Below are 144179 nucleotides of genomic sequence, written 5' to 3'. Positions count from 1 at the left end.
GTCTTTTTCAAGGCTACCTGAATCACTAACTAAGTGACTAAGTGATACAAAGAGTGATATTAGAGTGACTAAGTGATACAAAGAGTGATATTAGAGTGACTAAGAAATTAATCAGCCTTTTTTAAGGCTAGCTAGGAGTCTAATCGAAGACTAATTTAGCCTAGTTAATTTAATTTAAAATTTCATTAATTTCAAAAATGCCTGCGTCCAACCGGAAAGGCAACAAGCCTAAGGCTAAAAATAATTCAATACGGAATAAATCACAATCCGTTATTCAACATTTTTCTAATAACATTCACGATCTTATAGAATCTGAATGTAAAAATAAAAGACAACGGACGGATTTCCCTACCGTTGATCCTATGCCGTCTAACAATATTTACGAGATTCTTCCTGAATCCGATTGTAGCGACATAGAAGAAAATTCTTCAAAAATTCCCAAAATGGACGCTTGTCGTTCTGGGAAGAAACATCAATCTATGCCACCAGTGACGGTGATGATTTCCGACTTCAAAGCATTCCGTACTGAGCTTTCTACTTTTCTCCCGGAAGTAAAAGTCTCATTTCAAATCGGACGAAGAGGAGAATGTCGAGTCTTGGTGGATGGATTGGAAGATTACGAACGTCTTATTCGATATTTGTCCGAAAAACTTCATAAATTTTATTCATATGATATAAAATCAGACAGACCCTTCAAGGCTGTCTTGAAAGGATTATCAAATGATCAAAGTATTGATGAAATTAAAAATGAACTAAAAGAATTGCTTGGTTTTGCCCCTTCCCAAGTAATACTTATGAAAAAAAGAGCGAATGGTACTTCTAAACCACGCTCTGGAATTTCCCATGAACTTTACCTAATACACTTCAATCGAAGTTATGTAAACAATTTGAAAACTTTAGAAAAAGTACGTTTCATTTCCCACATTAAAATTCATTGGGAACATTATAAACGGCATAATCGTATTGCAAACTTAACGCAATGTCGTCGTTGCCAAGGCTTCGGTCATGGAACCAAAAATTGTCATATGGATATACGGTGTTTGAATTGTGGTAAATCGCATTCGAAAGACGCTTGTCCAATGAATGAAACCACTGATAAATTTTCATGTTCAAATTGCAATGGAAATCATAAATCCAATTATTTGAAATGTCCTGTCAGGGAAAAAATTTTAAACGCTCGTTCGCTTAGACAACAAGTCAAATCAACGACCTTAAATTTACAGAACATACCTGAAAATTCTTCTAAGGCACCTGCCAATTCGTCTTCTAACGAAAACAATTTATTGACAGGTAGATCGACCTCGTCATCATCTTCTTCTAATTTCACTTATGCTGGTATATTAGGTAGAAATCTATCTCCTATTTCTTCTAATGTAAATAATCAAAACACAGGACCGCCTTGCAGTTCTTCTTCTAACGAAAACAATTTATTAATAGGTAGACCGGCCAAATCATCTTCTTCTAATGGCAGTCTACCTACAAATATTCCTTCAATGCCATTCGCTTCTTTAAATGAAGTCGATTTAGGCGATATAACTGAAAATAAAATGATCTACCTACAAGATCAACTTTTTCAAATGATCATCCAAATGAATTCGACTTCATCACTTTTTGAAGCATTTCAAATCGGATGGAAATTTGCAAATAATATTATAATGAATTTAAAATTTAACAGTGATGTTAAATAATTATTTGAATATTTTAAATTGGAATGCTCGATCTTTGAAATCGAGTGAAGATGAATTTTATAATTTTCTCAAAGTTCACAAAATTCATATTGCCATTGTGACAGAAACTTTTCTTAAACCAAATGTAAAATTGAAAAGTAATCCACATTATGTGGTTCATCGATTTGACAGGTTTACTGGAATTGGTGGTGGAGTTGCCATTTTTGTCCAACGGCAAATTAAACATCGAATTTTACCTTCTTTCAATACTAAAGTTATTGAAAGCTTGGGAATCGAAGTTGAAACCATTCATGGAATTTATTTCATCGCTGGAGCATATTTGCCATTCCAATGCACCGGCGAACAATTAAATTTCTTTAAAGGCGATTTGCAAAAACTTACAAGATATCGATCGAAATTTTTCGTAATAGGGGACTTAAATGCTAAGCATGTCCAGTGGAATTGTAGGCAAAATAACAGTAATGGTAAAATACTTCATAATCAACTCTCAGCTGGTTACTTTACAGTTCTTCATCCCAGTAATCCTACTTGTTTCTCTTCCGTGAAAAACCCGTCTACAATTGATCTGGTTCTAACAGATCAAAGTCACATTTGTAGTGAACCGATTACTCATGCTGATTTTGACTCAGATCATCTTCCAGTAACATTCAGACTTTCCAACGAAGCTATAATTAATCCAATTAGTTCTATTTTCAACTATCATAGAGCTAATTGGTTGAATTACAGATCTCACATTGAAAATCATGTGGATCATGAAACTATTTTAGAAAATTCTGCGGACATCGACACAGCAATTGATAATTTGAATCATTATATTATCGAAGCTAGAAATCTTTCAGTTCCCAAAGCTCAAACTAAATTAAATTCTCCTATCATCGATGACAATCTTCAACTGCTCATTCGGTTGAAGAATGTTCGTCGACGACAATATCAACGTTCTCGTGATCCTGCTATGAAAAACATAGTTAAGGATTTACAAAAAGAAATTAAACATAGATTTACTCTTTTGCGAAATGAAAATTTCGCTAAAGAAGTTGAACAAATTAAACCATATTCTAAACCTTTCTGGAAACTTTCTAAGGTTCTTAAGAAACCTCAGAAACCTATTCCTGCTCTCAAGGAAGGAAATCAAATACTTCTTACAAATGGCGAAAAAGCTCAAAAACTTGCTCAGCAGTTCGAGAGTGTCCACAATTTTAATTTGAACGTTGTGAGTCCTATTGAAAATGAAGTCTCACTGAAATATGATCATATTTCAACTCAAGTGTTATCACACGATGACATTATTGAGACGAATTTTGATGAAATTAAATCAATTATTAGAAAACTTAAAAACATGAAGGCTCCTGGTAATGATGGAATTTTTAATATTCTTATTAAAAATCTTCCCGATGTTGCCTTGAGACTCCTGGTTAAAATTTTCAACAAGTGTTTTTCATTAGCTTACTTCCCAAAAAGATGGAAAAACGCTAAAGTAATTCCTATCCTAAAACCTGATAAAAACCCAGCAGAAACATCAAGTTATCGCCCAATTAGCTTACTTTCTTCTATCAGTAAACTTTTTGAAAAAATTATCTTGTTAAGAATGATGACTCATATAAATGAGAATTCAATTTTTTTACCAGAGCAGTTTGGATTTCGTCATGAACATTCAACTACTCATCAACTTGTCAGAGTAACGAACATGATAAAAGCAAATAAATCTTCTGGGTTATCCACTGGAGTTGCTCTTCTAGACATAGAAAAAGCATTCGACAGTGTTTGGCACAAAGGTTTAATAGCAAAAATGTCTGATTTCCAGTTTCCTATTTATTTGATCAAAATGATTCAAAATTATTTAACTGATCGTACTCTTCAGGTTAGCTATCAGAATTGTAAATCTGAATTGCTACCCGTACGAGCCGGTGTTCCGCAGGGTTCGAGTGTAGCTCCAATCTTGTATAATATTTTCACTTCTGATCTTCCAAATCTACCCGTTGGTTGTCAGAAATCGCTATTCTGTGACGACACAAGTCTGTTAGCCACAGGTAGAAATCTAAGAGTGATCTGCAGTCGCCTACAAAGAAGTTTAAATATTTTCAGTGATTATCTGTCAAAATGGAAAATTAAACCAAATGCAGCAAAAACGCAATTAATTATCTTTCCTCACAAGCCAAGAGCTTCTTTTCTTAAACCAAACAATAATCACATTCTCAAATTGAATGGCTTGGAATTGACATGGTCTGATCAAGCTAAATACTTAGGTTTAACGTATGACAAAAAACTCACTTTCAAGGATCACATTGAAGGAATCCAGGCAAAGTGTAATAAATATATTAAATGTTTATATCCTCTTATAAACAGAAATTCTAAGCTCTGTCTAAAAAACAAATTGTTAATTTATAAACAAATTTTCAGACCAGCCATGCTTTATGCGGTACCAATTTGGTCAAGCTGTTGTTCCACCAGGAAGAAAACGCTTCAAAGGATTCAGAATAAAATTCTGAAAATGATTCTGAAGCGTCCTCCCTGGTTTAGTACAAATGAGTTACACAGACTCACAAATATAGAACCATTAGATGTAATGTCACATAATATTATAAGCAAATTCCGACAAAAATCGATGCAATCTTCAATTGAATCGATTCGCTCTCTGTATTAGTTAGTAAGTTAGTATATAAGTTCCTTTTCCCCATTACACAATACAAGTAGGTTTAGAATTTTCCCTACACAAAAATCTCAGAATTGCGGAAGCAAATGATGTCTTCATGGTAATAACCAAATCATATATATATATATAACAGGGCTGAAAAGTCACCACTTGAGGCTGAACACCCAATTTAAATCTTAATAATTTAATTTTAACTCATATTCCAATAAATAGTTATTTAAAAAAAAAAAAAAAAAAAACCCTTCCGACGAAATAGTTTTCGGTGAGATCACTTTCGGTAAAATATTCATTTCCATGCAATGATTCGCTTCCGTGTGCATGTGTGAGTATGAATGTTTGTATCTATGTGAATATGCGACTGTGCTTATTGTCACTGTTTATTCACAGACATAGCTTAACCGACTTTTACAAACTTCTAATTCAATAAAATAATATTTCTACACAATTTATTTCTTTCTAGTTCAATGATTTTAACATGCCATCAGATGCTATTGATTTTCTTTCCTGGTCCGATAATCGATTCAGAAATTACAGAATGATAAGTGTTAAAAAATTCAAACCGTTTCATGTGAAGCGGAATAATATTAGGTATTAAATCATCAAAACTTCATTAGAATCGGAAGGTCGATTTGAGCATTCTTCATGATTAAAACGAATTTTTTTGGTATGTTGTAAGTTGAAACTGATTACCTAACATTACTGAAGTTTGTTGCATTGTAGATCAAGATGGAGAAATAATGTTTATTATTATTAAGGCACACTGAGTTAGCTTGGCTTGATTAGCTATTGCTTGATATTATAATCCTCCATTGCAATTGCATAGGAACAGTAAATTTGTAGTAGTTGATTCTTCTTTCGCTTTTGATCCCAATCGAAAAATTCCGTTGCATTGTATACAAAACGGTTATGTTCCTTAGCTAGACAAGGAATTAACGTCATGTTTTATATAGTTCCTTCTAAGGCTTGATGTTCCGAAAAAATGTCTTTAAACATTTACATCATAGTTAACACGTGAAATTGTTCAGAAAAACACGTTGTGCACTTACAATCAAAATACAAAAACGTTCCACTGATGGATCGCTAAATAGCATGGAATCGCAAATACAATTGTGTCTCGTGTGATCAGAACCTTCATTGAGCACCGGAGTGCCCAGGAGTCGTAGTAGTCGTAGAAGTGCTCCCATGGACAATAAAATGACAAAAAAAGTAGTGAAACAGTTCATGACCCGTCAAAACATGTCAGTCCGAGATGTCGCCAAAAAGTCCAAAGCGTCAGTCGGTTTTGTGCAGGTCACAGCGAAGCGTGCTAGGTAACGTGTTTACAATGTGCAAAAAAGTCCCAAAACGAAAAGAAATGCACAACATCACTGAGAAAATCCAGCCAGGCCCGGAAATTTTACACGAAGTTGCTTACCAAATCGTGTTGAATCGTAATGGATTACGGACTGGGATATTCCGTTGCAAAGTCTAAGTTCGATATTCCGGAGTATTTTTTTCCATAAATACGTTTATTTCATAGGCAATATACATAAGTTTTTCTTCGCCGTGGCATCCACAATACATAGTACTTTAAACCTAATACATTTCGAATATCATATTAGTATGTTGGTATTCATTAGTTAATCTAAACACTGTTTTTATCAAACGAGTTGCTATTTTAAATTACATTAAATGAAATACATTTATTTTGTACATGATCTTATAACTATTTCAGGTTTGTTTGTATCAGTTCATCACTTTTATTTAATATAAGATAGCTGGCTATTTGTTGAACTCATGGAAGAGAAAACAGTCTAACATAAAATAAAATTAAAATTGGAACTCCAATTAACTTAATGAAATAATAAAGAAGTTTCATGTAAGGAACGTCACGACAAGCAAGAATGCCGCGAACTGGGACATTGGATAGTCTAACAGATCGGCTGAAAAGTTCGTATCGTTTCTATGAGAGGGCGCCACTAGAATCAAATCCATACCATTTTCAGTTAGTACCAAATTTCAAAAGATACGTGTATAAATTTGTACCTTGGGTACGCAAGGAATTTATTAGTTGAGATCTGACATCACGCATGTCCAAACGACATGGTCAATATCGCGGTAACCTTCGCCACAAGCACAATGATCAGTCTCGGAAAGACCAGTTCGAAGGAGATGTGCATCTAACGTGTAGTGATTGGACTTGAGTCTGGACATCACACGAATGAAATCCCTACTCACATCCAGTCCCCTGAACCATGCCTTTGTCGATATTTTAGGAATAATTGAGTGCATTCACCGACCCAGATCATCTTTATCCCAAGAAGCTTGTCAGCTGGCTAGTGTTCTTTGGCGAGACGCGCTATAGAATTCGTTGAAAGCAATTGGTCTCTCATAAATTTCACCCTCAATAGCACCACGTTTGGCTAAAATATCGGCTCTTTCATTGCCTGGAATGGAGCAATGAACCGGGACTCAAACTATTGTGATTTGATAATTATTATTCAATATGACGTTCAGGCACTGTTTTATTTTGCCCAAGAAAAAAGGTTCATTTTTGCCAGCAGCGTTTGAGCGAATGGCTTCAATTGCACTCAGGCTATCTGTGTAGAGAAAATAATGGTTTGGAGATAATGTGACGATTACACTCAAACTATAATGAACTGCTGCTAACTCTGCTATATAAACAGATGCAGGTTCTTGAAACCTAAATGAAACCGAAACATTATTGTTGAATACACCAAACCCAGTAGCCTCTTCAATTCGTGATCCGTCCGTGTAAAATATTTTGTCAGAGTCAATATGCCTGAACTTTCTTGTAAATATTTTGGGATTTCCAACGAGCGTAGGTGTTCCGGGATTCCACGCACTTCGCGCTGCATGGACGTGTCGAAAAATAAAGTTGAGTCAGGGACATTTAGGAGACTGACACGGATAGGAATATATCTTGAAGGGTTGATTTCCTGTGACATATGGTTAAAATATACTGTCATGAAACTTGTTTGAGATTGAAGCTCAACTAGCCTTTCGAAGTTATTAATAACCAGGGGATTCAGTACCTCACATCTTATTAGCAGTCGCGATGAAAGCTCCCAAAAACGATCTTTCAATGGAAGAACTCCCGCCAGAACTTCAAGACTAATTTTATGTGTCGAATGCATGCAGCTTAAAGCAATTCGCAAACAACGATATTGAATTCGCTCTAATTTGATAATATAAGAGTTTGCAGCGGAACGAAAGCAAACGCATTCATATTCCATCACTGAAAGTATCGTTGTCTGATACAATATTATTAGATCTTCCGGATGAGCACCCCACCAAGATCCTGTTATTGTTCGAAGAAAATTTACTCTTTGTTGGCATTTTGTTATCATAAACCTAATGTGTCCTCCCCACGATTCCGAAGTATGTTCGATAGAAAATTTTATAGATATTTGCAAAGAAGTCCTTGATCAGGCAGTCGATTTTCCGATGAGATGACATAAGCTGTCTTTTCATTCCATCCGGAATAATTTATGGAAGAATACTTTAAGAAGCGTCTCTCACCATACTTAAGGACACGAAAAGGATCCATAATGTTTTGACCTGATCTAGCATCCTGCCTTCACGTCAGAGCTTGAAGTGGTAACGAATCAACGGACTTGATGTTATGCCAAAAGATGAACTGAACTCTTCACATTCACCGGAATTTGGCCCAATTCGAAAATGTTGGGTTTTTATGAAAACGGAATTTTGCAAACTATCATAATATGGCTGGAGGTTAGAAAAATTCATCAAAATATTGGAAAATCTACTGTAAAACATTTAATTGATACTTTATTCTTATATTGACAAAGAGTAGGTGAGCTCTTGCTATTGGTTTAGTTATATGTTACACTACTGACACTTACTTAATACTTGTAACTCCCATATTTTCTTTTTTCTTCTGTTTATGCTTTGTGCACATAACCGATTTGAATTTTCTTTACGTTTCGTCTTTGACTTTTCAGTTCAGAGCAGCTCAAATTGAACTGCTTAATACAAACTGAATCGCTAAGCAGACGTATAGTTTCTGCTATTGGCAGAACATTTTTTATTTGGCACAAGAGTTCCACGTCTTTTCTAACGTACCTAAGAAAAACGTTTGTTTTCGGCTTATACTGTCCGATTCAGGTACGGTCATTTAGGGGTCACCCAGTGGTTGCCCAAAGCAAACCAATCCATCGGGGAGTAGAATGATACGGAATACATGTATTTATTCTGATTGCAAGCTCAAAATTGCCATCAAAATTTTTCCGAATCATCTACCAATCCGTTCAGTTTGTACAATTCAATATAATTAACGCTGTTGGCATCACGACGGAATTCGTTTCACGTCAGCTCCAGTCCGTCTGAAGCAGAGCCCTTTGCATGTAGTCTTCATAGCCGCTTGTAGACAATAGCCGGCAGGTAAGCACGAAATCAGCCCGCATTCCTTTCACCAGCCAGTTGTTGCACCTTGAAGAGGATTATGATTGATGAAGCTTAGGTATCTCGATAGGAATGTATCTTTCCTGAAAATGATCCCACAATGTCGATTCCGTTTCATCCGGATAATGTGGTCTGCGGAATGTCACTGATCTGCGTTGCCATGCATTATACCATTATACTCCCGTTCAGCGTATTTATAGTGTTTCCATTGGAATTCCTCGGACAGAGCAATATGCCAGACGCGAACCTCGAAAACGCTAATGATGCTAATTCGATATGAAAATGTTGATTTCCTCGCAGTGAAGTTCCTTGGAGCCACTTGGACTTATCAGCCATCAAGCGAAGCGGCCTGGTCCCCGATGGCAGTCTCGTCGGAATTTTTGCATGCTGTTTTATTTGTGCCTTCGCTCATGGGACGGAGAAAGAGTTTATTGACTGGAAATATTTCCTACATCTTTCGCTGTTTGCTTTGAACCGAAATTCGTGACTGCGACTTTGTATCATATTTTACAGAAGATTGTATTAATTTGGCTTTGAAATGGTTGAAGATGAGGACCATTCAAACCCGAATAACAACGACAGTAGCCCCTAGCGGCTATAGGCTAGCCACAGAAATAGACATGATTTAGACTGAATAGCACTTTCAGCTTACACCCGTTAAACGGACCTTTAAAACCTTTCCATTCGGCTGCAACGTCGGTGTAATAAAATTGGTACATAACATTTATTACGCTCAACCCGTGCAGATGCTACATGCGAAAATATCCCCACTAACCTAAGTGAACGTAGAGCTTGCGAGTACAATATAAATGGAATTTGAAGAATTTATTTGGCCAGGGCAGACTCGATACACGGCATTTTTGTGTATATCCAGTTAATATCTCTCCAATAAAGCGTCCAACCGAACGTCTGTAAGGAAGAAAGTTAAAGGAAGGCGAAATAACTCGATGTAGGGAAAGAAAAATAACACACCACTGGTTGAGCAAGAAAACAGAAAAAATATATATAAAAAATAGAGAGAGAGAGAGGAGGAGAAAAAGAGAGCTACCTGGGAATAACTTACTAAGCAGTGTGATTAAGTATTTGCTGCGTTATTTGACATAACAAAAACATAGTGCAAAAAAATTTCCGAACAGTTATTGTAATTTGAAATAAGGTAACCGTTACCATAGAAGTCTCATTCATCAAAACATCAGTTATAGTTAGATCTGCAATTTCTGTTAGTATATTGACTCAAAATATAGTATGAAAATATAATACGATTGAATCAAAGTTTTGTTGTGGTTGTAGTTGGAGTGGCTCTATGAAACGATAGAAAATATGGTCCATTTTAATTAGTTTCACTGTACAGAAGAAGGCAGGAACATTCCTTTTTAAGCCTCTGTAGATGTACGCTTGAGGGTGACCAAAAAAATAATTTTTTTATATCAAAACTAATCAAAATGGCGAACATATCGTGCATCTCTCGAGACTGGTTTTAAAGTCCCGTCCACACGATATCTTCCGAAGATGAACTCTCATACATCCAAATAATGTGTCATACTGGTCAGGAGACTTGTTTGAAGTGCATGAACCATAGATACTATATAAATGTTCAATACATAGCTACATATAAACATACAAAAATATATGCCAGAAAAACAAGTTGTTTTCGTGTTGTTTTAATTAAAAATAAAATATTTCAACCAATTTTTTATACATATTAGATGCTCACGCACTTCTCTGTACAACGTATTATAAAATAAAAAAAATATTTCTGTCAATTGGATCAGTAATTTTGTTTTTATCGTGTGGAAGGATGGTGTCGAGAAAATACGCTACAAAGTTTTTATGCTTTAAAGCAGAGGTTTCCAAACTTTTTTGGTCGAGAGCCCAAGCTTTCTCCTGCCCACAGTGAAAAAAAAAATCTAATATCAATCGATTTAGTATTTTTGCTATTAACTTGTGTTAAAAATGTGAATTAGAGATAAAAGGTAAACAAAAAGTTTTCTCCCCAAATCTTCAAGGTTAAAATAAAACATTGATTCAATATCTTATTGAGGAAACATTGGGTAAGAAAAATAGAAGGCTTGATAAATGTTTACGTGCGGTATTGCAAAACAGAGGGGAGACTACAATTTGAATCTTTCCAACCATACACAGTCTGATCGTTTTCCAAGATCTTTTCTACCGTCTTCTTAGTTATGTTTGATCACATCCACAGTAGTTCGGTTGGCAGAACGATTTCCTCTAATTGCAGAAGGTTGGTGAAAATTTTTATGAACAATTATCTCCACTCATCATTTGGAATAGGTTACCGCACTTAAAAACATCACTAATTGCTTGGTGTTTGCTGTAACAATTAATAACTGATAAATACTCAAAAAAGTACATGCGAAAATGAAAACATGTCAAAATATTTGTGGGACTCAGTCACTTACAAAACTTGGTCAGAAATCTTGTAGTTTGGAATACGTATTCACCGAAATTATTAACCGTGTTCAACTTGGACCGAAAGTATCTTTTTCATACATTCATGGTTCTGGTTTTACTTATTGTATGAGAGAAATTGTAGTATTGGAATGTGCATGATTGTTTATATCAGTTTGTTTAGTATTTGGTTTTTCACAAATTTTCCGACTTAGTAATAATTATGCGTAGTTTGGTAACTAAAACTACATTGAATCTTTGTTTGACAGCTTATGAAGAAGGAATCGCAATAACATTTTTTGTAACAATGTAGCATAGGAACGAACTGCTGAGTCCAATTGAAAATATCGCCAAATCTCGAGATAATCTCCTTCGGATGAAATTCTAAATGAGCGCAGTATTCCTGCAATTTACAATAAAACCAAACAAACAGGCCGTAGGTTGTACGAATCCGTCAAATATTTACGGAGATATCGATATGATTATCTTGTCAGTTGTTCCACCGGGTTTTGAACGAAGCACGATGGAATGACGCTTGGAATCCAAATTAAGCACAATTTCCAATACAGTCGTAACTGAGTAATTGAAAGATTGAATATAGTACTTTTTAGCACAGTATTATGGTTCGTTTCGTTTTAAGTACGATTTCTTTTTTGCAACATAGTTGATTGACTGTGACGTGCTCAAAAGGTGTTTTTTAAAATTCTAGATTTTTTTAATTTAAAGTGATATCCCATACATTTTCATAACTATCGATATATTGATTCTTCAACTACAATCACCGAAATTCATACTATCATTTTATTCAACCTTATTCAAGCAATCGATTACCATTTTTTCTAACCACGATTTTTAAGAAATAAACGAATATTGACGCATAAAAAACATGCGGATGAAAAACTGTATCACCTCTTTGCTTGGTGGATAAAGTATGTTTTTTGATATGTTGTAGTTAATAATTGAAGATGTTCATTGCATTCCAGATCAAGATGGAGAAAAAATGAACAAAAATGTCGGAATTGTATTAAATATGGTAGATTTTTTAAAACAGGCGATAATTATTTTCTAAAAATTCTTGATCCAATTTGATACATGTACGCAAAATTTCAAATAAAACGACCTTACTCATTTTTTTTTCTAAATGCGTCCAAATGTATTTTCGATTGCTTCAATTTTTCAATACGTCGAAGCTAATAATTGGAGAAGGCAACAAAGTTACACTAATTTGAAAAATGGGTAGATTTTTGATATATATTCAACAAAGTATTCCATATTCTATACACACAATAAAAGTTTATAATTCTTTTTACTGAAAATAGAAATAAGCAGCAAATGCGGCTCTACAACAGTATGTGGAATCGTAAATTGTTTCCAGGAAAAAAACGCTTCTTATAAGAAACACACAAACAAAACAAAATAATCGGTTTCCAACCAATGTTAGTTTAGAGCGACTGTACCCGACAGTATTTTTATTTGAAATTCAGTGCAATTTAACTTTTTGGGTTAAACACAATTATAACAAACAATTCACCAATTTTTATATATCTACCCATTTTTAAAAGACTACAATTTTTTCGTCCAATACTCCTTTGTCTTAACCAGGAGTGCAATAAACTTCTTTTGTCAGTTACAACATATAAAATAAAACAAATCATATCTTCTAAAGATGCATGTTTTTGAAAATTTCCAAAGAAGTTTTGTTTAGTGTATATTAGAAAAATTTATTGGAATGGATATCATCTCGGATAGACTAGTGTGTGTGATTTCTACTAATTCGACCAATGAACCTTTGGTTAGCCATCTTTTGTCAAAACTAGCAAATCACAACGAGTATATAAACAGTTTCTTTAGTTTTGAACTATATTGCGTCGTTGACTCAAGCGGGCATTTTCAAACCAAGTGTTTCCATGAACATGTAACTCCGAAACCTGAAGTCGGTTCCGAATAAATTTCAACAACATATTAAAGCTTGCTGGAACAAACTTTTGCTCATATTGTGGCGCTCCTGGTGGACGGATTTGGAAGTTCTTGGCGCCCACGTGTTAGGAATTTTTTCAGCTTCACGTATGATTTTTGACATTCCGCAAATCGACTGTACTTTGTAAATAATCAACATGAAAGCCGAAAGAAGGGAAAAAATTGTGCACAGTTATTTGGAAAATCCATTGTGGTCTGCATCTAGGCTAGCTAAACAGCTGAAATTGCCCAGAAATACCGTATGGCGCGTTATCAAACGGTATAAGGAAACATTGACGACGATTCGGGAGCCTCAAGCCAATCGTCGGAGATTTTGAAGACGATTAAGAGGAATCCTAATCTGTCGGACCATGGTTAGGCCAGAAAATTCGGTGCTGCCCATAGTACCGTGAGGAGAACTCGACTCCGGGAAGGAATCAAGTCGTATCGAACTAGCAAACAGCCAAATCGGACCGTAAAACAGAATAGTGTGGTCAAAATTCGTGTTCGGAAACTATATGACCAGGTGCTGACCAAGTTAGACGGGTGTCGTCTGATGGACGATGAAACCTATGTCAAGGCTGACTTCGGGCAAATCCCAGGTCAAAAATTTTACTTAGCAACGGCTCGGGGAATGTTGTAGCCAAATTTAGTTTTGTTTTTGCAGACAAAGTTGCAAGAAAATTTATGATTTGGCAGGGCATTTGCAGCTGTGGCAAAAAAACTAAATTTTCGTTACAAATAAGACAATGACATCGGAACTATACCAAAAAGAGTGTATCCAAAAACGAATTTTGCCGTTCATTCGATCCCACGACCATCCCGTAGTGTTTTTCCCAGCTTTTGCAAGCTGTCATTACAGCAAAGTCGTTCAAGAATGGTATACAGAGAAAGGGGTCCAGTTTGCTCCGAAAAACCTTAACCCACCCACCTGCCCCCAGCTCCGCCCTATTGAGAAATACTGGGCAATCATGAAGAGGAGACTCAAGGCAAAGGGAATGGTTGTCAAAGACATCAATCAGATGACGACCTGGTGGAATAAGATAGCTAAAACGAAGAAGGTGTGCGTCGCCTGATGAGCCGTGTTACAGGAAAAATTCGAGAATTCCTTCGAAACCGTGACGAATAATTTTATCCGTATTTTTTCTTAAAAGTATGAAGAAAACGCTAAATTTGTATAAAAAAATATCTTGAATTCAATAATAAATAACTGAAATACAGGCAATTGTCTTTGTTCCAATTCTATCTGAAGCAAGCTTTATTGAACAGAACAACCGTTAATTTGAACTTGAGTTTTGGAGAATTCATCAAACAATCTCATAGGTAGTTTCATGTATTAACATACCTTAGGCCTCGGGTAAAATGTAGGATTAAATTATGATTGAAATCCCTTTCTGTATGAGAAAGCAAACATATTTATCAATCTTCAATGAATTGTATATTCGCATTCCGCAATTTTGATTCACACAGGATGCCACAAAAATTAACGCAGTAGTGTGATTGTCGCTCTTTATAATAATACATGCTTTTAATGTAGCTCGTTTTTCGTATCACCTACACCATTTTAAAAATGCCAGTTGTAGTTGCATTTGGTATCTTGCTATCACACAAAAAAGGATATGAAGTGGTATGCCGCGAATAATATTTAGGTGTTGTCAGAGCTCTATGAACTGAAATCATATTGGGTTATAGTAACGCAGAACCATAAAAAGGATACGAAAAAGTGGTCAGCAAGATGTAGTTCAACGCAAACTGAAGTTATGGAAGTTGTATAAAATATTATGAAAGGAGTCAAATGAAGAACCACTCAATTCGCATTTGATGAAAAAAAAGCTATTTACAATATTTTTACTTTATTCTGGATGCTATAAACATTTCGACGTGGTAATGCAACCTGTAACTTTAAAATAGATCAATCTGTTTCTGTTACCGGAAAAGCAAAAAAAATATATATAGCGATTTTCTGTACTTACTTTCTGTAGTTTATTTAAAATTTCTCTAACAAAATAAGTGGTTGAACAGTGGAAAATCTATAACACTATCTCAATTCTATCAAAGAAACAAATGTTCTTTTCACCTACCGCCTTGATTAGAGTACATTTTTTTTTTATTCAATAGTAACATATTTGAAGGCACACTGCTTAAGCTCTTAGATGCCAAGGGCATTTTCTTATTTTAAATTAAAACTAACTTAAAACTAGGGTATTATCATTAGGGTAGTGGCGAATTCCGGTCGCAATGGTCGATTCTGCAGATTCAGTCTGCAGCTGGCGATCGGCAATGGTCGGTGGATTAAATATGGCATTAGTTTCTTCCAGATGACGATTATACGTTTCAATGGGTCCGCGGGAAACACCCCCAGGTCACAGAGACCCAGCGGGTGGCCCGCATGTTGTTCATCGATTGAAGCAGTTTTCCCGTGGGCGATGCCTTTGCCTAAGAGAATGAAAGAAGTATAGAGAAGTAATTTTGTGGAAAACGGGATGAAAAAGGGGGTATGAGAACGAATGACCATATTATTAGAGTACATGATTTTTCCTTAAATGCGCTACAGAAACGTTTCGAAAACATTCCTTTAAGCGAACATCTTTTCTTCGACATCTTCTCCACTTTAGGTTCCTCTTGTTTTGCTGTCTTCTTACAGCCCGTTTTCGCTTTCTTATTAGCCACATTCTTCTTGCGAACTCCCGGTTCTCCCCGTCTCGTTCAACCGTTTGCCGTTCGCTGATGCCATGCTGTAAGTGGTTAAGCGTAAATAAATTTTTTATTCACTCTTTCTTCGTCTTTTATATCATTTTATTTTATTATATATATATACACGTTTTATATGTACGAAGCATTTTTGGTGAATATCAAAAGCTCAGCATCACCTTGCTGCCATACTACCATCATTTTTATCACCACCGCGGTCGAGCGGTGCTGTGTTGTCGTGTGTGTGTGATGGGAGGGGGCGGATGGGACCGGGAAGCTGATAGCGAACTTGGCCGCAGCAACGCGAGAGGACCGTCGATTATCGTGTTCGCTGTTAGGTTCTGTATAATGTGGAGTGCTCCGGTTATTTCTTTCTTTTTGCAGACTTTTCGTGATTCGACTGAGCACTTCTTGGCAAGTTCTTCTGCGGTTTCTTCCCTTCGGTTGTTATTTATATGTCAAATTTATAATTTTCAGCTCATTTTTCAGTTTATCTGTCTACTGGAGGCTCTATCGCTGTCTGCTGCAACACGAAAATTTTCTACCAGTGTTACCCGAATTCGCCAGCCCGAACACATTCTTTTTGCCATTCGTTTGCAAGGACCTTAGGACCTCAATCTAGCAATGCTAATAATTTATTATCTGTAGGAACAAATCCTGGAAGACACAAGCTCTTGTTTTAATGTTTATCATGAAGTAAAGGAAAAATTTGAATCGTTTTTTAAAAAAGCAATCAAAAATTGTACCTTTCTTAGAATAAAATTATACGACCATAACTAAAATAACTAATATGATTAAGAAGAGTTCAATCTTCAAATAGTGCTCTACTTCAATAAGCAGTTTCTACAAATATTGTGTCTTGTACACTTGAAAATATATTATCTCCGAAATCTTTCCCTTTAAATCTAGTATTTTCCATAGACATGTAGTTTGCTCAGAATACGAAGGAAAATACTGGAATAAAAAGTAAGTGTTTCTCAAGTTTTGGCTTGCAAAGCATTCTTCAATGTTAAATCATATAAAATATAAATTCATTAATGTAAAACACATATTGATTGCTTACTTAAAAGACGGGTATGTTTGCACTGATCTAAGTCATTCTTGTTAAATCCAATCATAAAGGTTCCAACCACGCGTTTGTTGACCTGACGGTTTTTTCCGCAGATATTCACTGCCGATTAACAGTCAGACGTTCTTCGAACCGTTTCATGATACCAGGCACCCTGGAATTAGCGATTCCCAACTTTTGATCCTTATGCTGACGTGATCCTTATGCTCAAAGTACTCGTGCAAAACTTTTTTGCGCATGCACTGTTCTGTTTTGCGCACTTGATAAAATCAACGAATAGAGTGTAAAAAATCAACATTGAACTATGTCTACGCAAAATTTCAATTATTTTACGGAACGCATAGTGGGAGAGAAGGACCAAAAATGCGACGTTTTTTGGAGGCATAATACAGCTGAACCCCAAAGCATTTTTGATGTAAAATGTTCTTTAAAATGGATTACACGTATCTAGAAAGACCGCACGAAAAGCTTCATTTTACCCCAAGTTTAAAATGGAAGTACTTGCAAAAGACCAGATGAAGTGTTTCTGATATAAAAAAAAGTCTAAAATATCGAAAGCACTTAGTTTTAATGACAGCACGAAACTCTTTGTACCATTTTACCCCTTTTTTCTTGTTGTAATATTCAGTTGAAAGTTGATCTACAATTCAGAAGCAGATTCAACATCTATCAATATTGGTTCATCTTACGTAGAAAACTTCTTCGATCCAAATACATACAATTAGTATGACAGTACTAACTCGTTTAAGTCGTTTTACCCCAATTTATTTCATAAATCGTATCATTGGTTAAACTTTCTTTCGCATTCCGAAAAGAGGCAGATTTGCGGTTGATTAAAATCGATTGATATTACGCAAAAAACCTAAAATGTATATTACAAATAGATTCAATGAATTTATTTCATAAGTCGTATCTCTCAGGGGTTCCCAAAGTGGTCGATATAGACCCCTTGGGGTCGATATCCTTTTTGCGGGGGTCGACGTAAATGAAAACTGACTATGGGGGTCGACGAGGTCTAGAAATCGACGCCCTATTGTTTGATATAAGTTGTTATTTGAAATATTTACGCTAAAAACGTTGTGTTTATTTGACCATCCGCAGAAATTGGTAAGTATTTTACATCAATATTAAAAAAGCAAGAAATTGAATTTTCAAAGGAATTTGTTGATGGGGTCTGAGGCCTAGTTTAATTTTAGTAAAGGGGTCCATGACCCAAAATAGTTTGGGAACCCCTGGGTTAAACTATCTTTCTTTCGCATCTCCAAAAGGAGGCTGATTGCGGTTGATTGAAATCGATTGATATTACGAAGAATGCACAGAAAAGTAGATTACAAATAGATTCAACGACCGTACAGATCATGTTATACCATTTTACTCCAATAGACTTTTCAACTAAGTCTTTTGATGAATATTGAGCTACAACCCATAAGCAGATCTAATGCGACCTATCAATATTGTGGTAAAACATTATAACATTATTCGTGCGGTTATTGAATCTATTTGTAATCTACTTTCTAGGATTTTTTCTTGTAATATCAAACGATTTTAATCAACCGCAATCAACCTCCTTTCAGAATACAAAAAAAAAGTTCAACCAAAGATACAACTTATAAAATATATTGGGGTAAAACGGTATAACATGATACAAGCGGTAATTTAATCTATCGATAATTTACTTTTGAAGGCTACTTGCGGAAAGCGACCAAAGATACGGCTTATGAAATAAATTGGGGTATAACGGCTTAGTCTTGTCATTCCCTTTATGTGTACTTGAATCGCTGAAGTTTTTCTCGTAGCATGGACCACTATTGATAGGTCGCAGTGAATCTGCTTCAGAATTCTACTTAAAATTAAGTTCGGGGGAAAATGCCAGAAATTGATAGTTTCTTTCACTGAAATGTGCCATTCCGAGATGAAATAATCGACATCGAAATTCTATTTGTTGTTATTTTTTCACTCTCATTTGTTTGCTTTGCGTTGTTTGGTTGTGTGCAAGAAGCTGTTAAAGTTACGAAATTCACACAATCAACTAATGCTTAAGATTATCATTTCTATTCGTTATGTCTGTAATATTACTCACCCGCCTTTTTTTCTTTTTGAAGATGATTTGGGCTAACACAGAATACAGTTATCTCTGGTCGTTCTTATTAACAGCAATTTATTCATAGAACTTATGAAAATGTCAGGAGTACTTTTTGATTAGTCGAATTCAAATTTTTAACAGTTTCACAGTCAGTCTTCGAAGTAAAGTCAGAAGGAAGGAAGATACTGCAACCTATCAATATCGAAACGTGGAGATAGTGTTAGACAAAAATTAGGTACCTAGCTACGATAAACTGGTCATGTCATTGGAATTTCTGACTGCAACGCAATTCATTTCACATTGCTGGATGTTTAAAGTGGAGAATTTAAGAAGTATTGAATGGAAGCCGACGAACGAACAGCTTTGGCTGAATTTTGAAAAGATTCAACGATACTGATCGTATTTTGAAATAAACACAACTACACAACTAATTTACCTTTCAAGCAAATGCTTTTCAGCGCAATGTTCTGAGTGCTTCCAATCGAGAAATAGCTTATCTGAAATCATGATAAACATATGCTCAAGTTGACAACATAAACAACGTCACCAAAAAGTGAGAACCTTAATTCTATAGAACCACATCACAAAAGAGCACATGATGCAAATAAACTCAGACAGGCCCAAATTAATATGAAAAGCACCTTCGCCTGATGCTTGGTACAGTAGCTACCGGCTACAGCTTGCCAATGCCTGGTTGGTACTTATCTTCTCCGAAATAATTATATTATTTAAATTTCATTTCACCCGATCCTCCGACAGACACCGAAGTGACTGTCTTTGACCGTAACAACAGGCACATAACGCAGCTCCACCAGTGAATTCCCAACACAGCAAAAGCGCAGATGCCTAAACGGCTTCTGCGCGGCAAAATTAAATAAATATTTTGGAATTCGCTTCGAGCTTTGTAAAAAGGTCAAAAATTTCTTCTCTTCCTTCCAGAAAGTAGTTCCAAGTAGCTGGGGCGGCTGCTGCTGCCGTTTCATTTTGATCGAAAACAACCAACCACAGGCCCAAAACCAAGCTCAACTTGAATCGCTCCACCACCACTACTGCTCTTTTCCTGAAACACCCCAGTGCCGCCCAATCAGCGTTCCAGACGCGAAAGCAACCCGTCCGAACGAGATATTTTTCTGCTATCGCTTTTCAAGCTATAGCTTTTTTTTGCGCGCTAATGTATGGAGATTTAAAACGCGCGAGATGTTGAAGAAGACAACTACGGCGACGAAAAATTAACAGAACAAAAATCAACTCACGCACACATCTGCTCCAGCAGCCGGAGCCAACCATTTCAAACACCCAAAACCCAACCCAAGCCAACTACCGCAAACCACGTGTGTAGAACCCTAGCCTTCTCCGTCGATGGTTCCCCATCATCAAACGCTTTTCAGCCTGTGGTTCGAACACTCGTAGCAAAGCCACATCTTTTTCGTGCTTCCGCAACCACCACCGGCCACCACCCGATCGCCAGTCAATGGCCCAACTACAGCTCACGTATCGCGGATCGCGCGCCATCGAAATATCATTATAAGATGCGAATGTTTTCTTGCTCTCTCACTCTCACCTTCCAAACCAAACCCAACCTGGCCAAACCAACCCAACCCAAACCCAACCGAACGCACCCTGCTGCCAGAAATCAGCGGACTCCTTCGATGGATATAATGTTGTTTGGTATATCAAAGCCCAGAATTCCTGACCGGAGCACTGGGGATGCTTGCAATGTAAACTGAATCAAAATCCATAGTATGGGTAGAACAAAGATTAAATCGTAGTTTGGATGCTGTGAGCTTGACTTCATTTTTTGTGGAGGGGCCTGAAAGATTTTTCCAATGCTTAGGAAAACTATTCAATACCACAAAAAACAAAAAAACTGCATACGTTAGTACTAATTAAATATTCAACTTTAACATATCGGTTTGAAAATCACATAGAAGAGATTTTGAATTTGAATTTCCCAAATCATGTTGTTATCATAAAATTGTCATTCATTTCACTACCTTACCATAGCTGAACATTTTCAGACATTGACAGTAAAAAGGTGGCATAATCAGTACCAATTTGCTACGATTTAGATGAAACTTTGCACACATCCTCAGTATGGCAAATTATTTGTTTTGCATGGATGGAAAAATCAATTCCACTCAAGACTAATTTTTAAAATAGCCGGATCTATTTCTGGAAGCACTTTCTTCAAATCGTGGTAACTCGGCAGCTATTGCTTGTACAAAAATGGTGTTGAAATCAAATGGGCACTTTAAAAATATATTCACTGAAAAATAAGTTAAATGATTTTTCAAACACCCAAGCAACCAAAAATTCGTATGTATATAAGATAGGTGCATATAAAGAATACATAAGACAATAATGTCTCATACCTGCCTTAAATACGTACGTGAAACGAATATGAGATATGATTACTTGGGCATTTCTAATAATACTCTTTTTTAGTTCTATTTGCTATAATATTATTTTTGAACTGAGAACATAATACCTAACCTAACACTTAGGTGGATATAAAAAATGATTAGCAAGTAGCATTTATTTAATACATTGATCTGTTAAAAACGATATGTGAATCAAATAAAAATAGTCCTGTGCGCTCGACATAAATCGGTTCTGTTGAGGTACAAAAACTCCTAAATGATTAACCTTGACACAAATCGAATATCTGCTTGTTGGGGAACTGAGCAGTTACAGCTAAATCAATTAACTGGCATCCGCGCAGTTTCAGCAAACTATAGGTAACAGTATTTTTTATTTAGAATAACTGATCTTTTGTGGGTAGAATTACAGTCGACTTGTCGAACAGTGAATTTAACAAAAAGCAGAGTTCTTTAAATTTCATGTCTAAATATTATGAGAACGCTTACTTCTAGGAGAAAGGTTTTTCTGAGCAAATATATCTCTTTTTATCTGTAGAATCATATTTAAGTATTGTAAGGAATGTTTTCCTTCGTGAATTTGAAGTTTTGAAAATGCATATAAATTGGTTTACTTTTAACTTCCTCATTTTCATAAAGTCATCTATTATCATTAGTTTATTATCAAAAAACAAAATGGCTCAGATAGACGTGGGGAGCGTGCCATCTGAGCCATTATGTTCTGATTCCTGATTCCAATCAGACTTTTCAGCTGTACAAAATAAATGGTTTGCCATACTGAAAATGTCTAGGTTTGCCATACTGAAATCACAACATGTGAAGTCTGATGACTTGCTTTGATATTATCAACCTCTTTTTGTTTTGGCATCTCTTTTTTCTGCACTTATCATCCTGTAATTCGGATGAGATTCACTTCTCATAATATGGACGCCGGTATCGTGCGTTCCATTTATATTAAAAAATAAAGAAAAATAGTTGAACGGTTCCAATTGAATTCTAATTCTAATTTTTTGAATATTTCGATTCGTCACAAATTTTGCCTAGCCATTCTTCATGACTAAAAAGGTTTCAATAATGTATCCACTTTTGGGAGAACCGTTAGCTATGAATTTCCAGAAACGGTTAATTCGATTAATTTGGTGTCCTTGAAAATTTGATAGGTTATTGAATGATTGCAAGTTTATTTGACCTCGACTTTAACCATGGGGTCTTTCGCCGAGGGTTTATAGGTTATTATTGAATTTTTATTGGCTATTATTTAAGTTTTACAGAACCTAAAAATCCATGTTCTCAGGAAAGGCACATTTGATTTATTTAATTAATTGAGGATAGATATACCATACATAATTACAATAATCAACAAATTTATACAAGCATTTAAGTGCAAAATTATCTACTGCCTCAGGAAAATTTACCTTTAGGGGATAAAAATTTGAAAATCAGTTGCCTGAATAATAGAGTACCTATAATCAGAGTGACGACATCTCATCCGCAATGTTGACAACAATTCAAAACATTTAATCCGAAATGTAGGTAGTTTCATTCACTTCACATTGTATTTGACAGGTCGTTTGCTCGTTTGGAACAAAGCTGTCATTTCAAACGAACAGCTGTCGTCACTCTGGTTATAGGCCCTGTAGAATTGAAGATGTTCAACCAAATGTAAACCAAGTTTATCTGTGTTAGAATTTTTTGTGTATTACACACAAAATTTGGTATGTATGTCATAGATCTATGTATTTATATATGCAGTGCAACCAGTTTATCAAAGTAGCTTGAACGGTTGAGTTTAAAACAACCTTTTTTAGAAATAATTTATTCTCAAACGAATGTTAAGCCTGACTTTTTGGATGAAATATCAGTTGTGATCAAATTTTCATCAATGTTTGACGGAAAATTGCATCCATATTCATTGTCTTTCGCGTGTTAAATTCAAGGTTCCTATTTTGCGGAATTACTTATAGAAGGTACGCAAATCGCAATGATTTCTGCAAGAGAAAATCCTTTTAAGAATGTGTTCGTTGCTAGTCAAATGTATTAGTGGAAGTAAGCTGAAACTGAGTTTTAGACTGAGATTTTCGCTTTTCTTGAATTTTGAGCAGGATGAACTGATTTGGTTATTTTTCAATATGGAAGATTTATTGATTGAAGTCAAGAAAAAAAAGCGCAAGAATTTGTTTTTACGCACACTTTGTTGATACTACGCATACGCTTGCAAAATATCTTGTCCCTTAATTCAAAAGTTCTGTACCTCGAAAATGATAGCGTATAACAATTTTTTTTCTTAGTCATTTTTTGCCTTTCTCTTAAAGTAAGGCTATGCACTCACTGTGAAAACCGACATTTGAACCGAGATCCGGAGGGCCGAGTGTCATATACCATTCGATTCAGCTCGACGAACTGAACAAATGTATGTGTGTGACAAAAATATACACTCACTATTCTTCGAGATGGCTGATCCGATTTTTACAAACTTAGTCTCAAATGAAAGCCACTCTCGCCCCATGGAAAATTATTGGATTTCATATCGATATAACTTCCGGTTCTGGAATTACAGAAAACTAACTAATTTCTTAAAAATGGTAAATAAATTCCTCTATATCACCGATCTGTCAAGTTGACAATCACTCGAACTCACATCGGATGTACCGGTTCCCGGAATTCGGCTGCGGAAGTACCGAAAATAATGGTCAAAAACCACTAAAACGGAACTCTATCACTTTTCTTCGACCGATTTTCTTGAACTCAGAGTATAATAAAAGCTCCTACGGTCCTATACAAAATTTCTGAATTTTGTCTGGATCTGACTTCCGATTTCGGAATTACGGTCTGTTGAGTGTTTGGAATGTCAAGCCGTTATATAGAGCTATGTTATATAGAGCTAAATTAGGACAAAAATTCTTTTAAATTGAACTCAAAACTGCTCCAACGCATAGGACATGTAAGTTTCTGGTTATACGAATCTGTTCTGGAAGTACCGGAAATAGATTTACTCAACTTAGATGCAAAGGTGAGAGGTCTGACGGTCCATTACAAAGTTCCTGAATTTCCTACGGATATGGCTTCTGGTTACGAAATTACAGAGTGATGAGTGTTTGAAATTAATCGTCTAGTCGTCGTATGGAACAATAATGTCAAAAAACGGTTCCAATATAAAAATCATGTAAGTTGCTACGATCATATCGTTGTACTAGCCATGCAATGATTCTGCACGAACTTAGTCTACTTTTTTTGAAAGGTTTTAGCATTTTGTCTCCATCTTGATGTACAACGTAAAATAAAATGGTAACATTTATACATACCAACACGATCGGGTAAGTCGAGAGACATTGAGAAACTCTTATTTGCTCCTAGAACCTTTTGAAAAATTTAACGAAATTTGAAAAGTGTAACTTTTAAGAAGTATAATAAGTTATAATATGATATGATCTATCAACGGAGTTGGTTTTCCAAATACCACCATAGCCCTGAAATCAATGATTAATCTCACTTCTTATCTACTAATAGGAAATTGAACATCACTAGCCGACCATCTTGAAAGGTGAAGGAGAAAAAAAAGTTAAAACTTCGCGCGCGGACATAATATCTGCATACATTTTTATACGCTCCAGTGCCCCTCCCGGACTGTCCACCACCGAAACATCCGCATGCCCAGGAGGGCCAAGCACCACACCACCACAACCGTCATCACTGGTAGTCTCGATGGTGGAATGGCCGGGCCCAAACTGGTTGGCAACATGAGCTCTCGCGAGGATACCAGCATGATGCTTTTTTCATTATCTTTCTTAAATCGACACCTGATATTAAATACGAAAAGGAGGCTATTCATGCAAACGGCAGCCCGGGTCCGAATCCGGAGGCATCGAGACAAGGGAGAGAAATTTTACACAACACCAGTGGCTTGACAGGCGAAATAATGTTGCCAACTTGGGCAAGCAGACCGCGGCCGCTCGGCATGCCGCGACCGCCAGCCGCTCTTTCTTTGCACCTGCTTGCGCTTGGATTCGGTTTTGACCGTTGCGTAAAGGAAGAGCAATCCTAATTAGAAACCATCAGCCTACATTGAGATACGAGGCTTAGAAGGATTTTGAATATATCGTATAATGGTTTATTTATACCGTTTTCGTTTTTGAACCTAGACGCGGGCGACTCTGACTCCGAGTAAAACGAACACGTGGTACGCGCCCTAAACAACAACTCATGAAAAAAGAAAAAATAAACAAACTTGCATGGATGCGTGGTGCGACCCGAGAAAATTTTCAGAGCGAAACTACGCGATTGGAGTCCGATCTAGAGCGACCTCAGGTTGCTAAAACAAACATATCAAACGTTGTTTGGGCGACTCTGGATCACCTTTCGGGCTGCTCTGATCAATAAACGAAAACGGTATTAGTAAAACAGCTGAGACGCCTACACGGAGAGCTATTGATTATTTTTTATAGTTTTACTACAGAAAAAACTTTTTTTTTATTCAATATTACAATATATTTTTAGGCACACTGCTTAAGCTCTAAGATGCCAAGGTTATTTTCTAATCTTAATTTACGACTAACTTAAAACTAGAATAGTATCATTAGAATATGTGATCTTAGCTTCTCGAAAATCCAGCGTTCAGCTGGCGATCGGCAGTGGTCGATGTGTTCAATATTGCACGAGTCTTCCAGATGGCGTTTATAAATATTAAGCGCTGGCCGCATCCATCGGTCCGTGAGGGTCCGCGGGAAACACCCCCAGGCTACGAAGGCCCGGCGGGTGGCCCGCATGCTGGTTTTCGACTGGAGCGGTCTTCCGTGGGCGGTGATGATGATATTGCCGAAGAAAATGAAAGAGAAGTAAATATTGTGGAAAACGTGGTAAAAAGGGGATGTGGGAATAAAACGTCTAAGCGACAGACATCTAATTAGTTGTCATCGAGATGGTGAAGAGACAAGGGAGGGGGAACGAAAAAATTAGTGACAAAAAAGATCTTGTTTGTTCCAATGAAGATGGTGGACAGGGACGGGGATCGAGAGAATCGAGCGGATGTTAGTGTCGAACCTTTAGGTGGGGATTATACTTTCTGAGCGAGGAATAACACATTACACCTGTATATCAATGTGTTTAAGGTACTGGTATATGAGAAGCATATATAAACTATCCCGACTCACAGAAAAAACTTCTATGTGTGAACAGTACTAATAACACATCATGCCATAAGCCTTGTGAATGACACATAGATAATGCAATAAATGTACCAACTTTCAAACGACTGAGTTGGAAATTTTATGACATTTCGATTAGTGAGATTGAAGTGGCCAGTCATTCATGTATAACTTTTATCATTTTTAAAACAATGGATAACTGCACAAGCTTAACAATATCTCCAAGAGTGGTATCAAAGTTCTACTCTATCTCAAATTCTTCATTGACTTGCTAAATTTGGATGGTCGTACATATACTACGATGAGGTGGTTACTCAAGAAAACATAAAAAAGTCCACAAATTGGTTATATCGAATCGAAAATTGAAATTGCGTGAGTTAGCTGAAGTCGTAAAACTAATAAAGCTTGCTTCATATAGAATTGGAACAAAGACAATTGCCTGTATTTCAGTTATTTATTATTGAATTCAAAATCTTTTTTTTTTTTTCATACAAATGTAGCATTTTCTTCATACTTTTAAGAAAAAATACGGATAAAATTATTCGTCACGGTTTCGAAGGAATTCTCGAATTTTTCCAGTAACGCGGCTCATCAGGCGGCGCACACCTTCTTCGTCCATCGTTTTAGCTATCTTATTCCACCAGGTCGTCATCTGATTGATGTCTTTGACAACAACCCTTTGCCTGGAGTCTCCTCTTCATGATTGCCCAGTATTTCTCAATAGGGCGAAGCTGGGGATAGTTGGGTGGGTTAAGGTTTTTCGGAACAAACTGCATACCATTCTTGAACGACTTTGCTGTAATGACAGCTTGCCGAATCTGGCCAAAACATTACGGGATGGTCGTGGGATCGAATGAACGGCAAAACTCGTTTTTGGACACACTCTTTTTGGTATAGTTCCGATGTCATTGTCTTATTTGAAACGAAAACTTTCGTTTTGTTGCCATAGCTGCAAATGCCCTGCCAAATCATAAATTTTCTTGCAAATTTGTGGGCAAAAACAAATTTAAATTTGGCTAGAACATCCCCCCGAGCCGTTGCCAAGTAAAATTTGCCCGAAGTCAGCCTTGACATAGGTTTCATAGTCCATCAGAAGACATCCGTCGAACTTGGTCAGCACCCGGTCATATAGTTTCCGAGCACGAATTATTCCGTTTTATGGTCCGATTTGGCTGTTTGCTAGCTCGATATTACTTGATTCCTCCCCGGAGTCGAGCTCTCCTCACGGTACTATGGGCAGCATCGAATTTTCTGGCCAAATCACGGTCCGACAGATTAGGATTCCTCTTAATCGCCTTCAAAATCTTACCACGCAGTTTCCGGTCGGCACTCCGACTTGAGACTTGAGGCTTCCGAATCGTCGTCAATGTTTCCTTATACCGTTTGATAACGCGCCATACGGTATTTCTGGGCAATTTCAGCTGTTTAGCTAGCCTAGATGCAGACCACAATGGATTTTCCAAATAACTGTGCACAATTTTTTCCCTTCTTTCGGCTTCCATCTTGATTGTTTACAAAGTACAGTCGATCTGCAGAATGTCAAAAATCATACGTGAAGCTGACAAAATTCCGTCCACCAGGAGCGCCACAATATGAGTAAAAGTTTGTTCCAATTCTAAATCAAGCAAACTTTAGAAGACAGTTTGTTAACAATTATGCATGGATATTTGACCATTAGAAAGCTTTTTCCAAGGTGGGTACCGCGTTTATTCGCCGTCTATCAAAAACAACAGCGTGTTGATGATTCCGAGCAGTGTTTGGTCATGTTTACAACTAATAAATCAGGTTTTTTGCGTCGATATGTGACAATGGAGAGCAGCTGAGATGGTTATGGATTCAGTATTTTTTATGCACTTGGTGTAATCTTTATAGACTATCTTGATAAAGGACATGAATGCAACAATTGAGGTAAAAACGACTGTTTCACAATTCGATGGTAACAATAGTTAAACTGAACGAATTATACTTCGAATTGCTGCTTCATCCACCATATAGTCCAGGATCTGGCCTCCAGTACACCCAAACCTCCGTTTACGTAAAAAAAATTTACGTTACCTCTTTTTACGTAACTCTTTTTTCGACAAAAATCCCAAATAATGTAATCTTTTTTTACATTGAAAATTCCAAATAACGTAAACTTGTTTTACGAACCTACTTCGTAAAAAGAGGTTTTTGCATACAATGAAAATCGTTTCCGGTTCATTTATATTCCATGTTAATTACTACAATATAGGTATTTTCGGAACGGGACTGATGAGTAGATGTCGGAAAACGATGTTCGAGGTGGTTCTGAATTCCAAGATGGCGGCTTCCAGTTTATTGATATTCCTTGAAAACCCTTACAATATGCGTGTTTTCGGAACGGGTTTGATGAGTAGAAGTCGAAAATCGATGTTTGAGGTGGTTCTGAATTCTAAGATGGCAACATTCCGGTTTATTGATATTCCTTGAAAACTCTTACAATATGGGTATTTTCGGAACGGGTTTGATGAGTAGAAGTCGAAAATCGATGTTTGAGGTGGTTCTGAATTCCAAGATGGCGTCTTCCGGTTTATTGATATTCCTTATAATATGGGTATTTTCGGAACGGGTTTGATGAGTACATGTTGGAAAAGGATGTTTGAGGTGGTTCTGAATTCCAAGATGGCGGCTTCCGGTTTTTTTATATTCCTTGAAAACCCTTACAATATGGGTATTTTCGGAGCTGGTTTAGTGCATATTGCGTAGATAATATTGTTTGAATATTACTGGATTGCTGATCGTATTCTATATAGAATTAGTATTTTCGAAATGGGAAGAGTCGCTTACAACAAACTTTGTTGTGCCCCTAAAAATCACGTGATATACTGTGAGTCCAAGTGTTCCACTCTGTACTCCAGCTGCTTGTCAAAAGTGGGCCTGTGTGTGCCACAACCTGTGCAACTTCATGAAAACGGAAGTGTCAATAGTAACTTGATGAATAAAACAAATATTTTAATCCGTCCAATGTTTTATGTAATGTAAAATTATATTGGCTATATTTCGCAAATATTATTTAATTTAATTCTCAATTTATTGAGTAACTGGAAGTCGCCCTCTTGTAATTCAGATCCACCTCAAACATATTTTTCCGATATCTACTCATCAAATCCGTTCCAAAAACACCCATATTGTAAGGGCTTTAAAGGAATATCAATAAACCGGAAGTCGCCATCTTGGAATTCAGAACCACCTCTAACATCAAGAAAAAAAATGCATATGAAATCGAAGGAAATTCTGAAATGTTGCCTGAGCGGCATAACAAGATATAATGCAAGAGTAGAGAGTAATGAAAAGCGACTTTGTTTTAGTAATCATAAAATAAAAGCTAATCCCAGCTAGCTAGCCAAATCTACGCCAAAGCGAAATATTCACGTAGAAAAGGTGCATACTTCGCGAGCGATGAAATCACAATGATGAGTTTCGTGAGCTGCGAAAGACTTTCAGGATATCAAAGGACCTTTGTATCGTTCCAAATCAACTCATTCAATTTTCCGCTTCACATCGAAGAAAACTCGTCCGGAATACGGTTCCCGTTGGCAACCGTTATTTATCATCACTTTAACGTTCGAGCACTTATCATGGTTTCAGTGCAAAACTATCCGGATAGTAATTAATTGAAAAAGCTATTTCAAGCGCCTTATATTTAAGATTTAAGCTTCAGTAAAAGGTATTGAAAATTAGAAAGATGGAAGAAAACTCATAGTTTAGTAAAACCTCAATTACTTTAAAAAAATCGATGGAAACTTGTTTCTTGCTCCGATATGTTAAATAATTTTACAACATGCACATAAAATTGATTAATTATACTGTCAGGTTGAAATGTTCAGCAACCTTTTTGAGCGATAATTGTACACGAACCGTTTTTAATCTTAGGTTAGTAAATCAATAACAGATGTTTCGGGCTCTGAAGGCTGCCATCTACCTGGGGCTACCATTACAAGTTGCCTCAAGTGAAACGTTCCCTAGATTATTTGAAGATTTGTGCTGTACATATGTTGATTAATTCACGAATTTTGGTATTTCTATTTGTTTATTTGCTTATCTATTAATTCGTATTAATAAATGCCAAGTAAACATTGGCTCTCAAAAAGCGCTATATAATCTAGTTGGTCGCTATATCCTATTGCTAATCTCATCCTACAGTATTTTATACAAGAAAGGATAAAAGCGTATTTCGAAAATAATAACAGTATTTATATTAATTATTCTTTACAGTGCTATGCATTGAATGCACTTGGGACAATCAATAAGTAAACAGTATTGTTTCCAGCAGCGAGAATTGCGTGGAACCTTTAAAGCATTCTTTCGACAAGGTTTTCAGCGTCAGATCTTACGAATTTCCAGAGACCACTGATTCAAATTGTAAACAAGAATGATTAATGATAGCCCAAACATTCTCGATAAGGTTTGCGTTGGGAGATTGAGAAGGCCAGTCCAGAGCAGCATTGCCATTTTGCTCTTTACAGGTACTACAGATACATTTTAAATCCTTTTTAGTCTAGTAGAATCGGGATATTTTTCGTGCAAATTTACAGAGCGACCTTAGTCCTAACGCCACATTCCGAATCAGAGCTTCACCATCTGTTTCAACGGACCTTGAAGCCGGATTTCTAGTAAACGGAAACAATTGTAAGGCTAGTCAGTGCTACAATCTTATTGACGCACTTTCAATCGTCAACTCTCACTCATCAAAACATAGACCACCACCAAACCAAATCACCTAGAGCAGCTCTGAACTCATCAAATAAATACGAAAATGAATCAGCCGGAACCTAAGAATTCTGATCATTATGACTGAAGTATACACGGCAACCATGGATTGCCAAAACATTAGGAAATTTCATCGCAATGAGTCACCAGTTATTCCTCGATCAAGTGACGACAGCGGTGTTAGATTTCCTGTGCTAACAAGGCTCGATCGATTTGCAAACGAAAGCGATTCGGTTCGGATGAGATGCCCGAAAGAAAAGTGAGGCGCTAGCATCAATCATTTTGTACTTATATGTTTTATCTTGGTGCGAATATTTTCGTCAATCATGCAACTTTGTAATGAACATCTAATTTGCATAATTTGCTCATGATTTCGCTCTCTTCCACTCAAGATATTCGAGAACCCGCCGTCGGTTTTATCTTTGGCGTATTCAGCGAGGTTGCGTTGAAATCGATGGTGAAACCAGTTGACCAACTGCGCTGCATTGCTTTACATTACGCTGCGATGCGCTGGCTGCAACGAATGGAGGCATCATTTATCTTTCCCTTCAGCAAGCGGGACTGGTTGGCTGACGAATGCGCATACTTATATGCATAAAGGGAGAGTAAAAAAAGATCACTTTGATAAACGCACACGGTAGCAACCGGAAACCGACAATTATTGGTTGTTTAATTTAATAAGGAAATGTTTGATTTTTGCCGAACTTTCCTTTCTCTGGCGACGAACGGTACCAACATTTTGTTGTTAGCATATGATTTTTACAATAACATTTTGGTGAATGCGGATCCATATTGAGCAGTGTTCAATGTTCATTACACGGAACTACCCGTGATCATCATTATAATAATCGATTGTTTTTTAAAGCTGTTATTTTGATTTTAAAACAACAAAGCTGATGATTGACCAACATTCTAATAAAAATTTTCATGCTGGTAGTTTAGCGAAGACACGCGTTGTAATAAAAACATAAATCAATAGGGTTAAAACAACTAATGTAAAAATTGAAATCAGTCATGTACCAGGTACCAAAACCCCTAAATGACTACAACCTGTTGGCGGTCAAAATACCGTCAGTTTGTTTCGTTCTTTCGGGACGCCAGGAAAGACCTTACACCTCGGTGTAAACAAAGTGACTTGTAAGTAGCAAGTACTTTACGTCTGCTTAGCGGATTATGTTGATCCGTGACGTGGCATTAGCAGATCAACATAATCTGCTAATTGCACTGATGAGCCGAAGGCAAAACTTAAAAATAATTGAAATCAGTCATGTGTACTTTTGCACAAACCGGTACCCATGAGGTACCAAAACCCCTAAATGACAACTAATGTATGTAGAAGTTGATTCCAAAATTTTCCTGAGTTTAATTTTATAAGTTTTTTAGTAGCTTCAACCACTTGTTCAATTGACTAGACACAAATCCATTGTAATATGGAATAAATTAATATTTACGCGGCCTGCTTGGTGCGAAACATTTTAAAATCATAACTTACTTGTTACCGTTGCTGAACGGTTATCCTTGTCTGTGAATGTAGGTGTCTTTTTCGCAGTAATGCCATGTAATCAGCTGATTTTCGCAGGCTACCAGCGATTTACAAGGACATCATCCGTTCTGTCACGTAGAATGGAGTCGCTATATGTAGTCGCATCCGTAACACACGTATGCAATTTCGGAAAAAATCCACCACACTTCTCTCGCGACGGAAAGAATTTCTCCGTATTGCGACATGTCTGCTCCAATGAAATTTTTATTTGCCTGCAGGGGATGATCATGTACACGAACTTCTATATCAATATCGACTACGTACTAGAGGATTTTGTGAATATAATGTGATCATCCTCGACACTGTTCACCTCGTTATTAACCAAAGTGAATATAATTGCATCTCGTGCACGTCTAAACATGATATACACTGAGCTGCAAGCCTTGTTGAATTGTATTTCAAATACATCTTTTACGTCTAGACGCTCTCGTTCACTTAGAAAAATTTCAATTTCATTCACTGTTGGTCTAACTTTGCATTGTTTGAAATCAATTTAGATTGAATTTATTCGTGTAGGCCAACATTCAGACTTTTGTAGATCGAATTTATGTCATCTCGATCGTAAGTTATTTTTAACCTAAGTAGCAAATGTAACTTTTTGATATTTCGAGATGTTCTACAATTGTTCTAGAATTGTGACTTATGTAAGATATGCTCAGAAAGATTTTTAAACATATTATAATCGGTTGTGCAATTTATCACTGTTAAGTTTCACAATATTTTTTGTCCCGGGTTGGCGGTTCAATGCATAGGACGCTGGTCTTACAAGCCAGATGTCTTATGTTCGAGCCCCGACCTGGAAATATTCTTAGTGTCAGTAGCCCCACCCTGGAAATATTCTTAGTTTCCATAGTACTAGCCATGCAATGATTCTGTACACTAAGAATCGGCTGCGAAGTCTGTTGTAACAGAAAGGCCAAATTCCACCAAAGGAATATAATGCCAAGACTTTGCTTTTAAGTTTCACAATACTACCGACCAGCGCAATAAAACTTCATTCAATTTAATTGTACCTGAATGTGAAACACACTGACGATCGCTCTACTGTCGTAAACTTCACACTCTGATACACGAAGCGTTCGCTGATGTACCATTCAGAGGCAGCATTCAGTTCTTCAATCGATTCTGTTCAAAATAAAGCTCAGTTTAACCATCGTCAGCTGATCTCTTGAAGTAACAAAATATCTCCTTCAGTAGTGTGAGAGCGGCCTTCAAATGAGGTTCATGTAAATATTCGAATTGGTTCAAGATAATAGAAGACATATATGGTTTGCTGAAATATCATCTACAGAATACACATAAATTAATAGTTTCCTCCTTCAGTTGACATTTTCAATACTTTTTTTTATAACAATTTTTATTCAGCTCCCATTTCCTTCTAGCGAAGATTGGAGGTCATTTTGTCCGTGGCTCATATCATCCATTGCTACATCGTTGGAGTTGTGAGTGATTTCCGTTTCCTTGTTGATCGCAGTCTTGGGTTCATTGGCAGTTGCTGTAGATGCGCTTTGTACACTGATTGCAGTTAATAGTTAATTGGTTAGATTGTGAAGGTGTTTTTTAAACAGGAGCACTGCATTCACTTGTCCTTGTTTTTGTTTGTATTGTTGCCCTTGTTTTTGTTTGTATTGTTTGTTTTCGCAGTTTCAGTACAAGGCTTGCCGTAGTGTGCAGGTTGTTCACAAAACTGACATGTCACCAGTTGATTTTCATACGTAATCAGCGTTTTACACGGATGTATCCCGTCTTGATCACAAATGATGTAAGATGGAATTGCTTTACATAATTGCATACGTACCACTCGCACGTCATTCCGGATACCCGGAAAAAAATTCCGCCATTCTTCTCTTTCGATGGAAAGAACGTCACCGTACTGCGACATACTTTCCCGAACAAACTGATCACTGGTCTGCGGGGGAAAGTCATGCACGCGTACTTCTATGGCATACACAGGGATTTTATATTTAACATTGTCATGATCAACACTGTGCACCCCGTTATTAACCGAAGCAAATGCAATTGCATCTCTTTCACGTTTGAACATAATGTACACACCTAGACGCCTTGTTGAATTGATTCTCACTTACATCGTTCACGTTTAGATGCATTCGTTCCTTAAGCAAGTTTTCAATTTCGGTTGCTGCTGGTCTAACTTTGCAGCGCTTGAAATCAATACAAATTGAATTTGGCCTTGTAGGCCAAGTTTCAGGCTTTGTTAAATCGTATTTGCTCATTTCGTACACTCTATTGTTCACTGCACTATATTGTCTTTGTTTCTGTCGTCGTGACCGTAAGAAATTTTCGACTGTGTCGGATGAGATGCGAGCACGAACTGATTTTTAATACTTTACTCCATTTGTAACTCTATTCATTCGAAATTGCTCACTACCAACAGCGAAGACAATGAAGCAGCTAGACTACTTGGCACTTGAAACTGAGCAAGTAAAACTAGGTACGATTATTCAACTGACGATGAATTCTGAGAGCGTCACTTGAAAATGTCAGCAATAGTCAAATAAATTTGTATCGATATGCTGACGGTCAGTGGCAATAAATTTTATTTTCATCTGAAATTATTCGATTGAAACTTAAATTTTACCGCATTGCTACCGACAAATTTACTGTGGAATAAATTTGAGTACATCAAAACAATTGTGCAGCAAACCACCAACTTATCCTTTCTTCACTATCAGTTGTGGAAGCTCTGCAAAAATTTTCACATCGTCAAAAATTTCCCAAATGGCTGTCATAATTGTACTCTATATGCCGAAATAGTGAAAAAACTCTTGAGGAAAGAAAATGAGCGAAGTGATGCTCTTCTCAATGATAAGCCCGATTGTATACTTTGCTGTACAAAATATTTTTCTGCTGACTTGCATAGTTTTGGATGCCTCATAAATTTTTTTATCAGTTTGAGCAGTTTTCTTCATTTTTGAAAAAAATAAATGACATGAAATTCAAAATTCGCAGTTTGAACTAAATTGTGCATGCTTTATCTGTTTCAAATGAGCGCAAAACTTGCAGACCTGATAACATTATCATAAAAGTTGTTAAATACGCAACGAAAACAAAACTCAGTCAAAAGTCTTGTATTTGACTTGCCACATGCTGAAATAATGAGCAGACTTGACGTCACTTTTTAAAAATACTGAACGAAAACTTAGCAACTAGTTTGTGCAATTCCAGCACATGGTAGGGATGTCCGATACCGAGTCGATACTTTGAAATATCGATAAATTCTCTCAAGAATCGGGTATTTTTGGTATCGATATCTCATCAGGGTGATGCTTTTGGTCTCGATACTTATAGTATCGCAACGGATTGAAGTCGATTATCATTACGACGGAATTTTTTTTTGTTTCAATTATAGAGACTTTAACCTTAAGGCCTTTGGCCTCTTCGGGCCAGAAAAAAATTCTAAGGCTATGTGCGGGATGCCTTTCATGCGAACCCAGGTGGGCTGCATGAAAGAAATCGACTAACCCATCCCGCTATATCCGTCCCCAATGGAACAGTTTTTTTTCTTCAGATTCGTTGAAGCGTCAGGCTCGTGCATGGATTGGTATGACGTGGACTAGCCGTCGTGGAAATTCGTTCTCGACAATCTCGCTTCGTCCCACAAGTGCTTTGAAAGAGAGTGAAATGAGTGAAGACCATCAACAAAACACGCACATAAAGGCCATACTCTCAGAGGATTCAATCATTTCAATTTTTTCACACTCATTGCACTCTCTCTCAGTGTGCCTGTGGGATTACGCGAGATTGTCGAGTACGAATTTCAACGACGGTCAGCCCCCCTTGATTACTAAAAAAACAAATGTAGAGCATTTCTTTCTGAATAATTCCCATGTTCATGTTTCCTGTTATTTAAATAATTACATTTCGTGAATCATTTTTTATTCAACACAAGTAAGGTCTTGGCACTACTACATTCCTTTTGTGGAATTTGGCCTTTCTGTATCAACAGACTTCTTAGCGTACAGAATCATTGCATTGTTAGTACTATAATCCTACTGACACTATGAATCCTTCCAGGTCGGGGCTCGAACATATGATAACTAGCTTGTAAGATCAGCGCCATATGCATTGAACCGCCAACCCGTTGTATAATTTGACCTTCTATTTCAACAGTCTTCGCAGCGGATTCATTACACGGTTGGTTCTACGATCCTGCTGAAACTAAAAATTTTTCCTGGTTGTGGCTCGACCTTACGACAAATGGCCTGTAAGACCAGTATTCTATGCATTGAACCGGCACCCGGGAATTTTGAGTGGCAGATGAAATTAAATGGTATTTAAATTGTATGTATGTATGTATGTATGTATGTGTGAAGCCACCATCAGTTCAAGGCATTACCAATGTATGCGGGTAGACTTACAGTAGATCCGAATTTGATTATCAGATAGCTTTCATATAATTGCTGTTAAGAAGGCCAAAATGGGTTTTGGGGACCCGGCGCCTTCCAGCAAGAACATCCGGCCATATAATAAAGAATTTCGCTGTACCAGCTTAAACCCGCCTGATGGTTTGTTTGTTAGAAGGGTTTGTCTTACTCATTTCAGACCTTCAGGGAGAAACACAAAGCTTCCCCCGCGTGACTCAGGTTGGCAATACACTCCATAGTCCAGTCATTCACTTGTAAGATACCCTGATGCACTCCCTACCCCTCCCCGTTGTCGATATACTTGAGCATAATACAATATAATATAATATAATGTAATATAATATAATATAATATAATATAATATAATATAATATAATATAATATAATATAATATAATATAATATAATATAATATAATATAATATAATATAATATAATATAATATAATATAATATAATATAATATAATATAATATAATATAATATAATATAATATAATATAATATAATATAATATAATATAATATAAAAAATATAATTTAATAAAATACAACAGAATATATCACATCCAAGCTAGTACAAACATTTTTAAAAAGCTGTGTAAAGCATACAAGTGAAAATCCATTAAAAATCACCGTTGCACGTATGAATGTTTGTTGGATATCTGTTCTCTGTGATATAACATAATAAAAACCTGTTTTAATCCACCTAGTGGTGTAATGATGCCTTTCTCATATCAATCATACTATCATATATAATACTGTGGTATTCTTCAAAATCATTTTCTTCGATTCTTAAAGGAATAACCGAAATCGATTTGTTTGACCGTCTACTGATAAAAACTATCAATAGGAAAACATTTGATGTCGATTTAGAAAAAATTTTAAGGTTTTTCCCCATTTTCAGTGATGGTACACAATTTTTAACCCACTTTACCCTATATTTCCGGATCCGGAAGTCGGATCCGCATAAAATTCAGGAATAACGTATGGGACCACAAGACCTTTCATTTGAACCTAAGTTTGTGAAAATAGGTCGCGCCATCTATGAGAAAAGTAAGAATACATATTTTCTTTTTTTGCACATTTTACCCCATAACTCCCGAACCGGAAGTCGGATCCAAATAATATTCAGGAATTTTTCTATGGGACCTCAAGACCTTTCATTTGAATCTAAGATTGTAAAAATCGGTTCAGCCATCTCGGAGAAAAGTTAGTGCACTTATTTTCACAATTTTTGCACATTTTACCCTATAATTCCGGAACCGGAAGTCGGATCCAAATGATATTCAGGAATTTTGTATGGGACCACAAGACCTTTCATTTGAATTTAAGTTTGTGAAAATCGGTTCAGCCATCTCTGAGAAAAGTTAGTGCACTTATTTTCACAATTTTTTGCACATTTTACCCCATAATTCCGGAACCGGAAGTCGGATCCAAATGATATTCAGGAATTTTGTATGGGACCACAAGACCTTTCATTTGAATTTAAGTTTGTGAAAATCGGTTCAGCCATCTTCGAGAAAAGTTAGTGCAAAAAAATGTTACATACACACATACGCACATACACACATACACACACACACACACACACACACACACACACACACACACACATGCACACACAGACACATTTTGCGTACTCGACGAACTGAGTCGAATGGTATATGACACTCGGCCCTCCGGGCCTCGGTTCAAAAGTCGGTTTTCACAGTGATTGCATAACCTTTCTATATGAGAAAGGCAAAAATAATATAATATAACATAAGATGATATAACACAACATAATATAATATAATTTAGCACAATATAACATAACATAATACAATATAACACAATACTTATACTCATAATATAATATAATATAATACAATATAATATGACATAATGCAATGCAGTATAATACCATACAACATAACAAAATATAATATAATAAGATAATATATCAAATAATATGCTATGATACAATCTATAACAGTTGCTTTCGCAGTGTAAGTTATGCTCTTTTTTCGTCGCAGTCGCAGGATGGGCTTCAAACTACAATCCATTTCGCACCCTCTCATTCTGCAACTAACGCAGAAGGCGATAGCACCCAGTCGACGCCGTTCTATTGACCAAATGTCATCATAGACGCTCGGGGAGGCATGAAATAGGAACTTGGGAGGACTTAGTTATCTCACCATTTGACGACCAATTAAATGGTATTTAAATTGTGCTATGATAATATATTCAACATATTTTATCAACACAAACGATACGTTGTTTTGTAAAATGAATGCGACTTAATTTATTAATTATAGTAATTTGATTTTTTATTTGCATTATATAGTTTGAATGTACTTGTTTATCACCTGGGACCTTTTGCGCTTTAATTTTTAGTAAGGTCCTTATATACAGGACTTTATGAAAACATCACTACGACGTGTATTCATGTTGTTTTTATGTGTTTGTCATACATGTATTTGTTATACATTACCCCGAAATGTACCGGTTGTCGAACTTGAATAAAAATCAGCAGATATTTTATGGGCTTATCAATGATTTATTTGGTTATAGATTCTCATGGTCTAAAAACTAAAGAAATTAACTAGCCAATATAAAACGGGAGCTTATGGAAAAAAATTCTTGAAACTGACATTTTTACACTAAGCACTCTACCTCCGGAAACAGGGGTTTAAGCCGAATGAAAATTGAAATATTCTTATGGTATTAAGAGACCTTTCATTTAAATCGAAGTTTGTGGAAATCGGTTCAGCCATCTCCGAGAATAGTGAGTGACATTTTTTTACATTTCTAATTCATTAATTTCACTTTTTTGGTGCATATCATCTTGTAATTCCGAAAGCGGAAATCGGATCCAAATGAAATTCAGGAACTTTGTATGGGACCATAAAACCTTTCATTTGAATCTAAATTTTTGCAAATCGGTTCAGCCATCTCCGAGAAAAGTGAGTGACAATATTTGTCACACACACAGACATTTGCTCAGCACGTCGAATGGTATATGAAATTCGGCCCTCTGGGCCTTGGTTTAAAAGTTGATTTGTACAGTGATTGTATAGCATTTCTATATGAGAAAGGCAAAAAGTGTGTTTTGATTCAAAGTACCCCTTACTCTCCCCTTAAAATATTTCTTCTCAACGTAAAATATAAATTTAGTATGCGAAAATATGTTTTTAATGAAATCGGCTGGAGATCAACCTATAAACTCTAAAAATCAGTAAGTATGTTATCTCGTAAGAAACTCAACGAGAAATAAAACCAGTCAATGCTTGCCGGAAAGAACCAATAAAAATCGATACAGTAGAAACCTGCTTTTGCATTTGTTAACAATGACTGAATGTTTAATTGTAAGTCCAACCTTAACCTGTCCGAAAACGCTCCCTTATACCTCAATACTGATTATCAAATGATGCTCGACGTCTTGAAACTAGGTTTTCTTAGGTAGCAAGAGAGTAATTAGTGCTTGGCACTCAATCTCTTCTGATGACTGATCAATCATTAATCAATTGCGATTAATAAACGATGGTCTATTAGCCGAACAGTAGATAAAAACCTGTATTTATCCACCTAGTGGTGTAATGATGCCTTTCTCATGTATATAATATTCAAAAATTTTCTCTTCGATTTTTAAATAAACCAAGAGATTGTTTGTGCATAACATACAGAATAAAACAGTGCTTTGATTGCGTAGGTCATCCTTAAGAAAACGAAGTGGATTCACTATTATATGCACTTCCGGCACCGGAACCCGAAAACCGGTATAATCAAAGTCGGTTCGTACGGTCACCAACTAACATGACATACAAACTCTACTAGTACGCACTCTAAATTACGATTTAAATGTTTGTTGCATCCGAAATCATTTGAATCTAAGTTTGTGGAAATCGGTCAAACCATCGCTGAGAAAAGTGAGTGAGATCCATTTTGGTATATATGACCACTATTTCCGGTACTTCCGGAACCGAATACCGGGAACCAGGATAGCCGGAATCGGTTTGGTTTGTTGCCTACTGATAATGACTATCGATTTGTGTAGTTTGAGACCGGTTTAGAAACTTTTTTACGTTTTTTATTTCGCCGGTTTAAGTGACGGTGTACAATCTTGAACGCACTTTACCCTCTAACTCCGGAACCGGAAGTTGGATTCGAATGAAATTCAGGAATTTCGTATGGGACCACGAGACCTTTCATTTGAATCTAAGTTTGTCAAAATCGGTTGAGCCATCTCCGAGAAAACCTAGTGAGATTATTCGACACACACACACACACACACACTCACACACCCACCCACCCACACACACACACACACACACACACACACACACACACACACACACACACACACACACACACACACACACACACACACACACACACACACACACACACACACACACACACACACACACACACACACACACACACACACACACACACACACACACAGAGACACACACACACACACACATACACACACACATACACACACATACACATACACACACACATACACACACACACACACACACACACACACACACACACACACACACACACACACACACACACACACACACACACACACACACACACACACACACACACACACACACACACACACACACACACACACACACACACACACACACACACACACACACACACACACACACACACACACACACAGAGACATTGCTCAGCTCGATGAACTGAGTCGAATGCTATATGACACTTGGCCCTCCGGGCCAATTTTCACTAGTCGGTTTTTCAAGTGATTGCATAACCTTTCTATATGAGAAAGGCAAAAAGAAATTTCCTAGAATGGACATTAAACGCCTATACGTTCAAAAAAGTTTTGTTTTGTTCTACCTATGCTAAATACTTTATATTGCATGCCAAAGTTTGGCCAAAAATGGGAAAAGAAAGCAAATAGCACGGGATAACGATAAGTATCGAGTCCGGGGTGGACCTAATGTTGTCGCTTGTGTTCGAGTTCGCCGTCGTTCACAGGTATAACATTTCTACAGCGAAGGGGGGGAATCAAAAGTGATCGACTTGGCTCTCAACAAAGAAATGTAACATTTGTTCTGGCTATAACAGATACTTGATCGTCTTGAATACCTCTTAATGCAAACATAACAAAACCGTTAAATGTTCTTAAGTACACAAAATTCAAACGTATTTGAGTTATTTCGAATAAAATTTAGAATAAAACGAATCCAGCCATTCAAGTTTCCAACTCACTTTGTAAGCCTCCACGTTCCACAACTTGTTGCTTGGCATTTGTGTGTCTCGTCTGTTCTCCAGCGGCTTGTTTTGCTGCACACTATCATAATCCCGTAGCATAGTCGCACGAACACTCAGTCGAATGCTTACTTGTGCTCGTTAAAACGTGTTTCTAGTTGGAACGAAGCATACTTTAGTGCTTTTGAAAATATTTTCGTTTCAGTGCTTTCAGTTTGCAGGAGAAACTTGCTTAAGCTGCAGCGTTGAACCGGACGGTCCCGCAAAGACAGACAACTCGTGTGTGATTTTGTGTAGTAAGAGAAGCCCCCTTCGCTTTGGTGTTACTGTTATTTTTCGGAAAGCTTCTGGAAAGCGGCTACATGTGAACAAGGAGTATGTGTGTGAGAAAGAGAGAGAGGCAGGAGTAAAGCTGTTCGCTCGTTCCGCCCCCTTTCGCCTTCTGGTAGTGCAGCGAATGTGACATGCAGTTGCATTGCAATCACGTTGCATTATTTTGTCTAGCGAAGCGCGATTTTTTGTCAAACCCTGGGACGCAGTTGCTGAGTCGAAGAAAACATTTTGCGATGCCTTCATCCTAGTGGACTACGGTGTTCTGCGATTCCAATGCGGCCGATTATCATGTAATCGCGAGAGCCCAGTGAAATTTTCAAACATTCCAATCGAACATCAACAAGCTCATCGATAAGTGTGAAATGTATAATATCAGATATAGATATAAATATTTATAGTCTTCCAAGCAACCGCGAGGAAATTTGCATATTTGTTTTCCAACCATTACTTTGTCTATGGGTGTTGTTATATCGAAGCGAAAAGCGAGAGAAAAATAAGCTAGGATATTTTTATGAATGCATTATAATACAAAAAAGCGTAAAGTGACCCTAATTTGAATGAAGGTTTAAAACGGTGAAAAAAAAACAAGCAAAGCAGTAAAACGAGTAAAAGGTACCAATATATGTTGTAGTTTGCTTGTGCCAAGGAAACACGTTACCTACCAAGCAATGTCGATCATGCAATGAGTGCAAAAAATGAAAGAATAATGAGAAAATGCGCATGGTAATTGAATATGACATCTCGATAGAACGAGGAAAACAGAAATATCGTGTTGATAGTTGAGTGTCAAAATTTGTTCTATACAAAACTAATACAAGGCTGAGGAAGCAGAAGTGATTTTTTGCTTTGAAATACGCAACTTTTCACATTCAGCGGTGGCCAATCGTTATGCAAGCTGTCTTGCAAAACTCCGTCAATCGACTTAGTAAACAGTAAATTTTGGATTATCTAGCAAAAAGTCCTGGTTCTATTTTTGAGGAGGTTAATCTCATCAAACAGCATGGTAAGTAAAATGTTACCATTATATACTTCCGAGCAAATGTATTTTATTACGAGAATGTCAAAAGTGATCATAGATGTTGTTAATTTGCTAACTTAGGAAATTGTAAATAGTAGCAAAACAACAATATTAAACTCTTTCGAATCGTTCAAATGTCTCACTAGCAGCGTTCAGTGTATAGGTTCAATAAAGGCATCAGTGTGCGTTACATTCGATCTCAATCCTTGGTTCTCTTCCTCTCTTTCTCAGCCCAACCATTTGGGCAGGTAAAGCTTGCGAAAAAGCGTAAGAGCGTCAACCGAGAATACTCACACAACCGAAAGTACGCAAAGGTTATAGTATTGACTCAGGAATTTCATGTCGCTGATAGTTTCATAATACGGCATTCCACGAACGGGTGACCCAAAGACATGGCGCTCTCACCACAGAGGAAACGTACTGACGCATACCAACGGGGGAACAATTTCTGTTACTCAGTGCTTCAAGTGACTCAAGACAGCGAAACATGATCAACTTTTCAATTTCAGAAAGCTATTCGATAAGACGCAAGAAGAAAAACGTTCACTAATTCTTGAACATTTTCTGCAATCTTAGCTGATCGGTACCAATACCAAATTAATCTCGAACATAAGCAAAATTTTCTCAATCTAATTAGTTTCCTTCCAAGTGACAAAATGAATATTTTCACATCTATAAGAAATTAAATTGGTTTTTACTTACTTCCTGGCGGCTGCATGACTGGTTATTCCTTTATATTTCAAATGATTTGGTATAAAGAAACAATTGCTTTACGTAGTTTTTAAGTTTTTCTTAGTTTTTGCTTTTCTCTACAGAAAAGATGTTGCTGGAGAAACCGACTTTTGATCGGAGCTCCGGAGACTCATAGTGTTATATATCATTCGCCTCAGCTCGACGAGATCGAAAAATATATGTTTTCTTTTGAACGTTTTTACTTTTTTCTCGGAGATGGTTTAACCGATCTCAACAAGATTATGCTTGATTGAAAGCTATTAGTGACTTGCAGCCTCGTTCAAAAGCTATTATTTAATTTTGGGCTTCCGATTCCAGAGATATGATTGTTGAAATGACCGCACATTTTATCCGCACAAATGCTTCACATTTGGCCAATAATCAAACTCAAGTGTAGTATTACTCTTATATATAGTTTCTGGAATGTTATCGATTATGCGATGTCCAAAATCTGCCCAAATTTGTGCCCAATGAAAAAATTAAAAATGAGATTATTTGAGTGACAAGAGGAAGGTATTATCACACTGTTAGGAGGATTAAGAAGTGATGCTTATGTGTAGTTTTTGACTTATTGATTTATTCGATCATAAAAATAAATTATTTGAATAAATATAAACTCGTTATTGTTCCATAGATTACGATCTGAATGTTTATCCCGGGTTGGCAGTTCAGTGCACTAATCGTACAAGTTGTCGCATGTTCGAATCTTCCGACCTGGAAGGAGTCGTAGTGTCAATAGGATAGTAGCACTAGCTGTACAATGGTTCTGTACATTAAGAAGGTTTCTGTACATTAAGATTCCACAGGAGGGAATGTAATACCAAAACTTTGCTTACGTTTAAAGTCACATTAGTTGACATGCTTCAATGCAACAATATCTATGCAATCACTATAAAAAAGTACTTCCTAACAAAGCCCTGGAAAGCCGAGCACCATCCGATCCATCCGTTTAATCGAAAAAAGCCTGCTAATAAGTTTTATCCGAAATCAACTTTCAATTTCGGAATTACGAGTTATTGAATGCGATTGGCTTGAAAATTGGAAGTTTGAGTTATAAAACAAAATGGTGAAAAATCTACCAAGTGTAATTGTTCCAATTCGCAAATCCTAATGACAGATAACTAACCTTTGAATTTGCTAATGATATGCGGTTTAGAAAGCAGGTGGCTGAACCGATTTGGCTTGGACTTATTCAAAGCTACAGTGCATTCACCTTTTATGAAAGTGACAGAGTAAACGTCAATGTGATTGAAACAGGTGGGGAAATGAAGACACTTTAGTATTGGTAAAACGAATCTAAAGCGACCCTTACACGAGACAATATTATTGTCAATACAAGGAGTATTGACAATACTTTTGATCGTGTAATGGAAACTTCATTGGATTGACGAAAATATTGTCAAAAAATCAAAACTGCTCATCAATCCGACAATACTTTTTCTCCAGAGAGGAAACTGTCAAATATGTGCAATGACCTCTTCTCTCAATATTTTAAAATTCATTTGCAATATTTAACGCGCCAAACGCTTGAATTTTTCGAAAAACTCGGACTCAAGTTATCAAGCCAATTGGATTGATGGTATTGACAATACTTTGGATTGACAATAATATTGTCACGTGTGAGGGCTGCTTAACACTTCGTGAAATCAAAGTATACTCTGATTCAATACGTCATACCGTTTGCTGTTTTCCAGGCAAATTAGAAAAATGCTGCCGTGCTGTTTAAGCTTTTATGAAGTGCGATAAACCTTTTTTCCTGTAAGTTTCCACCAATTGCCAACAACAATGAAAATTAGGAATAAATGGTTACTGTTTAGCGGAATCGAGATAACCAAGAACGTATTTGTTTCTAGACATTTCACACGTTTTGATTATGAAAATACTTGTCTGGAAGTAGCATGAACCAAGTTACTATAATAAAAATTAAAATATAATGTATAACGATTTTTTTTCAGAAAGCAAACAAACAGATCGAACTAAACGGTTCGAATCTATAGTTCGATCGGATCTTGGATCCCAATTAATCCAAGACCGATCCAACTGAAAAACAAGAACTGAAGTTATCCTTGAAAAAACATAAAATAGACGAACTTTGAAGCAAAATGTTACATTTAAGAATTTATTATAATGAAGAAAACATTAATAGTTTTCTCCAGCTTCGCCAAAAAGATGTCCAAATTGCATTCCCGCACAATCAGCCAGGGATAGTTGAAAAAGATGGGGCCAAATATGTATCTCGTTACATTACTCGTAGCCTTATGAAAGATTTTCTAACAATAGCAAAACGAACGGAAGATGTTCTACAAAGTTCTGAAGAAGTAGTTCGTAACGAAACCTAGGCAAAGGAACTCTCTCTCTCTCGGGAAACTACTTCAACCTTCTCAGTATGAAGGCATGTAACCAATAAAATGAATAATTTTTCCACTATCTACATAATATTATAAGTGGTAATTCTGAATCCATTGGGTTTAGAAATCCGAGAGATGTCAAATAGCGCACTTTCGAACATTTCAATAAACAATTCCTTGAAACTTCTGATAAGATTTCACGCATTAGGATGCCTTATATGGGCAAAATGTTGGAAGAAAGAAGAATTCAGCAATGCAAAATGAAGCGGAATACCAAGAGAAACTCAGCTAAAATATTTGATCGTGTAAAGCAGAAAATGAGAGATTCAGCTCTACAAAAAAAATCAAAGAAATTGATTCTTTCGATTTTTTTTAAATAGATGAAAACTCAGTTTTTCTGCTTTATGCTGCTAGCCATCTTGTGAGGATTTCTACTTTTAATATCTGATCACAAATTTGTTGCATTTCATTAGTTTCTAGTACGGGAAAAAACTGAATTCATGCAATCTATATTGTACTATATTCGTCAAGCACAAATTTGTTTTTCATGTATCCAGCAAAAGCATACCTTATGCGCTGCCTCATCTATTTCAATCACATTGAATAAAAGTCAAACGACGCTCCAGCTAGTGGAATTGACGATGCATACCAAGGATGGCCTACTTGGTGGTTTCTGAAAATTCCAACAATTGTTGGAGTTTAAAGTGAAGCTAGTCTTTACTTAGTTCTGAATGCCAGCTGAACTTAAAGTTTCAGATTTATATATTTATTTACTATTAAAGTTATAATGCGAATTAAAATTAAATTCACTCATTACCGTCAGTTATCCGAACCAATCGATTGGTGGCGGAATTCATTCAGAATACGTCATTGAACTGAATTCTGCATTGATTCGAAATTCGTATTGAATTACGCATGGTTTACCGAATGAAATTTTATCTCGTTTATTCAGATTTGATTCAAGTTCCAGTAAAATTGCATTCGATCAGCTTTCTAAATGATTGCATGGCATTGCATATCGATCTTTTCAGAAAATAGAACATGTAGTATGGCAAATCATGATTTGTTTCAGTGCAGCAAACATCAACAATGAGGTCATGGAGTAGAGATTGAGCTTGAGCTTGAGCTTGAGCGGCCGCCCCTGGTTGCTACTCCGTTATTGATCGGGATCAGCTGACATTGCACAGAGAAATTCTGTAAGATCAGACCTTCACTGTGCAACTTCTGGTAACCTCGAAGTATATTGATTAGTACCGGTGCCGGCCAGGTCCGGTTGTAGGTCCGCTTAAGGATAGGTGGTATGTTAGTCCAACACTTGTTGTTACTAGAGGCCGTGTATACTACTGCGCACTCCACAAGTGTCACGGGGGAAGGATACTTGTTAGTAAAAACTTTAGTAATTGTAGTATTCGCGCGCGATTCAGTATGTTCCGGTTTCAAGACGCTCGGATGCATCACTAAACTCACTGACTTTCTGAGTGAGCGTTTCAGCAATATCAGATACTGAAATCCCGGGAAGTCTTGATTCCTTGTTCTTATTCATGAAAACTGAAGGCAAATTTAAAATACTATCGTGTAACGAACCAAAACTTCCGTATTTTTTCTAAATGGAATGACCTACTACAAAATAAACGAGTGAATAGGATCCAGACAAAATAGTCGATTCAGTGGTTTTTTGATTTTGATTATTTATTAAATTTATTAATAGATTGGGCAACCGGCTACCGAGAAAAAAATATTAATTTATCAAACAAACAAGTATTTTTTTACTACTTGTTCAACATACCGATGTATGTTATCTCTGTTATTAACCTTGTAATATTAAAGGGTTTGCGCAAAAGTTGATATTTATCATTGAATTAAAAAAAATAACTCAAAACTTCTGCAATTGTCGCTTTTTTCGATATGGAAGCAGGAACACAGTGGATCTATTCTTGGCTTATTTCTTTTCCGCCGGATTCCACATGGCATCTAGGCTGGTTCTGCTCGGAGAAAGCTAATACCTTATGATCAAAAAAGAACCGGAAATTTATTAAAAAACGCAAAATTTCAACTTTTAATAAATTTTTTTATTATCGCCTTCAAAGTACTCTCCTCATGCGGCAATACATGCATGCCAACGCTTGATCCAATTTTCAATACAAGTTTTATAGGCCGCCGAAGATATGGCCTTTAGTTCACGCAGCGAATTCTCTTTTATGGTCTTCTATGGTCTCAAAACGCGTTCCCCGCAATGCAATTTGAGTCTGGGGACGAGGAAAAAGTCACACGGGGCCATATCTGGAGAGTACGGTGCTTGGTTGATGATATTGGTTGAGTTTTTGGCCAAAAACTGCGACACAACCAACGCTGTGCCAACGTTTTTGGCACCAGCCGAGAAGCGACGCGTTTCAAACCCAAAACATCAGTTAAAATGTGCTCGGCTGTTCCATATGAGATGCCCAACAACACAGCAATCTCTCTAATGGGTACAGAACGATTTTGCAACACGATTTGCTTCGCCGATTCAATGTTTTTTTCAGTAACAGATGTTGTTGGGCGGCCTGGGATCTCATCATGATCCAAGCTTGTACGACCACCTTTGAAGCGTTTATACCACTCGTATGCCTGTGTTTTTCCTAGACACGATTAACCAAAGGCCTTTTCTAACATTTTCGACGTTTTGGAACACTTAAATTAATTTGCAACACAAAATTTGATGCACGCACGTTGTTCTAAATTTTCATCCATTATAAAAATCGCCACACGAAAATTTTTCATTTTCTTTGTATATACGCCAAACAAAAACTAATCGTACGATATGTGTCAAAATTTGACAGAATGTGTATAAAAGTGTTGCCAACGTTGAGGGAATAAAAGTTTACCGATTGGACAAGCGCGGGAATTTTAAAATGAAAATTCCGGTTCTTTTTTGATCATAAGGTAGGTACTATTTATCTCCTAGTGGACCCCAGCCCATACAACAAAGAGGTCATGGAGTAGAGCTCAAAAAATATTTCACCGATCAATGAGCAAAAATTACTACCTCCCTAGAAAGAAAGATGCAGTGATGTTGCTGAACGCACTCTTAGATTGGGTATAAGAGCGGGATCAGACACAGCAGAGCCAGGTCTGTACCCAGGATTTCATTTCGGGAGGGGCCCAAAGATTAAAAAATAATGTTATTGAAGATTGCTTATGTAATTCTCGATGTATCTTTTATGTTTTCAACCTACCCACTGGAACTGATATTGTATTACATTCCACTAAGTTTACTGTCTTGTTATTTCTGTAACACATGTCTGAGACATTCTAAATAATTATATGGTTTTGATTTCGGGAGAGGCCAGGGCCCCTCGTGCCCCCCCTTGGGTACGTGACTGAACAGAGCCTACTTTAGCTTGAACTCAAAGTAGTCGCTCCGTGCAGCTACCCAACATCCAATGAACCGAACGTTCACAAAAAAGCATGTGAATAAGTATGTGCGGCATTTTTTCTTTCATTGTGCAGCAAATTTCACCGGCAATCGACTGGAAGCTGTTTGCTCTTTCTAACAAAAAGCGCGTCACCAGCTTTCGGAATTTATTGGCCTATTTTGCAAACTCTCGGCAGAGGCCAATTTAGTCGTATTCTAAGCTTACCTTACCAAGCCGATTTTTTCAACCAGACAAGACCGGTTATCGTAGTTCCTTAGTGGCCGCGAGCCAGTCGCGTCAATGTCACTTCGGGGCGCCGCGGAACGTCGTTAAGGTATGCAAAAATCTAACACCGCATACGTGCACTGTCAATATAAATTTAATTGTATATTGTAGCAAATTTATGACATTATCATGCAGTATTATTCCCCGCTGCAGCAACGTTTTCATCGCTAGACGATGAGTGCAGTCAGTCGGAATTTGAGTTTACCATAACAAGAATTGAACCTTCGAGAATGCAATTGTTGTCACAATCACCAGATCGTAAAACCGATCGCTTGGGAGGCAACTATATGTGACCCCCATTACAGGAAGTGACATCAGTGTGAAGCGCTACGCGATTGAAGAGTGTTGATTAGTTGACTGTCGATTCCTTTTGAGAAGTGAGATTAAAAATGTGAGGAATGTTGAGCCCCAAATTGTTGCTCATCATTAGCATCGTTTCGAGAAACGATATCGGAATGTTAGAGCGTTTCCGCCACCTGGTAAACATCATGCCTTGAATCGAATGATTGTTATTTGCATTTGCATAATAAATTCCCCACAGGTGACGAATGATTGTTGACTCACCGAGTGAAGCTGAACTATTTTTTATGTTCTAGTAAATTCACTGTAAATATCCACATATTTTTTCATTTCTTCATGTGGATACAGTGTGAGGCGTACAATCCGCTGTTTGCAAAGAACTCCCGTTCGATAACTTCAACCGAGTCGAACTCGTCGAGTAGTCAACCACTCCAGTTTGCACAAGAATAACTTCAAATATATAGGAGAGCACTCGACCATCCGCCGGTTCGGGGCGGTATACCAAAGTCTATGTAGAGTGTGGTTTTTGCAAAGCCATTGGAATGCGGAAATCATAAACTTGGGCAAGAGGTGCGAAGAGTGTGCTCGCGCTGAAGTGCTTTCCAGTCGGTTTTGTTTTGGTGTCTGAAAATACTCTTGATAGCAGATATTTCGAGGTTTGGTTGCAATGATAGGATTTTTTAACACTAATTTTTGAGAAACGGCTCGAAAGCAAACTATACTGCAGAGCTCTGCAGATTTAAACGGTTCGTGATAACGTCAAAGTAGACGTCTGAGTTGGCAGGTGAAGATAAATTCATTCGAGTGTGTGTGTCTCACGCGATTGGTAGTAATTTAAAAATCATCCGTCCGATCAATTTCCCATTGTACCACAATCGCGGAACATCCGTTTGGATGTACTTCGTTCGTCCGCTCACAGTACATGTAGTAAGAGCTGATATCACAATGAAATACACGGCATCCATTCCGAAGATTCCATCAAACCGAAACCAAGACCAAGCACAATCAAGGCAACCCCACGTTCGATGATCGATAGCAAAATTATGTGGCATTGGAATTCCACCATTCCACCATTCTTTCATCGGACATGGCATTCCATTGCGCTGCGATCGCACACACAATAGCACCAAGGCCTGATTCTGCGCGTTGGCATTTCGGAACGATCCATTCTACCGATTCAATGAACGGTGCTCGACAACCGGTAGCCCGTTTATAAGCGATAACACATGGTTGAGATACTTTTATGGAGACAAACATCGATGCAACCCGATGGCAGCCGAGATAGAGAGAGAGAAAGAGAGACAGAGCGCGTTCCTTCCCGCGGACGCCAATGGATTTACTGATCCAAGACGGGAAATGGACCCGTCCGGCAGGTTTCGGATCCAGTTCCAGTTTTTCTTCCCCGACGCTTGCACTTTTTGTCGCTCTTTACGTTCGTATTTTCTGTACATCGTATTTTCTGTACATCGAATGGTTTTCAGTACAGCTAACTACCGAAAAGTAAACGGTATTCGCTTCAAAGCAAAATGAAGTTCATTCTTAAGCTATACTAAGGAACTGCTGATGATAAAGTTTATCTAACTGGCTCAAACTCTCCGCTGCTTTGAACGGTGGCATTATTCTTCAGCCCAAACCTTTTCCAAGCTGTTTCGAATTGATGTTCATTATTTGAACCTGATCACACTCGGTGAACTAGATCGAGTTTCAGAATTGAATCATGCGCATCAAAGAAACTCCCTGTTCGATACACAATTACGAAACGAAAACCGAAGCCGTTGAAACGATAAGTATACATATTAACAACAACAATAGAAACCTGTCCAACAAGCTTAACGCATGCAGCTTGTGAGCTGCGGCCAATCGATGGCTAACCAAAAGGAAATGGTTGCATAATTCGCATTGCATAACACGCACGTTTCTGCTGCGTTTGCCCGTAATCGGACTTGGGGAAATCGATCTATCCATGTGTTAGTGTATTCGAGCACCCCTGGTGATGTGGATCACACACAGAATAAAACTATACCAGACCGTAATAATTTGACGCGTGCTAACGTCAGAACAATTGACCTCGATAGTTTGATGCTAGCGAAAAAGAAAAAAAACAACAAACATTCTCCGTTCGCCGGCAGAACAGTTTCCCACATATCTTTAGATTTATTTGTTTTCTCACAAAAAAAGCATACCGCATTAATTCTGCTCCACTGCTTTACAAAGCAAACAGTAAATTGCTGCTATTATCAAATTAACGTTTCTCTATGATTTGCAAGCTGTATAAACAAATAATGATTTGTTTTTCTATTTGAATCTCTCGCCAACAATCCCAGGCTACACGTTTTGCCACTTGCAGGATGGAATCAATGGAACCATGTTCTGTTTTGTTGTGCTGTGTGATCTTCAGGTCAGCAGGTTTCAAATAGTTTAACAATAATAATTTTTTATCCGATTTCATTGTACTTTACTTGAAAATTAGTTATCAAATAAATACAAATATACTGTTACACTTTTGTCGGTGTTGTCGGAATTATCAGACAGTACGACAGCCGTCAGGTATTAGAGCGGCGTTTTAGCAGATCAGATATTCCGCTTTGATCTATAAGAGAGATTCGATCAGCTAATCAAATCTTACCCTTTTTGCATTGTTATTCTAATCATGGGTTTTTAGACGGATTGTAGGATGAACTTAAACTACTGAACATAACGTCCTCGAAATCAGCCAGCAAGTTTTACCATGCTGACGGATAATGGGCTGCAAATTTTGATATTAGGGATATAAATAAGCTTGTGTCGTTTTTTCGGAATTTGAAACTTTATTGACAAAAGGTGGTTGCAAATTCAATATTCAAAGTTTTGTCCATCGCTAGCAATTACTATTTCCTATCTTTCTGGCCATTCACGGATAGTCCTTTTTAAAAATTCGACTGGTCGTAATCAGGTTTAATAAGGTGCTAAACGTAGCTTTAGAATGAAGCAACTATTAATGTCAACAGTGTTGCCAGAGTTTTAAGACTCCTCCGTGATCCTTTCACTCAGTTGCAGCCACTCATAATACACCACTCCTAGCTGGTCTCACTATATACAGAGTAAAACCTCCATTCCATGAATATTCTGAACGGGCGTTGATGATGATGCATGGCCGTGGTATCCATACGTTGCTCAACGTTTTCAATTATCGTAATCGACCCATTTTTTATCGCCAGTAACAATTCGATGCAAGAAACTTTTTCTATTGCGCCGTTGAAGCAGTTGTTCGAAGAAATGGTGTTGGACGTTAGTTAGCCTTCAATTCATACGGCACCCAATTGCCTACCTTCCGGAAGTTCTTCTTGAATATGCGACGGGTCTTGATCGAGCATTTTCTCCAATTCTCCATCTTCCAACTTTAGTAGCACTCAGACTCGTTCTTCGTCTTCCAAATTCTATTATACCGTGCAAATTGAAAATAAAATGAAATAATGAAAGAAACTTCTCTCAAAAACACTATTCACTACAAAATTCGAGATTTTTATTTTTAAAAGCCCTTCTTTATCCACCTAGTGGTGTGATTATGGCATAATTCTTCAAAACAATCTAATGAAAATGTTTTCAATCTTTTTATTAAATATTTTCTGATACTAATTTGGACTCATTTTTGACACTAATTAATTCAGATGAATTCGAGTAGTTCACAAAAGTTGCTTCAGTGTTTATGACACATTGCCCTAAAATTTTTTTTGAGTTGACACTAAATCTCGATGTTTCATGCAGTTCTAAGACTTTTGGCATAAAAAAATTCAATTTCGGAATTCTCGCGTACTTTCCCCTATGGTGATTTCTAAAGATCGAATTCTTACCCATATTCGATTTAGCTCAAATTTTGCATGGGAACTTTTTTCGAGGTGTTTAAACTTTTGAGCACAAGCGCTTTAAGAAATTAGAGGTGATCCCATCTCCAGTGTAATAAAAACAACTCGTTTCGTCGGTTACGTCACTTATACCATCATATCTTCGGAACCAGGAGCCACAGCAATTTGATCTTTGAACCTAATCAATGGCCCAACAGTAGCTTTCAAAAGTTAAAATCGGTTTAGCCATCTCCGAGAAAATTTAGTGGTAAAAAAACAACAGCTTGAACCGCTTGATAAGTATTTTGAAAAGAGCACAGTATTTTTGCAGATCACTATCCTTATCTTTTGCCTATCAATGAGCGAAAAACAGAAATTGTGTGAAGTTGGCAATCCACTCCATCATCCAGTCATTCGCTTGTAAGATACCCTGATTCACTCCCTGCCCCTCCCCGTTGTCGATATACTTGAGCATAATACAATATAATATAATATAATATAATATAATATAACAAAATATAATATAATCTAACATAATATAATGCAATAGAGTATACTACAATATAATATAATATAATTCAATATAACATAATATAACTACAGAGAACAGGCATCCAAGCTAGTACAAACTTCTTTTAAAAGCTGTGTAAAGCATACAAGTGAAAATCCGTTAAAAATCACCGTTGCACACGGCTTTGCACGTATGAATGTCTGTTGGATATCTTTTCTCTGTGATGTAACATAATATAAAAAAATATAACACAGTATAATTAAATATAATATAGCACAATATAATATACCATTACACAATATATTCTAACAATATACTATAACATATAATATAATATAATATAATATAATATAATATAATATAATATAATGTAATATAATATGATATAATATAATATAATAAAATATAATGTAATATAATATAATACAATAAAATATGATATAATGCAATGCAGTATAATACCACAACATATTATAACATCACATAACAGAAGATAATATATGATATATAATATAGTACTGCAGGAAATATAATATTTCATTGTATATAATAATAATAATTATTATAATAATAGTAATAATAATAATAAAAATAATAATAATATTAATAATAATAACAATAATAATGATTATAATAATAATAACAACAATTTATAATACAATGTAATTTAATTCAATTCAATATATAACAAATAATGCAGCAAACAACAGAACCACATATTGCAATATACTATGATAAATATTGCACTTTAGGATGTGCTTCTAACTACAAGCCTTTTCGCACCCTCTCATTCTGATACTAACGCAGAAGGCGATAGCACCCAGTCGACGCCGTTCTATTGACCAAATGTCATCATAGACGCTCGGGGAGATAGGAACTTGTGAGGACTTAGTTATCTCACCATTTGACGACCTACTTAACTGAAATAACAGTTCTCGTCACAATGTGACAATTACCTTGCGATTGCAATACTTCATTAAATTTAGTGTACAAATTTGCAATCGACCTCTATAAAGTTTTTCGTCGCCTAAAACACATTCTTCGCTGCATGTAACTCTATGAAAGAGATATTGCAAATAGTAAATCTAACGAACTTCAACTTGTCTAGCATTCGGCCTACACTTCAGTAACTTGGAACGTTTCTTACGTAGTAATTGCTTCAACTGAATAGAATTAAATATGGTATATACATTCAATTTTATACGGAGTTGAAAGCAATTGAATGCGCTAGGTGGACTCGCACGTATGATTCAGCTAAGTAGTGTATTTTGGAACCGATTATTTTTCATAAATTGTCGTTCCGTGCCTAAATTTGTATTTTGGATGGCGGTTGCTACTTGATTAGTATGAAAGTATGAAAGTTTATTTCGCATTATTTTGTATCGCAAAATTTATAAAAAAAAGTTCTAATACCCGTTGCTGATAATTCTACTGTTCCGATCAAAGCGCCATGTGCATATTTCTATCGTCGTTCTCACATTCAAGCGTTATAGAAATCGACTGTGACCGTTGTGCGAAAAATGTCCCCCTCGAAGAAGATTTCATCGAATATGATGTATGTAAAAATGAAGAAACTATTCTTCTAGATTCTGGCAGAAAATTGTATTTTGATCTGGATGTTTGAGAAACAAGTATGCAAACCCAACCACGAGTTTTTAACCTTTTTTGTGTGAAAAAATAGTACTAAAATGGTGTCTATTATCCAATGATTACTCTTTTTATGTGTACAATATTGTCATCTAATCGACTTCATTGAAATCAGGGCTTGGATATAACAATGATTTATAGGAAATTTCCTTACATATCTATTTAAGCGAGTCAAGAATTCAATTGCCCTTATTTTTAAAAGATGGCTAAGCAAACAATATACACTAAGGTCTCTTTTTAAACGGGGGTTACGTACCGTGTTAAAAAAATCCGCGTAAAAAAACCGTGTTAATTGCGGAAACCGTGCAGTAAAAACCGCGTGGAAAATTTGACGTAATAATTCCAAAAGCCGTAGATTTGATTATTTGTTTGTTTTATTTTGGATAAAATGTAGCTTTTGATAATTTGAAGGGGAGAAAAAGTTTATTTTTTAACTCCCAAATTTATACAAGGTGCACATAACTGTGAAAATGTAACTGTTGTTTCACAATAAAAACGGAAATCTAAAAAACAGCCAGAGGTTACGAGAAGGGTCCAGTCTTACTTGATAAAACACATTGGATGATAAATTTAAATTAAAACACTTAGAAAACGCGTTGTACGACAAGCAAATTATTCTAAATGGCTCATGCCTTCTGTATAATGCATTCAGTTTTCAAAAAAAACGATAATACTTTCAAATTAGAACGTTCGACTAAAGAAGTGCTAGTAATACCACCAATAAACACTTTCACTACAAATCAAGCTTGAGAATTAGTTCTTTTCAATTCCGAAGGTGCGATGTGTAGTAAACACTAACGATCTTAACAGTCATTTTCAACTAAACTGAGTGGGAAGACATGGGTATTGGATGAAGATCTATGCACGCAGAGACAGAATTAAAGGGGAAGAATTCATAGAGATGAATATAAATCAAATTAGAAAAGGTATTACTATGTGTTACGCTCGTATATGTTTTTTTACGAATAACAGTCCATTTGGCGTAAAAATCAAGGAAATACAGTACATCGACTTTGAAAATACAGTACATTTTACAGTACGGGTTTTTCTAAAAAATAGTGAATAAAAAACAAATGCAAATAAATTTGATCAGTATCTTATGAGGAAAACAGATTGAAAAAATGACATGCGAATACAACTATATATTGAAAACCGCGAAAAAGCCACCGCAGATATGAGACTCGAGCCCGTAGAAAGCCAAATACGGGTAAATCGTTTTGCCTATTAAACTATCCTGCATGTGAGACACACATACAAACAGCCTAACTGAACATAAGAACCGAGCATGTTCAGCTGTGCTCGGGCCCTACGGCGTTCATTTGTAGTCATTTCTCAATAACAATCCCGCCGCAAGGTGTTTCAGCCCTCAAAAAAAAAACGATTTAGGAGGATAAGAGGACTATTTTCGGGTTCGAGTACCGTCTCTGCGGTAGTTTTTTCGCGGTTTTCATCACACAGTTGTATTTGCATATCATGTAAAACTTACTCAATACGGCTCTACGTCTTAACAAGACTAAACAAATCGTTCAAATCAAGTTCATAAACTCAATTATTCTTGATTTTCTTTTTGGGGCATTTAAAAATTCGTCAAAAACTGAAAAATGTGCGAAAGTAATAATAACATTTTTTGAGAAGCGGATGTTTTTGATAATGATTTTGATTTAGAGTATGTTTTCTTTTTGGTTGAGACATTTTTCTTTTTTTAATCATCAAAGTTTCGCTTGATTGTTGTGTCGCGCTCTGAACAAGAATTATTAATGAAAAAATTTGTGTTTGTTGTTGTTGTTGTGTTCTCATTAACATTCGCTACGTGTTGTTACTGTTCTTGTACTGCCACAGATCGAAATTCGATGCGTTGAAGATTTAAAATTCTGTATTAAATTTTAGTGTGAAAAATACAGTACTTTTCAGTGTAAAAATACAGTACAAATTAGAATACAGTAGATTTGAGGGTAAAAAACAGTACACAGTATTTGATTCGAAGATACAGTACAATACTGTAAAATACAGTACGGATACGAGCGTTAACTATGTGTCATGCTGAAGAAACTCATTTCGTCGGCGTAAATCATAATACTACTAGAGCTATATCATTCAAATGGGTATAAAATACTGTACTGCTCGATATGATGAAGAGTTGAAGTAAATTTGACTAGTTCTTCAACGCTCCGAAATTCTCGATAATAGCAATGACGATGCTGACATCATACACCACAACTGAGCGGAAGAGACGTTGTCGTGTAATTTACGACAGGGGTTCAAGATCTGAAGACTGATTAATCATTTTATGGAACGACAGTCAATACTCCCGTGAATTGTTGAATGAATGATTTTAGTTCACTTTCAAACTTTAAATTAACTCTCATAATCGTTTTTTTACAGACAACCTGTTCCCTTTTTTTAATTTTTTCTCAAAAAAACAAATGACAGTTCTTTTTAAACTCTCATCAGAAATCGTGTTAATTGCGAAAACCGTGCAAATAAAAACCGTGTTAATTCCGGAACCCGTGTAAAAAAGCCGTGTATAAAAAAACCGTGCGTGTATGTATGTCACCCCGTCCACCTGTTAGAGGGGGAGTTTTGGTTAATTCGTATGTTGTATTCGAAAATTTTTGGTTACGACACAAGTATTACAATCGAGAAATATTATGCAAAGTTTTCAGAAAAAAATTTAAAACATACTTCAATGACAGCAATTTTTTTAACGTGATCCGGAAAAAGTGGAATTGCGATTACGAGAAGAAGAATACAATTTTCAGTCTTTTCAAAAAATTCCTGACTTTTTCATGTCAAACCGAAGAAAGCTGATAGATCTCCAGCTTGTGACTCCAAACATTCGTTAGCGAAAAAATCACCACTTTTGAATCGTTTGCACCATTTACCAATACCCCATCAATTTCCAGAAGCAAATGATAAAAATCATGTTGAAGCAATCTTGTTAGTAGATGTCTCTGCTTTCAATATGACACATAAGATCAGACATTCCTGTCTGAAATCTATTGATGCACCATCTCTTGTGAATCACTTGAAACTTACTTCTAGACCAAATGCAGAAAAAAACATAGTATGGATATGCAGAAGATAATCTCCCCTAACAATTCAACCGACCAGTCGTAAATTGCTGCTTTCACCCTGTACGGTGCGAGCTGATTGTTCCGGTACATACGTGTCTGGACCAGATAGGCCAGCTGTGACCAATCGCACACACTCAAGTCCGCATTCCATCCGCCCGAATCAGTCCGAAAAATGGTTTATTATTTCCATTTCTTCACGCTATCGCGAACCAGACCGTCGCGGTATTGTCTGTGTTTGCATTCCTTCGGAAACCGGTGGCCAAACAGGAGAGAGAGGTCTGTACGATTACCCTATTTCGGTGTGCCCCGTCTGCGCTGGTGCGTCAGAGACCGAACGACCGAGCTGGCGGTTGGCGGTGGTGAATGTTACTCGGAAAGTGGTTGATTGGATTTAATGAGCTTTGAACGCACGTGCTTCCACTTTAGCCAAAATTCGACAATCGAATCATCGACTATTCGGAAGCGAAGAAACAGCAACAATCATAACAATTATCCGTTCGAATTATGCTATATACGTTCCTGTAGTGTGATGGTGAAACGCTGTCTAGACAACTAATCCGAGGCGGATTGAGGTGGCAGGAAAAAATAATACTTTTTGCACTGCTCTTCGTACGATCAAATAATATAAAATATGATGATCTCTAGATGCGACTACAAATTCCATGGACATATTCGTGTCTGTGATTGTTCGGTGTTAAAAAATCGTTTGAAGATGAATAATTTCTGTAAAACCAAAACATACAAATTCATTCGTTCAGTTTGTCGAACTCAAGCGAACATCTGAACAATTTGAATAATGAAACAGTTATCGGATTACAATTCTCACCAAACACAGCAATGCCACAATAGTCTATGACCGGCCAGCCATGTAAAATACCAACCTGCGAAGCGTAAACCTATGCGGAAAAGGTGCTAGGAGGCATATTTTCTAAATGAATCGTATATTCACTTCTCGTGCTCGTACTGATCAGCATAAAATTTCAATCGCAAGCACGAACAAACCAACACGATTTCCAGGCAATTCTAGGCGAAGAATCGTCCACTAGAGAAAGGTGCTTGAATTCACGCGCGTTCATTAGAAACAATACGAACAGTGCCTTCAAATTCAACTGATACCGGTTGGGTTGGGTTGGGTTAAGGATCGAACTGAGAGGTGGTAGTAAAAACGACGAGGAAATATTGCCAACAATCGAACCATGCAGGAATTGAAACCCCCATTCGAGTGTACAGAATTCAATGGGGAGGAAAGAACGCTCGAGATTTCTAAAGAATGCCCATAGAAAACTGATCTGAAGATATTTCTACTTCCAGAGAAAGGTGAACAGCACAATAACAAAAGCCAAACTGGCCAGTCGAGAGATAACAACTCACACGACGGGATAGAAAGCATCGTGTATTTATTTTCTTTGCGTTCATTGTTAAATTACAGCACCGATCCCTCCGGTGTATGTAGGCGAGTAGTACGTGCCGGAGGAGCACTTTTCCAAGTGCTGGGTGCACAACGGAAAACCACACGAATCATAGACCATAGAGAAGTCGTACCAAAACCAACTGTGATGGTAATGAACTTGAGTAAGTTAATAATTTTTTCATGCTCTTTTTCTGGATCCCATCATCCGAGTTGTCTCGGCAGAGCGCGAGTTGTGCCACTACACAGCAGCACAGTACAGCGTAAATCCCTGCCTGTGGTTACCTGTCTGCCCGTAAGGAAAGCCTATCTTTATTCCGTAGTCAGTTGTAGATTTATACACGTACACGATTCAACGAAGTCTGTTATTATTCGTGGGTAGAAAGTGAATTTTACGCTACGAAAGCGCATTTACCACTCTGTGTTCAGTTTCCACATTCGGTTTCCCGGTGCCCCTGGCTTCGTCAATTTAACCACCGACGTTTGTCACTGCAACGGCAAAGCCAGACTGTAATGGAGGAGATTGCCCGTCGATTTGATGCTTTTCTCACGGTACTCCTCATAACAGCTAAGTTATCCGATGAACAACGTTTTCACGTGTCATAAAGGCGGTAATTAGTTTGAATTAGTTTGTAGAAGAAAACTATAGTATCCGTCTCAAAACCAAAACTAGATATTCTTCTTTTTACATAGCTGTCATTGGAAATATCAGTTTGGTGGCTTGTCCATTTTTAATAACAAGTCTTTGCTCACGCATTCTACTAAAATCTACGATTTTACGACAACTGTGGAACGCCTCATAACTTTTCAAATAAAGTTGATCCGGTGTTATTAGAAAACTCGCAGTGTTAAGATGAGTTCAGAAGCGGAATTGAACTTTCCATTAGATTTCTTATTGATGATCGCTATCGACTCCGGGGATGTTTTACGAATGAGCGGTGTAAGCATTAAAATTTACTTTCTACCTTAATATGTGTCAAAAATTGCTCAATGAGCTTTCCGAAAAAATGTTAAGAGTTGGATGAAGTGCCACTCATATTCGCTTGTAGGAAAAACAAACTAAATAAAGTGTTTCATCGAATAGAGCCAGAAATATCGCTAAATCACTTATAGTTATACCAAACGATTGTTATATTTTACATTTATATTTTCAACTTTGGAAATTGGTCCAACACTAGGGTGGGACAAAAAATTGATATCAGCTCCACCAAACTTTTCGTGTTCCTTTTGGGTCCCATAAGCACCATGCAAAATTTTAGCTCGATCGGAGAAACTGTATTTTCGCGCCCACGGTTTAAAGTTTGTATGGGATTTAGTATGGAGAAATTCACTTTTAACAAAAAAATCGGCTGGAGATCAACCTATAAACTCTAAAAATCAGTCCATGTATTATTTTCGTAGAAAATTTATCGAGGAAGAAAACTTTAGAAGACATCAAAACAATACGACATTTGTAGAAAAAGTTATTAAAGGAAAACCGACTCAAGGTCCGAACAATGGCTCACTCCTTAATATATCTAGCACCACTGCTGCTAGTGGTAGTAATATGATTATGCTTTCTTTTATTATGTTATAACGGTTGATTTTAGTTGTTCGATGTCTTCACAAAAGTTTCTCAGCTGAGTATGAGGATTATTTTTAAGTGACAAGTCATGTTCCAAAACTCACTGTAAAGACACAAAAAAGTCTAACTTTTTAATTTTAAAAAATAGGTTTTTGGAATCTTCTACAATATTTTAGATAAACTCAAATCCAAAAACTTTGCGGAATATATAAACTCTTCATCTCTTATAGTTTAGAAGATATAGATGGTATTATTTTATGCAAACAAAAACACAATTTACATGACTTTTTGTGTCTTTACTGTAAGGTTTGGAGCATGGTTTGTCACTTAAAAATAATCTTTATACTCTGCTGAGTAACTATCGTGAAGAGATCAAACAAAACGGAATAACTAGATATATTAAGGAATGAGCCATTGTTCAGACCTTGTGTCGGTTTTTCTTTAATAACTTTTTCTACAAATATCGGATTGTTTTGCGGTCTTCTAAAGTTTTCTTCCTCGTTAAATTTCCTACGAAAATATCATATGCACTGATTTTTAGAGTTCATAGGTTGATCTCCAGCCGATTTTTTTTTTGTTAAAAGTGAATTTCTCCATACTAAATCCCATTCAAACTTTAAACCGTGGGTGCGAAAATATAGTTTCTCCGATCGAGCTAAAATTTTGCATGGTGCTTTAGGGACCCAAAAGGAAAACGAAAAGTTTCGTGGAGCGTAAAAATAAACATTTTCATCTTTTTCCCATACAACCTTGTCCCACCCTATCCAACACCCCTAGTCGGCTCGTCCAAAGATTTTTAAACCCCTAAAAATAAGCAGTTTTAAATCAATCAGAAAACCTCAGAACTTTTTTAGATGTTATCCTGAATAGCACAGTGAAGACTCATATTGAAAAATAAGGATAATTTGAATGCTTCTATTGGATTTTAATAAGTTTTAGAATGAATATTCAACACACTTGCAAAATTGATGGCAAAGTCTCAAGGTAACATCGAGATTTTTATAATAAAATTGTTAAAAACTCTTGGGAGCCATCATCACAATTTGTCTCAATAATGTCATATTGAGACAATACAGGGTCCGCCATCTACCTTTTGTTTTCGAAATAGCGGTTATTTCGACATTGGTAACCTTAATGTCACTTCTGATTTGACAGAAACTTAGTTTTATCCTTCCACTGAACGAAAATGGTTGTGTATAAGCTTGAAGAAGACGCCAACTGGGCTTGCGATCAGCTTGAAGAAGACGCCGAATTTCAGTCGGTGTTGAACAGTCGTTCGCACCGCACGCGTATAGCTCTTGGCTCCTGGAATTTTTTTCTGGCTACCTAGAGTTTCATTGATTCAAGGCTTCAGTCTTTTTCAAGGCTACCTGAATCACTAACTAAGTGACTAAGTGATACAAAGAGTGATATTAGAGTGACTAAGTGATACAAAGAGTGATATTAGAGTGACTAAGAAATTAATCAGCCTTTTTTAAGGCTAGCTAGGAGTCTAATCGAAGACTAATTTAGCCTAGTTAATTTAATTTAAAATTTCATTAATTTCAAAAATGCCTGCGTCCAACCGGAAAGGCAACAAGCCTAAGGCTAAAAATAATTCAATACGGAATAAATCACAATCCGTTATTCAACATTTTTCTAATAACATTCACGATCTTATAGAATCTGAATGTAAAAATAAAAGACAACGGACGGATTTCCCTTCCGTTGATCCTATGCCGTCTAACAATATTTACGAGATTCTTCCTGAATCCGATTGTAGCGACATAGAAGAAAATTCTTCAAAAATTCCCAAAATGGACGCTTGTCGTTCTGGGAAGAAACATCAATCTATGCCACCAGTGACGGTGATGATTTCCGACTTCAAAGCATTCCGTACTGAGCTTTCTACTTTTCTCCCGGAAGTAAAAGTCTCATTTCAAATCGGACGAAGAGGAGAATGTCGAGTCTTGGTGGATGGATTGGAAGATTGCGAACGTCTTATTCGATATTTGTCCGAAAAACTTCATAAATTTTATTCATATGATATAAAATCAGACAGACCCTTCAAGGCTGTCTTGAAAGGATTATCAAATGATCAAAGTATTGATGAAATTAAAAATGAAATAAAAGAATTGCTTGGTTTTGCCCCTTCCCAAGTAATACTTATGAAAAAAAGAGCGAATGGTACTTCTAAACCACGCTCTGGAATTTCCCATGAACTTTACCTAATACACTTCAATCGAAGTGATGTAAACAATTTGAAATCTTTAGAAAAAGTACGTTTCATTTCCCACATTAAAATTCATTGGGAACATTATAAACGGCATAATCGTATTGCAAACTTAACGCAATGTCGTCGTTGCCAAGGCTTCGGCCATGGAACCAAAAATTGTCATATGGATATACGGTGTTTGAATTGTGGTAAATCGCATTCGAAAGACGTTTGTCCAATGAATGAAACCACTGATAAATTTTCATGTTCAAATTGCAATGGAAATCATAAATCCAATTATTTGAAATGTCCTGTCAGGGAAAAAATTTTAAACGCTCGTTCGCTTAGACAACAAGTCAAATCAACGACCTTAAATTTACAGAACATACCTGAAAATTCTTCTAAGGCACCTGCCAATTCGTCTTCTAACGAAAACAATTTATTGACAGGTAGATCGACCTCGTCATCATCTTCTTCTAATGTCAGTTATGCTGGTATATTAGGTAGAAATCTATCTCCTATTTCTTCTAATGTAAATAATCAAAACACAGGACCGCCTTGCAGTTCTTCTTCTAACGAAAACAATTTATTAATAGGTAGACCGGCCAAATCATCTTCTTCTAATGGCAGTCTACCAACAAATATTCCTTCAATGCCATTCGCTTCTTTAAATGAAGTCGATTTAGGCGATATAACTGAAAATAAAATGATCTACCTACAAGATCAACTTTTTCAAATGATCATCCAAATGAATTCGACTTCATCACTTTTTGAAGCATTTCAAATCGGATGGAAATTTGCAAATAATATTATAATGAATTTAAAATTTAACAGTGATGTTAAATAATTATTTGAATATTTTAAATTGGAATGCTCGATCTTTGAAATCGAGTGAAGATGAATTTTATAATTTTCTCAAAGTTCACAAAATTCATATTGCCATTGTGACAGAAACTTTTCTTAAACCAAATGTAAAATTGAAAAGTAATCCACATTATGTGGTTCATCGATTTGACAGGTTTACTGGAATTGGTGGTGGAGTTGCCATTTTTGTCCAACGGCAAATTAAACATCGAATTTTACCTTCTTTCAATACTAAAGTTATTGAAAGCTTGGGAATCGAAGTTGAAACCATTCATGGAATTTATTTCATCGCTGGAGCATATTTGCCATTCCAATGCACCGGCGATCAATTAAATTTCTTTAAAGGCGATTTGCAAAAACTTACAAGATATCGATCGAAATTTTTCGTAATAGGGGACTTAAATGCTAAGCATGTCCAGTGGAATTGTAGGCAAAATAACAGTAATGGTAAAATACTTCATAATCAAATCTCAGCTGGTTACTTTACAGTTCTTCATCCCAGTAATCCTACTTGTTTCTCTTCCGTGAAAAACCCGTCTACAATTGATCTGGTTCTAACAGATCAAAGTCACATTTGTAGTGAACCGATTACTCATGCTGATTTTGACTCAGATCATCTTCCTGTAACATTCAGACTTTCCAACGAAGCTATAATTAATCCAATTAGTTCTATTTTCAACTATCATAGAGCTAATTGGTTGGATTACAGATCTCACATTGAAAATCATGCGGATCATGAAACTATTTTAGAAAATTCTGCGGACATCGACACAGCAATTGATAATTTGAATCATTATATTATCGAAGCTAGAAATCTTTCAATTCCCAAAGCTCAAACTAAATTAAATTCTCCTATCATCGATGACAATCTTCAACTGCTCATTCGGTTGAAGAATGTTCGTCGACGACAATATCAACGTTCTCGTGATCCTGCTATGAAAAACATAGTTAAGGATTTATAAAAAGAAATTAAACATAGATTTACTCTTTTGCGAAATGAAAATTTCGCTAAAGAAGTTGAACAAATTAAACCATATTCTAAACCTTTCTGGAAACTTTCTAAGGTTCTTAAGAAACCTCAGAAACCAATTCCTGCTCTCAAGGAAGGAAATCAAATACTTCTTACAAATGGTGAAAAAGCTCAAAAGCTAGCTCAGCAGTTCGAGAGTGTCCACAATTTTAATTTAAACGTTGTGAGTCCTATTGAAAATGAAGTCTCACTGAAGTATGATCATATTTCAACCCAAGTGTTATCACACGATGACATTATTGAGACGAATTTTGATGAAATTAAATCAATTATTAGGAAACTCAAAAACATGAAGGCTCCTGGTAATGATGGAATTTTTAATATTCTTATTAAAAATCTTCCCGATGTTGCCTTGAGACTCCTGGTTAAAATTTTCAACAAGTGTTTTTCATTAGCTTACTTCCCAAAAAGATGGAAAAACGCTAAAGTAATTCCTATCCTAAAACCTGATAAAAACCCAGCAGAAACATCAAGTTATCGCCCAATTAGCTTACTTTCTTCTATCAGTAAACTTTTTGAAAAAATTATCTTGTTAAGAATGATGACTCATATAAATGAGAATTCAATTTTTTTTGCCAGAGCAGTTTGGATTTCGTCATGAACATTCAACTACTCATCAACTTGTCAGAGTAACGAACATGATAAAATCAAATAAATCCTCTGGGTTATCCACTGGAGTTGCTCTTCTAGACATAGAAAAAGCATTCGACAGTGTTTGGCACAAAGGTTTAATAGCAAAAATGTCTGATTTCCAGTTTCCTATTTATTTGATCAAAATGATTCAAAATTATTTAACTGATCGTACTCTTCAGGTTAGCTATCAGAATTGTAAATCTGAATTGCTACCCGTACGAGCCGGTGTTCCGCAGGGTTCGAGTGTAGCTCCAATCTTGTATAATATTTTCACTTCTGATCTTCCAAATCTACCCGTTGGTTGTCAGAAATCGCTATTCTGTGACGACACAAGTCTGTTAGCCACAGGTAGAAATCTAAGAGTAATCTGCAGTCGCCTACAAAGAAGTTTAAATATTTTCAGTGATTATCTGTCAAAATGGAAAATTAAACCAAATGCAGCAAAAACGCAATTAATTATCTTTCCTCACAAGCCAAGAGCTTCTTTTCTTAAACCAAACAATAATCACATTCTCAAATTGAATGGCTTGGAATTGACATGGTCTGATCAAGCTAAATACTTAGGTTTAACGTATGACAAAAAGCTCACTTTCAAGGATCACATTGAAGGAATCCAGGCAAAGTGTAATAAATATATTAAATGTTTATATCCTCTTATAAACAGAAATTCTAAGCTCTGTCTAAAAAACAAATTGTTAATTTATAAACAAATTTTCAGACCAGCCATGCTTTATGCGGTACCAATTTGGTCAAGCTGTTGTTCCACCAGGAAGAAAACGCTTCAAAGGATTCAGAATAAAATTCTGAAAATGATTCTGAAGCGTCCTCCCTGGTTTAGTACAAATGAGTTACACAGACTCACAAATATAGAACCATTAGATGTAATGTCACATAATATTATAAGCAAATTCCGACAAAAATCGATGCAATCTTCAATTGAATCGATTCGCTCTCTGTATTAGTTAGTAAGTTAGTATATAAGTTCCTTTTCCCCATTACACAATACAAGTAGGTTTAGAATTTTCCCTACACAAAAATCTCAGAATTGCGGAAGCAAATGATGTCTTCATGGTAATAACCAAATCATATATATATATATATATATATATATATATATATATATATATATATATATATATATATATATATATATATATATATATATATATATATATATATATATATATATATATATATATATATATATATATATATAACAGGGCTGAAAAGTCACCACTTGTGGCTGAACACCCAATTTAAATCTTAATAATTTAATTTTAACTCATATTCCAATAAATAGTTATTTAAAAAAAAAAAATAAAAAAAGACGCCGATTTTTGCCAAAAAATCATCTTCTCGGATGAGGCACATTTTCATCTCGGCGGGTATGTTAATAAGCAAAATTGTCGCATCTGGGGGACGGAAAACCCGCACGTTATCATGGAGAAGCCGATGCATCCTCAGAGAGTGACGGTTTGGTGCAGATTTTGGTCTGCCGGCATCATTGGGCCATTTTTCTTCGAAAATGAGGCAGGAGCCGCCGCCACGGTCAATGGCGAGCGCTACCGCGCCATGACTAGCGATTGGTTCTTCCCGTTACTTGAAGAGGAAGACTTGGGCACCATTTGGTTCCAACAAGACGGCGCTCCGTGCCACACAGCCAACGCTATGCACAGTCTTCGAAGATCGAATCATCAGTCGAAATTCGGATGTCGTTTGGCCGCCTCGGAGCTGGACTCACAAAATTGGAACAATTGTCGACTTGGATCTTATCCACCGTTCGCAGGAAGTATTTAAGTTCCTTCTTCAAGAGCTGAAACTGATTTCTGTTGACGAAGTTTAATTTTCTTTTGAAAGTCCTCAACTATTCCATAGTAGGATCACAAGAACGTTGATATTGATGTAGATGAAGGAGAATTGAATTTAGTTTGAGCTTTCGGAACTGTTAGACTCCTAACTTCAATAATGTAATGATTTGAACCATGTATGGCTATATCGATATTTCCCAAAACAATTTCAGGGTTAGCCGATTAGTGGTAAGGGGGTTGAATATATAACTAATTGAATTGATTATAGCTTAATTAGGAACCCTGAATGTTATTGGTAGATGATCTGAGTCAAAGTCAATTCACTACAATTGCGACATTGATCTGCTAGAATCAGCTCAATTTTTAAAGGATTTCTCATAGAAGATAAATTAGTTTAACTATTCGGAAATAAATAAAACTGGCTAAGACCCAACGGAGAGTTCATCAAGAAGAACTTGTACTTTCAGATTATTTTTCTGATTACTTCACGAGAGATGCTCAGCATTTAGAATCCTGTTAGTGAAAAATAGATCGACATCTTGTGCGTTTTTACAGTTATCATTTTATTTATTTGCTCATCAACGCATTGAAGTCGTAAACATGCTGCATTCCAAAAATGGGACCACATGACGCATGTACATATTGTTTATTGACTGATAGATACATTAGAAAAAAGTTGATGTTTTAGAAAAGCAATTCGCTGCAGCCGAACGATTTTACTAAATCTTAGGTATAGGTACATCTAAGGATTTTAAATGGAATTCTATTACATTAGAATTTAAAATGTTTGGTCTGATAGACATTGTTAATAATTGGTACTGGTTGTTCATCACAATCAGAGCATAACAATTCATCTGAGGATGTCGTTCATTGAACAGACGTGCTTGTAAACGAACTTCTACAGTTTAAACAGCGCATGTCAATATGAAAATTTGTTGTTGTACCTTTGCTGAAGCCTTAGCAATGACGATATTGTGTTAGGTTCGCTGTGCCATCATGCCGTTTATAATTTTCCCGCCGAACTGGGACTTCCGGAAGGAACGAAGATAACTCTGTACAAAATGCTTTGAAATTGGTGGTGTTGCTGGGATTATTGTTGGTTTCTCAGGGTGGCAAGCATCCATTTTAGAGATTGTTGCTTCTTATTGATTTATTTTCAATCATATGTATACCAAAAAAAACTAAAAACAGTCATGTGCGCTCAGAAAAAATGGATTACGTGTAACCAGAACCTTTGGATGACTAAAAAAAGGCTTCATGCTTTTCCTGTATGCACTAGTAATAATGAACATTTCCTATTTATACATCGAGATTCCCGAAAAGTACTTCAATACTATATTACCGGGCCTACTATAATGTTCTTTTTTTGTCATGGAATATCTGTTTAAAGCTTAAATTAAATGAATATGCAAAGAAAACTCAAAAGAGGCGATTTGAGTCTATTCCAAACACCGGGAATTTTTATCTCGTAAACCGGGAAAAACCGGGAAAAAACGGGAAATCGAAATCGGCAATTCACTTGCCACCCTGCTTTTAAAATCCTCATTTGAATGAATTGTTTTATCGCTTCGAGTTGAAAGTGTAGCAAATTGTGAAAATCTATAATTTGTTCGCATAAACCGCAATCAATTATTTTTTTCGAAATAACATTATACCTACATATGTGTACAAATAAAATATAGTCTCATGAGCTTATTTCGACAAAAATCGATGCAATCTTCTGTTGAATCGACTTCTTTTTCTAATCATCAGTAAGTTAGTTTGTAGTCTATTTTTAGAAGAGCTTGTATCTTCGAACAATTTCATTTCATTCAGCATTTAACAGTTTGCAAAATTGAGATTCTATAAAACTTACGCGGAGTCAACTGGTACAAAAAGATCTATCTTTCAATTTAAAAAAAAAATCTTTGAGATTGATATGATTGGATTTTAAGATACTCAAATCAAGAATTTTCTACATACTAAATCGACGATGTAATCTTAAAACGAAAAAAAAAAAACAATTCAAACAAAAATAATTTTTTCCACACCGTCGCAACCCAATTTACACTAAAATATTCAATTTCAGATTTTAATTCCTGGCGCCCGACAGGCGCCTTCGATCGTGAAAATTTAAGCTCCGCCTAATGAGCCTAGTCTTTTATAAGCAAGCCACGCTGGCGGACGGGGGACAACGACGACGTTATTTCTCGCGAGCGGAAGCCATCTGCTATCAAAAAAAAAGTTACCAAATGCTTCATTTCGAGTGGTTTCGTTCCTTTTGTTTTCGCCTGAAGCCATTTTTGTCATTTTGTATCGCTGCACAGCGAATGGAATGTGTTTCTTATTTATTACAACATCTGACATTGGTCCGAATCCCGATCAGAAAATTGAGTCGAGAACGTGTCCAAGCTCAAATATGGCACATAAAAGAATATAAAATGAGTTTTGTGGTTTTTAATTGTTTTGTTAATAGATGAATACTAGATTAATGGTGAGCTTGCTGTATAACCATTAATTGGCATTTTTTAGAACAATCAATTTATCGGACAACCCTAAACCTCAGGCACTCAGATGAATAGGGTTGGGCACCGTCAACTAGGACCACAATATTGCGGCAAGGTGCGGCTTGTGTCTACAAGTTTAAATACGCTGATGTCGCTGTCTTTTACTACATGTCCAACCTGATTTAACGCACCGTGTCAGCTGACCTGGTAAAATTTTAGGCTTCGAAAATGTGTTAACGATGCCTAATACGTTGATATGAGCACCAAAGGCTCGTCGTCGTCTTCATCGTCTTGAAACTGAAGACATGGTGTTAATTTGGAGAGTGCCGTTTTCTCCACTCTACTGATGTGTCAAATTAATTAATTTCTCAATGCAATGGTTTAATTCGAGCTTAGGTGAACCGGTCATAAGACTATTATGACGACATATTACTAAAATCCTGAACACGTTCAAAACCAATACCGTTCATCGCAGAAAAAATCCTGCATTGGTATCTGAAATTGCTGCACTCACATATGTATAAAATCAATGTCAACCTGAATTTTTACATTCTCTTGTAAATTTACGTCAATTGTGTAACTCTTTCAAAGTACTTCCAGCAAGACGTGAAATAACTTGATTTTTTTAAAAATTCATGTAATTTTATGACTGGTTTAGACTCCCAAAAATTATTTTGATTTTTTGAAAGTTACCCCTTCATATCCCTGAAGGGGTAACTTTCAAAAAATCAAAAAGTTTTTGTGAGCCTAAAATTTTCCTAAAATCCTTTCAAATGAGAAACAAAAGTCTTGTGATCAAAATGAATCTCGAACTGGTTATTTACGACAGTTTGCGAAGAGACAACTTTAAACGAGTTTTTCTCGAAACACGATCTACGAAATCGGGTAAACTCATAGCAGCTACAAATCCTTATCGATCGTTTCTAAATTTTGAGGAGACATTTATAAACACATTATCTAGTACACCACGTGAGGGTTTCTTGATATGTTGTAATTTTTTTGTTGATAAAGAATACAATATGAAATTTTCATGTTAAAAATTGAACTTTTCACTTGTATGCTTATATTTTTTCGATAGATTATTATTTTCGAAATCCTCCCCGTGGTATACTAGTTTATGATATATACATTAAAAAAAGCTTTGATTCTTGTTACAGCTTTATATTTGAAGACACAGCCTGTTCGCCCGTTTTGGACCTCCCGGAAAACTAGCCGCCGCAACTTGGTCATGAAAAAACTATTTTTTTATCGGAATTATGTACCAATATTTTTTTCTTGTACATTGAAGTACACTTGATTAAACTATTTTACTATATTTCTGGAAAACGTTTTTGAAATTGTGCTATTTTTTGACGCGCATGGTGGCCTTACCCCTTAAAAGATTGTTCTCATTCACTACAATTTATTGGCAATGGAATTCAGTAGTAGTTACTGTCTGTGATTTTTCATTTAAATTAAGCCTGTGAACATACCGCAAATGATTTTAACTTTTGCAATAGAATTCGGGGCTAAACCGGACCAAAAAGTAAGGCTCATCCGACCACATGATTTTCGACTTGATTTCCTGAAAATTTAAGCAAAACGTTTATTACATGTAGCAGAACCATCAAATAACCAATAAATCAATAATAAGTCTAAATTCAATCATGATTCAATTCAATAATAGCTCTAAAGTCGATTCAGAATAATTTATTCGATTTTCCTAACAACGAGTTCGATTTAGCCTCGGGCCTCCAGAAATGTTGGATTTTGGGGTGGTCACTTCTACTCGACGTGGTACGAAAACTAATGCATATTTTGCCAAATCACAAAATAAGAATTGTAGCTGAATTTCCAAAAGATGCCCGGTTTAGCCACGGTCTCCTCTATATCATGAAAACTTTAGATATTTAAGTCAATTATAAAATGGATAATTTCCAACAAACGACTTTATAATCAAAACTGTTTCAAGTAATTGTATGCATATTTTCATATGCATGGAAATCTATCAACATTTTGTGAACACCCCCGAAGTTCGAAGTTCATCTGGCTGTCACTTCTGCTTCCAGAGATGTAATGGTACAAGTGACGGTACCGAAAAAAACGAACTTTTTTCTTGTAGAATTTCCTGGCGGTTCAATGCAAAGGACGCTGGTCTAACAAGCCAGGTGTCGTATGTTCGAGCCCCGACGTGGAAGGATTCTTAATGTCAGTGGGACTGTAGTACTAGCCATGCAATGATTCTGTACACTATGAATCGGCTGCGAAGTCTGTTGGAACATTTCAGGTCGAATTCCACAAAAGGAATGTAATGCCAAGATTTTGGTTTCAAGTGAATTAAAAAAGGGTTTTTTTTTGCCAAAGAAATCGAGGGAAGAATCGACCTTTTTTAGACTTCTTCGAAGTTTGTAAAGTGCTGCTCAGCAAATGCAAATAGGTATTAATCTGCAGGGACTAGATCTGGAGAGCAAGTCGCATGCGATACCATACGATGTAATTTGAACCCGATCGATTGGTTCAAATCAATCATTTGTTGTATGTAGTCTTTGAATATCAACCTTTTTTAATGAGTTTTAGCAGCTAACAATTGAAAACAATAAGCTGATTCCACCAAACACCCAGGCATTTTCTTCTTTCTTTTTCGATTTGGTTTTGCAGTCGATGTTGATCCCTCATCTGGATTTACCCATGACTTGTTGCACCTAGGATTCTCGAAATAGGTCCACTTTCGATCGTCAGTCTTCCCTTTGTGCCTTTTTGGTGGAATTTCAAAAATGGTTTCACGGTTCTCTTAGTTTCTTTCGTTCAATTCTTGTGTTACCCATTTTCCCATTTCATGCACTTTTCCCATAAATCTCAAGTGATATTCGAATATGCTGGTTGTGGCATATTTTATGGCTCAGTAAATTATTTGAATTTACGTGTTACTTCCGATAGAGCATGCAAAACCGAAAACATTGTCCGTGAATGAGATTTCATTATATTTAAATTGAATATCGTTGAGAGATGTGAGAGTTCTGCGGAAGCCAACTTTAATTATTGGGCACCATTTAGCGCCGCTCATTTGAAGTTTATATATCAGTAACAGATCTTCATTAACCACACAGATAAAAATATTTTGTGAATTTACATCAATTTTCATGCACATATTTGGAGCAGGCAATTGAATTGAAGCTCTACAGATCTTCATTTTTCAATATACATTGTTGGCAAAACTAAGTGTTTTTTTTTAATATACAGGCTGTTTGATTGAAATATCAATGAATTATAATTAAATTTTACATCGATAATGGTATTAAATCACATTTTCGATTCAACTGGTGTCTGTTCCATGACAGTATTGATTTACATTTACATTATTACATTCATTATATTATCTGTGCAGCAAATTACTCTTGAGCTGAAAATTTGTTGTTAGCAAGAGGAAAAACTAAGCGTATCTCCCACGCATCGTTGACCATTCGGATACGTCTCCAACATTCGGCACTGAATCGCATTTTTGTATGCACAGATAGAAATAACGAAATTCACACGACATGTAAATCAATAGTAATATGGAATAGACATTAGTTGAATCGAAAGTTTGGTTGAAAACTGTTATCGATACAAAACTAAGTTGGAATACATTGAATTTTCAATTAATAGAACTGTATCTATCAATTAACGCTTAGTTTTGCGATTAAATTATAGTGAATCGTTCAGAATTGTAAAGTTACTTTATGTTCAATTTCCTGCTACAAATATGTGCATGAAAATAGATTTAAATTCACAGAATCTTTTTATCTGTGTGGTTTGATATACCGAAAAAATAAATAAGAAATTCTCTTCAAAGTTAAAATAATTAACGAAATGGTACATATTCTTTTTAATTGACACCTACAACGATGCATCTGTAATATTTTCTATTTTTTATTGTAATACTCTGTCATATCCTTAAAAGTATGCCATTTTTTTGTCCACGTCATGCGTAATTTCATTTTCCTAAGCATACACAAATCCGTCGGATATGTGCCATCACAGATTTATTCCTCATCCAGTCCCACGCAAAATTGTGAATTCGTTACGAAATGAGTTACAATATACCAAAACGTAAAAATTCACCGGATACAACTTTCAACCTCGATGAACGAGACCACCTGGACCGACCTGAAGGGGTCCGATTTGCATGATTGAAATGCTCGAAACAATCATAGATGTCTGTCATCTTTTCAAAAAGCTCAACAAACTTTGGGATTCCAAATTAACAACAATTCCGCGACCACCAGCTGTACCTCATACCTAAGGCTCTTCCTAATGGAACTTTCTCAAGTACACAGCCCGTAGGCGTCACTAGGCATAGGTATTTCTTCTTACGTTTACCATCTAGTTTCTGTCACGATAGGGCGAGACTCGTGAAGTCAAATTGAAAACATTCGAATCCATCGACGTATTCTCAGAATCCGAAACACTCCCAAAAACGGTAGTCAATAGATTTTCAACGACACTTACGTCTAATTTGGACGCAACTAGAAACCTTTCGAAACTCGAAGTCGCAGCTTGACACGTGTGCTCCTGATACCTACCTGCAGGTGTGTCATCAAGTTTTCTACGTTTTATCTCGACTGAAGAATCTTGATGCCATGGTATCGGATGCTTGACTCGACCCGATTCGAATGAAATTAGTCTCTACCAGTCACAGTCTTCTAAATCGAAATCGCAGCTTGTCGAAAAAGTCAGTTTTCTTTTCTTCATTCAAGTGTCCACTAGTGCGCTGCTAAAAACCAGTAGCTTTGAAATGTTGCTTATCTTAATCTTATTTATGATTAATAGTAACCGTGCTAATGCTGTAACGGTTTCGCTCCAACCGCGTCTCGACAGCAAGCGGAACTGGGGAAACCACGCCGCGTATCTTCTGTTTTGACCTACTAGATCCGCCGGGGAAACGCGAGCTCGCGTGATTGGCATCTGCTAATGGGATCCGATGCCGACGCACAGTTTATTGTCGTGTCGTCCGAAAGGAAAGCGGGATAGTTAATAATTCGGGCTGACCGGTTGTTAGCATTTCTGACAGCTTGATAGGTTGGTGGTATTCTTTTGTTCCTATCGTTCATATCATGACTCTGGAATGATCCGTCCGATGTATACCAACTAATTTATCTTCATTGGCAGTTTATTTCGGATGTCCAACAGTGCTTATTTAAACATATTTTACACGTTTTACGATTAACAGTTTTTGTAGTTTTAATTTTCTTTCATAACGACATCCCATGTAATTTTTACTGTCATTCCTGTTTCAAAGAAGAAAAAAACTGATTTTTTTTTCTTTCGTACATATCGGTACAAGTTTTATCGCTTCCGACATTTCATTAAATTGTTCAAGCCGCCAGCCATCAGACCGATCAAAGCGGATCAACGTGATTTAAATTAAAGAGCAGAAATAACTTTTTTCCCGAAACATTCTCTGGCCAGGGAAAACCAAAACAATCTCGTAAAATATATGCAACCGCCAACAGGAATCAGCCACGAATGTCGAAACACGCAATTGGCAATCAGATTTCTGCCAGAGTCCCATAAAAAATAATCAGATCCCAAAAAACCAGCGGAAGGAGAACGCGAATGGATCACGTTATAGCTCCGCTCGTTGGGTATATTGAAGCGGTACATTTAATTAAAATGGTCCGAATACGCAAGAAAAAAAGCAACAATCTCGAAATGGGCCAGATTATGAGCTCGCGTTAATTGAAATTTTAATTCGCACAAACAAACGAGACGTCCAACCGGTGAGAAGCGCTGAATCGAGCCCCCATACGTGGAACGAGGGGTTCGATGGTTGATTAGGCCATACCTTCATTCCGAAGTTCACAGCAAGGGGTCCGTTCCCGTACAGGCCTCCTTCTGGTCCCAGTCACGTACTTCGGGAACGAATCTGGCTATAAAAACGAAAAGAATGTTTTTCGACAAGAATGTTGATGCTACCGGTTTGATATCGTTTAAATGACAAGAAAATTGCAGGTAGCGATACAAAATGACTGCTATTGAAGTTTGTCGCAGTGCTAGCCGTATATATCTAGGGAAAATGATCCGATTGCAACAACGTTCCAGCCGAACTAGCCGGATTCGTTGCACAGGAAAATGGCTGGTAATTACGGTCATTGTTTGTCTCCATGCGCAAGGTTAGTACGGAATGGAAAAACACACTGTGGAATTCGCGTGCACGTGCTTCGTGTTCTCAGTAGAGGCAAAGGTTAAGTGCACAGGAATGCGACGAATTGGCTTGCTGACGTATTTGTCATTCGGATTTTTCTTACACTCAGCGCACATTTTGTACATTCAATGGCAGCGCAGCTGCTTCCGTTACTAGAATTGTTTATTTAGTAATAGCACACACACAGGCAGATATACAAAACTGCCACCGTCATTCTTCATATGGTGTGGTTTAGCAAATTTGAATCTATTAATCCACAAATCAAATTATATTTTCGTTTGAATCTTAAACATGATCGCACGAAAAGATCAAAATCAGCTTTTCGCCGAACAAATTAGTTGGTTTTGTGATTTTAGTTAGTTTTATTAAATCAACTAACAAAATCTCACGAATGTCAATTTTGATATATTGTTATTAATCCCCTGAATAGTACTAAACTATTGATAAAACTCGCTGATATCTCAGACAAATTGCTGCCATTTTTCAGTATGCATTTTAATTACATTCAACTATTTTTTTTAAATTAAATCAGCAATATGCTAGCTGTTATCAGGCAATATAAATTATTGGTTTCGGTAGAAGATACTTAAATGATCTGTGATGTTGTTGTTGATTAAATAAATATTTCAGTGGATCTTAACAATAATCTACCTTGAATTTAGTTACATTTCCAACAATTTCAACTGACATCAACCTTTGAATTAGGCTGTTGTTAATTCTGCTCAAAAAAAAATCTTTCCAAGGCACCGCTTACGTCTAACATATATTGGAAAAGTTATTTTTAAGACTTTTTCTTATGTCTAATAATGCTTATAATAATAGCACATTTACATATTGTTCGATAGACATATTACTTATCATCAAATTAGAGCTTGTATTGTTATAAGGAATTTATATATGGAGTTCATGTATGAGAGGATACGAACCGACTATTGCTATTGAAAAAGTTTAAAACCTTACACTGTTCAAATGCTGTGATGGATATCTGCTTTACAATGAAAAGGGGATGATTGCCGACAATGTTTAAAGATATGTTTTATTCCTCGTTATTATTATGCTATTCAGTCATGGGCAAATTAGTCTATGTACATGCGCAAAAATCTTGATTTTGTAACATAATTGAATCACAGTTCTGCGTACCCGACATGTAGTTGAATATAATACCTTATGCAAACCAGACATCCATAGAAAAAAATGGAAATTCTCAAATTTCGCAATCCACCGAACAAATCGATTGTCTTCCAGATCGACTGTATTCATGATCGATTCCATAATTTTACGTCATCTTTTTCCTTTCTACTACTTCCGTTGTGTGATTTTTGATGTTCTTCAGTTTTGTATAAACATTTAACATGTTTAACATTGAACATCCAATGTCTTATTTCTTATCAATCGTATCCAAACCTGCAGTCTTCGGAACCAGCCAACCACACCTTTTCGTCATAGTTTGATATTGTACAGATGTGAATATTTGTCCTACATAAAACACTAATAATAAGAATGGGAAGATTATTTATACAGTTATTTTCACTCATAAGACGTATTCTGTTTTATAAGTCGATTTTTGAAGGATACTAATCTATGAATATTGCAAAGAATGTTACAGACAGTTGTTATGAAAAACCAAGTTGACATAAAGCTTATATACAGGAATAAGACTTCAAGCCGAAATAGTTGAACTGTTTTTTTATAATACTCGCAGTTAAACATTCAAACCAATTCGCACCCTCTTACCTTACTATTAACGCAGAAGGCGATATCGCCCAGTCAACGCCGTTCTATTGTCCAAATGTCGTCATTAACATACTAGGAAGCATGAGATAGAAACTTGTGAACGCATAGTTATCTCACTTTTCTAAAACTGTGATCTATTCAATTTTTGCAATGACTGAGTGGAAACATATATTGAAGAAGCCAAATGATTGAAAAACTTAACAGAAAACATGATTTTTTGGAAAAAGATACGCTCAGAGAGAGGACTCGAACCTGCGTTCTTATGCATTCCGTACATACGCGCTACCATTTCGCCTCCCTGAACCATGTAATAGACAAAACTCTAAAACACGGTTAGGCATGACACGGCTTTACGTCAAACTAACTAAAATTAATAAATCGTGTTTTGAATTGCGTTCTACACATTTTTATATTTTTAATAATTTAAGATACAATGCCCGTATAATTTTCGGCCTCTGGTATATATATTTTTATTCATCAAGCAAATTGGGACTACAGAGAAAGAAAACGTTACAATGGTTTCTCATCTACTATTGATTATTTCTACGATTCGGCTTCAATTTTTCTTTTGTTTACTGGACATTGTTAGAACGGGATTATTTTTACATTGCTTTATTGACAATTGTGTTATAATGCTCTACAGTTTTGAGTCTAAAATTACGCCTAGGTCTCTAATAAATTCACATATTTCTACTTGTTTGGTTCCTTAATATATGTTAATAGGAAAAGACATGAATTTTCCACTAAACGATATTGAACTACATTTCTTAACGTATAGTTGGGGTAAGCTTTTGTTGCAACTTGTTGTTGACGTACAAGATAAAAAGAAGAGAGGCCTAACCTTGGGTAACACCTGATGTGACCTTTATTTGTTATAACATTTATTTACGTTTGTAAGATATGATTCAAGCAATTCCAAAAGTTTTTGTTCGTTGCCATTTTTTTTAAATTTTGAATAGTAATAATGGTATATCAATTTTTTTTTGTAATAAATGTAATAGTTGTTAACTGCAGCAGGCATAAAACCTTCTCATTATTTGTATCAACATTATTTGTATCAACAATGATCCAAAAGATACATTTGGTCTTATTACTAACTAACAATTAAAACTAACAATTAAAACTAAATCTATAACCCTATAACTAGTTGATGACGCCAAGCCTTACATGGTAGTAATAGTACTCTTGCTTAAAAAGTGATTGAGAAGAAAAGAGTGGGAATAGTATACAAGGGTTGGTGGAGAAGGTGGTAGACGAGCGTGGGCTATCAACTGTGTTAGAATCGGCATGAAGATCTAATTAGTGTCCAAAAAGATAGTGGAAGGCAGAGAAAACGACGGGTTTAGAATCGGCATGTAGATCTAATTAGTGATCAAAGAATGCATGGTGGAAGACAGAGAGAAAGAAGAAGAGACGACCGGGTTAATTTCGGCGGGCGAATCTAGTTAGTTTCCAATGGAGAATAATGGATAGGATTGGGGTTGAACGAAAATACAATAATGTATGTATGCATGTATTTGGAGCAGGGAAAAGCCCACTGGAGTTGAGAATTTTTAAACCTTTGCCTCCAGCAGGCATAAAATCTAATGAATTCCAAGCGATTTGTTTAAGTAGAACGAGCTTTGCAAAAATCATGTTGTTTTGGGGTTAAGTAATATTTTACACGTTGAAATATTTTTCCATTGATCATTTTTTCAATTAGTTTTGGAATACACATTTTGAGCCTGATTCAAAGACCGGTATTGAGAAGGAGGATTACCATGTTTCTGGAAATATTTCTGTTTTAGAGATATGCTGAAGAGATGGTGTGATGGTGTTGTGAGTTCAGTTGATAATTGTTTCAAAAATATTGGTTCTATTCCGTCAGGTCCAGGTCCTGTTGCTGCGTTGAGATCAATTGAAGTAGAGAAGTGAAGGTTTCTTGCTTTGATCCTTGATTGACACCATCTCGGTGGAGGGGTTTCTTGGAAAAATAGCAAATAAATTGCAAATTTCAGTGCTACTATTTCCAATGGTTCAGTGTAGGTTCATATGTGAAAAAAGTTTGTTATTCATAACTTTTGTTTTAACAGAGCTAAATAATTTTTTTAGATGCTCCTTCATTTCGCTTTTAAACTTTAAGATTATATTCTTCCTGTGCCGAGTTGATTGCCATTTTCAGGTCATTGCAAATGTTGTGGTAGTTTTGTAGATTAGTAACACAGATTGTCTTTCCTGTAAGTCTTATATAGTTCTATATTCTATTTTCTATTGTCCAGGTTTTTAGATTGCGGGTTGTGTGGTTTAACATGCAATTTGCAATTGTTACTTCTTCTTCTTCTTTTTCTTTTTCTTCTTATTATTCTTCTTCTTCTTCTTACTGGTACAATTTCCGAAATTAAGTTTCTAATAATTAGATAGAATTTTTCCACTTCTTCGTTGACATTTCCTCCTATACGTAATATATTTTTCCACTTTATTGTACACAGTCTACGTTTTGCTTCTTCAAAATTCTCTTCATGGTATTCCGGTACTTCCTCGTATTCTATTTCGTTAGGGAGAGACAAAATCCGATTTAGACGCGGAGCTAAGTTTCATTTTTTCCGTGCGATTCAGTAAAAAAAGTCTCAAATTTGCTGGACGAAGGATACCTGAATTAAAACTAATCTGCTTGGAAAAAAATAATGACAAAACCAAGGATTGTTTAGCCATAATATTTTCAAACCAAATTTGTAGCTTCACTAATAACACATGACACTGACAAACAAAACCATCTCGTTTTCGCCCACGGGATTAACCCGGATTCATTGATGTCAAATGGCGAACCATTGGTCCGATAATTGGATGACACTAATTCCTGTCGATCATTTGGTAATAACGCAACGTATCCAAGCGGCGGTTGTTCTTCATGCGAAACGGACATTCCATTTGGAGTGGACCACACGAGAACGACTCAGCTGCTTCGTGGAAAGCATTTTTCAAAGCTATTCAACATCTTCTGCGAATTCATACACAGCACAGTAAAATATGCAACGAGCAGCTTGAAGAATAGCTTCAAATCATTCTAGAACTGGAAAGCGAACCGGCCAGGTCACCCATCGGCCAGATCTGATACGTAAGGGAATCATCAAATCTCACCACCATTAGCAGGAACGGCTGCCACAGCACAAAGCGGGAACCATGTTGCCCGCGGGGCCCGAACTCGTCGAACAAGCGGAAAAACTGGGATTGAAAAAAGTGTGATGAATTCCTCGAAACAAACAGCCCATAAAAAGACAGGAACGTAAATTAGTTTCTCCTTCTTCCCTCGGCTATTGAAATACGTATATAATTCGTAATTCGCGTGAGCCTTAGAATTATCCAGAAGCAACAAGTAATACATTTCGGGCGGATTGCTTTTTCAGCGTAAGGCCAGTTCGTATTTGGACCTCTTGGCCAGCCGTATAAATTGAGGTGCCCTCGAGCACGAAACAAAAAAGTTAAATGTTTTTAGCTGCCCTCAAATTTATAATTTCCAGCTTCAGAGAAGATTAAATTATACTATCAGACAGGAAACTCGCAAGAGCGGTAGCCCATCCATATCACAGGACCCAGCCCATCTTATTCCTTCATTCAGTTTTGAATTTACTAAAAAAAAGAACAAAAAAATCCGATTGCATGTGCTGATTCAATGAAGGGCACTCCCTTTCCATACCGTAGAAACATGAGACCCTGGATGAATGCACCGATCCAACGAACGCTGCAGTCAATGGAGCGGAATCATTTAGCTGATAGTTTCTGGTAAAGCTATTACCCATTCGAAGTCCAGCATCGGTCTCTTTCAACTGTTCCTGCTTCAGTGTTACACGGTTTCAGCCGAACGAAAGCTAGGAATGTGACCTTCAGACTATCCTCGACCAGAACATTCCGTTGATAATGATGATGATGATGATGATGATGAAAATCGGCAAAAGCAGTCACGCTACTGAATTTAAATTAAACTGTCGCTTGGAATTTAGCATCCGCATCCGAGCTCGGATGATTGATGAAGGTCTGGCTTGCTGCCCAGTTTGGACATAAACTCTTTGCTTCTAATGGACCCACGAACCGGTTATTCTTGATGAGACTGTCAAATCTGTGATCGGCGATTTGGAAGCATAAAACGCAAGCTTATGTGCACAGTTCGAATAATTCTTATCAGATGCACAAAAATGGAGCGTCATATTTCACACAAATTTATATTCAAGAACATGTAAAAAAAATTGTGTGATTTGAAAATTACATGGCTTTAGAACGAAAGGAATAAAAATCAAAAGATCGACATCAACAACGCGACTTGAACCGAAAAACATTAGATCACAATGCACACCAGTTTGTCGACTGAGTCACAGAAGCACATATCTGCTTGGCTGGTTAATCGCGCATATAAATTCATACAGTCTTACTTGCTAGCCAAGTGCAAATTACACTCAGAGCCATTAAATTTCTGTACAAATGGAATATTGTGTCATTTGAAAAGTTCAGTAGTTATGAATTGTATCGTTTGTAGAATTATGTCACCTGTAAAATTTATAATTTCTTTCTGTGTTCTTATAAAACTTGTTCACTTGTGAATTTCCGGACTCAAATGTGTTTCATCGCAAATACTAGAAATGCATTCGTCTTTGAAACATTCCAATCAAATTGAATATTAATCTAACCACACTCCAAAAAAATTTGAATTTTGCAGGTGACTTAATCCCTCATACGATGTAATTCATACCTAAGACCTAATTTGTCAAATGACGGAAGATTTTATTTGTAATGACTTAATATTAGATGAGCTTGAATTTTACTGGTTTCGACTGTAACTTGCGTTCGGCTAACAGGTGCGACTGTATGCATTTAAATGCACCTTTTACCAGCCAAGCAGATGTATGCTTCCGTGGCTCAGTCGATTAACAGACGTACTTGCGATCCAATGATTCCCGGTTCAAGCCGAAGCTCCTCTAACATTAAGTCATTACAAATAAAATTTTCCGTCATTTGACAAATTAGGTCTTTATGAATTACATCGTATGAGGGATTAGGTCATCTGTAAAATTCAAATTTTCTGCAGATAGCGTTAGAAAAAATGCATGAATCCGAAACACAGCAAAACTAAATACCAAATTGCCATTCAAAAAATTCAACTTCGATATTCACCAAAAGTAGATTTTTTCCATCGAGTCAGATCGATTGAAAACATTCCAAAAGATCAGGTACAGAGTCCTGAAAAGCGTGATGCATCGAAGTACGGATTTTTTTTCCTATTTTATTTCACTACTTTATAGACTACATCCATTCAGTACCAGAATATCTGGGCTATTTTGCGAACTTGAGCATTGGGTATTTTGTTAAGAATGTACTTGGTCTGGACATCTCTCAAATTTTGCTACATTTCTGACCTTCCGACTTTTGAGCGGATTCATGTACTCACGATACGTAGAGATCAGCACTTTTCGCTATATTAATTTCTCGGAGCAAACGCTATAAAAGACCATATCGGCTTTTAACATGATTTACCCAGACTTTCTCATAAATATTCTGGAACAGCTTTGCTTCGAGATAGACAACGATCACGAGCAATTCCTACCATATTGAGCAGTTAATCGAAATATTTTTTTTGTTTCGATTAAAGAGGTTTTAATCTTGAGGTCATTCACCTCTTCGGGTCAAAAATACCTTCTGACCCTATGTGCGGAGTTGGGAATCGAACCCAGGTGGGCTACGTGAAAGGTCGATGCCGATGCCCATCACGCTATACCTGTCCCCTAAGAAATAAAATTCTTTGTTGCAGCTAAACTGTTCCTATTAATGCTCTATATCTGATACGTTAAAAAAAACTCAATATGTTATCTTCTCTAGAAGCTTAGAAATTACATACTTAGCATCATCCAATTATTTTTCTTTTTTTATTCCATTCCAGGTAAGCTTTCGAAGATCTTCCATTTGCCACTATCAGTAAATACTACACTTAACGAACTCCTAAGTAAATAATTGGAAATCCCGTTCAGATGGTATTCATTTACTGGAGGGTCATTTCAAAAATGTCTAGCAATGAAGATAAGATTAAATCATAAATTAAATTAAATTTGCCACGGTTACGATGCGTTTCTACAGCACAGTTCCGCTTCGGTGATCCACGCAAAAAGTCCACATTCTTCGTGCCCCCATACGGGGACCGGGATCAATCACAACCACAACGAAACCGCTTATCGCGACCCATTCCGATGATCTTCTTCGTGAACCATTCCGGATATTGATGATCCGCGGCAGTGAGTCCATCAGCACACCGCCCCATCATAATCTGCACCCCAGAAGCCTGTAGGCCAACAACGGCGAACAACAGCTATTCATGAACCTATCCCCACTGCCTATCGGAAGTATTAATCTGCCATTGGTGGCTTTGGAATTTCAACCATTTGCGATGCGAGTGGCGACGCTTCGATTCACCCATCCTTTCCCGTTGGCACAGGGTGGAAAAATATTTATCTATCCAACGCGATAAAAATCGAAAGCCAACAAGCTAAGAGCTGTAACAACAGCACAGCAGCTTCGCGATAGGCAGTAGTAACTCACAAAGACTTTGGTAGAGTAGCTGTAGTAGCTTGGAAAGATATCAGCATACCAGTGCGGTCGCTCACACGCTTTCTTCGCGCCCCGGTCGCCAAGTGCTGTTTGTTTTCGCGTGACACTACTTCTAGCTTGGTTACAGCAACGTTTGCGACTTAACACGGTGCGCAATAAAACGTAAACTGCCGGAATCATTTCAATGTGCTTTTAGGTAATGGTAAACAGCACCAGTTGCAGTCAAGCTCAATCTATAAATCAATTTCTTCTGTTCCGTGGTCCAAAGGATCGATTTCAATTGTAAATACCACATTGTAATTGAGCACTTTTTAGCGTTGTTGATATTTAAAATTTTATCAAGTTTAGCAACCGACAGCGCAGCTCACTTATTCTCTGTCCATGAGCGGAAGTCAAGAAAGACTTGGCGACGAAGCAATAAAAATAGTACCAGATATATAACAGCAAATTTATTAAGCAGAAAATCACGTGTTTCACAAATAAACATTCCAGCGCAACCGCACTGCAGCAAAAACCGGCTACAAAATTGTTTAATCTTGCGTTGCGTTAATCAACTCGACAGCCCTTGGCATCTTAGAGCTTAAGCAGTGTGCCTTAATAAATTATATAATTGAAAAAAAAATCAACTCGACATTGAATGCTTCCCAGTTAGGTTTTCTTCCCGACTCCAGTTGGCGGTGCCCGGCATTCAGTGGCTGTGCGGTATGTCTTACTTTGCTGTCCAGCGTTTACTCCACAGCATTACGATGGACAGTACCTTACAACAAACAAACAAACGAATCGCAGATACCGCAAGACAAACGTCGACGGGCAAGTTTTTAGTTCCATGCTGTTCCCTCTGCCGGCCGAGCCAACAGTTCCAAGCGGTGCCTGCCGTCTCCTTCGGTCCGATGGCAAATACGTGCAGCAATGATTTGAAATTATACCACCACTACACGGCAACGCCACAAACCCCGCGGATCGGTTAGCAATTCAGCGTGGTGGTGGCTTGGCGGTGGTAGTTTCAACGGCAGCCACAGCAGAAGCAGTAACAACAACCATGTTTACTAACACCATACAGTAGCATTGGGATTAAGTAGCTCGTTTGTACGCTGCAAGCATTGAAATCAAACTCATTACGTAGTACCTAGTTTTCATGATTTTATGGCTGTGCCTATCTTGCTTCATTTCCGTAAAATTGGGGGATTGTTTTGCGATCATGCAGCAGAATGATAACTGATTGCAGCAGAACTTTCGCTTATTGGCTATGTTTATGGGTCACTCAATTAGTTTCCGAAGTATAAATTTCGAAACGATCGTGTGATCAAAAGAGTACAATAGGAGTTGTGTAAGTTTTACTCATATCTAATACTTCGTTGGTATTTCTCACTGCGACGGAATACGGTTTAAAATAATTCAATTTTCACTATTGAATCGTTTCTATCAATGAATGCTCATGGAATAAAAGATTAATTTCCTCACAAAAACTACGTGAAATCGTCAATGCTATTGGTGTGCATATTTGTAGTTTATAACAAAAATTGTAGTTTTGTAACTGTAGTTTTTAATCCTTTCTCATACCATAAATTCATAAATTAATGCTTTTATAGATGGATTTTGACGATTGCATATGCCACCAAATTAGGGACAGGTATTATTTCCTGTTCAGAAGTAATAATAAAGATTTTTTTATAGTGTAGTGTGTAGGAGTGTAGCAAGTGTCTCTAAACAGGAAAGTCGAGATAAAATTTATCTAATTTGGCCAGAATCGATATTTTTTGAGGGCCATGAATACTTTTTGCACAACTCAAATATGATCATAAGGGTATTTTTTGGAGGGGCGGATCTAGAAAATGCTTCTAGTAAAGAGCTAAAATTCATCGAATTTTCTAAAAACGATACTTCTTGGTGAGTTATTCAGAGGTTATCATAAGGAGTTTTAAGAGGGTGGATGAAGTAAGTGAGGGTTCAAAAGTTAAATTGCTTATATGTTTCAAAAAAACTTCGAAACAACACAAAAGATTACCACCAAACTTGGCACAAGTACTTCTTGCTGTTCATAGGTGTCCATACGGGTATTTTAAAGGGAAGGATGTGTAGTACGAATTGACTAACAACGGGAGTTTGAGGTAAAATGTTTCGAATTTTACTTAAATCGATATTTTTCAATGGGCACAGATATTTTTTGGAACTAGGAGATGGTCGTAGAAATATTTATACGCGTGAAACGATAGCAACTATCTCTGCCAAAAAAAAAAACTCACCAGTCCAAACATGGAAGATGTAAGGTCAAATTGATCGAATCCGAATCGAACAATTATACCTCATGACGAGCACAGCGCATGTCTATAAACTTAGTGATGGTCATGAAGAGAATTACAAGGATCGAGAAGCAGTAATTGTCACTAACAAAGGGACATATGTATTGACAAGATCCTTATTCCATATTACGTATGGGATCAGGGTCATTTCGCCGAAAGCCATTTTACCGAAAGTCATTTCGCCGAAAGGGTCATTTCGCCGAATGGGCCACTTCGCCAAATGTCATTTCGCCGAATGCCATTTCACCGAAAGGGTAATTTTGCCGATTCCTGCGATTGTCTTAATATTATAATTGGAATTGATTTAATATAAACACAAATGAATAAAGATTGATTCATGAACCTCAGAACGAAGCTCCCAAGGAAACTTTTTGACTATTAGCCACTAAGCATCAAAGCAATTGCATAGGTGTTTCTACCAAACAAATGTATGTGGTATTTTCCGTTTACTAAGTGAAAAAATATCTAATGAGGCTTCGCCACATCGATTTGATTCGTGTGCTGTCCGACCTCGCTTCCGCTAAAGCCCCGCTTCCTTACGTATGTAGCTATGATGATAAACAGTCTTTCATTGTAAGGTAAAATTAGTGTATTGAAAATCATGAGCGTGGATATGCGGAAATAATGACTCTGAAAAGTGAAAGTATATACATACTGTCTATGTTTACGTATTTTAACACAAACAAAGAACGGTGCTTTCAAAAGTATTCAATGTTTTAGAAAATTTGAAAAGAGCAGAAGTGTAATTATTTATTTAGTGGAAGATGAAGGATTTGCCGTTCATAGTCTGAACATGAACCGAGTATTGTGGCTTCTAACTGTATTCAGAGTACTTGAATTGGCAGAACTATTTCCAGTCTTGCCTTCGCGAAACCTTTCCGAGCAACACCGGGTAATTCAACTTCGATTAAAGAATCAAACTAAAAATTCTTTTTGGAGAAAAATTGTGCAATGAAAAAGAACTCTTTTGTTAAAAACTCTACTTAGAATCAATACTCTTATTTTGCCTGTCGATGTTTTCGTTTGTAAATTGAGTTATAGCTGTTTTGCATGATGGGACCTAGTTATGCCTAGAAATGTACCAAAATAAGTGCATATTCTATGCATATCAGTCCAATTGTGATTTCACTATGCAACAGAAATGCTAGGTCTGCAGATTTCTCATAAAGTGCTGCAGACATTTTTTGTTGCAGATTTTTTACAGACTGTCGACAATCGAATTTTTCGGTAAATTTTGTCAAAATTTACAGACTTTTCAGTCGGTCGCGCTGTTTTTATTCCGCTCGCAAAGTCAATTTTGTGTATCATACTTAACGCTCGTATCCGTACTGTATTTTACAGTATTGTACTGTATTTTCGACCCAAATACTGTGTACTATTTTTTACCTTCAAATGTACTGTATTGTAATTTGTACTGTATTGTTACACTGAAATGTACTGTATTTTTCACACTAAAAATTATTACAAAATTTAAAATTTTTAATGCATTGAATTTCGATTTGTGGTAGAACAAAGCGTCAGAAAGGACAGTGGCAACACGTAGCGAATGTGAATGTAAGTACATGCAAACAACATTTTTTTCATTAAGCATTCGTGTTCAAAGCACGTTACAACAATTTTGCGAAATTTTGATGATTAAAAAAAAAGAAAAATGTCTCAACCAAGAAGAATCATACGCTTCTCAAAAAATGTTTGATGAATAATTCATGCAGTTTTTAGTTTTTGTCAAACTTGCCCTAAAAAGGATTTCAAATTAGATTATGAAAATAAATCGTTTGATAATTATTTGCTTTTAACGATTTGTCTTGTTAAGGCATAGAGTCGTATTGAGATAGTATTATATGTGATCAGAATCTAACGAGCAAAACAGATCTGATCGCATAAATGATATGCGAATACAACTGTGTGATGAAAACCGCAAAAAAGCTACCGCAGAGACGGGACTCGAACCCGTAGTTAGCTCCTATCCGGGGAAATTGTTTTGCCAACTAAGCTACCCTGTATGTGAATCACACAAAAACAAGCAGACTAATTGAGCGCTGACACAACAGGCGGAGGGGTTGCGATAGAGAAATGACTACAAATGAACGCCGTGGTGCCCGAGGACAGCTGAACATGCTTGGTTCCTTTGTTCAATTAGACTGTTTCTTGTGTTTCACATGCAGAATAGATTAATTGGTAAAACAATTTACCCGGATAGGAGCTAACTACGTGTTTGAGTCCCGTCTCTGCGGTGGCTCTTTCGTGGTATTCATTAAATAGTTGTATTCGAATGTCATTTTTTCAATCTGTTTTCCTTAGATTTTTATTCACTATTTTTAGAAAAATGCGTACTGTAAAATGTACTGTTTTTTCAAAGTCGATGTACTGTGTTTTCTTGATTTTTACGCCAAACGTACTGTTTTTTGTCAAAAAATATATACGAGCCTTAATCATACTTTATAGAGAAATGTAAGCCCACAGACAAACAGAAGAGAATAGATGTGCTCAATATGCAGTCAAACGATTTCTTTCAAACGAAACTGACGGTTAGCCAGTAAAATTTGTATCACGGCCGTATATTGAAAACATACGATATATACAGTTCGAGAAAGGACGATTCGAGATCGGCTAAACGGGTTCCGATCATGGTAGAAAATTGTAATCTGTTTCCAACAAAAAAAGAAAACAATTACTGACAATAATTTTAAATTGTGTCATCATCTTATATGGCAAAAATCAGCTCGAGGAATCGACCAAGAGCAAAAAAAGACATTATTGTCGACTTTGCAAACGATTGTGGCAAAGGATAAATTAAAATATTTTGTAAAAAAAAACATTACTACGAAATAATCTCTACTAAAAAGGCAATGAATCTGTATCAGTATAGTTTAATAGTTTGATATATGCTTTTTAAAAAAAATTTTTTTTCTTCAGTGTACGATTATGCGTAGAAGATTACAGATGAGACAATTTATCTTAATATTTTTATAAAAAGTTTTCGAGCAAACTGCCAGATTTTATTTTATTTTTTTTTTTGAAATATATGTGTTTATAAACCGTTTGGTAGCAAAAAGTGAAAATGACTAAAAATAATATGGGACAGTTATGCGTAAAACGGCAGTACATTGATATATTTCATTTGAATTTAAGTTAGTGAAAATCTATTTAATCATATGTGAGAAAGTGACATGTTCTTCATTTTAAAGGTTTTAATTACCCTATTGTAATCAAATTGTAAACTGAATATCGGCGTAGTGACATTCGGTTCATTCAACCATAAACTAATATGACCTACAAATTGAATCAGTTTTGAGTCCAACTTAGAAGAGTTTTTACGATTCTCTATGATGGTGTCACTTTGGGAAAAAAATATTCCTGAAATTGACGTTTCTGCACTAGGCACTCTACCTCCGGAACCAGATGTTGGTTCCGACTTACAAATTGCGATAATCTTATGGCATCTTAAAACCTTTCAGTTGAATCTAAGATGATGAAAATTGGTTCAGCCACTTCCGAGAAAAGTGAGTGAGATTATTTTCACATTTTTAGTGTCTGTAATTCTTGAACCGGAAGTCAGATCCAAACGAAATTCAAGACCTTCGGTTTTCTTTGACCTAATTAAAAATAAGTTACGCCATCCCCGAGAAAAGTAAGTAACATTTTTTTACATATTTCTTGCATATCACCCTGTAATTCCGGAACCGGAATACGGACTCAAATGAAATTCAGGAACTTTGTTTGGGACCATAAGACCTATCATTTAAATCGGTCCAGCCATCTCCGGGAAAAGTGAGTGACAATATTTGTCACACACACAGACATTTTTCGGAACCAACCTCACTTAGATTTCGGCGAATCTACACATAAATTTGCACAGAAAGTGTTACGTTCCCCTGTTTTATAACTTGATTACATTATTACTATTAAGACCTTTTACTATCGGATGAATTTGAAAAAAATACATAAATAAATATAAGAAATGCAAAAATGTTCAACAGTATTCTGAAACTGCACGTTTTTTCAACAACAACGAAAGTTTTTTTTATCAAAATCACTAGCTTAAACCTACTACTAATATCTAAACTTGAACTAAAACGCCTCTTTGCCCAACAAATAAATAACCGAAACCTGTGGTTAAAACGCCCTTCGGGGTGTCAGAAAACACATTTCAAAGTTAACCTTCAAATCAAAACTTTTACACTAATCACGCTGTAATTCCGAAATCGGTGGTCGTTTAGAAATAAAATTCAGGAAATTTGTAAGATTTTTTGCAAATATCACCCTGAAATCCCGGAACTAGCGGACCGATTGGAATAAAATTCAAGAACTTTGTATGGGACCACAAGACCTTTCATCCAAATCTCAGTTTGGTTCGGCAATTTTTGAGAAAACTGTTATACTCACATACCCACAGACATAATCTTGACGAACTGATTCGAATGGTATATGACACTCGGCCCTCGGTTCGAAAGTCTGTTTTGACAGTGATTGCATATGAGAAAGGTAAACAATCTTTTCAACTGTTTCTTACCAATTTCACGTGTTACAAATTTACACAGTGATAGCAGGTCAACACTTAATTGTGATTGATTATCCAATGTATCGAAGTTTGGTATTTTTTTTGCAATAAAATTTTTATTCTGGCCTTTTTGCGTACAAGTTTTACGTGGCCGATTGGCATACATTTTTGTTACTTAAACATTTTTTTTTGGTACTGGATTTCGTTGTCACCCTTTTTCTAGGGGGAGATGAGTTTCCATTTCCATCCAACGAGGATCGGGGGTCACTTCGCCCGCGGCTTATCTCATCACCCATGCTTCAACATCGGTGCTGTGTGTGATTTCCGTTTTCTTTTCGTTGTCCTTGTTGATCGTAGTTTTGGGCTCGTTGAGAGTTGCTGTAGATGCGCCTTGTTGTACATTGGTTGCAGTTGCTGGTTGGTTGGAGGGTAAGTTGTTAGCTGCAGCTGGTGTACTTTGTTCTATAGGGGATACTGATGGTTTCGTTGAAGGGGATGCTTCATTGTTGTTGGTGGCTGTCACAGGTGTACTGGAGTTGCTTGGGGTTGGTGTGAAGGAAGCACCGTTATCCTTTGGTGTGGTTGTCTCCTTGTCCAGTTTATCACATGGCTTACCGTAGTGAACAACTTTTTTTGCATATTGACATGTGGCCATCTGATTGTCATAGGTAACAAGTGATTTGCACGGAATTGTTGTATCTTGACCGAAAATCACATAAGAAGGTATAGGCCTCTTCAAGTGTATGCGTAACAAACGTACGCCATTTAGAATACCGGGGAAAAAGTTCTTCCACTTTTCTTTTTCGATAGAGAGAATCTCTCCGTATTGGGACATAGTTTTGCGAATATAACAATCGGTGACGCTTGAGGGAAGATCATGCACGCGCACTTGTATAGCACTATTTTCTATATATACTGAAATGTTGTACTTAATGTTCTCGTGCTCCACATAGTGCACATTGTTATTGTCTTTTGCGAATTTAATTGCATCCAACTCTTTATAAAACTGGATGTAAACAACATTATTCGTCTTATTGCATTGAAGTAAATGTACACGTTTAATGTCAAGATGCATCTGCTCCTTAAGCAAACCTTCAAGTTCTCGTATCGAAGGTCGAATTTTGCACTGCCTGAAGTCAACAACAATTGTATTCTTTCGTGTCGGCGGTAGCTTTTGTTCGTTTGGTTCACTCATTTCGAGGTCATTCTATTGTTCACTACACAATACTGTACTTGGATTCTTCCGTCCCGAGCGTAAGCGGTTTTGTTTTATCGACTGACTTGGATGAGATGTAAAACCGAACTGAGGTCAACACTTAATTGTGATTGATTATCCAATGTATCGAAGTTCCGTAATTATAAGTTGATTGTGCACTCACGCTGTACTGGTTTACGGTATTCGGTGATTATCCATGTTTACTGCACAACGAGTATTTTTATTTACAATTTCTGTGAAATAAATGGAATCTACCGAACACTTATTTATTTTTTAAGTTTGCCAAAAGCTTCTAGGTCATGAATTATATAATCAAAATTGTTAACAGAATCTTGCCAAAATCACTCTACCTTCGTATCCTAATTCTTAAGAAATGCAAACTCAGTATGCTGATTTTGTTTTTCTTAGTAAAGTGCAATGACTTTCCAAAGGTATGGTGTTCAATCTTTTTGCTTTGAGGTTAACAATTATTACATTTACCTATTTATCCGTCTTTGGTCACCCTGAATTAGAGAAAGACAAATGGTTGCATTAATTCACTTGGAAAATTTTACATAATTTGGTAGTTTTTGCCGAACTTTCAACGTTAACGTTAATTGAATTGATTTCAAAGCGTTCGGTAACCAAATTTTTCTCCATCCTAATCAAAATGCGCACAGCTAAAAGAAATGAGTTGAATATAAAACTGCCAGGAAAGCAAAACACGGCCTTTATTTGCTCGAAAAATTTGTTTGTTTCGAAGAAAAGTTAATTATTTACGAAGATGCTGTTTAGGGCGGCGGGGCCCGGGATACACTGATCCCCAAGGTCCGCGGTAGTTACGCCACTGAGTAAATCCTGTCAACACAAATAGTAACGGCATCCACATTCAGCTATTTGAAGTAGATTTGTTTTTTTCTTTGTTAATGAAAATATTTAATCTAATAAAATATTAAGTGGCTCTTTGCAAAGCTTAAAATTTTGTAAATTTTACTTGTTGACTCCGTCTCAAAACGTGCCGGGAAATTTAATTCAACCTCGAGGGATATCGACCATACCAGTTTCAAACGAGAACAGACAATCTGAGTTTAATCTGTTTCGGCATTTTGGGATTAAGCTTATTTTCTTTGAAAAAAAAATAATGTGACGCAATAAGCATACGTTTTTCTGCTAACTAATGTTATTTGAAGATAAGGGAACATTCATTAACGATAAGAATCATTTGATTTCATTCGTACTATTTGTGGTCTTCAGCAAACGCCAATAATTGAATCGCAAGCCCAACCGGAGGCCAGTTGTACGGTTTGTCATACCAGTAAAAATTTGACCTTTTCAATATCATTTTAAACATTCGTAACTTCCACCAGGCCAATCCTGCTTCGTAGTAGCGTCACCTTTTGCTATATTGAGTCTTCGTTCAACTAGATTTCCCCCTTTCCCTTCCAGTAATTTCAACGGGCTCCAGTCTATGGAAACGCAAAAGAAAGGTAAAACCTATACACAGCGCAGTGGTGTGTGTGTGTATGACTGAAAAATATTTCTTTTGCCGTAAGGCAGAATGTGGTCGCGTAATCGTGGTCTGACTATCTTTCTCCGTTTACTACAGCCACGTCGCTCTACCAGTGAGCCTACTCGCGGGTACAACTTCTTTGGAATCGTAGAAATCTTTTTTCCTTTCCTATAGCAGAGCCCCCGATTCAATACACACACGGGAAACGGTTTTCAAATCTCTTTTAATTCTCGCGTTCCGTGGCCGTGGATGCTGACTTGCTGGGCTGGTTGCTTCACTGGAGGGCTGTTAGGGAAGAAAAGAAAATAATCAAGCAAGTTCAGGAGAGCTTCAGCGAAGCCACGCCGAATGCTGGCATCAGTATTTAAGCAAAAAAAAGGTTTAAGTGTATAGAAGCAAAGGAATTTTTATGGTCTCCTCACGCGAAGATGATAACGGAGGACACGAGTTTGGTATTTTATGGGCGCGCGAGACCCGCGCGTTCCGAAAGGTCACCAACAAGTTTGTTGTGGCACGAAAATAAGTTTTAGAGAAACGAGTTTCACCTCGATGTTTTGAAGGGTTTTCGGTAGTAGCATTCTGGGATTGTGAAACAAATGTAACAACAATAACTGAGCTATCGTATTCACAGCATTCATTGTATGCCATTTATACCGCCCGTAATTCCCAGTTGGCTTGCATCATGATCATTCCAGCTATTCGAAACAATCGTCATTACTCAATATCATCACAATAATTCCTCCTCTGGAATGCGAAGCATCTCACCGAAGTCGGCAACATTTGGCGCATTTTATGTTTATTTATTCAATCACTCGATATGAATTTAAGCTCTCCCGCGGCTGCGTTCCAAGCATTCCAACGTTCACTCATCCGTCCGTTGCACTACGGTTCTCGTGTATCTGGCATCAGGATGGGATTTTTTATTTCTATTTTTCTCTATCTGTAATGATTTCGCTGCCGTCGCCATCAACGTCAGATGTGGCTTAGCTCTTATGCGATGCAGCTCATTGACTCGTACTTAGAATTTTATCGCCATCGATTCTACGGAACACACACCGGCAGCTCAAAACCGCTATGGGACAAAACGGCCTGCAGCCTGACGAGCGTATCGCACATGTCACTTCGAATACTACACTATTGGGGGTTTCAGTTCCCGCAAGCACATACGGTGGTAAACAGGGCCGTAAGCAGGGGAATATTGACCTTTAACTCATTGAAGGTGTCGTAGAAAGATGCTTTTTTTAACTGAATCAATTAACCGTTGAAAGTAGAAAATTTTCCTACCGAACTTGAAGCGAAGGGACCGCGATACGCCACTGACAGTCTCGTGCACATCACATCCTACCAGAGAAGTGTGTCTTCCTTGCTTGCATGCTCCCGGTAATGGCCATCGCATTGTGACGGCGGAGATGATGCATTCCTGCTGCCACCATCGTCATCGGGAAATTTGATATGACTTTTCAAGTTAATGCTTATTACTCGCCACTTGTGTACGTCCCAACTAGGCGGACATTCCACAATCGGATTGTGTGTGTATAGCTTTGTGTATCATTAATTCAAAGCCCAATAATGAGTTTTGCCACAGGTCGTTCAACGGGAGGATGGAAAATGAGATTAAAATAACTTATGGCAGAAACTGTGCTGCCGTGATCATGAGCGGGAGCAAGACGAAGAAGGGGACTATGAAAGTAAATAAATAACCTATCAGGTAAACAAAGAACCACTCCACCGGTGCTACTCGTTCGCCCCTCTTCACCCATCCTGATCAGGTGCCAATGAGGTCTTTGTAATTTAGAATGTAGGCTTACATCACACTAGGGTTGAATTTCAACCGGATTCCTACGGGCCAGTTTTTTGTTCAATATATGTGGAATTTATACCGGAACTAAGTTGCAAACAGGAATTTTTTTTTGTGTTGAGTTTGTACAGAAAGTTTGTACAGTTCCAGAGGAATACTGCCTTACACTATGCTCATTTTTATAATTTATTTGACACGGCTCATTACCACAGATCTAAATACAGCCTAAAGCTTAACGTTACACATTTTGTATAATTAAAATACGAATATCAAAACTATTGTTTTTTACAGAAGTTTGAAGGAAAGATTAAAGGGGAAAGGATAAAATAGTTCACTATTCACGCCTTCGTCCATTGCCTCGACGTCGCTGTTGTTGGCGGAAACATTGTTGTGAGGTTTTCGGGTCTTGATGCTGTTAGCTGAAGCAGACGTTGATTGTTGTACATTGTTTGCAAATTATAGTTTCATTGAATTATTGTTGCCAAGTTCTATCTCTGGTGTTGCATGTGACCGGTAAAAAACTTGATTATTTGTTATTGTTGCCTCCCTTCTAGTTTATAGCTGGGATTACAGCAGCTTTCTGACTAATTCGAAATAAATTCAAGAACCAGTCAGATTAGATTCAAGAACCATCGACCTTCTGGAAAAGTACTTTTCGCAAGTAATAAAAAAGTTGACAATCCTATATAGAAGATGTAAAAAACCAGAAAAAGACACGGCTTGAAAAGTGGTGGTTCGAAGTGATATAAACATTTAATGAACCTAAATTAGAATCGAAAGAAAACGAACAAATGTAAAGTAATGAAACTAGTCCGCAGATTATCGTTTCGTTGAAAACAGAATTGGCAATGATCTAAGAGAAGTTCATTGGGTCATAAATTTGAACGATGCTTATTTACTCGTTGTTCCATTTCCATTCTGCGCAACTGCACAGATCGACGCATTGAGCGAATAGTTGCGAGAGGTACCACTTGAATGCCATCTTCAGGCCGCTACAATGTAACTGATCATGGTTCTGTGGACTCATACACACGCCGCCCATACTCAGCCAAACGCTAGCTCTAGGGTCCCTAAATGGGCATCGGAATGCGTAGCGAGCTTATTGCCCTATCTAAATTCCAATCTAAAGCTCATCACTCATCGTAAGTCCCCTTCGGTTCGATTTGCATATCAAATTAATTAGACGCGCATATGCATTCGTACCAAACGGACCGGATAGGCACTGCGCTACCGCTAGTGGCGGTATAAGCACGGGAGGAAATTCGAAAGATTCCACCAACACCCACACTCTCCCGAGAGATGCGGATAGATATTGCGAAGTGCTTCGTGAATATATAAAAATTTGCATTTCTCAACTTACTTAATCCTCTCAACAGCGCACGCTGCTTTATTGTTTGATGTGGTATTTTTGAAAGCCACCCCTCAGTGGTTGTCCTCCCGGCCAGTCAAGTGTGGGAGCGAGACGGAACAATCCAACGTTGGCAGCGTTCGATAAAAAAATAAAATCTCGAAAATATATTCATTCATAACTCTTCGGGACGACACCCACTCAGTAATCAAACAACGGCAGCTTACGGAGGCCATCGTGGGGACTGAGCGAGTCAGCCTCGCTCCCCGGTTTTATCTTCCAATTAGAGTTCATTAAAGAAGTGTTTACGTATCTTCGAAGCTTTATTGATGAAAAATTCATATTGAATCGATCGTTTCACAAGTATCGGAGCTCACGTTCTTCGGAACTAATGAGCAATCAGCGTGTTTTTTTTTCTATAGGTGTTTTTTTCCTACAAAGTATCTTATTCCTGCTAACTAGTCGTTTCCACCTAAAATTCGGGTCTTGCAATTATCTAAATTTTAATTTTTCAAATGAATAGAATGCCTGGTCTGCCTTCTCTGTTCGGATGCAATGCGCAATCTCAGGGCCGAACGATGTGTAGAAATACAAGTCATATTGAAAAATGGTTATTTCGAGACTCGAGTTTGCTCATAGCGGGTCATCTACTATTGAAGCTATAGTTTTATAATTTTACATACTTTTCTTCAAGTAATCCGTTATCGTACCTTTAGAGAAAATTAAGGATCAGCCAACATATTTTAGCCTTACGACGAATATTTCCCAATTATTGCTTTGTGGTGGCGGAAGTGTTAAAAGCGTATGCACAGAATGCATGATAAAGCAGGTTCGAATCCTGCCTCTGGGTGTATTTTTTTCCAAAATACTATGAGTTTTCATTCATATGACTTCTCAATCTGTTCATCAGCTGAGTCATTGAAAAAACTGGTCTTAGTTTTGACGACTAACTACTAAATAATGATAGATCGTAAATAGCTGGTAAGTTTTTCTAATTTGATATTCTAAATTTGATCTGCTAATGATTCTAACATATTTTCCCAATGCCTAATACTGCAGATATCAACTGATATATCATCAACATGTGAGAGTATACTGAAGAACCGCAGGTTCGACATTTAGAGTAAAAATATCTTATTCTGTCTTACATTCTTGTTGATGGTTCTAGGTTCTAGCCTAAGATGCAATGTAATCTGGTTTGTTTGTTTTGGGTGTACAGAAAAATTTTTGCGAGATTGTTTCAACATATTTCTCTTCTGAAGAGTTCTTAATAGATTCTTCGTATGACAATAAGTAAGATCGTTCAAGGTCCTTTATTACAACTAATGTGCGAAGAACACAAACTCCTTTTCTTTCTTTATAACGTTTCAACTTCAACTGATTAGTGCTTAACAGTCCAATTAGAACTGCTAGTGCAGCTTAGCAGTGAAACGAAGCGTTTCAATGATATAATATTTTTTCCATGCTTATGTTTAATTTGCGATTTTTAAAAATGTTGTTTTCCAAATCTTTAATCAACTTTAAGTGCTAATTGCTGTACCGATACACTTGATTTTTTAAAAGAATTCTATAAGCATCTATCCGGTTTTTTTTCGTTTCGCCTTCGGATCATCAGTATATTGGCATCCGCTGAACAGATGCAAATTCTACACTATTTTATACTGTCAGAAATAATATTGTTTAGCGGTTTAAGTTGAATGGCAATGGTAGTTAATTTTGAACTGCTGAAACAAATTTGTGATTTCTGCACAAGCAGGTTGCTCTGTAATCATAAAAGTCTTGTATGCAGAGCTTAAAATTGTCACGCAATCTCATTGAAAGCATCCAATCCAACAGTCTCATTTTCAATATTTTACTGTCTCATCCGTAAATGACCGACACCAGAACAAACGAAAAGAGACGAAGCATTCTCGTTTCTCATTGGAAAAATGAGAGAGTACAATTGTCAACGTCACTCTTTCCTCTATGATAAGACGAAACCAAACTTATTGTGAAACCTTTTTCTGTCATTTTCGATTCTCACAGCTTCGGTTGAATATCGACACTGCATACTGTGGGATTTTCACTGAAAACTTCAAATGACTGAAAGAGAAAATGAAAGAAAAAACACAATTTTGAAACTACTGTCCCACTTATGTCATTGACTGGACATGGATTTGGTTTTCATAGTTTGCAAGCGAAGCATGGATTTGGTTTTCATAGTTTGAGTGACAGTAATTTCTTGTCATTTTCGTCTATTTTTAGTCTATGAAAATGACTTTTATTAGCTCTGCTTGTATGCTTAATTATCTATAGTTTGTTTCTAGGATTTTACCTTTTTTTGATTTTATATTAAAATTTGATAGAAATTTTTTTTTCAAATTCACTACTAAAAATTCAATAGTCTATTATTTCCATCATGTGCGTCTAAAAATAGGACAATTTCAGAAACGATTTCTGGAAATATAGCGAAAGCTATCGAAATCTTTTTTCCAGTGTTTTGAATCAAGTGTACTTCAACGTACAAAAAACAATATTGTTGCATAATTCCGATAGAAAATAACCTTTTCATGACCAAGTTGCTTCGGCTACGGCTATGTCTTCAAATTTAAAGCAAGAACAAGATTCAAAATTTTTTTTAAGTATACCATATATCATAAACTTGCATATCACGTACGATTTCGAAAATACTAATTTTTAGAAAAATTATAAGTATATAAGAGAAAAGTTGAATTTTTTACAAGAAGATTTCATATTGTATTGTTTATTAAAAAAAAAGTTAGAAGAAACCTCTACGTGGTATACTAGATAATGTGTTTATAAATGTGTCCTCAAAATTTGGAAACAATCTCTAAAGATTTGTAGCTGCACGGAAAGACCGAAATCAGCCTTTTGGAGAAAAAATTTTCTGATTTTAGTTAGTATTTTTTGAGACAACTAAAAATATCTTACTTTTGCTAATTTAGATTTTTTAATTCTCATTCCCTTAATAATAATAAAATATTTGTTGAAATGGCTATGTTATTAGTTGAATTCACCAATTAAACGTGCAGTCATTTCTTAAGGCGCTCTTCATTTCAATTCAACTAATTTTTTAGTTGAATTAGAGAAAAAAGACGTTGTTTTCAACCAACATAAATGGTTGAGTTGGCTTCGGCAATTTGCAGTTATATGGCGCACTGTCACCGAAAAAACGTTAACACTTAATGACTACTAGCCACTAGATGGCACACTACTGCCGAAAAGAATTTTTCAGTCGCGGTTGTCTTTTCTATATTGGCAGCTATAAATACGATGTTTTATTGGAAAAAAAGGACATAAACTTCTTTTTAAAATTTTTTCTTCTAAATCACTGTTTTTTTTTCATTCGACTTCGCGAAATCCACTCTCTCACTGAAAACTTTGAGCATTCGGAGAACAAAAACCGAATACAAGTAGTACACCGGACGGCGTAGCCCGGAAGGTTGGAAGATACAAAAAACTTCGTTTGACTTATACTATTAGAGTGAAACATTCGAAACTCACTTCACTGTTCCACGTAAAAACATTATTACGCACAACCGCTTCAAATGCGCACCAATGCTGTATAAATACACCTTCCACTAAGGCTGTGGACGCTTTCGCGGTTAATTTTAACTTTTGGTTGAAATCTGACACTCGAGCGGTTATTTTGATGTTGTCAAAAATAACCCTGCTCGAGAGCATGGTTATTTTTGACAGATCGATGGTTATTTTCCGACACTGAAAAAAAATCGTGCAATAAAAATTATAATATTAATTCTTTAGTTGAAACAACTTTCCGTCCGTCAAAAAATTAAATGGGCCGCAGTTTTAGTTGAATTTAACTACTCGACACAGAATAACCACTCAAGTGTCAGATTTCATCAAAACAATTTGCAAGCATTTTCAACAAGACTGTCCTTTTTAGCTTTTTTAAAATTGTTTTGCTTTGGCACATCTTATGAGTATTTGGCTAATAAACTTGTTAATAAAACCAATTTCATTTTTGTTTTCTTTGTGCTGTCCTTCAGAAATGATGGTGATAGAAAAATAGAGACAAATTTTCTGTTTTTAGTCACAAAATTAGTTGTCAATAAGAATTTCGTGTTGGATTGAAATATTGCTGGTTTGTGTCCAGAATATTCAAAAACTAAACACATTCTCTAAAAATAAAAGTTTATTTCAGCATAGTAAATTCTCAATTTTAAGTAATTTAACAGTTATTTTGGAAATTTTCAACTAATTCAAAAACAGTAATGCGAATTAGGCGCAGAGCTAATTTCGGTCGTTCCGTGTGCTAATTGCTATGAGTTTGAAGATCGTGTTTCAAGAAAAACGCGTTTAAAGTTGTCTCAAGATGCCTTCACAAACTGTCTTTAACAACCAGTTCGAGATTCATTTTGACCACAAGACATTTTTTCTCTCATTCAAGAGGGTTTTAGTAAAAAATTAGGTTCACAATTTTTTTTTTTTGGTTTTTCGAAATTTCTATGGTGTCCTTATCCGCTAAACACAGAGTATTTATAAAACGCCTGTTACTAAACCAGATTTCAAAATTTTCTTGGCTTTATGAGCTCTTATAACTACTGACGATATGAACGATTCAACATATTGATAGTAGGGTGTTTAAATCACAAGGTGACTGAAAATAAACAATATTTTCAATGGTATTTTCCCCCGTTCCGGAATTGCCCAACGCTTTTCTATGTCGATTGATGTTTCATAACAAAGGGATATTAAAAGTACATAATTACTGAGTGCCTCAGATTAATAACGGTTCGATTGGAACCTGGTTATCTTGAGCTCATCTTTGTTTGTGCTTTACTCACTAAATGTTCCAGATTTGACGCCATCTGACTACCACTTGTTTCCGTCGATGCAGTACGCTTGTACCTCAGAATGTTTCATTCCAGTCGAGGGAATCAAGAGACCGAATTTCCTCGGCGTGAAGTTTTGCTTAATTCTACACTCATAAATTACTACAAAGACGGACACAGTTGGGATTGTAATATTCGATTTAAAATTAAAATAGGTCAGGAAATATCTTCTAAGGCGAAACTTGACATTCTGTTTATGTTATGGCTTCTCAGTCAATTTTCAAGTGTGCAGAACAATTTCATGTCTAGATTAACAATGCTACTGAAAATAAAAATTCAGGCCTATGCTTGAATAAACAACTACTGTCCTGCAAGTACAGCGCTTTATACGTCGATCAACTGACTTTGAGTAAAAAAAATTAGTCAGTTTGAATTAAATGCACAACTATTAAAAATCAAAATGACAAAAAAGGAACAAACGTGCTTTAGAATACCCTACGTTATCAGAATCATAGTGCAACAACTTTTAAAGAAATGTATTTCAATTCCCCGTTTATTATTAACACCCTCGTATATGACTCGAAAACGACATATTACTTTCTGATAGTCAAATGTCCATTTAAAAAAATGCTTTAAAATATGTTCCACTTAGTTTGAGTTGTTGATGCCCACCAGAAATTTGAGAGTGTTAAAAATCAATAAATTAATTCGGAAATGCAGTCGTGATGAGACACGCGATGAAAGATAAGCCCATTTTCATACAAACTTCAGTAAACAATATCAACTCGCCGCCGCACGGTACCACGATGTGATTAATTGGGTATCAAGTCGGTTAGCGAGAAATTAATTAGAGAACTACTCGAACCAGCCAAGCAGACAGCCAACCAGCCAGCAGTCCAAGAGGTATGCGGTGATTCCCTCGGTGTGATGCATTCCCATAACTACGCGCCGGCCGGGCCGTCGCCAATCGAAAGCAACGTGTCTCACGCATCACTACAAGCCATCGAAGATATAGGAATGGGCATTTTTTACGGTGCAACGGTCGGCTGCTCGTGAAGTTCAAGCTGCTGAGCGGCTGGGCAACCTTTTTTTTCCAGGTTAATTAATTTATATCCGCATTTACCGAACGTGTTCGACAGTTGATCGCAATTAGTGTCTTGTGTGCCAAGAAGTCAACCAGGTCGTTTGCCCCGCGAAGCAAACGGTGGGAAAAAATGTGATTCCTGAGATCTTCGTCAGACGATTCAGCTCTAAAACTAATGTTCGGCTAGATTCGGATTGTTATCGCGATACGATCTCCGGGTTCAAGATTTTGAAAATCATGTTTGGGTTCGAATCATAGTACCAATTTATTAATGACATGGTCGAAAAATGTCGGACCATGTTAACATGGTAGAATTTTTCCGTCAATTAAATAGCTATTTTTTGCTATTCGATTCATTCGAAAACAGCAAACAGTGTCAAAAGATAGATCACCGTCAACAATGCGAATTTTAATCAATTCTCACGCACTATTAGCCGAAATCCATGTGGTTACCACAAAAGGTCAGGGCTTTCCGGACTGGCCAGCTACAGGCCGTGACGGCTAGGTGGGAAAACTCTTCTAACTCTTCGGGTAGCTTATGATGGGTTGGAATTTCCCGTTCGATGCTGTGCAGAGCACAGCAACCAGACTGGCATCGTGGAATGTGGCCGGAGCTCTTCGTCTGTCGCTAGAGAGCGGAAAACGGCCATTAAACGGACACAATGCCAAAGCATTTTAAATATCAAATCGATCCCCGCATTGAAACCAATGATGACTAAAGCGAAAACCACAAGCACCAGCGCCAACACTAGCAGAAGTCACAAAAAAATTGAAATTCCACGTCGATGACCGTCCGGTTCTTTTTTTTTTTTTTGAAGGTGCTCATTAAAGATCGGAACAGGTGCCACATAGTGTGCGCGAAACGTGAATGCGAATACACAAAAAATATATGGCGTATTTTATTTTGCCACAGCCAATAAGACGTTTGCGGCCCCCGGTCTACGAACGAGGTGCTTCGAATCAAACCAATCGGACAGATTTTGCAACAGCCATTTCGTGAATATATTTTTATTGATGTTTTCTCCTTTCGTGATTGCGGTGAGCTCCTTTTTGCTGAACATGGGCACGGTTGACCCAAGTGCCAACAGCAACCTGGCAGAATATTAATGAGCTTTCAAGCAAGCATAAAAAAATAGATTTCGAACATGTTTCGAGTAATCCACCATGGGTAGGGTTTAAAAATAAACGGCATACATTCACACCGGGATTCGATCGTGGCCCGGTGATGTATCCGCTCTCTGCGAACCGAAACAAGTTATTTGTTTGAAACCTGCATTAGCCACGAAAAGGGGTGCGGCTCTTCAGTCCACCCTCGGCGTCATTGACAAATTATTATACAATTAACACCCTGTCAAAGGTGGATCGTCGGGTTGTATTTTGGTGTGTTAAAGAATTATGAATCACAAATCAATCTCTGAAAGAGTACTGACTAGCATTAAATACACAGCGTATGCGTATATACCATTTGACTCAGCTCAACGAGATCGAAAAACGTGTGTGTGCACTTTTCAACCATTTTGCTCTCCGTATATGGCTCAATTCTCATTTTCTTTCTGTTATATTTTTTATTTTGATCTTTCACCTACTATCAATCAATTACCAACTGTCAAAAACTGTTGGGGGTTTGAATAAAAGCCATTCTTGAGCTTTGGGTACTTAACCGATTTCACTATTCTTTACGTTTCGTCTTCGACTCGTCAGTTCAGAGCTTCGCGGTTCAAAATGAACTGTTTAAGTTGTTGCAGTAAGCAGTTTAATTTGAGCTGCTCTGCGCTGACGAGTCGAAGACGAAACGTAAAGAATAGTGAGTTGAAATAACGTTTTCGTATACTTAGTGAAATTGTAGTGACGTTGGGACAGCGAAATAGAAAAATTATTGGGTAGTTTAGAAATGTAGTTGTGAACATTTGGAGTATTACAATACAAGCCATTTATATATCACGAATCTTCACATCTTAATTTGAAGCCAGATTTGAAATATTATTTATGAATGAAAAATACATACCATTTTATTTATTTATTTTTCGATAGGATATAAGCGCTTCAACAGAAGAACCTTGGGCTGCGGTCGGTTTCACAATTACATAATACGTTATGAGGATTGTAATGGGAAAAAGGTGGACATTGTGCTAAGACCCGGAGATTCAAAAAATAACTGAAATATACAATTTAAAAACCTGTTTTAATCCACCTTGTGGTGTAATGATGCCTTTCTCATATCAATCATATTATCATATATAATACTGTGGTATTCTTCAAAATAATTCTCTGCGATTCTTAAAAGAATAACCGAAATCGGTTTGTTTGACCGTCTACTGATAAAAACTATCAATTGGAAAAGATTTGAGGTCGATTTAGAATTTTTTTCAGGTTTTTCCCCATTTTCAGAGATGGTATACAATTTTTAAACCACTTTACCCTATATTTCCGGATCCGGAAGTCGGATCCGCCTGAGATTCAGGAATTACGTATGGGACCACAGGACCTTTCATTTGAATCTAAGTTTGTGAAAATCGGTCGCGCCATCTCTGAGAAAAGTTAGTGCAAAAAAACGTTACATACACACATACGCACACACACACACACACATATATATATATATATATATATATATATATATATATATATATATATATATATATATATATATATATATATATATATATATATATATATATATATATATATATATATATATATATATATATATATATATATATATATATATATATATATATATATATATATATACATATATACAGGCAGACATTCAGCGTACTCGACGAACTGAGTCGAATGGTATAAGACACTCAGCCCTCCGGGCCTCGGTTAAAAAGTCGGTTTTCACAGTGATTGCATAACCTTTCTATATGAGAAAGGCAAAAAACACTAGTTTATTCCCGAAAAAATTAGGAGTAAAGCCGCATTTTGGTGATTGTTTTTGAGTGCCTTGTTCAAAACAGTCTTAAGTTTTTGCCTTTCTCATATAGAAAGGTAATCCAATCCTTGTGAAAACCGAGTTTTGAACCGAGGCCCGGAGGGCTCGACTCAGTTCGTCGAGTACGCAAAATGTCTGTGTGTATATGTGTGTATGTATGTGTGTATGTGCGTATGTGTGTATGTAACGTTTTTTTGCACTAACTTTTCTCGGAAATTGCTGAACCGATTATCAAATGAAAGGTCTTTTGGTCCCGTACAATATTCCTGAATATTGTTTGGATCCGACTTCCGGTTCCGGAGTTATGGGGTAGAATGTGCAAAAAAATGAAAATATGTTTTCTAGCTTTTCTCATAGATGGCGCGACCGATTTTCATAAACTTAGTTTCAAATGAAAGGTCCTGTGGTCCCATACGTAATTCCTTAATTTCATCTGGATCCGACTTCCGGATCCGGAAATATAGAGTAAAGTTTGTTAAAAATTTCATACCATCACTGAAAAGGACGAAAAACCGTAAAAAGTTTTCTAAATCGACCTCAAATCTTCTCCAATTAATAGTTTTTATCAGTAGACGGTCAAATTGGGTTATTCTTTTTAGGAATCGAAGAAATTTATTTTGAAGAATACCACAGTATTATATATAATGGTATGATTGATATGAGAAAGGCATCATTACACCACTAGGTGGATTAAAACAGGTTTTGGTATTCATTTTAGTGAAATAAATATCGGATATTTATTGTAACTGGTGTTGCTGAAATTTTATTTTAATTTAAGACGAAAAGTTCATTGCATTTCAGTGCCGACTTTCAGACTATTCCGCCGAAGTGCTTTGCCGGGTGGTACCGAGTGACCGAGTGCCACCGAGTGGCCAAACGTAGTCATGATAAAAACTGACAGACTCGTGCTACTCACTACCCGTTGCATTTTCTTGCAGCGCTTTCCACAAATAACGCATATCTGGGCCAAATCTAATAATTAGATTCCTCGAGAAAATATTCCACATCGATGGAAATGTAAAAATTTTCTAATAAACTATTGTTAATAGATGTCCACCATACTTTCTTAGCAACACTAGTTCTGGAGTGTCTCCAACTAGCCCCCTCAATCCGGTCAATTCATCTCTTACGCTGTACTTTCTTTTTTCTCGTTCCAACTGGATTTGATCCAAGATCCATTTTTTCTATGCAGTCGTCCGGCATACTAACGACTTCTCTAGCCCATCGCAGTTTGTCTAAGTCTGAATGTCCAAGCTTTCAATAAGACAAGTTTGATCGGAACTTCGACCCATGGCTCAATCTCCTAAAAACGCAGAAAATTTCTTCCTTAACCCAACAACTTTTTTGAATTTTAATATACCAGAATTAAGTAAACCAAATTGAAGCAATTCGATAATTTCTTGGGGTTATATACAAATCTAAGAAGAAAAAATGATCAATGTGTATAATTTGTTTTCTTGAATTTTATGCAAATTTTCTTTTATTATTCGAAAGATTGTGATTGTAAAACTATCGAAGAAAAAAAACAAGTTTACTTATATAAAAATATTAACTATTGTTAGAGTGAAGGCTCCTTCCCCGAAGCGTATTCTTCGTTTAGCAAAGACTCTCGGAGAATACTCTCCAAGGCGTAGCGCTAAACAGAAAAAAAGTGAAAATAATACTTGAATAGTTCGGTTTCCAGTTCGGTTTTATATCTCATCCAAGTCAGTCGATAAAACAAAACCGCTTACGTTCGGGACAGAAGAAACCAAGTACAGTATTGTGTAGTGAACAATAGAACGACCTTGAAATGAGTGAACCAAACGAACAAAAGCTACCGCCGACACGAAAGAACACAATTGTTGTTGACTTCAGGCAGTGCAAAACTCGACCTTCGATACGAGAACTTGAAGGTTTGCTTAAGGAGCAAATGCAGCTTGACATTAAACGTATGCATTTACTTCAATGCAATAAGACGAATAATGTTGTTTACATCCAGTTTTATAAAGAGTTGGATGCAATTCAATTCGCAAAAGACAACAACAATGTGCACTATGTGGAGCACGAAAACATTAAGTACAACATTCCAGTATATATGGATGATAGTGCTATAGAAGTGCGTGTGCATGATCTTCCCTCAAGCGTCACCGATTGTTATATTCGCAAAACTATGTCCCAATACGGAGAGATTCTCTCTGTCGAAAAAGAAAAGTGGAAGAAGTTTTTCCCCGGTATTCTAAATGGCGTACGTTTGTTACGCATACACTAGAAGAGGCCTATACCTTCTTAAGTTATTTTCGGTCAAGATACAAGAATTCCTTGCAAATCACTTGTTACCTATGACAATCAGATGGCCACATGTCAATATGCCAAAAAGTTGTTCACTACGGTAAGCCATGTGATAAACTGGACAAGGAGACAACCACACCAAAGGATAACGGTGCTTCCTTCACACCAACCCCAAGCAACTCCAGTACACCTGTGATAGCCACCAACAACAATGAAGCATCCCCTTCAACGAAACCATCAGTATCCTCTATAGAACAAAGTACACCGCCTGCAGTTAAAAACTTACCCTCCAACCAACCAGAAATTGCAACCAATATACAACAAGGTGCATCTACAGCAACTAGCAATAAAAAGAAGACGGAAATCGACAACAATACCATCGATGCGGCAATGGATGACGAGACGAACGAAGTGCCTCTCAATCCCCGCAAGAGGAAAATGGAAGCTTCTCTCCCCCTAGAAAAAGGGTGACAACGAGATCCACCTCAAAAAAAAAATTAATTAAAAAATCGACTCAATCGGCCACGTAAAGCTTGTACTCAAATAGGCCTGAATAAAAAATATCTTTTAAATAAAAAAAAATAGTTCGGTTTCCCAAAAGTCAAACTTCTTCCTAATAAAAAAGACATGTTTATAACAAAAACAATTTTTCTATGTAGTAAAATTATGTTTTTAATAACCCAATAGTTATTTGTAGAAATGTCAAAGTTTATTGAAATTGTGAAGTTTGCTGATTTTGAGTGAATTCAAGTCCCATTGAAAGTGTTCCTCTTATTATATTATTAAGAAGAGGTCCAGTCATTGTCTGACGTTGATTATAAAACGGATTTAGAAGCCGGGCTCAAATGATCTCAATTGCTTTAGCATACACCAACAAGTTGAACCACCTAATCTGATATTTCGAGTTGAAAAAAAATCTGTGTTGCCATTTTCAAAAATGACGTTAGTTAATTTCGACCCAATGCAGGAAAGCGAGGAAAGCCAATCACGAACAGTGCGTGACGCTTGATATCCCAGTCCAACTGACAGCTGCTGTTCCAAAACGCAACAGGCCTTGATGAAATACCAATGCATGGTGCATCATAGCTTGGATGGCTCTTTTTGATCACCGAAGACAACCCCATGGCAGTGATACTTGTATGCATGCCAGTTATGCTGAGGAGTATGTGAGCATGGCACACACGCGACATTGAAACATGTCCGGATCACTCTCACAGAGGTTACCGCAAAGATGAAGACCCGAGGAGATTTTGCAAAGGAAAAGCCTTGTGCATGAAATTTAAAGCACACAAAATGCTACGAACGTCAAGCTATGAAGGAAAATTTTTCGCCTATTTTCGTATTTTCTTTTACTCTGAATTCCTATGGCAGGGACATTTTAGTCCAATTCGACTCTGTTTTTCATGTGTTTCTGAGGATATCTGCCAATATGTTCTTTCATGTTACATGCAACCTGTTGTTGCTGTATCGCAGACCAACGGACCAACTATGGCAGAGAAAGAGCGACGTCGGAATTTTGAGGCCATAACAAGAAAGGTCAAAATTCCTTTCATACCCTGTGGTAAATGAACTAAATATTTTTCTCCTTTGTTGCTTCCTCCATTTCTGCCTTCGAGGCGTAAATTTATCCAAGACGTTGCTGTTTTTGCTGCTATTCATAGTGAATTCTTTCTGCGGCATCAACATCGCGTACGAATGATCCCACGCGGGTGACTTTGAATTGGTCCAGACCGAGCTTGTACTGAAACTCTATAGAAGTAAATAAATAACAAAAAATGTAATTATCGCTAGGTCTCTCTTGCGCGTATCTTTTTTTTTTCTCTGTAGCTCCTTCGACTCTTACGAGGGCAGATTCCGCGTTCCCTTCTGGCCAGAGGTCTGTTTCTTCGGTGGCCACGCGGTACCCTCCCTTCAGGTATATACACGATGACGACAACGGCACCAAGATAGCGCAAAGAAGCGTTGTTTTAGTGGAGCGCGCGCCTTCGTTTTGTTTGAGTTTACTCATATAAAAGTTACACACAAAGACCGATTTGAAGGCCAGCCGCATTCCAGAGCGAGTTGTTCTCTGGCCAGCGAGTCTCTCGATTCGACACGATCGCTCTTCAATCGTTACGTTTTCTGATCTGGCTCACGCTGAAAACATTCGCTCTCTCGAGCCCGAACGGCTTGCGTAGCACAGCCTGCGCTCACAAGGTTTTTCTACCAGCAGCAGTGCGGTTCGACGCGAAATTCGTTCTCGCGAGGTGCGCTCAGAATAACACGGTTGTACGCGAATTCCATGCGATTCACTTCGAAACGACCGAAGTCGAATAAAGATTTTATTTTATCAAACATTTTGAAAGTACAGATAAAGTGTAGGAATATTTTTTATTATTTGTGACAAAACCAGCATCGAAAATGATGTAAGTGCTTTGAGTGTTCAGAATGTACGCTAGAGATTTCTAGTGCATTCAATTTTAAGTGGTTCCAACGTATTCGTTTGAGTCGTACAAAACTAGATCCGGCTCGAAAGCCGGAGGGCTTAAACGCTTCAGTTATTTCGTTTGTGTTTCGTACTTATTAACGTGGCTTTTCTCATGCACATGTCGTGTTTCAAACGATTCCAAAGTCATTAAACAAGAAAGCAGTGACTGAGAAGAACTAAACGGGAAAGATTTTGTCTAATTGGATGTTCCAAATGCTGCTCCGTTTCCAGCAAGCTGTAACAAAACCATTGACGCTGCCTGCAGGAGAAATCGGAGCTTGTTATAAGCAGAGTTTTGCTGACTGACAGACATACTCGCTCAACTTTAAGGAATATGAAGATTGATGAGTGCTTTAGATATGTAATTATCCTTGAACTAACGATTAGGGCCAGTGAAGACTAGTGCTAAGGTGTGGTACGCAACTCAGATTAACTTATGGAATTGTGATGGAGAAAAACCTGCTCATTATTGTGCTAATCCTGTTTGGTCATCTGTTGGCATATTTTTTTCTCGCTCGTATGTATTGCAGAAATATCGACTCCTTGGTTTCAACTGCATACAGCAAGCCATCGCGTTGAGGTGATCCACTTTGATGCGAGGATAAATCTCTCGGCAATGGCAAAAGAAGAAACAGAGACGCATTCCATTCCCGAATGAGGAGAAACAGACGAAAAGGTTCAATAAAAATTGGATAGCTGCTAGCTGTGGCAAGTCATTTAAACACGCTAGACTTGCCCGTGTATGAGTGAATGAGTGAGTGAATGTGAGTTTTTACGATCTAGGAAGCAGTGTTTCTCCATCCGTTAAAGAAGTTGTGAGACAGAATCGTGAATCAAAGCACTCGTGATGTATCAAACAAAAACAGTGATTTCAGTGAGACTTACAGTGATATGAACTCTTCAAATACTGAGCAGATTTTGGTTTAATACCACATAAGTACACACAAACCAGAAGGTAGCATGTACAACATTTCCACACGGAAACGATGGACAGCGTAAAACCGGGCGCTTCGTAAAAAAAGCTACGACGTTAACGACATAAACATGCTGATGGTTGTTTCTTTGGTGGTTACACCGCCAGCAGCAGTAAAGCTCGTGGTGAAACGCAGCAGATTCCTCGACACGCGCGGCGTCAACACTGTTGGCTAATAACAACCTGTTATATGCCACCGTATGCTGAACGACCTCTGTTCCTATCGTCCCGGCACTAGTGCTTACTGATAGCCAGTTTTTTTCTAAATGTATTTTTTCATACACACATGTATGTGCAAGGTGGTTCCTTGCGGGTTTATTCGGGACCAGAGGATTAGTCAAAAAGAGCTAATATATATCGAAACCGCAACGTAGATTGATATGTTTTGTGAAATTGAATGTCTGCCAGCGAACCGAATTTTTTCACATGATTTTCGAATACGAGTTTTATAACAAGTTATTCAGTATTATGTTTCCATTGCTCTAAGTACTTTATTATGGAATAAGTCAGAGGTGGAACATGAAAAACGAAAAATGATGTATGTGAATCGCAGTACATAAGTTTTTAATGATTTATTTAACACGGCTCAACAGCTCAAAGCCAAACGGAGCCATATACGTGGTTCTCCAGCGAATTTAAAAGGTGAGGGGTTAGGTTCATTATTAGCTGAAGCAGACCTACCTTGTTGGACATTGGTTACAGATGATGGTTCCGTTGATAAGAGTGTTTGATTTTTATTGACTTTTGTCTCAGAAATACTGGCACCATACTTGCCCTCTACTTGATCCTTGTTGAAGGATTTATGCTTAACTCATTTCAATTATAATACGTCATAAAAGAGTCTTATATTGTCATTTCTCGTCACAACCTCCCCGTGCCGGGATTGGGTAGTTTACGTGCCTGCTGCCTTCCTTGGATGTGGTAGCCATTTCTTAGGCTCCCTCTCCGGAATCGAACCCTGATTCCCCGTTACCCGTTGCAACGATGTTAGTCCTGTATACTACTATCAATAGTTGATAGGGCAGATATTTGAAAAATCCATCGTCGGTGCGAGACCATACGATCAACAAAATTATCCAGATTTAAACTTCACTGTGGCGGAGAACGATTGGTTTGACTAATAATTGCAAAAAATATTCCACACTTTTTCCCGATAAGAAGAATTTCTGGAAGTTCCATAGGTTTTATTGAAGGTTTCCAGAGAAAGATAATGCACTTACACATCTATAGAACAATATTATATGTACACTGGTATATTCTTGTACTTCACGTGGTGCGCAGTGTTTTTTATAATTCAATTGCTTTTCGCTTCCCAATGAATTGAGCGTTTGAAATACTATACGTTCTGTTAAATCAAATCGAATACACATTATTGAGATCGAGGCGCAAAGCATAACTTCAATTTTTTTTTATAGAAGAGCAAAAACGAACCCAAAATTAACATGGATGGTGTTTTTTCGTACTATCACCGGTGCCTTTTGTTAGTCGGTTCCACTCAGTTTGATAGTCTTATCCCTGTACGAAAAAAACTGTTCAACGGAAGTCACTCATTGGCCCAATACGTTGAACCGTTAGTTAAACGGACGTTCAATCAATCGTTTAACGAAGGGCCGATTCAGGACTTACGTTTGCGATTTTAAAACAGAGCCATCGAAAGCGAAATCGAAAGAACGGGGCCAATTGTTCAGCCATTTCTAATGTGGGGCGATGGAGCACCGTTGGATTAGTTTTACTGGAGTGTTTTTAAAATTTCTCCCCGCCTTTTCTTTTCAAAGAATATTACATACCTGTAGAATACTTCCACTTTGGGTAGAATAACTACAACTTTCGGTTTCTTGTGAAGAAAACACATAATTTTCACTTTAACCTTGTAGGAAACAACAATAACATACTGAACGAACAATTTCACTTACTAACTCGTTCAACAAATGTTCAACATACAACAAAATTGGATCGCTGTCTCAGTGGGATTGTTCCGAATGCTCCGAATCTGTATTGTCGAGAAAGTTTTTTCAGCGAATTATATATCAAAAATAAAATTTACCTCAGGGTTCCAACTACATAATGCTTTTTTGCTTTTGATGAACCCAAGAAAAACAAATTCAGCAGATACGGATACCTAGCGCCTGGAATTTGGCTGGTTCGGCGAAACGAATTTCGATTAATTGGCTTTCGATGAACGAACTAGCCTTATAAAACATGTAATGACTTGATGCAATATTTCTAGTATTACGATTATCTATATGATGAGTAGTCTGCAATTGCCCTGTGCACTAAGATTCGGTGTTGCAATATATCGAAACAAATCGTTCGGAATGTAGCATCATTATTAACATCAACCGGGGAAGTGTAATTAGTCTTCTCAAATTATTTTCATTACTAAAATAACAACAAAATCGATCGTTCCGAACTGAGCGTAAATAGAAATGCAATAGATATTGGATATAGAACAATGAAGACGCTAGTGCTATGATCCTATTGAAAACCAATGAATAGCTATAAAGCCGGCACCGTACGCTCAGAACCACATAAGTTTACCCGGTTTTTCATTGGACACAGTTATAGAAATCTGCCACTTTCCCGGGAGTCTTAGGAAAGAGACCATTTGAAACTAGTAGCTGAAATTCGGTGTCCCAGTTTCCAAAAACAGTCCTGAACATAGAATGCAATGACTATACTAGGTAAACTCATGTGAGCCAGATCGAAAAAAATTGAGTTCGACTTTGAAATTGATAATTGTTTTTGAGAATAAAAAAAACCGGTGTCAACTTTCTACTTTAGTTTTACTATGTGCTCGTAGTTTTGATGAGTTTACAAATAACTACTTTCTGCTCTTATTTCTATTCTTTAGTAGTTGGTAATGTTAAAAGCGTTTTCATTTTTTTTCTCAGTCTAGTATCAAGTTGCTAAATTTCATTAGTTACTAACAGAATTAATCCAATGGTTCTTCATGCTGTAGTAACAGAAAGTTCTCGAACATCTGAAAAAAATCCACTTTCAAACTCACAAAAAGTTCAGTTTAAGTTCCACGTGAAGTTTCTTGCTGATTGAAGTACACACAGAACTTGTTAAAGTTGTTAAGAGGAGGATAATTATCCACTTTTACCTTTCTCAGAAGTCATCAATTTTTTCGTCGAAATTCATTCAGTCATCATGACAAGATATTTAAAAAAAATTTGGTTACTATACACTCCAAAAAAATATGAATTTTACAAGTGACTTAATCCCTCATACGATGTAATTCTTAAAGACTTAATTTGTCAAATGACGGAAAATTTTATTTGGAATGACTTAATGTTATATGAGCTTGAATTTTACTGGTTTCGACTGTAACTTGCGTTCTGCTAGCAGGTGCGACTGTATGAATTTTAATGCACCTTTTACCAGCGAAGCAGATGCATGCTTCTGTGACTCAGTCGATTAATAGACGTACTTGCGATCCGATGATTCTAGGTTCAAGTCGCGGCTGTTGCTTATATCAGTATTCTTTTTTTTGAATTTCATGTTATGGAGTTTTAGACACAAGATTAAATGTTCTTCCACGTAAATTTGCGTGAACTGCGACGCTCCATTTATGTGCATCTAATAAGATGTAAAATCACACGTTTTTTTTAAGTGTGTAGATATGTCTATCTGTAAAAATAAAAATAAGAGTATGTCGTTATTATGGGAGCGAAAGTCGTTTCGCCGAATGCCAATTCGCCGAAAGTCGTTTCGCCGAATATGTCATTTCGCCGAAAGACGTTTTGACGGAAGGGCCAATTTGCCGAAAGGGTCATTCCGCCGAAAGGGTCATGTCTCCTGTATGTTATGTCTCCTGTATAACTGATGTGGCGCAGCCACATAACCGAAGCCAAGATGACCGCCAGCTGAGTTGGCCGCCGACCCGCCGTCGGAAGCGGCGGCCGCTTGCATACAAACCTGTAACCGCCTCGTTTGCCCGGTCTACTCAAAGCTAGGTTTCTTTGCTTTAGTTAGGTCCGAACGTGCGGTAGCGAGGTCGGACAGCACATGAACCAAATCGATGTGGATCAATTCTAATAACGATTTTAAGACGATTTCAGGATTCAGCGAAATGACCCTGATCCCGTTATTATATGTAATTTTTGGTATTCGTTCTATGGATAATTGTTTAAGATATGTAGACGAATTTGATTATGTGACCGGTGAACCTCGTCACTAATTAAAGTTATCGAGTTACGGAATCATTGTGGACAATCTTTTATATTGAAAGTATTCCTTTCATGAAAAGAATATATTTATGTTTTAATTCAAAGGACAAACTTTTCGAAATGCATTTTGCCCCGTTGTTGGCATGCGTTCAGTCGTTGTTAACGAACATTGTGCCGCTTTGAACAGACTTATATAATTTTAAATGTATATTTTTCCAGTTTTTTCACGATCGGGTGTTATTTTCCCCAAATATTGCAATGGGAAATTTTTACGGGTTTGGCCGCTTTATTTTTTTAGAAGCAACATTCCCTTCCCATACTTGAAAAACAGGCTGCGTGAACAAAACCATTAATATTTTCGAAATTTTGTTTACTTAGATGATTTACTTCGGCAGATGTTAAGACAACTATTCAAATTGGCATCAAATTGCTCAAAAACTTATGATTTGGCAAAGTATTTGAAGCTAGCTTCTCAAAACCTATTTTGTCATTTCCAACAGTGTTGGGAAAATTATGAACAGAAAAAGTTCATTTCATTATCACTCGAGAAAAAATTAATTCTAGATATTTTCCTAAAAAAACTCAATCTTTGAAAACAAAATCACTTCCGATATTTTCATTCATGACACAATCATCCACAAAACTCTGAACCTCGAAGTTCACAAGTGATTTTTTGTGTCAGCGACTTGATGACGAATTTTCACTCACAGAAATATTGCTAAAGAGATAATTGAAAGGTAGAAGAGTCTCCGATGATATTTCGATGTTAAATTTCCACTTCGCTTCAGGTCGGCACCGAAGTGATTCGTGCAAGATTTAATTATTAAATTATCGTCAATAGAAAAAATCTCTACTGAAAAAAATCTCAACTGAGAAATAATGACTGCAATATTTTCGATGCACGTAGAGTGGTGAATATGAACAACAACATTTTTTTTCACATTCCAACCAGCGATTATAGCGACAAAAGGCTGATTTAATTCAAGCTGATTGATTACACTGTACTATTTAGATTAAACCCAATTGAATGCTGTTTAGCATGAATTTGATTCATAGGAGTAACAGGAGCGCAGTATTGCCAGCATTTCTCGAACACACATTAGGCGCAGTGTTTGGATGGTGCGTTTTAATTGGTATTGCGGTAATCTCCGCTCCTGTTACTTCTGCGTACGTTATTCAAACTAAATTGGTTAATATTTTTCAATCAGCGCATAACATGAATGAGATTGTTAACTATAACTATTGATGTTTTAACTATCATTCTAACTATTATTAATCACAGCTCTTGCTACTTTTATTAAAGATATTAGTCCTTCACCACGATAGTGTCGAATAAATTTCAAATACATCACCACTATTGATTCACTTCTCGGTTACCCTACGCACACCGAACCTTTTTTAGAAAGGTTCATTTTTTGTTCATCGGCGAATTTATTCATCATGTATTCTGCAAAAGATAGAGATACAATGGCTATGAAAATTCAGTTCCCAAAAATCTTCTATTCGAAAATCATATCAGATATATTAAATGTGCGAATTTTTTTCTTAAATATCTTCAAGCAGAATGTTCGCTAGTGAACTTTTCACAACTGTTTTTTTGCCATGTGAAATCAGTATCGGTGAGAATCGCGTTTGCAAAAAATCAGTGCTGAACTTTTCTAAGGTGAGTTTCCTGATCGATGATTTTTTTGTCTGAAAATCACTTGAAAATCACTGATTTCCAACGAAACGGTGATGTCACATCAATAAGGTGGATTTCGTCTCAGCTGTCAAAAAGGCATAGTAAATAAGAAAAATAAGATTAACGGAGGATTTCAACAAACTATTCTCAAAATGGAATATTTTTGATGGCAATATCGTTTGTGAAAATAATGAAACAAGCAGACAAGCATTTTGCTTACTTCCTGAATGGTTTAAGTGAAGTTTTAACGACCGTCAAAGCATACCCATTTCAGCTCCAAAATACTGTGCTTGAAATGTGTTTAACATGTCAGCTGAAAATGCTAATACGAAAAAATAATTATACATCATTCAAAAACAAATTCAACGTATTCAACAATGAGATCGCAAAGTATAACATAGCGGTTTAGTTTAGTAAATAAAACCGCCGCAGAAGTGATTCCGAATAACCCAGCAAACTTTACAAACATTTCTCCGTCCAAAGCTCTGTCCGCCATAAACAACACGAATCCATCATCCCGGTCCGTTGTTCTCGAGGAGCAAAAGCCATTCTTCACCGTCTAGCGTTTGAAACAAAAAACCACAATGACTCGCATGCTCAGCGCTTCCCGCATACTCGACCGACTCTCGACTCGACAACGCGGCTTTCTTCGTGGCCATCAGCCAGCGGCTGCTGCTAGAGAGCAGCGCGAAGAAGACAACACAAAAAAACGGATCCACATTCCTTTACTTTATAACCTGAAGGGATATAAAAACCTCTTTCACAACTCACCATCTGTTCTTTTCGTGCTGTGGTTTGGTGTACACATTCCTTCTCTGCCAGTTTAGTACTGCTGGTTCAGAAGCAAGGAGAAAAAAAAACTTCAACCGTCAAGCGGCTACGTCAAATTCACTCTCGGCGACTGAATCGACTGCTACATTGCATCTTCCTTCAAGCGAAAAAAAACGAAACAAATGATCTGAACGTGAGCAAACGATCTCTAAATTTAGGAACCCTTCCGATGCGGGACAACCCGGCAATGTAGAAATGAGATTTTTCCTTCTTTCTTGTGTATGTTACGTAGTCAGGCTCCAAGCATTCGGTTTCGGTTCTGCGGTTTTCAGGCGATACTAAAAATTCAAATCTTGCCAGAATAAACGGCTACCTGGAACTGCATGATCAAAAACCACAAAGCGAAAGGATAATTACACAGGTTTTCCAATTTCCAGCTCCTCCGAATTACGAAGCAAACTACCGAATTTTTCCATTCCTTGTTGTCTGGTAGCAAGTTTACTTTATAAAACAACGTGCATCCATAATCATAGCAATTTCATTCTCGATCGAAAGTATAGCAGAACTGATTGGTTATCTTTTTGCTTTCATTTATTTTCAGGAAATCTTTCGTAAAGGTTAGTTGCAGCTGGTAACGATGCAGCATGCGAGCTTTTTGCACTGTCAGCGCACCCCTAGAGGTTTGCGCACCACCGTCCCGCCCTCTGCCTCCGGGTACAAGATTTCTAGCTTTAAAGTAAGTTCATTGTCAAGCTTTAAACATTACCAATAAATCAAATTGGAATACAAAAATTAGTTGAACTAACGCGTCCCTTTTTTTCTTTTCTCATTGCCGCACTGATTCGCTTCTGCAGACTATTAGGAACGCCACAGCCACGCACACTCTACTTCCTAGTCGAAGCAAAAAGTCGCGTCCGCGAAGTATACACGCAAACATGCCATCACTTCTCCAAACAGGGTATGCTGGACACCGAACTGTTCGGGCTAGCCGTGCTGATCGGTAAGTAAAATATCCACTTTTTAAATGTAGCCGCAGTTCGAAATTTCGAAAAACCATGGTTCAAGCTCTATTGTTGCCGTTGTTGCATCTACTGCTGAGCCCCCATAAAGTGACGCCGAAAAGAGAATGTGGACTCGACGTCCGAAATAGGGGCTGCACACAAATAGTCGAAACGAGTTCGTCATCTCACAGCATTAAAGTCTTTCGAGATGATTCGAATTATAGTAGAAATTTTAGCCGGGTGCTGTTTTGAAGTTATCTTCTCTCCACTACAAGGATACCAACTCATTACAATTTCGATCGAAATGTAACAAATACTCAATCATGTGATCATCGTTTTATATCGAGACCTTTTCAAATATCGCAATAAAACGCAACCATAAACCATCAGATCGTTTTCGTTTCATCAATTATCAGTGCACGAATTTGGATTGGCACGGTGAGTCTGCAACCAATCATAAATTAGCCCAATAAAACTTTGGAATGGAATCTGCTCACTCATTAGCATACATATTTGTATTGTACAACAGCAATAAAATTCGTTCATCATGAACTCAGCTGAATAGAAGAAACAATAAATTGGATTCTTCCTTCTGAGCAATTTTGAAAATTGAATCACGCACACTCTCCGAACGGTCCAACAACGTCTTGGAACATTAGTACGACTCGAAACGTTGATCCGGTGATTTATAGCGGCAGGAACAGTTTATGTGCACATTTTTCTTTAGCTGGCAATTTTTCTTTAGTCTGGCAATTTATATCCACCCTGGCCATTCGAATGATGATACGCGCACGACTCTCGCTCCCGCGAACTAACTTCGATCGGTTTTGGGGCGAGATGCACAAAATCTCCATCTTGTCATAAATATGCTCATGTGGCAGACAACCCATCACCAGACTCTGGTTTGCAATGAACGAAAACCATCAGCGAATGAAATACATACGGCGAGACAGGGATCCTGTTGTCGAGGGAAGAAGAAATGGGTACACAAATTATAATCCAACGAAACGACGTCGACGACCACAAAAACAACAACGGCAAGGGAAACAACAACAACAACAACAGCGGGCCAACAGCTACCTGAATTACTAAACACGCGTCTTATGTCTTTTGAATCCTCTACTCTCGTGAAATGAAATTCCTCGTTTTTATTCATGCTTCATTTTCCCTTCCTTCTTAGCACAGCATCACCGTGGTTGCTTCTTCATCACCGTTTGGTGTTCTTGTTCGGTCGTATAATCTTCCGTCACTCGATCTTGCCTCGGTAGGTTCCGTCTCACTTCACTGACCCTGGCTAGCTTGGCATTCCTGTTCTCCCTCTGTCTCGCAGCTCATCTTTATGTCCCGAGGCAAATTTCCTGTTGAACAGCATTCAATACTACTTCTCTCTTCAACAGCACCAGGCACCTCGCTTTCTGCCTGCGTCGTCCACACGTTATCTCAACCCTGACGAGTCCTCGGAGCAAGATGTCCGTCCGCATGATTTCAACTTGATTCGTTACAACTTTAAATAAGGCAAAACGTGCCCGCGTCGGAACCCTGCCCATCAGGCTTAGAACTGATACGGCTTGCTTGGGAAGAAGTGCTGACAGTTTTGCATAGTTTTTGGCACCGAAAAGCCAAAACTCGTCGCATCGTTTTTCAGCATCAAAAACTATAGTTCTCAATGCACGCGGGCAATAATTTGGTAATTTAGCTAGTGCTACTCAAGTTAACTTTTTCACATAATTTTTCATACACGAAAATTGAAATGATTAAAAGAGTTTCTAGTTTTCACACAATAAAATTTCACAATTCGATTGATTATGTAAATCACTCAAATTTCAATAGTTTTTAATGTGTATGTCGTAATATAAAAGTAACGAAACTTTTACATTTCTTCTGTATATTTGAGATGGAATGAATTTTAGCGGTGGAAAAATGTAGCATTTATAGCTCAATTGTATTCTTACTGAAGGGAGGGAGAGATGTGTATTTCAAACGACTACGTTTGCTTGTGAAGGGAGGAGGGTATGAGATTTTTTCTGGGGACTACGTAATTTCACTTTTAAATCTGGTCTTTTAATTTCCAGAATTGTTTCAGACTTCCATAAGCAGAGCAGAGATAGAGATTGCTGTACATGTAGGTTTCTAACATTCGATTGGTTTCATCTTTAGGTCAAAAATGTACAAATTTATCACAGGTAAAGATTTAAAAACCTAACTTAAAATGAAATATTTCTTTTTAATCTATATGACATATAGTCGCCAAGATCTCAGTTTAGCTTCTTATCAGTACCCAATGAAAGACACACTAGAAAATGAATAGGTAGATCCCGCAACCTTTGCAAAACTTGGAAATTCGTTCTTTCAAATTTCAAAATTTCGGTATAACACATGGGCTGAAAAATCCCTGATCTAACGAAGAGAACACGATTTTTTGGGTCAAAATTTATTCATCAGCATAATTTCCATCAAGAGCAACGCAATCATTCCACCGCTCTAACAGTTTAATACCACTTTTGTAGAACGATTTATCTTTTGCCAGTCGTGTAAAATTTCTTACCGGCGAGCATTTTTGCAGGTCTGCGAACAACCGGTAGTCGCTGGGAGCCAGAGCTGGCGAACACGGTGGATATGGGAACAATTCTAATTTGAATTCATGTAGTTTTGCCATTGTTTTGATTGACTTGTGGCACGGTGTGTTGTCTTGATGAAAAACTTTGTTTTTCTTTGCCATATGCGGTCGTTTCTTTGCAATTTCAGTCTTCAACCGCTTTAATAACGCTATTTAATATTCACAGTTAATGGTATTTACTTTCTCAAGTTAGTAGATAAATATTACACCAATCACATCCCAAAACACCGAGGCCGTAACCTTTTCAGCCGATTGTTGTGCTTTCGGACGCTTTTGACGAGGCTTACCAGTTGCTGTACACTCAGATGACGATCGTTTTGATTCCAGAGTGAAGTGATGAATCCATGTTTCATCCATTGTCACATATCAACACTAAAAATCCGCTTTGTTCCGTTTAAACATGGCCAAACACTGCTCAGAATCATCAACACGTTCTTGTTTTTGGTCAACAGTGAGCAAACGCGGCACCCACTTTGAACAGAGCTTTCTCATAGTCAAATGCTCATGCTATACACATCTTTACGACCACGTTTGAAGTGAGCAAACCAACTTTTTATTTCAAACTTTTCAGTCCATTCGTTACGTGGTTTATTAACGCTCTATAAGAAACTTCACTGTTCGACATCTCTCGGTCAAGGCCCAAAATTAGTGCTATTTTTCAATATGCAAGAGGTACACATGATCATTTAAGAAAAACATGTCTTCCAGAAGCAGGCCTACAACATTCTCCATTTCGTGGAAATGATCTGCGTCATTTGAGCTATACTAAATATTGAAGAAGAAATCTGTTCAATTATGTTCTATTAACTGAACCAAATGAAGAAAATTGTTCTACTTTGCGTATTCATACTTACTTACTTACTTACTTCCAATATTGGCCACAAGGTATATTTTTGACTCACTTGTCATTTCGTGATATTCTAGTTAACAATCGCGTTTTTCACCAAGCGTGTAATGATCTCGTATTAAATATGTTTTATAACTATAACTATTTCGAGTTTGTATGGCAATTTCATGTCTTCCAGATTGATTCCTGAGCCACTCTCGATATTTGTTTGATCTAATTGGAGCAAGTATCCTGGAAACAAACTTGTGCTATTGGTTATGGTCTCAAGGCGCCGATCTTACAAGCCAGATGCCGTGTGTTCTCAATTTAACCTCTGAGTTAATAAGACCATGCGATTGTCCTATACATTAAGCCTGAAGTCTTAAGGCCAAGACTGCGGGTCATGCCAAGACTATGCTTTGTATTTCGGCGAATGTTATCATGAGGAAAAATAGCCTAGACCATTCTAACCAAAAGAATTATCTCAGAGTAATTCTACACAAATATCTAAGATAATTTTGATTTCTTTTTTGCTTACATAATTATGTACTAAAAGCATAACAATAACTCAAATTGTGGACAATCAAATAGAAATCGTGATTTGATGGCAACACAGTCTCGTTCACCAACATCTGCAAATCCGACCCGGGCTCCAATCTGCGGAGATAACTTCCGATATTAGTAGAGGACGCAAATGGACAGAAAGAAACCTGAACCGAGAACAAAAATTTGGAATATTCAAATATCTTCTTTTTTTCATTCCTTCTTCGCAACTGGATTCAAAGCCAGCAGGGCAATCACGGAGCGCGCGAGATTGCCAGCTAAAACAAGTTTTATTCGATCTATACGCGCAAGAGTCACGCAACCACCCATTCCCGAGCGCACCGCCAGCCCCGCGTAGCAGCAGCAGCTCGTTGGCCAAGTGTTTCGTTCCCTCTCTTTCACGACACATCATTGAACTGACTTTCGCTCCACACTGGGCCACGGCAAAACGCGCGAACCATCAGGAGAAGCATAACCGGACTTGCCCACAAGCCTTGAACTCTCCCTCCCCGCGGGGCCTTTCGGGTTCGTTAGGCAGACCAGCACACGTACACACAGCCAGACACGTTGATTTGCTCCGACATAACGAAAGTGACTTTTCACATTTTTCTCCCCAAGAGTCAAGAGTTCAACTCCACGTGGACAGGATATGTCCTTTTCGAGATGCTACAGGCGATCCATGGGACATGGTCAGATACAGCCAAGACGGACCTCACCAATGATCCAACGAAAATAAAAAGAGGAAAACAAACTCGTTAAAATTTTAATCGCCGTCATCCAACTCCGTCTCGACCAGTTTTCGCGAAGCCGAAAATTTCATGCACGTTTCTCCTCGACGCCGTCGCAGTCGTTCGAGTCAATCGGAGCCGTCCGCGCGTTGGAGAGAAAAATGATTGTCACACAGACCCATTCGCCCAAAACAGGCTTCCCGAAAAGGGACAGAAACCAAACGATGGTACAGAGGAGAGTCGAAAGCGTACAAAACAAAACCCCAATTTACATAATCGATTTGTATTTGTCATCATCAATTTTACTTTTGGACATTGATTTTTTCATTCTGCTTCATTCTTCGATGGTCAAGCACAAAAAAGTAGTATATTCTTCGAACCGATGCCACGGGTCTGGCGAATACGAATAACCATGCGAAAGAAACAGGCTTTGCAAACGCGGATCTACAAAATTCCGCACAATCGCAACTCAATAGCCGCTGTCAAGCTGCTGAAAGCATTCACCAACCCAGGCGTGTCAGTTTTATGGCATGAATTATCTAATGGTTCCTTGGCGACCGATGACGAACACGGGGTATCACGGGGAATGACAACAGATGAGGAAGGTAGGGTGCCTGGCAGAGTACCAATATGTGAATAAAATAATTGCCTTGATTTGAGTTACCGATCTGCAAACTACCACAAGCGGGGGGTCGATCGAATACATTTGAATACAACGAAAAACAATATTCGTATTAATGCGAACTTGATAATGCTCTTATCAAGTACGCAGAAGGTTGTGCAAAACTATACCAGTGATGAAAAATGTGTCGAAATTCCACAAAGTACAAACCCGGCTCACCATGGGTTAATACTCGTACGATGTGTGGCCAGCGGAGAATATAACACTCCGTCGCACGACAGCAAAACTAATATCGAAATAAAAAAAAGCACACGCTTATGCGACATTTGATACCGTGGCACAGTGCGTTCCACCTGCCCGTCGTCACCCAGGTTCGACAGCTAATGTCAGAAAATGATTACAGAACCAGTTTCGAAGCGTTGTCTCCACCCACCCCACAGGCCGGTTGTGGCGTGTAGCAATACCGACCTCATGGTGCTAACTTTCATCCTAGCGCAAACATTTAATTAGCATGCATTCCTTCGCTAGGTTTTGACGAACGAGGCGTGTGGAAAAACTAGTCAGCTCCCAGATGCTGACGGTGGTGAAGCAGGCAGAATCACCAGATGGTACGTGTCACTGCGACTTGCTTTCATTGGAACGATTGACAAATTTCTGTCGCAACATTCTAAACTGGCATGCTGTAACGTTGCTGAGAGCCATTTTGATCAGAATAACATCAAATATCGCCGTAATTTGCATTGTGTTATGGGAATAAAACTATCTTCTTTCAAGCTACCTATTCGGACTCAATTCCCTACCCTGTATACAGAGTCAGGAAGTTTTGCTGACTCAGGAAGCGAATAATCATATAGTAGAGCTTCTATAATTCCACTAATGTTTTCGTTGTTCAAAGCATCGTGGTATTTCAAAAAAAAATAAATTTGAATTTGAATGCTATTACATTAGATTAATTGAATTAATACTACCCCTTTGAATGACCTAACTCTAACGAAGATCATAATCAGAATCATTAAGGTTCTACTTACAATCTAAGGGGCCATTCATAAACCACGTATATTTCGAAGTAGACGAAATTCAGCCAACCCAGCCAGAATTCAGCTTCAGTATTACTCAACGGATTCGGGAAAGGCAAATGATTGAAATATTGAATAAAGAAATTTACGGAAAATATATCATATTGAGACTAAACTCGAACCACTCTTTAAGAGACCCATATTTTGTTTCCTATCATTCATCCGGGAAAAACGTTTGAAAAATTTTGTATTGCACGGTTTTGAAATTCATTTACGAAAAATATTCTGTTAAACATCCGTTTTGCAAAAATTACCAACACGAACACATTCTCATTTCGTGGGAAAGCAAAGATTTTCAAGTCATGTTTTCCTGTAACACAAAGTGCCTCTAAATCTAACTATATCGATTCTGTTGGTTGTTTGCGATCTGCCTGTTGACTATTGTTTCAAAAGTATAAGACTAAACGAAGAATTGTCTCACTGCTGGGCGTAGTACTGTCACAATAATTTTGACGATATTCACGAAGGGTTAACACAACTGTCCGATTATGTTTTACAGCTACACTGTTTCGGAGTGTTCTCGAGATGTATATCAAAACTTGGTTAAAATTTTCCATCGATCATTCTTATTTAATGAATTTCCTTGAGTAAATCAAAAAAATCATTTTGAACTATTCGGGACTGAAGGCATGATAATACTGCATATTACAATTTTTCCGCGAAGAAAACTGCTTTTACGTTTGACTGCAATTGTTTACCGTGGATTGTAGATTACTTCTTAATAATAGATTGTTATAGTACGTAGATTTTTATTGAGCTGAATAAATCCAACCAGAACATACTGACTTCAACCAACTGTTTTGTTTATAAGAGGAGCACTCGATAAGTTTTTAGAAAACTAATTAACACCAAGTGATGTTGGTAATTTGAAGGGGAAAGAAGCTTACTTTTTTACCCCCAAATTTATGCTAGATGCACATACCCATTTTCAAAAAAATGGGTTGTTATTAAACATAATTTTAATGTTTTTCAAATTATTCTTCATGAAGATCAATACACTTTTGCATGCTAGCGAACTAAATCTCAGAAACACTACTCCTTCTGAGAAGGTATCTCCAAAACATGCGTTTTTTTATCAAATGCCTCAAGTCTTGGCATTACATTCCTGTGGTGGAATTTGGCCTTTCTGTTTCAACAGACTTCGCAGCCGATTCTTTAGTGTACAGAATCATTGCATGGCTAGTACTATGGATCCTACTGACACTAAGAATCCTTCCAGGTCGGGGCACGAACAGACGACAGCTGGCTTGTAAGACCAGCGTCCTATGCATTGAACCGCCAACCCGGGACAAATTTAAACGCTCAACTATACAATGCTGATGCCAGATTCGACGTATTGAATCTAGTGTTCCCATTTCTTAGAATTCATCGAGTAACTCTCGTATACCATTGTGTGTGTGTTGCTTTCGAGATATCTACTAATTGTTGATTCGAATGCGCTCTGAATCTATTATTTCCGTCAATTAAATTCAATGAATTTCATCTTTTCTTGTCAAGCAATATTCTTAATTGAAATATAATTTTCCTAAAGTCTCAAAGAAATGGAAAAATTTTGTCATTTTTTTGAATGAGTTTCCAATTTTCTCGCTTTCGTTCCTAGTTCAGCAGATCACAACGAAAGATTCTCCCTTTGTCAAAAACAATCCATCAAAACCCGTTAGTTAACAATCCGGATGATCAAAACCAAGAAATAATCGGAGAAGTCTGCTTATCGGGTTTAGGAATATTCGCAAAATAATGCTCTCGGTAGAATGGAATTATGGGGAGTGAGATTCGAAAGAATGAAGTCGCTCCAGAAAATATCGTCAGAAGTTTCCGGGGATAGGAGTAAATTTTTCGTGATAATTGTTGAAGAAATGTTCTTACAGTTTCAATCAATATTGGTTGTCTGTGAACAAAAAATGCAAGTAATTGATCAACATTCCTGAATCGAATCAAAACAAAAACACTGTTTGGAAGCTGAACTGATTTTGCCAGTTATTCCAATACTATTTTTGGCCAGATTCACAGTGGATCATGGAGCAAATCAATTGTAGAATGTGTGAGCATTGATCTGAAGCAATTTTTAGTGGGCGTCGGAATCTGGAAGGATTCTTAGTATCAGTAGGATAGTAGAACCAGCCAAAGCGTACAGAAACTGCAATGCTTCGAAATCGAAGCACTGGCCATGCTGTTGCTCTGTGAGAATGCAGCATCACAGGCTTTGATTTTGTTCGTAGGAACTAGTGAAATTCTAGAAAATTGGCCATGTACAAATATTTTCATGCAAAAACATATGTAAAATTACAAAATATCTTCCACTGTGTAGTTCAACGATCAACAAACATTACACAGCCAGCAGTAAATACGTGAACCTGAGTAGCTGCTAGACCTAGGACAGTCCTGAGACCAGAACATGTCAATCCAATAGCACAATTCATTCTCTCATCTCATCTCATCTCATCAGCACACAGCATCGGATAGATACAGGTACCTATAAGTAGGTATAGCAGCGGCAGCAGTTTTGCAATTCAAGGCCACAATACGCAACAGTCTACACGCGGTGATATCAGCGCGACTTTATGAGAGAAGTAAAACGCATTCGCACGTCGTTGCGTCGTTGTCGTCACCAGCCTCGTGAACGATGAGGGACTGGCGCCATTTATAAATATTTACATGTTTTCACCACACCCCCTTACCACCCGCTCATAGACGGATGTACATCCCCAGTACAAGCTGTACAATCACATATGTACCCATCAGTAATCCAAGCGCTTGTTTTTTTTTTCTTCGAATCGGCAGACGTTGCATTCTTCGTCAATTGGGGAGGACTCATCTTGTTTGCTCAGATCGTTTGGCGCCTCACGTTCTTGTGCCAACATAAATTAAAACAAAAATTCTTCACAGTGTTGCTCTAAGCAAGCCTGGGGTAGTTTGGCAGGTTCCCGCATAATTTTACGCTCGCATCAAGCAACAAATGAATCTTTCGGATTTCTGTTTTTAATTGTATCTACAAATGACATACTTCAACAAAGCAGTAATTATAGCATCGTGTCGAATTCTCAGCATATGCAGCAGCACAACGGCAGTAATTTAGTTGCGCAGAGGCGGCATCCACACGATCCTTGAAATATTTGCGACCAAGTGCTAATTAAACCCCTTTACGTCTCTTCGTCCACAGATGGCGAGTACCTGTTTGCCGACCCCGAGAGCAAACTTTCCAAGTACGGTCCGAAAAGCTGGCGATCGTCGCATACGCACGTAAGTATAGTCGACAACACGAAGACATTGCTGTTGTAATCACACATCTAATGCATTTTCAGGGTCTTGACGCAAACGGGAAACCTCTCCTGGAGCTACACTTCCGCGTGCAGTTCTATATCGAGAGCCCGCTAATGCTGCGAGATGAAGTGTCCCGCCACAACTATTATCTGCAGCTCAAGTACAATGCCATTAACCGAGATCTGCCGAAAGAGTGCTCGGAGCAATCGTTGCTTCTGCTCGGTGGTCTCTCGCTACAAGCCGACCTCGGAGATTGTCAGGATGAAAATGGTAGCAACAGTGGAAGTGCCAGTACTGCACCAAGTGCTACTGGTAGCACAGGCACCGCTGCCGGTGGAAGCAACAGCAGCAGCAGTTCGAATAGCACCATCAGCAATAATAACAGCACTAACAACAGCGGCAACAGTGGCAACAATGATTACTTCCGACCGGAAGAATACATCAACCCGGCACTCCGATCAGCGTGGGGTATCACAGCTCTTACTTCTTGCCATCGGGAAAATCGAGGAATGTCTCGAGCCGACGCCGAAACACACTACATTCGCGAGGCGTGCCATCTGAATGAAGTTATCAATGCGCACGTGTTTCGTATGAAACTGTCGAAAAATGAAATCGGGATGGGCTCAGTGACTCTTAGTATCTATGCGAAAGGAATACGAATCGCTGTCGACAACTCTACTACGACTACCTTCAACTGGCCCGGCATTGGAAAGTTGAGTTTCGATCGGAAAAAGTTTGAAATACGTTCGGGAGACAACAAGATTACGCTGTACTCTGTGAACGATGACAAAAACAAGATGATATTAGCCCTGTGTCGGGAAACGCATCAATTTTCCATGAAAATTGCTCCGCGACTCACTGAAGCGATCAAACGAGAAGAAGAGGAAAGCAGCTGTATTCACGGGTACCCGTATCTCTACTCTCGCGCTTTGAACCTCCCGTACAAGAGTAAAAGCGACCAGCGAATATCGGTTATTTCCAGTACCAGCTCGAACACTACTTCCGGTATTGTGAGCGATCGAGTGCATTCGGAGGATGAACTTGAAATCATAATCAACACACCACCTTCGGCCACACTCGCGGCTCCATCAACGGAAAGTCTAGCTTTGGCGCATTTACTGGACTGTCCTAGCGTGAGCCGACAAACTTCATCCGTCGGGCAAGTGTCGCTGAAGGAGCTGGAAGGTACATTAGCCGCACTTTCTGTACGTTCAAATCAAACTGTACGTTCGATAAGCAGTGATAGTACCGATGCGAAGGAAAGATACGGTAAAGATTGCGAATCATCTCCCACCTCGCAGCACAACATTGGTTCACAGTGTTCATCTACGTGCAGCACAGTAGTCGTAGCAAACGACTGTATAAGCCTACCTCAAACTAACGCGAACGGATCGATTGAACGACGTCAAACATCCACATGTAGTAGTCTGGAACTAGGATACAGTCACACTGCTCAAAACAGCACACTCAGCGTGGCAACTAGTACTTGCTTAGACCACGATATCAACGAAGAAGAAGAGGAGACAAACTCAGGCGTTTACACGTTAGCACATGCACCACCTACGGAAACTAGCGGAGTGTACACGATGAACAGCAGCGAGATGACCGGCCAATCCTCCGAAATTGCAGAATCTGAGTCACACGAGAGCTCCCATTACGGGAGTTTCCAACCATGTCAGAGTGAAATCGCGGAACCATTGGAACCAGTTGACTCAGTCGACGGTGACTTCAGACCTCACATTGATAGTAACATGAACGAGTTTCGTTTGCGATCGGATTCAAATATTTCGGCAGCAGGATCATTCCGAGGCGATGGCAGTGATCCAACTGATAACAAGCACTCCTTGCTTAGCGCAGAGGAATTAACAGATTTGATTGTTGGTCGAGGAACCTACCCAACCCGGAAAACGGTCAGTCACACTCTCGATTCCGATTGTGACTATGTGACACTTCCATTGCCTCTCGAAGGAGAAAGCTATCTCCAGGGTAGTGAAGATACTGCACCAACGGAAGACGAGTATGACGATGATGTTCTACCTCCTGCTCCTCCCAAACGTATTGATAGCAACATACCAACTCAGCGTCAATCGCTAATGAATCTTGCTTGTTCGGACGATTCTCCTCCACCTCCTCCTCCTCCCTATAATGCTCATCACGAAACCACGGGACTCCGTGGACCAGACATTCGTTCGGATGAAGCCCCAGTAATCCCGCTGCGCGATCCTCCTCCTTACCCACAAAAGCCAACAAACATGATGAGGGAACGATCTATTCCGGCTTCAATCATACCAGCACCCTGTACGCCAAGTGTTCAGGCCTCATCGATTCCGGAAGAAGTTCCAGCACGCTTCATTACCACTAGAGCTCATATCAACATTCTCAAAGCACACACCAGTGTGGTAGGTGAAACTCCAAAGCCTAGCTACGCTGCACCCACTGTCAACAACATCAGTAATTTGTCGCAGTCACCAATTCCGACTACAGTTACGGTAGCTTCGACAGCAACCAGCGCAATCGGTATCCCGGTTGTTCCGTATCACAAAAGCATTACCTCGCCTCCGCCACCGTATCCGGAAATGCCTAAACCACCGCATCGGACCTGCGTTTTACTTCCCGTTATCAAACCACGACAGTATCACCCTCCACCACCTCCTACGATACCACGTCAACCACCACCGCCACCACCTGCGCATGCACTAGCCACAGTCTACACTGGCCAATTGGCACGGTCCCAGATTGAACTCTATCAACAGCAACTCTACAGTGACGTCGACTATGTCATCTATCCGATCCAAGATCCTTCAATTAGTCAACAGGAGTATCTGGATGCAAAACAAGGCTCAATTTTGGCAGCAATGGCACAGAGCCCCCCGCCTTCGGCATATTTAGCTTATCATACAGTTCGAGCACACAACCGTAGCTGGGATGCTTGCAAAAATCACGCCATCTATCGGAGTACGCCCTACCTTTCAATGGCTCTGTCATCGAATTCCCGTTACGCGTCTACACAGAATCTTTCGGATACCTACGTCCAATTACCGGGAGCTTACTCACCTCTGTACAGTCCATCGGTGGCAAGTCTATGCTCATCGTATGAACCTCCTCCACCTCCTCCTCTTCGGCCAAGACCTATCTCAAGCAGCTCATCATCGATGTTTGTGCGATCCCGCTCCGATGACAACATTTTGAACTCGGTGGAAAGTACTCCGAAAATTCGTCGACTTCCGCCTCCCCCTCCACCACCTTACGAAACACGCAAAGCCATTCGTAAACCACCGATTCCTCTACCGACACCTGAAAAACATGCACCTCCTGAGACTGCCGCCAATGTGGCAATGTCTGTTGAGAAACCTCCTGACGGTAAGTTTCTATCAACTCTTCAATCGGTCAACGCTAAACGCAACGTTTGCCTAACAGTTCCTGCAAAACATTCGCCCATAAAACCGCCAGGGCCTAGTGCGAAGCTACAAGCCCAGATCAAAAAGCAATATCCTGATTTTGATCTGAGCACACTGAACACAAACACCTCCATCGACATAAAAACCTTGCGGGAAAAAAGCAAAAATCTCGACTTGCCCCTTATCTCGGCTCTAATGCACGATCGGTCCCTGTTGAAACAAACCCGCGCCTTTGTCATGCCCAAGCATCCGGGTAAAACGGCAACATCATCTCCTGCCATCAGCAACACCACAGTCTCCAGCCCGATTCAGCCGAATATCCCGACCCCACATAAGTCCAAATATCCAGTGTCCGGTCTCAGCACAACGCAGCTCGCAAAACCACGCAAGTCGTCGATCGTCAGCCATCGGCACCCGAATGACAAACTGCCCCCTCTGCCGGGCCAAACCGCAACCGAAGGCAACAATTACGTGATGGACCCGACACCGGCAAAACAGAAGAGCTACAGCTCTTCGCAACCCAGTGCCTGAGTGATCAAATCTTGGTGATCACTGACAGACACACCCGAAGAGAGAACAATCATGGAAAACGATAGACTTTTACGTTTGGAAACATTTTGTGTCATGCTAAAGCTAAGCTAAATAGGTTTTTGTCGTCTTAGTTGCATTTTTATAAAATGGATCAATAGAATTTTTCGGGTAAGAAATTAATGGCATCGAAGAAAGTCATGAGGAAAATCCTGGAACAATCCCACAATATGACCCCACCGATCGGATACTTTTTTGCAGTCGCATTCCTTCGCTTTTCATGTTTGGGATGTCAAATTTATTTGAAAATAAAATGCCTTAGCTCCACGTTCCATGCTTACTTGTGACTTTCACTTGCTATATCACCTAAGTTCATAACAAAGTGGAAGATAACAGCAAATTTGGAAGGGAATAGAAATCAAAAAACACATCGTAGGATTATGAAATAGAATATCATTCAATAGTGGAAATCACTCAGGATTTTTTTTTATTAAATCTCGTTTAGGCAAACCTAATTCTGTTGTATTTTCTTAGCTGTAGCAAATCTTAAGTGTAAATATAAATCAACAGGAAGTTATGGCACAACACACAATTGCTTATACTTCGGGTACGAGTATTCGCAAACCATTATTTTGGCATGATCGGTAAATATGGATTCAGAAGAAGAAGTGCAAGGTCAAGTGCAAATTCAGTCACAACACAAACATCCATAAAAGTCGTGCCAAATTTACCGAATAAGTAGCTCACAAAAATCATAAACATTCATGAATGTTAGAATAGATAGAGTATATTGAATGCCACACAAGGAGGGAAAGACTAATGATTAGAGTAAAACACAAGAAGGTCAAAATATAGAAGCAATAAAAGCATTCTTTTCGAATTGTTTACAATCTATATAGTATATAGATAGGTATTCGTCCAATGAAAAGACCCCAGCTATTTTGAATGAGAAACCAAACGAACACGGAAAATAATGGAATTCTACACTCAAAGTGAGCCGCCATATTTATTTGATACTGAACGGAAGTGAGAGAATGTGTGATGCTGAAAAACTGAATGGGAAGTTTGGATCGAAGACAATAAAGCTAAAGCAAACACAGGGGCAAGCATATGATAATGGTACATTTTTTGCTCAAATTACCTTCTGTAGGAATATTGGTATTTGTAAGTAGTGCACGAGTGCATTGGCGTAGGTTAGAGTTGAATTTTATTTAAAACTATATTTTATTATTCTTTGTTTGAAGCGAAAGAAGGTAGAGATTATTCTAGGAAGCCACTGACAAAAAAAACGAGTACGAACTGTTTTTAGAGAGTAATTAAGTAATCGTTATGTTTTTCCTATGGATATTTTTAACAGATTTTTATTAACATTCTCTCTGCTCTATACAACACAGCTAAGGTTGACATATGTACAGAACAATCTAGGGTGTAAAGCTACATATAGGTTAGTTTTTATTTGAATTTTCTTCTTTATAAGAAAAAATCCAGAGAATAAAATCAAAACTAAATTAAAAATTAACACAACTGGTTCTGTGTTTCACTTGTGTAATCTCACAACAATAGTTTCCAATGCGTTCACGGCGAAGCGTTCAAAGTAAACTCGCTCCCTTTTAGGTGATGATCCAGCAACTATCTCTCCGCTATAAAACATCGCGGTCAAATCAAGAGAGATGTTTTTCGATCCGAGATTGGTGATAGAAGCGATAGAACTTCTGCGAGGATACCACCTTTCAATCACGATTATGTCATTTTGACTTGACTTTATGTCGGTATTGGATAGCTCTTGTCCTTCCTTGTTTACAGCATTCAGATAAATCGAAGTAGATCGCTTCCTCAAGGCAATCATTTCCAGCACAATGTCCAAATGATGATAAGAAGCAGAAGCACTTTTCGGTAGCCACGGTAATGTTCCACGTCCCGTAAACTGACTTCCACTCCATGCCATAGCAGCAAGATGATGCAGATGCTGTGTTTCGATATGCTCACCGCTTGGGTCGTGAGCTTCCTCAAGAGAAATCTCATCACCATAGAAAATACTTACTGTTCCAGGCAATAAAAGTTGCATCAATGTCGCGGCTAATGTTGCATTTGGACTCAAACCAGCAGACAGTCGTCGTTCGGTAACACCTCCCATACTCCAATGAATCCACGGATGCTCAACGCCCTTTCGAAGTTTTTCACCGATTGCATTGTTAACCGAGTAAGCAATTGTTTCTGTTCCATTCGTAACATCCAACAGCACATCTATCAAATCCACTTGGTTGAGAACGTTGGCTACAATCGAGTCAGGCACTTGCTCAATAAATTGTTTGCTCACAATCAAAGCTCTATCCCCTCCCAAGGTGTACTTCCATTCCTTAATATTTTCCAATAGCAATGGATCAGCGTGAAAATGTTCCAGCCCTTTGATGTAGAAACCATCAACACCGCCTTTTGCCAACCAGAACCGAATGACGCTAGTGACAACGTTTTCCTGATCAGGCAGTAGCGATCGGGCCAAGCGAAGGTATTCACTGGTCGGAATATCATCGGTTTTATTGGGCAAACGATCTACGTCAATCGTCGTAGGGTTCAGATGGTTCACAAACGGATAGATCGGTAAGTCCAAGATTAGGGAAATGTTTCTCTCGTGTAGTACGGCAGCAAATTTTTGCAGGTCTTCGATCGTTCCAAGTACCTCATCCACCGCCGTCAGCGATGTAACATCCTGGAAGTGATCCGGATAGTGCTTCGAAGGAAAAATCGAGTTCAGACGGACGGCCGCAATTCCCAGACTTTTGAAATACTCGGCTCGACTAATTAAGCCTCGAATGTCACCCAGTCCATCGTCGTTGGTATCCTGAAAGCTGGCAGGGAAGACTTCATAGAATACGGAACCTTTGTACCAAGCAACACTGTTGAAAAGGAGAAAACAAAGTTCAGTTTTCTAGAACGACTCGTAAAATGGCTTTGAACTACAAAACTTATCCGAATGACAAAACAAACACAGTCACAAACTTATGTAGACGTCTTCCATCATGTATAGCGTCATGTCATGTCATGTGATTGAAAACGTAGGTTTTGTTTCGTCTTTGGAAGTACGTCACAGACACCCGTATGTGAACCTTATTGCAGTACATTTTCGTTCAAACAGTTATCACCAAAATAATGTACTCAGCATCAACAACCACGCCTTTCTTCTACACCTCTCCCTAGATTGATGTATAAGCACTAAGTAATGCTAAAAAACATACTTACGGTGGATTACACGATTTTGGCAGGGTTGCTATCATCATCACCACAATACCAACCATGGCTATGATTCCGGAGAGGAACACAAAAAAGGTACACTTGCGAATTAGCGGCCAGTTCCAGTATACAAAGCTCGGCATCCCTTTAGTAATTGGTATTTTCAACGTTCCCGTTAGATACATGCCGTTCTCCTGAATCTTCCCTTCACTCGTCTTACGCAGATGCTGATAATCTCCGAATATATTTCCGGCTCCTGTTGTACATCCACCGACCATTCCAATTCCAGAACTACCGGAAGAGCTAGTTTCCGCCGCCGGATCATCCCCAGCCACGATGTCGCAGTTGTTATTACTTCCAATATCCATCGGTGTTAGTGGGTGGGTAAAATCCAATGGCGGACTGGGAGTTCCCGGTAGTAGTAAACATGTAGATGCGTCTTCCTCTGGCAGAAACGTTGACACCGAGGGCGATGTTGTCAGGGACTCCGGCAGATCGGCACTCAACAGCGTCGGATCGGTGGATATTTGCAAATGATTCATTTTCTTCTCCAATTGATTGATATGCCCTTTTTCTAGTACTGTTTCATTAGGTTCAGATCACACTAAAGTGTAAATTCTCACTGGTTGCACAACACTCCAAGACGTGCTGAATTTGTGTGCAGATGAACTATCTAGTTTGTTCGCCAGCGAGAGATATAATACCGCTCGGATATGGGCCCCAGTCTGTAGCACCAATACCACCAGGAGGATGGGCAAACGCTCACGGCTGTGATGAGCTTTGTCGCGATTCAATTGACACAATTAAATTCGCTAACAAAAGAGTGATCACTAAATCATTCAATAGCACAATTCACTGAATACTTATTGCTATCTGTAGCCTTTCGAATATTTTCAACCGACCTTCTGCTGCCCAAGGTTGATATCACGATCTCTCACGCACTACGGCTGAATGAATAGAATCATTTATGGTAACAGCAAAATGTCCCGACGTCAAATGGAGACTTTGAGCATGCGCGCAATTTTCATAGTCTTCACCAACACGTTCAAAAATTTTCCCAAACAAACCGCTTGTGCGATATGTTTTGTTTGGGAAAATTTATGCAAGGTATGCATTTATAGCATCTCCGATGCATCATCAACCGGCACGTTCTGGACGTGACATTTCTCCCAGCGATATAGTTCTGCTTTCTCTCAGGAATATCGTTCTGTTTTACTATCCATGGATAGTAATTTTGTATTTGAAACGTAGAAGCTCCTGAATAATGTATTTGAAAAATTTACAAACAATTATAATAACAAAAAGCAAACAAAATTCATTCCCGTGTTGTTTCAATTTGATACGTTTCCAAAGGAGATCGGAATATCATTTTTTTAATTTTACGTGTGCTTTACTTCAACGAATCAATTGCAAGACGAATTTCATCAATTAAAAAATTTATTTAATTTTAAAAGAAAGGGTTTTTCGGGATTTCGCTTACACGGAAAGACAGAAATTAGCATTTTGTCGAAAAATATAGAATAAATATTTTATTTATTTAGTAGATAGTTTTTTCTAAAAATGCTAAAATATTGCATGAATTACTGAATTTTTAATTGGATTTGACGACTAAACATACTGTCATGTGCAGTGAAGATTCAGTGATTTGGTGCGTCAAAAAAGTTTACGTTATTTGGAATTTACTTCGTAAAAAAAGTTTTGTGTAATTAATGTGGAAACCGCGCATCATATGGTTATTTTCGGAACAGATGTGAACAGTAAGTGCAAGAAAATGATGTTTGGGCTCGTTTCAAAATCCAAGATGGCTGCTTCCGGTTTATTAAGATTGCTTAAAACCCCTAACAATATGGGTATCTTCGGAACGGAATTGATGAGTAGATGTCGGAAAACGATGTTTGAGGTAGCTTTGAAATTCAAGATGGCGACTTCCGGTTTGCTGATATTCCTTGAAAACCCTTACAATATGGGTATTTTCGGAACGGGTTTGATGAGTAGATGTCGGAAAACGATGTTTGAGGTGGTTCTGAATTCCAAGATGGCGACTTCCGGTTTATTGATATTCCTTGAAAACCCTGACAAAATAGGTATTTTCGGAACGGGATTAATGAGTAGATGTCAGAAAACGATGTTTGAGGTGGTTCTGAAATCCAATATGGCGACTTTCGGTTTCTTGATATTCCTTGAAAACCCTTGAAATATGGATATATTCGGAACGGGATTTATGAGTAGATGTCAGAAAACAATGTTTGAGGTGATTCTTAAAACCAAGATGGCGACTTCCGGTTTGTTGGTATTCCTTGAAAACCCTTGAAATATGGATATTTTCGGAACGGGATTTATGAGTAGATGTCAGAAAACGATGTTTGAGGTGGTTCTTAAATCCAAGATGGCGACTTCCGGTCTGTTGATATTCCTTGAAACCCCTTACAATATGCACCGGCAAAATTCCTATTCTTGAAATGAGTAAAACGAGTCATGATTTGGGGAAAATAATATATTTTCATGTTATGGTACTACACCATGAATAAAATTTCTCGGATCATGATTCATTCGGACTGATTTCTATAAAATTTAAACGTAACGCACTTGAAGTTGTTGGGTATAACTCCAGGCGTGTTTCTGCTACGATGCTATTTTTTGCAACATAAATTCAGGCGTTATGTGTGATTTTTGCAACAATGGTCATTTTTGCAACATAAATTCTGTGAAAAGCACGACGAACTTCTTTTAAAATGAAAATATTATATTTTTGAAGAACGACGCAAGAGATAACGTGTTTACTTGCATTCATTACTTTAGTTTTGATTTTGTGTTTCAGAATTTAAACACTTAAACGAACTGCATGAAAAAAACACGTGTGAATCAAACCTCATAAAAAGAAACTCTATGTCGAATTCTTGCAAAAAAAATCGTCTTATTCATAATATTCAGGCGCATCAATACAGCTTGTGTTGTTACATCTATGAAACAAATTAATCAAAGTGGTTGAACAAAATATTTTTCTGATTTTCGTTAGATGGTGTTCCAAATTCACAATCGAATTAAACGCTAGCTCTCGGAATATTATTATACGATCACATCGAATATGTAAGAATACATTCGAACAAAATGTAACATTGATGTTTGTCAAATGAAAAGTGTAGCCGTGCTTAGTCTCTTATGATGTCAATTTTCGGTTCATTATCTTTATTTTTATGTTATGTTTAATTCTCTATCAGTCAGTGGATAAAACAACTCGATTATTAAATGAACATGCTTCAGGTTCAAGTAAACATTTTCAGTAGGTCTTGCTTTTCAATGTCTGCTTTTTGCTTTACCATTAATCTATTAATCTATCACATCACTTGAGGCAGAGGGTTCAAAGTGATATCCGGGTAGAAAATTAGAGTTACGAGCTTTGAAAGAAATGCATTCTTCAAGTAACGCATTTTCGAAACATGATTAATTTTCATGGGAGAAGAGTTATTGCTCATGATTGCATGATAAGTTAAAATGATTGGTTTCATGATTTTCTAATCATAACAGCAGTAACGGATTTCTTGCCGTGTGGGTACTTTCGAAAAGAGATTGAAAATTAGACGTCTGAAAATGACATTTGAGGTGGTTTTAAAATGCAAAACAGCGACCTCCAGTTTATTGGTATTTTTTAAAAGTTTTTGCCATTTTCCGGAAGCCACCTCATTGAATTTTGAAACGAGCTCAAACATCTTTTATTGGTATCCAATATGTTTCGGAAATTTCTTTGTTTTAAGGGTTTATAAGGCATATCGATAAACCGGAGGATGTTATATTGGGATTCGAGACGACACCAAACACAGTTTTGCGGCATCTGTTTATTAAATACTTTCCGAAAATACCCATAATGTTAAGGTTTTCAAGGAATATCGATAAACCGATAGTCGCCATCTTTTCCGACATCTACTCATCAATTCCGTTCCGGAAATACCCATATTGTAAGGGTTTTAAAGGAATATCAATCAACCGGAAGTCGCCATCTTGGATTTCAGAACCACCTTAAACATCATTTTCCTACTCATCAATTCCGTTCCGAAAATACCCATATTGTAAGGGTTTTCAAGGAATATCAATCAACCGAAAGTTGCCATCTTAGATTTCCAAAATAGCTCAGACATCATTCCGGAATCTACTCTTTAAACCCGTTCCAAAAATACCCATATTGTAGTAGTTTCCATGGAATCGGAAATCGCTTTCGATGTATGCCAAAACCTCTTTTTACGAAATAGGTTCGTAAAAAAAGTTTACGTTATTTGGGATTTGGTTCGTAAAAAAAGATTACGTTATTTGGGATTTGGTTCGTAAAGAGTTACATAAAAAGAGGTAACGTATAAAAAGTGTTCGTAAACGGAGGTTTTTGTGTATACAGCTGATTAAGCAACAGAAACAGTGAGTTGTAAATAACCAATGTAAACTGTTGATTTCAGTAGTAGATATTGACTTTTTTAGAGATACCATTATTAGTTTCAGCTAATGTTAATAGTAGATTTTAATAGTATAAACTATTGATTTGAGTTATTGTTAAAATTACTCATTAGGCCACTAAAACATAAAAGTTCCTAAAACAGTCTTGTAGTTAAAAAATATTTGGTCTAACACTGTTTGCGGAGCTGTACTGGATATCAGCTTCAAAATAACAAACTGACAAGTAATCTAAAACCGTTACAAAGCATGTTGATATTTCTCGTTGACTTTTCTTTTATATATAACTATTTATTGGAATATGAGTTAAAATTAAATTATTATGATTTAAATTGGGTGTTCAGCCACAAGTGGTGACTTTTCAGCCCTATTATACATATGATTTGGTTATTACCATGAGGACATTATTTGCTTCCGCAATTCTGAGATTTTTGTGTAGGGAAAATTCTAAACCTACTTGTATTGTGTAATGGGGAAAAAGAACTTATATACTAACTTACTAAACCAGGGAGGACGCTTCAAAATCATTTTCAGAATTTTATTCTGAATCCTTTGAAGCGTTTTCTTCCTGGTGGAAAACAACTTAACCAAATTGGTACTGCATCATTCAGTAATAGCCGTTCAACCGAGAAGGTTGTGTATAGAAGCGTACAGTTTAATAACGCTGGTTGGTTTACACGCGTTAAATACGACAACGGTTGAACTTCAGGTAGAGACCTGTTGGCAGCAGCCGTTAAAACGTATAGTCGTGCTGCATAAGAGAGCCCTAGTGCTGGGCCAAGCTGGTGAAGGAAACAACAAAGGGCGTTTTCCAAACTCTACCCAGGCCGCAATATACAGCCACAAGTGCTGAGCAGGAGAGTGCAAAGGCACATCGAAGAGGAAGAGTGCAAAGGCACATAGAAGCAGGAGAGTGCAAAGGCACACCGGTGCGAAGGCACTTCGGTGCAGAAGCATATCGGTGCGGAGCACTAGGAAGAAGGAGACAAGACAACTCGGTCTTTCCACTGCCATACAACACGCAGGTATACTCCGGTGACCTGCGCTGGTTACAGCTGGCGAAGACGAAAGCAAATCGGAATTCGAGTGGTGCTGGATGTCAGGTAGCAGTAGCATCACATCATATTCTATCGCTACAGTGAGCTTCAGCATTGTATCAACGTCCAGATACATCCAACAAGAACATCTAGAGCAACGAGGATCTACACGGCAGTGCAACGGAGATAGACAACAATTTCAAGGTAGAAGTTTTTTCTTTTCCTTTTGATTGAGTACTGTGTAGTGTTGGTTTCAAATTTTATTTTAAAGTTTAGTTAAAAATTTTAATGTAATGGATGAATCCATGGACGTAAATCCTAGCATGAATCCGATACCCCCACGAACGAAAAAATATCAGGAGAGCTCTTCTGGGCCTTGGATAGTCTTTTTTAGACGTATATCAAAGCCATTAAACATTTTTCAAATTAATAAAGGTTTGACATCACGATACTCTTCAATCAAAGAGATCATAAAAGTAAATAACGATAAAATTCGTGTTGTGGTAAATAATTTGAAACACGCGAATGATATTGTCTCTTCGGAACATTTCAATAAAGAGTATAAAGTTTACATACCCTCCAAAGATGTCGAAATTGACGGTGTTGTTACCGAAGCGAGTCTTTCGGTAGATGATTTACTCAAGCATGGTGTTGGTCGTTTTAAGAACTCTATGCTTGAGGGTGTGAAAATACTGGAGTGCAAACAACTGTACTCAGTAGTTCATGAAGAGGAAAAAAAAGTTTATCGCCCATCAGACTCGTTTC

At 37.5% G+C, this 144179-nt stretch overlaps 2 protein-coding genes across 4 annotated transcripts; one reads left to right on the top strand and one right to left on the bottom strand.

Annotated features, from left to right (window-relative positions):
* The first annotated feature begins 42618 nt into the window (after positions 1-42618).
* Positions 42619-135892, top strand: LOC131430842 (protein expanded). 3 transcript variants are annotated; one of them, XM_058596072.1, is made up of 6 exons: positions 112240-112453; positions 120714-120848; positions 120967-121112; positions 130686-130765; positions 130828-134146; positions 134204-135892. In XM_058596072.1, the coding sequence occupies exons 2-6, from the start codon at positions 120757-120759 to the stop codon at positions 134713-134715; spliced, it is 4149 nt and encodes a 1382-aa protein (XP_058452055.1). In that variant the 5' UTR covers positions 112240-112453; positions 120714-120756; the 3' UTR covers positions 134716-135892. The 3 variants fall into 3 exon arrangements, with proteins under 3 accessions (XP_058452053.1, XP_058452055.1, XP_058452052.1); XM_058596070.1 differs by lacking the exon at positions 112240-112453 and adding an exon at positions 42619-43728 and having other exon boundaries at positions 130828-135892; XM_058596069.1 differs by having other exon boundaries at positions 130828-135892.
* Positions 135893-136039: 147 nt separating this feature from the next.
* On the bottom strand, positions 136040-138927 carry LOC131430843 (neutral and basic amino acid transport protein rBAT-like). Its single transcript, XM_058596073.1, has 2 exons — positions 137950-138927; positions 136040-137606 (listed from the first exon to the last, which is right to left on the bottom strand). Exons 1-2 carry the CDS (start codon positions 138480-138482, stop codon positions 136250-136252), a joined length of 1890 nt encoding a protein of 629 aa, XP_058452056.1. The 5' UTR covers positions 138483-138927; the 3' UTR covers positions 136040-136249.
* Between the last annotated feature and the right edge of the window lie 5252 nt (positions 138928-144179).

Source organism: Malaya genurostris, chromosome 2 (genome assembly GCF_030247185.1).
Source record: "Malaya genurostris strain Urasoe2022 chromosome 2, Malgen_1.1, whole genome shotgun sequence".
NCBI lineage: Eukaryota > Metazoa > Arthropoda > Insecta > Diptera > Culicidae > Malaya > Malaya genurostris.
The sequence above is the reverse complement of the archived record's forward strand: the minus strand, read 5'-3'. Positions and strand labels throughout refer to the sequence as shown.

Coding starts and splice junctions, on each gene's coding strand:
- LOC131430842 (XM_058596070.1), top strand. CDS start 120,757: ATGCGAGCTTTTTGCACTGTCAGCGCACCCCTAGAGGTTTGCGCACCA. Junction 121,113..130,685: donor CGGGCTAGCCGTGCTGATCG/GTAAGTAAAATA, acceptor CTTCGTCCACAG/ATGGCGAGTACCTGTTTGCC. Junction 130,766..130,827: donor GGCGATCGTCGCATACGCAC/GTAAGTATAGTC, acceptor ATGCATTTTCAG/GGTCTTGACGCAAACGGGAA.
- LOC131430843 (XM_058596073.1), bottom strand. CDS start 138,482: ATGAATCATTTGCAAATATCCACCGATCCGACGCTGTTGAGTGCCGAT. Junction 137,607..137,949: donor CCAAAATCGTGTAATCCACC/GTAAGTATGTTT, acceptor CCTTTTCAACAG/TGTTGCTTGGTACAAAGGTT.